Source organism: Lissotriton vulgaris, chromosome 4_1, assembly GCF_964263255.1.
Source record: "Lissotriton vulgaris chromosome 4_1, aLisVul1.2, whole genome shotgun sequence".
NCBI classification, from domain to species: Eukaryota; Metazoa; Chordata; class Amphibia; order Caudata; family Salamandridae; genus Lissotriton; species Lissotriton vulgaris.
The window spans coordinates 40269124-40413302 of NC_141691.1; the positions used below are offsets into that span (position 1 = coordinate 40269124).

Consider the following 144179-nt stretch of genomic DNA (forward strand, 5'->3'; position numbering starts at 1 on the left):
TCTCCTTCAGGGGTCTCTCTCGATATCCCAGTCACCCGCGAGGGTAAACCGGAAGCGCCGGGACTGGATTTCTCTGCACGAGAAATGCAGCGGCTTCTCTCAGCGCGTCGAGGAAGGAGGGGTGACAGCGTCCGCGGGCAGCTGGGCTGGATGTCTTCGCAGAGGACCGCTGCTCGGCTCCTCAAGCGTACTGCACCATAGGTCGCGCTGTAGCGGCGATAATGGTAATCAGCAGCTTCACCACCACGGGATAGCAGGCTGCAGCGACAGAGTGCTAGTTTTTACCAACACAGGGTCATGCAGGCAGCTGGCATCAGCAACAGGCAACGAACTCACAGCTCGTATTTCTCTCATTGCTTAAGGCAACGTTGGTAATATTTATACCTGACAGGTGCCGGGTTTGCCGCAAGTTTGCTGGACATAAGACGTCAATTAAAGATGTCACTAGGAAGTGACAGTTATCAGTTGCTCATTAGAGTTCCATTACTAATCAAAACATAGCAAGCGGGGATTTCCAGGTTTGCTAAGTTTTTATCTTGTTGAAGAACTCGGAGTGTTATCTAGGAATATCAGATAGTGACTGCTGCTCTGTCATTGCACTAATTGGTCACAAAGGAAGTAGCAGAGAGTCATGCTGGAATGTGGCTCTGTTCGTGTGAGGCCAGAGATGACTTTTCAGAAAATCGCACTTGAACGGTTATGCCAATATACGGAATAAATGGATTTATAGCCGAATAGGGGCATAAGGTCACAGTATCGATCAGGAACCTAGATAAGCACGCAACAAGGGTTACAGCAGCAGGTGCAAAAGTTGAACCTAATTTCTTTGTAACCTTTTACAAAAGGGTTACAAACAAATTAACTTCAACTTGGACACCTGCTGCTAATTTCTTCCTGGCGCCTCGTTGCCTACCTGCAACTATTCTCTGACCCTGCTCTGACCCTTGAAGCAGGGTCAGAGAATAGTTGCAAGTAGGCAACGAGGCACTTGTCCAAGGAATTTAACCTCATCAGGAAGCACTTACAGATATAAAAAACAGGAAAAAGGGAGAGGATGGCAAATACACCCATTTTGAGTTGTCAGGAGGGGTTTACAGCACAATTTCCACATGCATTTTGCTAAAAATAAAAAGCTGTATGTTCTGTAGGGGCAACTCAGGAATCTGGCCCTTCAGAGATCCGGCCTCTCTTTCTCTCTCTTTCTATCTATCTCTCCATCTATCTATCTATCTCTCTCTCCCTCTCCCATAAATGACTGCATGGGTAACTTCGCTATGCAAGCGGCTCGCGAAGACGCAAAAAGCCCCGCAAACACGCAAAAAACCCCGCGAACACGCAAAAAACCCCACGAACACACAAAAAAACAAAACTCCGCAAATTCGCACAAATTCGCGAATTTTGCAGATCGCAAATTCGCGAATCCGCAAATTCGCGGATCGCAAATTCGCAAAATTCGCCCATGCTTAGGCGGCGCATGGAGCGGCAGAAGTGCCCACAATAGTTGTTCCTCCCGAAGTAGGGACACATCAGGAAATCGACATTCAAGCCGAGGTATCATTCGAGGAAGCCATTCCTCCTGATAATTCATTGTCTTCCAGATCCCCAGCAAGGAAAAGATCAAGGATGGTGCCTACATCTTCTTCAAGCCCCCTTCCTTCTGATGATATGGATGAAAATTGGGAACCACCAGCGCCGTCTGAGAGTGAGGCACACCATGATCTGACAAAGGTAGCTAAGCGTAAAAGGAAGGTCCCCGAAAGTCTCATAGTTATCGAGTGTGATGATGACTCTGAACAAAAAGTGGTGTATACTCCTGCTGAGGAAGACTCTCACAATGACGACACAGTCATCATAAATGTCATTCCAGCCTGAGCGGGCATGCAGCAAACAGACATTTTTACACTATCCCGAAATGCTGCTGAGCGTGATGTTGGCGACATGTCAATGGGACCACCACCAATGCAGTTAACTAGTACACCACCACCTACAGCTTCCATATTTTCTCGCCAGATGGGACCTTCATCCACCTCAACCTCCATTTCCTCAATTAGTGGTGCTGTAAGTGCACAACGTAGTAAATTTCGGCAACACACATCCTCCACTTTATCTGGCATTAGCATTCCCAGTATCGCCTCCTCCACCCACCACAGACATTTGAAATCCGCAGTTTGGGACTTCTTTAGTGTTAGCCCAACAAGGGAAAACATAGCAATTTGTACCATTTGTAAGGTTCAAGTTAGTCGTGGCACAGTCTAATGTTGATTGCATTTGTTTTTCAGGAAATCCATGGTGGAAAAGGAGAGTTAGGGCCTGGCTGCACAGCGTATATTTGGACCGAATTGAAGGTAGGCCCATTTTTGCTTTTTGGATGTTTGGGGGTGTTCTGCTTTTTTGCGGGTGGCTGCAGGGGTCTGGGGGCATAGCTTGCAAGGTCTAATATCATAATCAAGTGTTTTGGACCAAATCCATGGTGAAAAAGTTTTTGCGTTTTTGCTCACTTGCCTGTCTTTGAGGTGCTGTTTGGGGGGCTTCCAGGTTTTTGTGGGTGGGTTTTGGGGTCTGGGAGCACTGCTGGCACAGTCTAATGTTGATTGCATTGTTTTTCAGGAAATCCATGGTAGAAAAAGGGAGTTAGGTCCTAGCTGCACAACGTATATTTGGACTGAATTGAAGCTAGGCCCATTTTTGCTTTTTGCCTGTTTGGGGGTGTTCTGCTTTTTTACAGGTGGCTGCAGGGGTCTTGGGGCATAGCTCGGAAGGTCTAATATTGGAATCAAGTGTTTTGGACCAAATCCATGGTGAAAAAGTTTTTGCGTTTTTGCTCACTTACCTGTCTTTGGGGTGCGCTTTGGGGGGCTTCCAGGTTTTTGTGGGTGGGTTTTGGGGTCTGGGAGCACTGCAGTCACAGTCTAATGTTGATTGCATTTGTTTTTCAGGAAATCCATGGTGGAAAAGGGGAGTTAGGGCCTAGCTGCACAGTGTATTTGGACTGAATCGAAGGTAGGACCATTTTTGCTTTTTGCCTGTTTGGGGGTGTTCTGCTTTTTTGCGGGTGGCTGCAGGGGTCTGGGGGCATAGCTCGGAAGGTCTAATATGGGAATCAAGTGTTTTGGACCAAATCCATGGTGAAAACGTTTTTGCATTTTTGCTCACTTGCCTGTCTTTGGGGTGCTCTTTGGGGGGCTTCCAGGTTTTTTTGGGTGGGTTTTGGGATCTGGGAGTACTGCTGGCACATTCTAATGTTGATTGCATTTGTTTTACAGGAAATCCATGGTGAAAAAGGGGAGTTGGGGCCTAGCTGCAGAGCGCATTTGGACTGAATTCTAGGTAGGCCCAAAGTTTTTTAAGTGTGGCTTTTCCCGGGTTTTGCCTTTTGGCTTGTTGGGGGTGTTAAACTTTTTTTCACCCGGGTTGACAGTTCTGGGGCCATTGCTGGGAAGGTCTAATACCCAAAAGAAAATGTTTTGGAGACAATCCCTGGGAAAAAAGTTTTTGCATTTTCGGAAATTTTGTTCACTTTACCATTTTCGGGGGGCTGTTTGTGGGAGTTCCTGGTGTTTGCGAGTCTTAGAGCAATGCTGGGTATGGATACTTTTGCTTGCTTGCAAGTGGTTTGAATACAATCCATGGTGGGTATGGAGGGATTTGGGCCTACTTTACTTTCAAAGTAAGTTTTGTCACCATTTTTTACTAGGCCTTGTTTTTGGAGATCTGATTGGGGGTCTTCTACATTTAAGCGACTGGGTTTAGTAAGGGTCTGGGAGCACTGCTGGGAAGGTCTAATTTTGTTCTAAAACACAGTTTACAGCACACCTACCTTGAGGGGAAAGATCTGCTAAATTAATTCGCCCATACTTATTTATCCTTCAAAAGGAGACTCAGATAGAGTACGCACTTTTAAAAATATTGTACTGTCTATTAGGAAACTCAAAGTGTGACTTTTTGCACTACACAGCGTACATACCTTATATTTATTTGTCAGTGGTGTTCTAATATCACTTCCTGTTTTTCCATCAATAATTACAGGACGGGTTTCAGTCTGTGCAATGGGACAAAATGGATGAAGTCAGGCTTCACATTAGCGAGCTGCAATTCAGCATCCGCCAAGCAGGCAGTGGACAGGGTGTCTTCTGGTCACCAACATTGATGGACGGAGCATCAGATGAATTGGAGGAGTCCCGCTAATAAGAGAAATGGTTGGATGCATCCAACTTACCAAATTCAACAGGACAACTACAACAACATACAGATACAGTATTCTTTCTTTTCTAATTATCTTTTAAGTAATGTTATTGCTGTGAACTTCTATGAGTGTGACTCTGCATTTCTTTGATCTCTGCTTCTAAATTCATCCCTACAGCCATTGTATAGGTTTTACTTCTGCTATTTTTCAAACCTAATTTAATGTACGAAGTGTTTCTCTGAGTGCAAAGATAGGCAAGTGAAAAAGCATGATTATTACTGTTGTGTTCTAATCTAGGACCCCGATCAATACTGTGACCTTATGCCCCTATACGGCTATAATCCGCTTGTACCCCTATATTGGCATAAACAATCAAGAGCAATATTTCAAAAACTCGTCTCTGGCCTAACACGATCAGAGCCACATTTCAGAATCACTTCCTCTGCAGCTCATTAGAGCAAATGACACAGCAGAAGCCACTATCTAATATTCCTAGATTTCACTCCGAGTTCTTCAACAAGATAAAACTCATCAACCTGGGGAAACCCCGCTTGCTATGTTTTGATTAGTAATAGAACTCTAATGAGCACTAAGAAACAATAACTTCCTAGTGACATCTTTATTGACGTCTTATGTCCAAAAACATACGTCAAGCCAGGCACCTTTCAGGTATAAATATTACCAACGTTGCCTTAAGCAAACGCTGATGTTACTACTGCCGCTGCTGCTGTCTCAACGACATCGATGTTAGCGATTGTGTGGTGTACATAGGAGCAGAACAGCTGTCCCCTGCAGAGCCCAGCAGATGCAAGCTGCCCAAGGACGCTGCCCCTCCTCCTCCACCGACGCGCTGAGAGAGACGCTGTCTTTTCTCTTGCCGAGAAAATCCAGCTCCGGCGTTTCCTGCCTACTCTTGCAAGTGACTGGGATATTGAGTCCTGGAAGGAGATACAAGACCTCCAACATTCTATTTCAGAGGTATGGTGTTGACTAAACCCTTAGAGAGAATTCTTGAAGCAAACCTTGGCAAAACCAACTTAACTAAAACTGCTACTTACTTACTCCCTTCCAAGTATTAGGCTTAGGTCAGGTACACTGGGGTAGGCGTAGTTAGAAGCACCAGTTGAGTACCTTAGCTAAATGTATATATGAATGTATATATGTTTTATTCATTTTAAACCATTGTATGGCTAAGAAACTATATCAATGCTTTTACAGTATTATTTCGCAATCCTCATTTTACTGTACGCACTTTTTATAATAACAAGTCTTGCATTTGTGGCAATTCATTTCTCTTGCACGAGAAGAAAGACTGTTCAATAAATAATACCTTTTTATTGAAAACACCCATTTCTCTGCATCTTGGTGAAAGTAATCTGCACAACTGACTGAGTAAAATAACTGTCTATTGTTTCACACGACTCTAGAGATTGACTCTTATTCTAAGGAGCAAAGTTGCCATGTTTATGCTGTTGTTGGAAAACTGAATCACTTCTTGTCTGTACCAGGGAAGCTGATCACTTCCTATTCAGTCAAGAAAGTTTCCAGTGACCTCTGAGCTAGTTGGTAACAAACCCAATTAAGTTTAGCATAGTCAGTAGAGACCTGGAAGATCCGCACTTCCACGTCCATACTGCTGTTTATGTTATACCAATGCACAGGGCCTATTGGGAAAATAGGAACTACACTACATGGCGCCCACCATTTGGTAAGGCGATAAAACTAACGCAAGACATTAGAGTAACTCAGTCGTGCATTTTTCACACAGACCCCTTTCTACCATAAATACTCCAATAGACGTCTGGAGTGGGTGAAAGGTTAAAATCCTCCCGACCTTAGTAGGAAGAGATTCCTATGTAAAGCACTGGTTTATTCAACGTTGAAGGATACAGTGTTCCAAAATATTGTGCACCTAATCTTTGTCTCCTTGGAGACCTGCTCTGCAAACCTTGCATTTATACAATGCCAGGAGAAAACGGAACCGCTGCACCCGCAGTAAATGCAACTGAGCAGGGTCCAGACGGTACTAATGAACCGGGTGCAATAATCATCCCGGCACATTTAAGAAAATCTATAACTATAAAACTTATAGAAAATGGACTGACCACACAAGGTGGTACAGTCGTCTTTGTGATAAAGGCACACGAATATCAGCAGACAGAGGTATTCTATTTATGGATAAAATTGCCGCAACACACGAGTTCCACTGGTACAAAATAGGGGATCCACCGGAAGAGTACGCTCCTTTCGAGGAGATTGAAATCCCATTAAAATTCCAAGAGCATCTGCTCTGGTTTAAAGGCGCCCTAAAACACAATGATCATATAACCAGGCTCGGTCCACTAGGTAGACCAGGAGCAACGTGGCCGGTTCTAGCCAGCTACACACCACATCCAGACATTAATAAAATGTTTAGAGAAGAACTTTTAGCACAGCTAAAAACATTAATCAAAATACATAGGCAATTAGTCCAATATGTAATGCGGACTGCTACAGTCCAAACAGCTGTTAATACACCACAGCTGACCCCTGATCAGGGGAACACCAATAAAATTATACCACAGAACATACAGTCATGTCTTGGTAAAACACCCATAAAACGGGAACAAATTCCTTTCTGGTTAGCGCAGAAAATCTCTCAAATAGAGGCAGTATTTCCGAATACTACCCCTATTGAGAAACACAGGATTCTGACCATCTGCCTTCCTGGAGGACTGTGACACTTGGGGTACAGCCTTTGCTTCCATTTACACAAAAACACATGGTGTTCCGTCTATGGCGGTAATACCTGATGTGCTAAAACAGATTCAGAATGAATACGGTCCAGAACCTGCTTTAACTCTTGGTATGAAATTACTGAAAGCCTTCAAGCAGGTCTCGGCTATATTATTAGCCAACATAAAAGGAGCAGCAGCATCTGTGGTGATCCGCCAGAAGTTGAAGGAAACAGATATAACAGATCAACCAATAGAGCTTGCCAGAATTTTAGAAAAATGTTATGAAGAACTAGGTAGAGAGAGCTTGGGTGGAAAACTAGTAAAGCCCCAACTGCTCGAAAATCCTGAAACATGATTTATTAAAAATAATTCAAACACTCCTAAAAAGAGCTGGGATGGAAATAAACAATCCACTCCCAAGGAAAAAGTTTTCCAGTCCAGAGGAAGGTCTCCTCGACGGAGGGAAAGAACTCCGACTCGAGAACACCAGTCTCCCCAGAGGGAGCCCTCTGAGAAAAGATATAACCTTAGAAATCGGGATAATTTGAAGAAGCCTGATAGATATCAAAGTATTGATACATGTCCCTCTCGATCTTTTTCGCAGAAATCGGAAAGAAGAGGACGGTCAGACCCAGGAGAGCACACCAAGTCCAAAGACAAGGAACCTGCTCAAAGTAAAAAGTTACAATTTCCAAAAAAGAAGGTAGCCAGTATTAGAGTAATCGAAAATGCCGAGAATACTGAGGACACAGTTGAAAAACGGGGAGTGGGCACAGACAATGCTAGACAGTGCAGCAGAAATCAGCATAGCTCGCAAGGTCCTGATGAGTCATCTAGAGACAGTGGACACGAATGAATACATTCAAGTAGAAACTGCCGACACAAGAGTTAGCGAGCCCCATAAGATATACGAAATAACACTGTGTATAGAGGGTGATAAGACTAGGAAAATAAGGGGTCTATTTTGGGATAAACACTCAAAAGGCTATGACATTCTGTTAGCTGAAAAAGATTGTACCCCGGAGTTTGTCAGGGAGTGCCCTCGTGGCGAAGAAATGATTATGCCTGCCTTCTCGAATCACATTCCGATTCACACTAAATATATATGCTAGGAAATGGGCCGTAGCCCAGGCACCAGCATTATATAAAAATCATGTAGGATGGGATGAGGACTCTCCTCCTCACAAAATCCAGTTAAAAAGTCAACCAACTGCACAAACACAGTATCCCATTAAGCAAGAAGCTGAAAAACAAGTCAGGGAGATTTTAGATCAACTTGACTACCAAGGGGTGATTGAAACATGCATCTCTCAAATGAACAATCCTTTGTTTCCTGTCTCCAAGCCAGACAATTCATATCGTCTAGTTTTGGATTACAGACACCTTAACGCATGTTGCAAAACCTTTGCAGTACACAATTTGCATAGTGCTGTACCAATGAATAACATAGTTTGGAAAAAATATATAAAAAGACATTAGACATATCTAATGGTTTCTTTTGTCAAAACATTGCACCAGAAAGCAGATACTTGACTGCTTTCTCAGTAATGGGGTCTCAGAAAAATTTCTGTTAGCTCCCACAGGGATTCAAGAACAGCCCATGACTATTCTCAGCCAGAGTAACAGAGTAACTACAAATGTATGATGATGAGGCATTATCTTACATAGATGATATCTATCTCACAGACGACGACTTGGAGACTCACTTGAAAAGAGTGAACAACAGTATACTTGGGTTCGCAGCAGAGGGTTACAAATTCAACGTTAAAAAGTCCCGAATTGCCCATCTGACAGTATTATTTTTAGGATACGAATTATCAAGTGAAGGAAAAAGCCTGGCGGACAACTTCTTAGAGAAGTGCGCTGTACTCCAAGCACCAAAAACGCTGAAGAACTTACAATCGATTCTAGGTTTTCTGATTTTCGGAAAAACGTACATTCTAAATTATGCGGAGAGGGTTAAACCTCTCTATGAAATAATTAAACCTGATTTTAAACCAATCACTTGGACTCAAAAACACACAGAAATTTTGAGATCACTGCAAACAGACATGTTAGCTAAAACAAAATTGGATACATGTGACAACACACGCAATCTTGTAATCCGAGTCATCCCAGGAAGATGCTTATTCACGTACCTGACCTCTAATGAGGGAAAAAGGTACCAATTGCTTACAAATCACACTTGTACACCCAAGCAGAAAAAACATTCAGTCTCACAGAAAATACTGTGAGAGCAGTACAGACTGCACTAGCTAATGAAAGGGAACTAGCACATGGTAAAAGGATTAGTATCCTCACAGCGGAATCCACCTTCGAGGCGCTATTCAGCCCAGTAAACCTGCCTACAGTGTCACTGGATCCAAAATGGATACAGTGTGTAGATTCTCTTGGAGCAGAAGATGTGAAATACTATTTTGCCCCGCAATTCGAAAAACTGAATAAATTGACTTATGAAGAAGAATATCCTCTGCCAATCGAACTTCTGCCTCTCCCACAGTACGCCTGTATAATCTATACAGATAGATTTGTACAGCATTTCAACGTAGAGAACAAATCCTACGATGCAGCCTGTGCGATTGTTCAAGGTCGCTGGTTGTGCGGTAAACTCAGACCAAAAATCACAAAAACTGAATCAGTTAGAAACTGTTCGGCTCAGAGAGCTGAAATCAGATGTTTAAAGATGGCGCTTGAAAATGCAGAACGTGAATTCCCGACACTAATCATGTGCGATTCTCATTTTTGCGTCAACTCTTACAATAATAAATTACAGAGCTGTGTTCAAAATGATTACAAAGATGACACAGGTGCCACAATAATGCATAAAATGCTTTGGAAACAATTAGCTCTTTTACAGAAAGAACTACAAAAGACTCACGTGATACACACTCTGAGTCATCAACATGATGGCGTTCACGTTGCAAGGAATTCATTGGGTAATACAGCCACAGCGGAAGCAGCTAAACCGGCTTCCGTAGCCACAAAAAAGCGTTCAGAAAAGTACATAGACGGGGAAACAATGCTGGCAGTCAAAACATCCGTAAAATGCGACTGTGCAGCACTACCCGTGAACTATCCACTCAATTTTGCATACGTAATTGATGCAAACTCCGTTCCTTTTGCTCGAATCCCTGGAGTGGGGGATAGGGTAATTCCAAACATGAACAGGAGAATATTTTTAATAGCAGACGCACACATGGGATTGGTTCCTAGGCACAAAAAGATCAAGGAATCTCTGACTGAATTACAATCAGTATACTGGTGGCCGGGAATGAGCGTGCAACATCAAATATATGTAAAGAACTGTCCAGACTTTGACAGGGATCGCAGTAGTGAACTAGTCCAGTCTGTTGCCCGGCTACCAATTAGAAACAGCGTAATGCTGTCTACATGCCATCCAGCGTCCTATTAATCATTAAGGCTGAACACACTTAAAAAAATGTGGCCCCAGCGCTCGGCTGACGCCAGAACGTTTATAAAAGATCTGCGAGTCTTTATCGGCACATACGCAATTGCCATGTTCCATTCTGACCAGGGTCCTGCTTTTAGCTCTCAAGCTTATAAGGAGGCCATGGCCAGCAAGGGAGTTGGGTTGCGGTATTGTTGTCCGTCACACCCCAAAGGGAGCAGTGTGGTAGAAAGAAAAGACCGGGACATAAAGCAATCTATAACAGCGAAGGTATTAGGTTCAGGTGCTGGGTGGGTCAAACATTTAATAAGTGTCCAATTAAGTCTTAACAATTTGCCAAGAAATTCTCTAAAAGGTTTCAGCCCATACGAACTATTGTTCGGAACTAGAATGCTAATTCAGGACTTAGATAGTCAGGTATCAGTGGTAGAAGATAAGAAAACAGACTTTGACATCAAAGATCGTTTGGCTGTTTTACAGGACTTGAATGAAACAAGAAAATCCTTAAGTAACATAAAGTTAAAGCAACAGCCAACTACCACTGACGAGGCGCCACCAGCCCCAGCGAAGCCTGTCTGGATTCCAAAGATTGGGGATCTAGTCAGAGAAAAAATAGCGGTGAAGAAGGAATTTGGGCCTTCTTACAGAAAAGCAGTACCTGTCTTAGCAATCAACGGAACAAGGTCAGTAGTCCTACCACCCCTTGCTGGTAAAAAGGAGAACAGAGTTGTATCAATCGACCTTGTAAAACCACAAGCATGTGGCCTATAATCAACAGTAGGCCCAGTGGACTCCCGAGAAACAACAGAATACCCAAACTTGCAACAATCCAAGAGGTTCAAACTGAAAGACTAATCACATTCGATAAGCCTGCAGTGCACAGAGAGGGACTATGCAATAATGCCATGGAACTCATGCCACTTGGAACACAGATAGAAACAGTTCGTCAAGAAACACCAGTTTACAATGACGTGGCATCAGAATGTGCTACCGAAAGACAAATTGAAAGAACAATTCCAACAATTGACAGAACTGCCTCTGGCTACTTCATCAACTTCGATAACTTCTCTGAGGATCAAAGCAACCCCGAAGTGATGCCAGAAACAAAGACTTTTAAAGAAAAAGCAACAGAACTCCTTCAACAAATCAAAGAAGTATATCTGGATGCACCATTGATTGAGCATTGGATTATTTCAGGGGTATTTATACTCCTACTGTGCCTAATTTAAGTTTTAATTTTAGGAAGGTTTATTACAATACAATGGACACAGCAAGTCAGAACATCAACTTAGTCCTAAAACCACACTGATCATCCCACATGAAGAAAAGAGAACTATCAACAGTAAATGTCACAGCCATTCCGATACCTGGGGGGGTAGTATGGGACAAAACTGACTATGAAATCGATGGTCCAGTCAAAATCCTGAAATATTCTCATCAATTCAAGGTTTCCTTAAGTGACTTTGTAAAACCAAGTACATTTTCTGATGATTAGGATTTTTAAAGTATTAATAATATGATGTCTGATTTAGTGTTGTCAGCAAGATTTACAGAACACGATTATTTGCAAGGTTCGTCTAGTTATGAACAGATGTTCTGCTACACACACTATGATGACCACTACTTGCATAAATCTGCACAACCTAGAAGTGTTTTTAAGTATAACCAATAGGAACATTGTGCTACTCCACCTAAAAGCAGTTCAAAAACATTCTATGAGAAATTTCAGTACTTCTCAGGGTTTAACACCAGTGATGCAGAAATGTTTTATTATAAACTGTTAGATAAAACAGGATTGAAAACTATGCTGACAAATACTAAATTGATATATTCAGAAGCATTTTATGAAAAAATGATGACATTTGGTTTTGATTATTGGAGAAATAACATTGAAACAAAAACCATCTGGGGTACAAAAGAGTGGCCGGTACAAGGCCTAGAAGCACTATTTCAAGCCTGCATGATCCCAGAACAAATAATGTTTTTAAATGAAACAATTCAACAAACAACCTGTCTTGGCCTAGCTAAGATCAAAGACCTTAACTAACCGTCTATTCCAAAGCCAATACCTGATATTGCAACAACAGATATTCAGATAGACGTATCTACAATTTTACATCTAAACAGAACACATCCTGATTGGAAAAAGTGGGTAATCTGGCCTACTGACAAGAATAACTGTCAAGATAGATTCCTGAATGAAACACAGGGGTTAACAATGACCAGACAAGACCCTAGATACTCCCAGAGACAACATCCAGGGATAGTAACAACATACAGTGTAGGGAAGCTGTGCCTTGAATGGCTAGAATCATCCACACTGGCTGAAATTAAGCAACACTTATCTTTACTTAAAGATGGTGCTGATTTGCGCGATTTCATTCTGAGACCACGCAAACAGCGTCAAAAGCGTTTCATAGCGACCAGTATATATGCGGCGTACAACGAGGCTTGGAAAATAACACAAATTGAAACAGCTGAAAAAATACAAGAAATTGATCGTATTAATTTGGAAAAATCACTTTCTGTAGTGGACAATGGGTTAATGACTCTGTCCTCCAGAATATATTCACTGGACAGTATTGTATCATCTGCCATAGATATAATTGACAAAGACTTGCTAATGTTACAGCATGGCCAGTCGCAATTGCGTTCTATTGTACAGTTAGACTGGACGCTGCAAAATCTTCGTTCAGGCTATGTGCCTTTCCGTTTAATCATCACAACATCATTGTTTTCCATCTTTAACCTTACTGATAAACAAATCAGCTTGGCACAGAAAGGAGCAGACTATAAAATCCTGAGCATCGAAAAACTTGAGAGATTACCTTTGACAATGTCAGAATGTCCTGTCATTGAATGGATAATACACGGGATTATCACAATTCCGATAACAACTTTCCGATTTAAAAATTGCCTTGAATACATACCTACTGGCCAGTATGGACAATTGGGTAAAGGATACATTAAGTCAGTATGGAAATTACCATACACACACACATGCTATAGTGACAGCAACAAAAATGTATTTCTTAGTGGTGAAAACTGTAAACATTCACTAAGCGGTATTCTTTTGTGCCAGGGTATTAATTTACACGGAGCCTGTGAAGGAAATTCTAACAACCTTTCATGCAACCAACATGTCACACCTGCAACGCAGATAGAGCCTTTCTTTATGCAGCTCTTGAATGGGAGTTACATTCTAAGAACGGATCACAGCTGTTGTGGCCTTTTGCCAGGGAAAGCTTATCTCGTAAGCGTAACTTCCATGATCAAATGCTGTATGCAAGCATTGTTTCCAAACGGCCCTGGAAACACAGAGACTCCCATGCGGCCTCGTTTGAATTTCTCTTCTATAAGAATTTATACTTTAAGCAGAATGAAGTCTGTGCTTTTGCAGACAACAGTGCCCATCACATCATCAAAAGAGATGTATGAACTCCAAGTTGCAAGGGCAACATCAGAGATTCATGACTTTTTATCAACAAATTGCCCCGTGCATTTCACAGAAATGCTTAGCCAAATTCTTAATATGTCTAGTGCCATAGGTATCCCAGGCGTATTTAAGACCATTTTTACGGGACTGCTAACACCATTCAAAGCAGTTCGGGGAATCATTTCTAATTTTGTCCATTCAGTATTTGGCGGCATCCCCCTTATTTTGGGACTTGTAGCAGGGATTTTATTTTTTACCCTCCTGCTCCGATATGGCAAGCCAAAACTCAGATATGACTCCGGCAGGAATGGAAGAAACAATCCTAGCAGTGCACTACCGGGACAGAATAACTAGAGTCCTTGGATTGGCCAGGCTGAGAGATCTAAACATGACCTGGTTCCTTTTATTCAGACCTATATGGCAGACCTGCATCTTACCTGTGCTTCGATGTATGCTATGCAGAGATGAGTGCGTGTTGGACACCTGTCTTGCACTTCCATCAGCAGTACCAATGGATATCAATACTTTGCTAAGTCCAGTAATGGCTCACGCTTTGTGTTGTCCCCAGCGGCTACCAATCCTGATGACGGCATTCGTTGAGACTCCTGTGCTACGACTAGGTGGTGACAGTGGAGCGGGAAATAAAAGCAACATCATCCAGGTACGACCTTCTGTAAGCATTGCTGATCCAGACTTTGATGATAGCAATCATTCTCACATCTGCCAAGTTCCAGCACTATCGAACTTGGTCGAACTGTCACCTGATTTTGTAGACCAATTTTTTGAGAGCCTGTCTGATATGATGTTCTCCCCCGAACAGAAACAATAATTTTTGAAAAGCATTCCGACACACAGCTTTCCCACGAACTCTGAATTCGGCCTTCAGTTTTGATCAACAAAAACTGCTGAAAAGCGATGGAACTCTATTTTTTTTTTTTTATTGAACACTTTTTAAAAATATTTACTTTTTTCTGGCACAAAAATACTTTGCTTAAAGTAGACCTATTCATAAAGAACAGAAGCTATTATTTTTAAGTAAATCTAGAGACATAATATCTTTATGCCAGCCTCTAGCTCATGTTACAGCAAATGCATTTCTATGTGATGAAATTATCTCACCCTTCTTTTCTGTATTAAGAGATATTTCATGTGTAATTTTTCGTAAAATCGTTCATTTATTACATATGCTATAATTTTGAATGATTTCTATGCTTAAAGACGTACAAATATGTATTTTGGGGTGGGTAATGTTACACATGCATCTTTTGTTATAGTTTTTAGTAATTTGATGGACATAAATTCGTGGAGTGAGTGTCGTGTTCTAATCTAGGACCCCGATCAATACTGTGACCTTATGCCCCTATACGGCTATAATCCACTTGTACCCCTATATTGGCATAAACGATCAAGAGCAATATTTTAGAAACTCGTCTCTGGCCTAACACGATCAGAGCCACATTTCAGAATCACTTTCTCTGCAGCTCATTAGAGAAAATGACACAGCAGAAGCCACTATCTAAGAGTCCTAGATATCACTCCGAGTTCTTAAACAAGATAAAACTCAGCAACCTGGGAAAACACCGCTTGCTATGTTTTGATTAGTAATAGAACTCTAATGAGCACTAAGAGACGATCACTTCCTAGTGACATCTTTATTGACGTCTTATGTCCAAAAAACTTACGTCAATCGAGGCTCTTTTCAGGTATAAATATTACCAACGTTGCCTTAAGCAAACGCTGATGTTACCACTGTCGCTGCTGCTGTCGCAACGACATCGATGATAGTGATGGTGTGGTGCACATAGGAGCATAACAGCTGTCCTCTGCAGAGCCCAGCAAATGCAAGCTGCCCACGGACGCCGCCCCTCCTCCTCCTCGACGCGCTGAGAGAGATGTTGTCTTTTCTCTTGCCTAGAAAATCCAGCTCTGGCGTTTCCAGCCTACTCTTGAGAGTGACTGGGATATTGAGTCCTGGAAGGAGATACAAGACCTCCAACATTCTATTTCAGCAGTGTGGTGTTGACTAAACCCTTAGAGAGAATTCTTGAGGCAAACCTTGGCAAAACCAACTTAACTAAAACTGCTACTTACTTACTCCCTTCCAAGTATTAGGCTTAGGTCAGGTACACTGGGGTAGGCGTAGTTAGAAGCACCAGTTGAGTACCTTAGCTAAATGTATATATGAATGTATATATGTTTTATTCATTTTAGGTTTAAAGCATTTTTATTAAGACAAAAGAAACATGGGGAAGGGAATAGGAGGTTAAGGTTACATACAATACAGTGAAGAAAAGAAGCGTGTTTCAGAAGCGGTGGTCAAGAGGGAGGTCGGTGGTCCAGAAGGGGAAGACATCAAATGTAAGGCAATAAGGCAGTTCACATAACCCTCTCATGTACCCCAACCCCCCACCCAAAGCTGAGCGATCCAACAAAGCACAACCCAGTCCCTCTGAGCCCCTCACCCCCAAGAAAGAAAAAAAAAAAAAAAGGAAAAAAAAAAAAGAATCAACCCACCAACTCCCCCGTCCAATGGCCCGTATTAGAATAACCCGCCCCAAACAGCCCCCACCCCATCCCCTAAGATCCTGCCCCCCATTCGTTCTAATCCCCCGGGGTCGCCGGTGGCGTCAGCCTAAGAAGACGAAGATACCTCGGGCAGGTGAGTTCCCGGAATTCCGTGGACAGTAGTGCCAGGAAAGGTTGCCATAGCTCCTCGAACTGATCTACATTCCCAGCCACCGTAAGCGACATCTTCTCCATACCCAATAACTGCCAGAGTCTATGCAGCCAACCAGTAAGGGAGGGGACAGTGGCGGTGCGCCAGTGGACAAGAATATTCTGGACCGCTGAGCCCAGCGCGATAGCAATCTGTCTACCTCTGCGAGACTTCAACGGGTACATTAGGTCATTGGGAAGGGCTAACAAAACATAAGCGGGGAAGCGCGGCAGCTCAATCTCAAAGTGCTTATCTACCTCGTCCAAGACCTGCTTCCAATAAGCAGTCAGCACCGGGCAAGCCCAAAGAATGTGCGAAAGGGTACCCTCTTGTCCGCAACCCCGCCAGCACCCCCTGTCGGTATGTTTATGCATTTCATACAGCCTCTCCGGGGTGTAATACCAATAGGTAGACACCTTAGTAAAGGTCTCCGTAAGCCCAGTGTGGTATGCCAAATGCCTCACCCGATATGCGATCTTGTCCCATTCCTTGTGGCTTAGTGTCCTGCCCAGTTCTCTGTGCCAGCGCTCCCTCCCCGGGTTATGATAGTGGAACGTCGGGGGTTGAAGGAATTTATACAAATCAGTAATGAGCTTGGCGTCCGAGGCCCGGGTCACCAGCCACCGCTCACATGGTGTGATTTGGCGGGCTGCGACGTCGCGTACCTGGGGTTGGAGAGCCCAGTGTCGAACCTGCATATAGCGCAGTCTGTCCATCTCCATCAGGCCGAATTCCTGTCGGAGTTGTTGGAAGGGAATCACGCCCTCCGGCCCGTAAATCTGGAAAAGGGCCCTGCAGCCCGCGCTCACCCAATGGGAAAAAGCTCCTGGCTCTAAGCCTGGTGCAAAGTCCGGGTTACCCACTATGGGCGTGAATGGCGAGGGGAAGGTAGTCAGTTCACGGGCCTCACAAACCGCATCCCACACCCGCAGGGGGACCCGCGTAACAAAAGAGGTGTAAAGATTAGCCGGGCGATGCGCGCGGTGCAGGAACGGAACCTCCTGGAGGGTACGGCCCGCCACCGCCTGGTCTTGGAAAAGCCAGTGTTTGTCGGATTCCCACCTGCTCCACTCCACCAAGTATCGCAGTTGTGCCACCTGAAAGTACTTCCGGAGGTCCGGGATACCAAGACCCCCCGCCTCCGGAGCGAGCGTGGAGAGGACCCTCTTCATCCGTGGCCTGCGGCCTTGCCAAACGAAGCGGGAGATGTCAGCCTGCGCTTGCAGTATCCAACCCACAGGGGGCTGGAGAGGTAGAGCGCGAAAGAGATACAGAATCTGGGGCAGCACCGTCATCTTCACCGCCGCGATGCGGCCCAGCCACGAAAGCAGGCCCTTGCTCCATCGGCCGAGTTCCTCCTTGATCTTCCTGCTGAGGGAAGAGTAGTTGGCTGTCACCATCTCAGGCAGCGAGGGCGCCAGCAGGATCCCCAGGTATGGCACCGTAGACGAGGACCACTGCATGGGGAAAAGACGTTGAAGGTCTCTCCTGGTGTCTGTGGCTAATGACACGTCGAATGCCGCCGACTTGGCCATATTCATTTTAAAGCCGGCCACACGTGCAAAGACGTCCAGTTCCTGGACGCAAGCAGGGAGTGACCTCCTGGGGTCGTTCAGGGTCAGCAGGACATCGTCCGCGTAAAGGCTGACAGTATGGACATATTGGCCCATCTTAACCCCAATAGCGTCAGGATTATTGCGGACCCTCTGGGCAAACGGCTCCATGTAAAGGGCGAATAAAAGCGGCGAGAGGGGGCAACCTTGTCTCGTACCGCGTTCGATGGCAAAACTACCGGAGCTACACCCATTGACCCGCACCGACGCCGATGGTCTTTTATAACAATTGAAGACCATGGTGCGAAACTTCTCGCCGATTCCCAGTTTCCTGAGAACCAGCTCAAGGTACGGCCAATGAACTCTGTCAAAGGCCTTCTCCGCATCAACTGATAGCAATATCCGCTCCCCCGGGATACGTGAGGCCTTTTCTAGGACGTGCGTCACTCTCTTGGTGTTGTCCACCGTCTGTCTACCGGGTAGAAAGCCAGCCTGGTCCGTCTCCACCAGTCCCGGTGCCAAGCCTGGACGCTAGGATCCCCGTATATAACTTGAGGTCAACATTTAAGAGTGAAATAGGCCTGTACGAACCACACAAGGTCCGATCCTTCCCGGGTTTCGGGATGACCGTCACCGTCGCGTTAAGAAGGTCCGGCGGGACAGCGCCAGGCTCGGAGAAGGAGTTGAACAGTCGAGCCAGGATTGGTGCCACAGCGGAGCAGAAGGTCTTATAGAACAAGGCCGTGTAGCCATCCGGGCCCGGGGCCTTACCGTGCTTCAGTCGTGCTATAGCGGAGATGACTTCCTCCACATGGATGTCCCTCTCTAGGTGGTCCGCCTGGGCGGGCTCTAACACCGGGAGGGCCACTGACTCCAAATAGTCCTCGGCGTCCCGCGGCGAGGAGGGCTCCGCGGCATATAATGCTTCGTAGAAGCTACGAAAGGATTCCGCCACCTCCTCGTCACCTGAAACAGTAACCCTGTCTGCTCCTACAAGTTCCTTCACCACATTACGTTGCTGTGCGACCCTGAGCCGATGGGCCAGGAGCTTACCACACCTGTCCCCCCCTGAGTAAAAGGCATGCTTCAGACGCAAAGCGGCATACTCCGCCCTATCCAGGTCTAGTGCCGACAGAAGCTTCCTCGCCGCCTTCAGTTGCCTCCAAACTCGAGGAGCCCCTGTGCGGCGGTGAACCTGCTCAAGCTCCCTGACCTGCGCAGTCAGTTCGTCCCTCTTACGCTGTTGTTCCCTGTTCTCGGCTGAGGAGATGGAGATAAATTCCCCGCGGAGGACCGCTTTCAAGGCAGCCCACTGCGTTGCTTGAGACGTGTCGGAGTTGCCATTGTGAACTAAATAGTCCTGAATGACCTCCCCTACGCGCTTCACAACAGACTTCTTATGTAAAAGAGTATCACGAAGCCGCCACGTCCCTCGTGAGGGAGAGGCCGCTGGCCATTTGAAAACGCCAGAAACTGGCGCGACGGTCGGACAGGGACAGGACTCCGATGTCCGCCGCCTTGGCGGCAGTGCATAGTGGGCCACTCACCAGGAGGTAGTCCAGCCGCGAGTAAGTGCGGTGCGCATGGGAGAAATAGGAATAATCCCTATCGGTGGGGTGCATAGCGCGCCAGAGGTCGTGCAAATCCATCTCCACAATCCGGTCCTTTACCGCGCGGGAAAGTTCCCCCGTCTGCGGGGAGCGTTGCGTCGACCTGTCCATAGCTGAGTCGAAGACGATGTTAAGGTCTCCCCCCAGGACAACATGGCGATCGGGCGAGGCAGTGACGTCCACCAACACTGAATCCAGGAAGAGATCCTGGTGATCATTCGGGCTATAAACGGAGCCAACCGTAAAATCTATTCCCCCAAGTCGCATGCGATATGCAAGAAGCCTTCCCTTTTGTTCGGCATATTTATACAGAACCTCGCCTCTAAAGGAGCTAGCTAAAAGAATGGCTACGCCCGCAGTCTTGTTCGCTGCTGAGGAGAAGAACTGAGTGGGGAACTTGGCAGAGCGCAGCCTATGGCAATCTTTGGACAGTAAATGGGTCTCCTGCAGAAGGCATATATCCGCTTGCGTCCCCTCCAACAGGGATAGGATCGCTCTACGTTTCACAGGGTTATTCAGACCCTTAACATTAAGGGTCACTACCTTTAAGGACGGCATTCCACCCGGGGAGCAGAAGCGCTATGCAGCAAGCAAGGGATCAGCGGGCGGGGCGCATGGGGCAGGCGCGCGGGAAAGGCCAGGACAGGCCGAGCATGAGCATGAGCAACATTGGACGGGACCCCCCCAACAACAAAACAACCATTACACCCTCCCAATACGTACTCCTGGCAACTAGCCAAAAACAAAAACAAATGGAAACACCCCATTGTCTCAGTCAAGCCCGGTCGGGCAAGTCCGTAGAAACCAACAAAGTGGACGTTCAGCCATTCACCTCCAACCGCCCCCTCCCAACCCCCGGCCCCAACTCAGCATCGCAGAGGCTAAGAATCTCTCCCCCCGGAGTGAAGTCAGGCCGTCATGGCCACGCCATTGGAGTCGGGCAAGTTTCTGGCTGCTGTTCTCAAAGCATCCGCCATATCCGCCCTGATGGTAGGGGAATCAGGGCGACTCGCGCTCGCCGGTGACTGTCTCCTCGTCGATCTCCATCGGCTCCGTCTCTCTGGGCGCCTCCATGTCGGCGTAGCTCCGTCCTCCTCCGTGGCCGTGAGTCCCAGCACTCCGCAGATGTCTTGAAGGGAGCGCAGTTGGTGTAGCGCCCCGTTCCATGTAAAGATCAGACGGAAAGGGTGTCCCCAGGAGTAGGGCGTCTCGTGCTCGCGCAGAAAGTCAGTGGCAATCCTGAAGGACCTGCGCTTCTGCAGCGTGATGGCGGACAAGATAGAGCGCTACAGGCCGCTCCCTGAAAGTTAAAGGCTGCTTCTTTCGGGCCTCCGCCATGATGCGTTCCTTCAAAGGAAAGTCAGGCAAGAACGCCAAAATGTCCGGGGGGGGCGCCGATGACTGGCGCTGTCGGCCCACTCTATGCGCTCTGTCGATGCGGACCGGGAAGTCTGTATCTTCCCCCAAGATCTCACGGAACAAATCCTGTAGATAGGCCACCAAATCAGTCCCCTTGTCGGCGGACAGGACACCCCGCACCCGGATGTTGTTCCGTCTGGACCTGTTCTCGAGGTCTTCGGAGTGGGCCTGGAGCTCGACACATTGCTCCCGGAGGCGGAGAACGTCCTGCTGAAGATGGACTATTTCTTCATCTCGGCGCTGGCCCGCCGTCTCCACAGTTTCAACTCGCTCGCAAAGGCCCTCCACCTCCCTGCGCACTTCGCGGACCTCGCTGGCCACTTCCTTCTTCAATGTCTGGAAGTCTTCCTTGAGGGAACTAAATAATTCCTCCATAAAGGACCTCGTGACCGGTGGTTCGCCCCCAGCCACATCTGCCGAGGCCCGGGAGGATCCCGGCGACGGTTGTGTTCTGTCCCGCAACTGCTGGGCCCTGCCGAGCATGTCCAGCAGGGTGCGGTCCCCCTTCCTCGAGCCGCCTCTTCCAGACATCGCGGCCGCTGCAGTGGTCAAGGCCCAAGTCCGGCCGCCTCAGAGGTGTCCAGGCGCCCGTGGGCACCAGATGTGGAGACCGCACTGAAAGCAGGGGTGCTGCGTCACAGGTGACAAAATGGTGGTCCGGCCCGGGTACAGCCAGTCGCGACACCCGACCAGGGTGGCGACCGGGAGCCAAAGCAGGAGTCTCTCCGCAGCGCGCCCCTCGGGAAGTTAGACCAGTAGCGGAGGCGAGAGCAAGGACCCGCCAGCCAGGGGCCCGGATGGAGGTCACCAACGCCAGCTCTTCAGGGGCAAGATGGCGGCAGGGCGGGGCCAGGGAGAGCGGCCTGAGCTGGCAAGACCACTAGCGACCCCCGGGATACAGCGATCAAAGAAAGTCCACAGCCAATGTCCCACAGCTTCACCAAAGGGCCCATATAGGCCGGCCTCCGTGGTGAGGCCTCCGGCCGTCGCCTCCGGGCCGGGATCCGCACCGCACCGTGTATCGCCGTCACTAGCGGAGGGCCAAAGCGCTAACACAAATCCAAAGTTGACTGTGCCACCAGGACACCGGCCACCAAGACACAGCCGGAGGGTTCTGTTATTCCCCGCAGCGCGGCGGGTCCGATCCCCTCCGGATCGACTGCTTTCAGCACCAGGCCCAGCCAAGGCGCCCGGACAACACCGCAGTTCGCTCCGCCTCCCAGGCTCTCCTCCGTGCTTCAATCTTTGAACAAACTTTCGAGGTGCTTCCTCCGAGGCGATGAGGGCCAAAGTGGTATCAATGCGTGCACCAGGAACTCCGGCACATTCCTCTCGCCTGCTGAGCAGCAGCGGGGGGAGAGAAGCGCAGAAAACGGGGCTCGAGCTGAGCCGGGCCGGAGGAGCTACGGGAGGAAGCATCCGCTCACCCCGCCATCTTGTCCGCGCCCCCCGTTTTATTCATTTTAAACCATTGTATGGCTAAGAAACCATATCAATGCTTTTACAGTATTATTTCGCAATCCTCATTTTACTGTACGCACTTTTTATAATAACAAGTCTTGCAATTGTGGCAATTCATTTCTCTTGCACGAGAAGAAAGACTGTTGAATAAATAACACCTTTTTATTGAAAACACCCATTTCTCTGCATCTTGGTGAAAGTAATCTGCACAACTGACTGAGTAAAATAACTGTCTATTGTTTCACACGACTCTAGAGATTGACTCTTATTCTAAGGAGCAAAGTTACCATGTTTATACGGTTGTTGGAAAACTGAATCCCTTCTTGTCTGTACCAGGGAAGCTGATCACTTCCTATTCAGTCAAGAAAGTTTACAGTGACCTCTGAGCTAGTTGGTAACAAACCCAATTAAGTTTAGCATAGTCAGTAGAGACCTGGAAGATCCGCACTTCTACGTCCATACTGCTGTTTATGTTATTCCAATGTGCAGGGCCTATTGGGAAAATAGGTACTACACTACATTACTGCAGCCCTGTACTGTCGCATTCTTTCATTCACAGTTGTCGAAAGTACTACTTACTTTTCAGTAACTATGCATGCAGTAGTGCATGCACTTCCTTTATGTCACTTAAAATATTTATGGATAGCTTTGTACCCAAAGATTTGTTTATCTTCAATTATTGTTTGTCCATGCTGTGATTTTTTTTTTCTTCTCTCAACAAAACTTTCCCAAAAAACCCCATTCCCATCCATTTTCCAAACCCTAACCCTCTTCCCCCGGGCTGTGTGGTTTTGATTGATATGTGACTAAATGACAGCAATAATTCCACACAATTGCTGGGGAGGATAAGGTCATTGCAACGGGCTGGTGAAGGAATCCGAGGATATATTCTTACTCAGCTTGACACAGAGTTACTATTGGCAAATGAAAGCATATTTTCATGTGTGCCATCAACTTGATTGGTCATAAAGAACCTCCTCCTCCTAGACGTGGCAAATTATTATGCTGCTGTGTCCTTCACCTTCAGTACTATTTCTTGTAGTAGTAGCCAATGTCAAAGAAATTCAATGTAAGTACTAGTTATACTTTCAATACTTTACCATTTGTTAGGCTACATTGTTGCACTGTTATAGTGTACTGTCACCTGCTATATTCTCTATCGTACCGTTCTAATGCTACGGTAAGGACAAACAAGGTTTAATTTTCTTTTTTTTCATATACTGCAACTGCAACTGTGTAACACCACAAGTACCACCGCAATGATGACATTTCATCCGTCCAGGATTGCCAACCTTAATCACCATTTCCAGTGCAGCCAGCCCTGTGCCTAGCCCTATTTCCAAACAGAAATTACAGGTAAGATAAGCGTTTGGGGGGAGGTAGTATAATGGAGTATTAGGAGAGACGAGAGACTGACGGTAGTACTAGTAAATTCCTAGGACTATTGAATTCACTTTCTCTGTGAGAGGCACTTACTTTTCAAAACATTTGGGCAATTAGCAATTACTTACACAACTTGAATCAAGATGCCACTTACGTTTCAGGAAAACAAACTTACTGTTAAACCCCCACCCACCAGCCTCAAAACCAGTAAAAAACATGTATGCTAAGATAAAGTTTAAAGTATATTTATATCCCTAACATAAATATTCTCCCGCAAGACCCAACCCACCCCCCATCCCTAACCCCAACGAATGTCCGTGAAAAGTCCAAAAAACCCAACTCCCAATTCCCACCCCCAGAAGTCTTTAAAAAGGGGCAAGGGTCAGTATCCTACTACTGCTGGCTGCTGTTCACTTTTCGGGTCAGGTCGGCATGCTCTTTGCGGAGGGTCTCGAGCAGGGTTTTGGTGTTCAACAGCTCCCGCTCGAGGTAGGACACCCTAAGTGAAAGGCGGTGCAACCTTTTTTTGGTACTGCTGTGGGGGGCAGCTGATTTGTTTGCTGCTCGGTGGTGGCGGGTGGCTGCGGTACCCCGGCTCCGTACCCCTGGAGACCTGCTGCGCTGACTGGCTGACCCAGGGAGCGCCGAGGAGGATGCAGCTGTCCCGGTCGATGTTGTGGTCGACTGCGTGTCCCCCTCCTCCTGGGCCACCAGCCGCCGATATTCGGCGACAGTCGCCTCCAGCCTCCTTTGCCGGGCCCTTTTAGCCAGCTCCTTCGTGTTGGTTTGGAAGGAGCATCTATATGAAGAAAGAAAGACATAGTCTGTAAATAATGCTCTTTTAAGATTAACACAAAATAATTCAGGAGAATGTTGTGTCACAGTAGAACTAGCAACTTGCAAGCACAGTACATAACTATTGTGGCCAGTATCTATCTAACCTCCCACTTCTTCATCCTTGCTCTAACATTAGTGGGAGTTTAAGGAATCAATTCTATGAGCACTAAGGACACACTCTGACTATGACAGTACACCAGTCTTATTCTTCTTCTTCTCTCTTGTTTACCAAAATTGGTATGTTAACTTCTGCAAGCCGGCATAATGCCAGTGCAGTCAACTTGCACCCGAGAAAAACAGACGCCCGCCATGATGAGTGAGACAGACTTGTGTTACTGTACCAGTCCAGTTCATGCAGGTGGTGATGCTCTTACTTTTCTATTACGGGTGACACTGAGAATACTCTGTTACAAGGGCTACTGCCTAATTAATTTAACTTTCACCCTACAGTTCCAATGAATACTAGAAAAGGAAAATGAAGATGATAAATAATCTGATTATCAATCACTGCACACGGTATCTATTTGCTAACATATGGGATGACTTTAGGTGCTTTGATTTTTATTGAGTGAACAGTGATACATCCACACATGAATGACCGAGTTCTACTAAACTTATTAACAGAGGTAGTGAGTGGCAATCATGATAGCCGGATATATGCTGTGCTTTCAAAACAAACTACTGCTACTCTTCATGGTAGTATTCGGACAAAATTACAACTTATTTTCCTTGCCTTTCCTACACTGGGACAGATGTGCGGGTGCGGTGTTACATTACATGCTTTTCAAAGTAACACTTAGTTCATCCAGTGACCGTCTACTCTCTCCAGATACACATATGCTATCTAAGTCAGATAGTACCATGGTCCAGGCATCTATCCATTCAAACTATATGTCAATCATTCTTCTTCATGTCTCTCATCTGGACAACCTTACTTTTTCTCACGGGAAAAAAACCTTTTCATTTTATTTGGTAAACCGCAAGCCATACATCCGTGCTTGACTTGCATTTGAATTTCAACCAAAGCATATATTGCGCACACATACAGTTTCTGTTTCACCCACCCAGGCTGTTCTCCTTCCACCCATCCTTGCTTCATCCTTCACCCAGCCATGCATCATATTCCTTTCCAGCCACCTCGGGCACCAATCAAACACGTATCATTCTTCTTTGTCAGTCATCATTACTATTAATTTGCTCGTCCTTCCACACTCACTTACACCATTCTTTCGCTTTTCGTTCATCCCATCCATCAAGTTCATCTCAGATCTTATTTGGATTCTCGAAAAAAAAATCAGCGCTGAGTTGAAGTAAATTTAGAGGAGGCGACTACCTGGTAGATAAAAACTTTGTTCTAAATTTGAAAGTCTCCTTAACAGTATAGTAACTTAACTGTAGAACATATATACTACACCTGTGCAGAGAGCACACTCTGCAGTCTGCAATCTCAATAAGTAAGGAATATAAGAGCTTACCACTGCCCGCCACTACCGTGGCAACCCGCACAGCAGTTTCCTCCGGCACTTGCGCCGCCTCCTCTCCAGAAGTGTCCTCCTCCACCTCTGCACTGGCCCCGGCACCAGATGTTCCACCTACAAAGTACATTTAAGAATGTTAGATGTCATAGACATACACCACTCACTAGTATTTTGTCTAGGAATGAAGAAATGTGAATACAGAAACCAATCTCATAATTTGTGACTGTCTACTCTAAAGTAAAAATGTCCCTTTTTCCAGGGAAGGGTGTTGTCTTGCTGCACTTTTTGGCACAACTGATGAATGCTTGCTTTTTAACACGCACCATTTTTCATATAACAGACAGAAGCTTCACTTCTAAGAACAAGAACAAGATCAGATCATCATCACTAGGACGGAGTGACCAACGATTCAGCACCAAAAAGAAAAATTAAAGTTCAAACCAGGTGAGGGCTTGGCTCGCCCACAATAAATGTGTGAAATAAATGACTAAGCACTTTTCCATTTTTAATCAACCGTTTATGTTTTATGGCAAGCTTGATTTTAATAAATGTTTTTACTTTTAATAAAGCTTTAAAACTTAAATAGACTCTGTGCTTTTTGGTCAAGAGTGACTGAGCAAAAGGTTTTGCAATTTGCAAGCATGAGTCCGTGCCTCTGACACTTCTGGACTCCGACTCCGTACTCTTGTCCTGCATTGGATAATCATCATTGGGGATCAATCACCCATGAATTCAGGAGCTAAATGACTCTGCCACACTATCTAGTCAGTAAGGAGATTGGGGGTTCTTCAAAGTCTGATATCACTGAGGTATCTGGAAAGTCTACCTGCTCCTTTTATAATTGATAAACAATCCACTATTTAGTGTCCATAGTTCTGTTTGAGCAGATTTGTCCCTGCAACAGTAGTAGTATGGATTGTCCTCCTATCCAAACCAAAAGTAAAGTAGTATCTTATTCTTTCTTGGTGGTCATTCACATTTTATGGATGGTAATTGTCAAAGCATAAACATTTAGAAGACTTTAAAAGACATTATGGACAATCCCAGAGGAGTGCATAGAGCTATTGCTGACTAAAACGGGAGTTTCGTTTAACACCTTTTGCCAAATGTGCAATCTTAGTTAGCTACACAGAGAGACTAATAAGAATAATCTAGTAATACCACAGGGAGTCATAGTAGAGGCAGGATAAGAATTGAGATACAGTCTACAGGAAGATTAAAGACGATTTAGAAAAAATCGAATGAGGAACGCTAGGATAAAATAGGTACTCTATAATAAAATTAAAACTTACTGGGGCCAGCAAAGGAGCCCTCGCCTGAACGATCCTGGCCTTGTACAGCAGCAGCAGCCGATACCCCCTCCTCCTCTGTCCTCTTGCCCCTGGGGGGAGCTGAACATGAGAAAGAAAGACCCGAAAACATGGATGATTGCTGTCAACCAAATGAAACATTTCAAAAGAACAATAACAAAATATTTTGGCGAAATAGCAAATAGACAACAATTCCACGGGATATATTGACCTATCTCATGTGGTCTACTACGATATTAGTATTGCTTGATTTGCGGACCGTCGACTTGGAAAGTTATATAACTCACTAAACAAACTACTAAAAAGGTTCGCCCTGGACTGGAAGGCAGCAGTCCGCAGCACGTGAAGTGACAGACAAACTCCATCGTGATTGCAAATCAGTGACAACACTAAAAAGTTTCCTACTACATTAACCAGCCATTAAAATACTCAAACTATCAATCCACCACCACTATTTCTTCTTATTGCCAGGTGTACAAAGGAAGGTTTGGACTTGAGTCTGTAGGGGCAGATTTACAAGCCCCTTGCGGCTCTTTTGCTCCATCGTTGCGTGGCTTTTGTGACACAGCGGCAGAACAAAAGAGGCGCCATGGTGCAGCGTATATTAACAATGTGACGCATATGGGAGATGCATCACGTTGTAAAGCCCAGCGCCATCAGGGGGCGTTCCGGCACAAGGGAGGGCGTTCCTGCGCAGGAACGCATCCTAAAAGTGGCTAAGGGAATTCAATCAGTCACTTTTAGGACAATGATGCGTCACTCAAACCCTGCGCCTGCTTGAAGCAGACGTATGGCTTGACGCAGCATTGGGGATATAGGGCACCCCAGAGCATTGCTGGAGCTGCACCATCGTTGCGACGCAACTCCAGCATTGCGCCGCCTTTACGGCACAGATGCGTAAAGCTTTGGTAACGCTTTGGTGACGTTTTGGGCTCATGGTGCGCTGCATTGTAAATACGGTGCACCATGGGTGGTGGTGGCGTGGCGCACAATTACTGGCACATCCCTGCTACTTTGCAGGGATGCGCCGGTAATTTCAAATCTTCCCCTTAGTGTCTAGCATTACGTAGTTCTGTAAACTACACTCATACATAATTTCTCAGGCCAATGAAATGAATACAAAATCAAAAGCAAATAAGCATAGTAGCAACGCTACTGAGAAGGAAAGCAGTGCACCTGAAATGCACAGAAGATTTTGAAATATAATTTACCTACAATGTAATCGGCAGCATTATTGCTTTTGGTAAAAAACAAAAATTTGCACACAGAGCAGGAGAAAACAGAGTAGTGATGAAATAGCTAATACTACTCACCAAGCCCGGGGATCTTGATGACGAGCAGGTCGAACAAGTTGCATTCCCGGGCCAGGAGATCCGTCCAACGGTGGGTGTCCTGGTTGTAGGTGCGCCGGACCAGAGAGTGAGAATGCATGGCCCGCACACCTTCTCCCACCGCTTCTGGCGCTTCCGGAGCCCGTATCCGCTTGCGATCTTGCCGCCTGCCATGATGGTCCTGGGGAGGCGGCGCTGTACATAGAACACTAGTGCGGCCACCTCCTCTGCGCTAAAGATCTCCTGTGGTATCACTAGCTCCCCCCTCAAACGCCCGCACAGGAGCCGGGCATGGGGTGCGGACCCTTCCCCTTCTCGGGCTGCTTCCTGGCTCCCATCACAATGGTCTGGGCAGAAAGGAAGGTAAATAAGAAATAAGAAATAGAATAGGGAAGAAGAAAAGAAAAGAGTTTAAAAAAGTAGTTTAAAATTAACCAAAAGTAGCAGAAAACACAAAAATATAGAGGTAGAATAATAGAGAGATAGATAATAAGTAAAATAGATTAAAAAAAAACTTCAAACAAGCAAAGGATGGCAGAGATTGAGAGAGGATACAGAAAGCATGCCCTGAACCATAGCAATGAATGAAAAACAAGATGGCCGAGCCCGTTCACGACCGCGTGGGTAAGTTTGCCCGATATTTCCGTACTAGCGAGCCGCACACTTTGCGGGATTACACATAGTGCCCGGAAACGGAAATACGTCTCGCAAACAAGATGGCTGCGCCCATGTACGACCGCTAGGGTAACTTCGCCTCGTTGCGCTACCAGCGGCTTGCAAAAAAACATGTAACTAACACGCCGCAAAAAAACAAATTGCATATTCGCACAAATTCGCAGCTTCCGAATTCGATCTCGCACAAATTTGCGCCTCGCGAATCCAGCGAAATTGCAGAAAAACGATTTTTGCAAACCTGAAAGCACTCAGCAGGTGCAAAAGTTCAAGCTCGTCATTAGTAACCATTCCCTGAAGTGCTTCCTGAAGGGCCCCTCCAGAGTTCAGTTGCCTACTTGCAACTATTCTATGACCCTGCTCTGACCCTCACAGCAGGCTCAGAAAATAGCTACAAGTATGCCACAAAGGTCCTGTTAAAAAAAATTACACTGCAACAGAAAGCAATTACAGATAAGGAAGCAGGTGCCAGACTGGAAGTTCAAATTCAGTGACACATTAATCAACCCCTAATTCATTCATGTCGGTTGAGGCAGGGCAGGTGTGCTAACGAATTTTGCAAAACTGAAAGCACTTAGCAGGTGCAAAAGTTCAAGCTCATCATTAATCAGGAAGCACTTACAGCTAAGGAAGCAGGTGCCAGCTCAAATTCAGTGACACATTAATCAGCCCCAAATTAATTCATGTCAGTTGAGGCAGGGCAGGTGTGCTTTTCCCCCATAGTCTACAGTGATGAACCAGAGGGTGGCAGTGATGTACAAGAGGGTGGCATGGGTGAACCAGAGGGTGGCAGTAGTGAAACAGAGGGTGCTGTGATGAACCAGACTTAGAAACGACATGGTCACGACCGTTGCGACCTGACAAGTAAGTTTGCGTTTGTGAACTGGTAAAAAACCCTCGCAAACTGGCAGAAACCCTTGCGAACACAAAAAAAAGAAAAAATCCGCAAATTTGCGAAAGTTCGTGGATTTTGCGGACTGCGAATTCGTGAATACATAAATTCACAAATTGCGAATTCGCAAAATTCGCCCATGCTTAGTAAATATAAAATGCGAGTGCATATTTAATTGACCAGTGCCGAGAATACAACGTTGTTACAATTATGCTAAAACAAATCTTTGGATAGCAGAAAAATCAATTCTTATTATAATGGTTCTACATGGACTGCATTTGGTCAAACAATTCATAATGTATATTAAAATACACAAATACGGCCTAAGTCTTATAATCTACATTTAGAATTGTAACCCTCTCTTTTTCCTTATATAGTTGGAAGCCAATAAAGATCTGCTGATGCCAAATACAATGAGTTGTGAGCTATCTGATCTTAATATTCTCAACATCTCATTGTATTTTCTAATATTCAAGCTTTATAGGTTTCCTTCTGGGCATCACATATGCTGGGTAAAAACATGGGACATGAGCGATGTCATCCTTTGCACCCAATTGGCATGGATTGCACTTAAAGTACCCATCCTTAGCTCGGGACATAGCCCATTTGTCTGTGAACGCATTTATCTGAAGTATTTCATATCTACATTTTAGATATAATGTATTTGCTAGTTGGGGTTCAATTTCATTGAGAAATGGTTCAAAGCTTAGGGTAGTTTTGAACGATACAAAATTGTGTAGTAAGCCTCCCTGATGTACTACTTAAAGTGACTTTGTTCCAAATAAAGTTCCAATAGATGTGGTTGATCTCTCACTTCAATTCAGGCATCAGCAGGCTAGGGTTTGTCCAAAATCTACTCAAATCTAAATCAAAAAGTCATTTTTTGATGTGGGCCAACCAGAAGAAGGTGACATGAACATCCAATTTCAATAACTCAATTCAGAGTTTACCTATAGGTTTCAAACTTCTGACCCAATATGACAAAGTTCTCCATACAGCTAGATGTTCCAGTCGTTTCTATGCCAATGTAACATGTTAGTGGGATCACTGGGGTATGTTGGGGAGAGACAGAAACATTCTCAGGATTTTCTTTTCCCCAACATTTAATGGATGGAGGGTTTCAACACCCCATAACTCTGAGCCATAGAACGCGGCAGTTTGAGCTTTGAATTAATATAATTCAAAGGCAGGGAAAATAGCTTTTTTCACATTTGAATATTATTTCTTTATGATGGGGATAAAGTTTTGCATTAAAATAATGTTAGATTTGTTTTTTGTGGTTTCCATGAAAGTTTTGCATCAAGGGTGACCCCCAAGTATACAAAGTTGTAAACACGCTCCAATATCCCCATTCACAGTTATTTTGTTTTGAAAACTTTTATGTAGTCTCATGGTCTTTAATTTAGTTCTAGTGGGGTTTATCTCTGGGTCTTTAAGTTTGCAGTAATTATTAAGGCTATTGATTACATTTTGTAAACCCTTTGGAGTTTGGGACAGCAGAATTGTATCATCTGCAAGTGTTAATGTGCAGACTTGGGTCCTTTGAAAATACTGAACCAAATCATTCACATATGACAAAAACAAGGTTGGCAGCTATCTCATTGGTAAGCTCCCTCCTATGCCCCAGAGTACCTTGGCAAAATTGCCCTCATGTAACCTTATAATTTGATTTAGGATCTACTCTGGCATATAAGGATTTCCAAAAAAGATCTCTTGGAATTGAATCAAAAGCTGTGATCAAATCAATAAAAGCAACATAAAAAATGGCCGACTTTTAACTTTGTGTACTTCCAGGCTAGAGTTACAATTCTAAGAGCTTGTTCAATCGTACTTATTTTCCTTCTTAACCCAGCCTGGCAAGGTGAAAGTATATCATTTTCCACTATCCAGTTGTTTAGCTTAGCTAAAATTTGCTTTTCATAAACTTTTTGCAAAATGTCTATCAGGCGTATGGGCCTGTAGTTTGCGGGGTCGTCCCTGATGCCCTTTTTGTGAATGGGGACTATCTCTGCGCCTCTCCAGGATTCTGGAATGTGCTGACCCCTTGTTACTGCATTACATAATAAATTTACACATGACACCTACACTTCTGGTGTGTTTATTTGGGTCCCTTGGTATTTTATCTGGCCCAGGTGCCTTTGAGGACTTAATATTGGCTGTAGCTTGTGTGGTGTCTTCAATATTAGACTGAAGAGGTGCAGTTTGTTCTAAACGCAAGGGCAGCCCAGTTGCATTGGAAAGGTCTGTGACCAGCTCAGGGGGGTGGCATGCAGATTGAGATGGTTAATTCATTTTAATATTTATGCCCCCCTTTCAACAATAATCAATCTTGGGCACAGTTGATGGAAGGAAGAGCAATGGCTACGAGTAGGAGCTTAGCAGGACTAAAAACATTACCCAGGAGGTTTGATGCCAGACCTCTTAGCCCCATAAAAAAGATCTATCATGCCACAACAGTATCAGCCGTGGTATACGGGCAGGTGTATGGGGCATGGCCCCCATTGAGCCACTACAGTTAGTTGACATTTTTTTGGGGAGATGTATAATCTCCCTTCCACAATCATACTCCAATTATATCTCTTATATATAATCGGGCCTTCCTTATATTACAGACTCAATTTGCCTGGCACCACTCATATTGTGGCTGTCGATTTGGTGTAGGGACACAGTCTCCCTTGACCAAAGGATTATTACAGACCAACTCAAAATGGAGAACCACAGCAGGAGTAGATGGTTAGGCTATGTTGAGTAGGAATTTAGTGCCTTAGGCTTGTTCAATATTTTTACGGTACTGATGACATGCCAGAACTTCCCAAGCTGAGGTTGGCTGATATTTATAGGCTGAGGGCCCAATACGACCGTAGAGAGAAGAACTATGGTATGCAGATGGTTTGGTTGTATTAACTACCACCCCCAGTAGAGGAGGGTGAGTTTCCATATTTAGCAGAGGTCCCCCTCTCATCACAAGTTTATCCTACTGAGATTTTGCCTAAATCTGATCCGGTTGTTGTTTTGTTATCCAGGTAGCAGATTTAGTCACTTTGGTTTACCTTGTGATTCTAAGTCACCACAAAGCAATTTGCATTAGGTATTGATTTGTAGCGTGTATGCTCAAGAAAGAAAGACATTTATTGTACAAACTCTAAAGAGACACAAATTCTGTCAATGCAAGGCTGCATTATATTTTTTTTAAATCACTCCCGCACCCGTTTGTCTGGTTTGCAGTTGCATCTTTTTTATAGGCATGCAAATGTAAAAGGAGATATGAGGCCCACAAATAAATTATGATAATCTTTTACTTGTTCACTGTTTTTATTACTCTTTTAAAAATATAGATATTTATAGAACCATATACCTAGTAATTTTTAGCCTAATGTATTTCCTTAAATGTGTTGCATATGGTAATCCATTATAAACCTCATCAAATGGGGCTTGTCTATGAAAAGAATTGTGATCGGTTGTGATTTTATTGTCCTGGTTTATCAACTTTTATATACTTTTTTGATCTGAACAAAAAAAGATTGAATAAAGTTTATAATGAATGAATGAATTGGACTACTGACTCATCTATCCTGTACATCAGACTTTTTAAGTAAGGCCTCTGGTTCATGGCTTCAGTTCTCAGAATGAGGATCGAGATTGTCGTTTTTATAATTAAAAATAAAGCATTCAACTTAAGGAGTTTTCAACAAGAACGCCATACCTAGGAAGTAGTATACCATTGCTCTATATTGACTGGATTGATGCATCAACTACTCATTGTTACTACAAATACTTTTATGCATCAACTACTCACTACTACTACAACTACTAACATGTATGCATCAATTCCTCACTGCTACAACTACTCACATTTATGCATCAACTACTCACTACTACTACAACTTCTTGCATGTATGAACCAACTGCTCACTATTATTACTCACATTTATACATTAATTACTCACTACTACTACTACTACTCACATTTATTCATCAACTAATCACTACTACTAAAACGCATGCATGCTCGGCATGATGTAACATTTGCTGGCAACAACTGACTTTAATTAAAAGAAATAATAAAAGACATCATGGAAATTCTGGAAAAGAAGGAATGTAATGTTCGTCTAATCTCACTCTTCCACCAGTTTGCCTCTGAAATGTTTTTTTAGTTTTAATTTGAAGAGTAGATGTATCTTGTTTTATGTGCTTTTAAAATAACAAAATATTTATAATCTGTGACATCATACAAACTTTCTGTTTTCCGAAGATAAATGTACTCTTCCTGGATGTCATAACCAGCCTCAATGAGGGCATCCTTCAGAAAATCCTCATCCATGTAGAAAATAGGAAACTTGAAGTTGCCGCACATGTAAAATGTTGTTTCCAGCATTGCACTCATTATTAGATAACCTCCAGTCTTTAATAGCGAGGAGACATTTTTCAGAGCTTCGCAGAAGGACTTCTTGTCTGCGACAAAGTGCTCCAAACAGTGTGCCAAAAGCAGACAGTCAGCCTGGAGGTGGATGACGGGAGACAGTGGGTTACTGCTCGTAACATCATGTTTGAGTACTCTTTTGACTTTTCTTTTCAACATGTATTCCTTCTCAGTCCATGTTTCACTAAAAGTAAAGAGATACAACATGATTAACATGTGTTTAATTGTTGATTGACACATGTTTTGTAATGGGAAGACGATCATATTCAAGATGGCCACCCATTTGGAAAGTACTCCCCACTTTGTATCACACATTTCTCTGGACAAATATCTGGTTTATGAACCTTTGGACAATACAAATGCTGTGCATTTCTACCCTAAACAATCTGGCATCAGTTTTGCTTTAGGGAATCAGATGTGAAATTGCTGAAAGACATGTTTTCTGTCCTGCCTGTGAGAGGATGGGGATACCTAACATACTGGTGGGTATTGTCAGAAGCTGCTGAGGGAAACATTTTTTGACATTCCTCATGACACACCCCATCAGCAGTCTCCCATACTCAAAGCCAACATGTTTCGAATCCCTAACAAATCCGGGATTCTCTTAAGGACTTGGACTTACTATTTTGGCTCTTAATTGAGGTGTGGAGTTGTTCCACAGGAACTGATGTCCAGAAACATTGCTTCAAATCTTATATTGTGATCGAAGCATCAAATGCATGTGACATGTGGGACAACTCGAAAATGAGTAACTGTCCGTCTGGTGTTAATATAAATGTAGGACTGTTTTAATTCAGGCTGGTACATATGAGTTATTGATGTTTGTCTTGGGCTTATTGTTTTGTTGTTATTATTTGTTTGCAAAAACGATCCATATATTAATATGTTTTCTCACAATTATTTTAGCACTATGTAAATGTTGTATATAGCTCTATTTCAAACATTTTTGAATTGTGTGATTTACTAATGTGGTGTTTCTGCTCTATTGATTTAAGAATAGCTTTGTTGAAATATCAAAAATAAGAGAAATAAAGCTTAAAAACTTTGGAATTAATGGTCTAAGGTTTATCACAACTGTAATCAAAATCACCCCCTCAGACTTCCTGTTTGCTTATTTCAATATTGAGGTGGTCCAGTCTGGGGAGTTAAGGACCCAAGCCTTTTCCTGCTCTTGCTTCAAAGAAGCAAAGCAGAGTTTGCTACGGCAGGGCAGGAGCCATGCTCCTGCCCTGCCATAGCCGTACCCTGGGGGGTGGCAGTCCCCAGGACCATCAAGGGAGAGGCTCTGGGAGAGGGGCCGCATGGCCCCCCTCCATCCATTTGCATAGCCTCAAGGAGGAGGTTATTGGCTCTGGGCTCGTCGGGTTCTTGGTGAACCTACAAGTCCAATATGATCGGCCTAGGCTGTAAATTCCATTCCACTCGCTGAATTGGGGTAATTTGGGTAATTTAGCGTTTTGCAGAGATTTGCTTAACGCGATTCCGCAAATTCCTCCCACCCCTACTATATATACCCACAACCAGTAAGGTCCAGTAGATGTAGCCATACCTTGCTGGACTCATTTCAGAAATGTATGGGTTTGGTAGATTTACCTAGATTGCCGCCGAGCCAGGGGCCACAAACTCATGGGATCCCCCTTGCAAAACCAGGTTGTTTTGTGATAGGTAATTTTTATGTTGCCTCAATACATTTTTGGGTCCTAGTCATGTGTACTTGACCCACCCACATAAGTGAGGTACATTTTTCTCAGAAGACTTTGGGGAATGTGGGGTAGGTGGAATTTTGTGGATCCACACACATTCCAGAACGTTCCACCACAGAAATGTGAGGAAAATTTGTTTTTTTGACAAATTCTGAGGTTTGCAAGTGATTTTGGGTAACAGAACCTAGAGAGAGCCAGACAAGTCACCCCATCCTGGATTCCCCTGGGTGTCTAGTTTTTTAAAACAGACAGATTGCTAGGTTTCTCAAGGTGCCGGCAGAGCTAGGGTTCAAAAACTACAGCTGGTTACTTTGCAAAAAAGGGTCAGTTTTCACTGTCAAAACCCCAGTAACCCCAGTAAAGAACAGAAGGCCCCTCCTGCCTTCTGTTCTTTACTGCTCGCGACCCCCACTCCGCGGGAGCCGCTTGCTAGCAGTTTGCTTGTGTGCCTTGGGCAGACGTTGGTGCGGAGCATACCGGGACTGCGAGGACCAACATTCCGGATACTGACACAGCTGCGGCCTCTTCCCGGCCAGACATGCCCCCCTGCCTTCTGTTCTTTACTGCTCGTGGCCCCCTCTCCGTGGGAGCCGGATCACTAGCAGTTTGCTTGTGCGCCTTGGGCGGACATTGGTGCGAAGCATACTGGGACTGCGAGGACCAGCAGCCCGGATACTGACACAGCTGCGGCCTCTTCCCGGCCGGACACGCCCTCCTGCATTCTGTTCTTTACCGCTCGCGGCCCCCGCTCCACAGGAGCCGCTTGCTAGCTGTTTGCTTGTGTGCATTTCGCGGATATTGGTGCGGAGCATACCGGGACTGCGAGGACCAGCAGCCCGGATACTGACACAGCTGCGGCCTCTTGCCAGCCGGACACGCCCCCCCTGCCTTCTGTTCTTTACTGCTCACGGCCCCCACTCTGCGGGAGCCACTCACTAGCAGTTTGCTTGTGTGCCTTGGGCGGACATTGGTGCGGAGCATACCGGGACTGCGAGGACCAGCAGCCCAGATACTGACACAGCTGCAGCCTCTTCCTGGTCGGACACGCCCCTCTGTCTTTACCTACTTAACAGGTGTTACTTAACGCATCGCGGGACGCGCACAGGCGCGCACGGTTCTAGCCTGTTCCTGACCGATCCAGACCGGACCGGGCAACCCCCCTTGGTTTTACTTCTTATTTCTCACTTTTTGCATACTATATTACTTGCTCGTATTATATATAAGCATTGTTGTAGTGTGCTTAATATAAATATAGACAGGGTAGCAAAAGATGGCCACCAGAGAAAGCAGAACTAGGGCTGCTAAAGGGGGTAAACAGCTTACAGGCAACCTTGATGATTGTATCACTAGGTCAAATTCTGTAATAGACATGGGTATACATCTAATGGAACAGAGAGTATCTTTGGATTTAGCAGCAGCAAGAAGATTATCACAGGATCCTGCAATGTCATAAAAGTCGTCGCTGGGTCATATAGCATCAGCTAGAACTCCCAAATGTGTGACTAACTCTGCTCTCCTTACCACGCTTCTTGACATACATCATACCCCAGCTTTAGTCTCCAGAATACCAACTACCTCAGAAATATCCATGCTATCTGTTGTAGACAATATAATTTCTGTAGGGCTAGCTGTGGTGGATGAAACTTTGGGTACAACCAATGAAATAGACGCCCAGGGAGCTGAGACTAGCTCGAGGCAGCTACAAGGGAGGTAGGAGGGCGCAATACCAAAAAGGAAACGCCCTAATGCTAGGAAAAAATCCAAAATTGTAAAAGAATTGGCGACAAGAAATGTGGTGAATAATGGGAGAAATGTGGTGAATAATGAGGGAAATGGGATTGGTTTAGTTCCTGACAATTCAGTAATAAGGCGCAAAGAGTTTGAAATTGTTGTAAATTTAGATGTACCGGAGGGTTCGCAATACATAGTTAACTTGGGAAACTTGGGAGGTGCAGAAACTAGTAATGTGGATGGTGGGAATGAAATCCTATTGAAGAACATAGGAGTCATTATAAGGAAACTTTTAACCCCTCTTAAAACAAGATTGATGTCCATAGAAAATCAGTTACTTGAGGTGGAAAAAGTTTGATAACATTAACAAGTCTTGGCATAGTGGGACCAACGCCGAAGTGCACTCCAGATGGTGCTCAGAGTTCACTGCCTTTACCAACACCACATGTGACTAAACCTAAGCCCCCGGCAAAGGATAAGACTGTTATAACCCAAAAGCAACTACTGTGAACCACGTAGACACCAATCAAACAAACCAGGAAATCCTTGGACAGGGTACTAATACCACTAAACCAGATCAACAGAACCAAAAGGGGAATCAAAAAGGGGGTAAAGATAAGGGAGGATACACCAATCTACCACCTGATGCTAGTCTTTTTGTTGTAGTGTTGACAGGGGTTCCTGAAATAAATAATCACCATGAGGAAACCTTCTGGTCACTAAATAACAAAGTTTCACACTGGTTGAATCTAAATAGGCCATTACCCTATCATGAAAAGAGTAAAATCTTAATGGTCCGTAGGACACCATGGATAGGCCCCACAAACAAATCAATCGCTGTTGACTGCATTATCGTAACATTCGAAGATCCACGTACTGTGAATCATATCTGTGTGTGGAATTCTTTGGGTGGAACCTTTGGAATTGCCACTAGACCACTCTTCTTCTTCTATCCACCACATAGGTGTATTGATGGGGGGGGGAGATGGACTACTGTTGACTATCAAGGCCATGGAGGGACAACTGGTGAGAGACAGGGCAATCAAAGATGATGGATGGGTGCCCCAACACAAAATAGATTCAGCTGTCTGGAGGCAGTGGACTGACTGAGGCCTGTGACGAGTTGCGTAACCAACATTAATGGCTCGTCTCGCACTAGTAGCCCTATCCCTGTGTACGATCTCAGGGACTGTCTGTCAGATGAGGCCAAGGTGGTGAATGCTGAAGGAAATGAGCAGGGTGGGAAAAAGGACCCCTACAATATTGAAAAAAACTGGACACTCACTATACCACATGATCTACAGAATTCCCAGATAATGCATAAAACGGGAGTGACCCTCCCAAATCCAAGGCGATCAAACTTAGAACTAGTACCATCAAATATTAGCAGTGAGGCAACTGTGAGACTGATATCCTGGAATATAGCTGGAGTAACCAAAAATCTGAGGGGCCCCGACTGGGCAGAGTTTATTGACTCTAGTGATTTTTGCCCATTACAGGAAAAGTGGGCAGTAGACATACCACATAGGGTGGGCTTTAAAACGTATGGGACTGGAGCAGTCCCTTCTACAAGAGGAAGACCATCAGGTGGCTTAATTACTTGGGTTAAAGTTACACTAAAGATCTGAGTTGAAGTCATTGACAGTGGTTCTTTAGATCCATTAGCTTTAAAAATTACTAATGATGTAGGGAAACCATTTTTTTTAATTAATGTTTACAATAGACCTGCCTCTACATCTAAGGAATCGCTAGTCATAACAAAGTTGGACTACTTTTTAGGTAGATCAGTTGGCAAAGAGGCGACCATTATAGCTGGTGATTTAAATTGCAATTTTGAACTGGTTAAAGGGCTTAGTGAGATTTTTGAGGAGGAGGACCAAGTAAATAATATTCCTCCGTTGGATAACATAGACTGTAAACTGAACAAAGTTGGCAGTACAATTAGTAAAGTTGACTGCGTAACATGGGCTTAGGGCCTGTAATGGTCGCCTCCTGTTGGACATCTTGAAAAATCCGACCTTCATTAGAAACAACTGTAAAACTAATCTAGACTTTATAATTGTCTCGGTGTCCATCTGGCACCACATGGTTGACCTTGAGGTGAAAGATAGATTAGAGAGTGACCACTACCCCTTGGACTTACTGATAAAAGAATGTCTGGTTGCAGAGGATGGGACTACAAAACAGTTAGATTCTCATAGTTCTGCAAGTAATGAGGCCCTGGTTAGCAATAATAGGAGCGCACCAATATGGTCTCATATATTAGAACATGGTGACATCCTTGCAGCAATATATTCACAGCTTGCTGGGTATTTTGAAACCTTCGCGGATCCCCCACCCAAGAGCAGCACCCCTGAACAATTTATTGCTCCACATAACGAGTTTTTTAAAGCATTAAAAGTACTAGTGACAAAAATGCCAAAAAAGAGCCACCAGAAATTGAGCAATATGTCCCATAGTAAACCTTGGTATGATAGGTTTTGCAGAGTATCCAAGGGGAAACATCTGATGGCAATTAAAACTAAAACACCAGCAGAGGTCAGAATTGCCAGGCAAGATTATAAGAGAGTGCAGGCAGTATCAAAGAAGTTGTGGGAGGAGGACAGCTGGGCTGAAATGTTGGAAGCTGCAAAAGCAAAGGACACAGTAGGGTTCTGGTGGTTGGTGGTGAATGGGAACCACGTGGGGAAGGTTGTAAAAGATGCCCATCTTGATGAAATGACGTTGGTCAATCACTTTACAACCCTATATAAAAAACACGATGGGAACCCAAGCGAGATTAGCGCAGAAACGCTATTGCATACAGCCCTTACTGATCCTCTGGAGTTTACAATTGAGGAAACAGAGTCGGCGATAAATTCTGTGAAAAGTGGCGAGGCGCCGGGGTTATATAAGGTACCTGGGGACCTTTACAAACACGATACAAAGATATGGGCGCCCTACATAAACCAATTATGCAATATGTTGTCCCACAGTAAGGACTTCCTTAACAGCTGGCAGGGAGCTGAGATTGTCCTAATTTTCAAAAAAGGCGATAGGTCAGATGTCTCGAACTATCGACCTATCAGCCTTATAGACATTCTTCAGAAAATTTATTCAGGACACATTTTAAATTGTGTAAATGAATGGCAAGAAGACAAAATGGTCCTTACTAAGTTCCAGGCTGGGTTTAGGAGAAAGGTGAGCACCATTGACCAAGTCTTTAGGCTCTGCTGCCTATACTGGAAATATGTCCACATTAAAAAGGGCCGTTTGTAAGTCGCCTTTGTAGACCTTAAAGCGGCATTCGACCTAGTACCGCGAGAACTACTTTGGAGGTCCCTCCATGAAGCTGGATTACCTGACTGTCTATTAGTCCAGATGGTCGAGCGGCATGCTCAAGTCAAGTCAAGTCAATGAATTTATATAGCGCGCTACATACCCAGAGGGTCTCAAGGCGCTTGAAGAGGGGTGGGGAATTATTGGTCGAATATCCACGTTTTAAGTTGCTTTCTGAATGCTAGGTGGTTCTGAGTGAGGTGAAGGTGAATGGGAAGTGAGTTCCATGTTTTAGCAGCCAGGTAGGAGAAGGATCTTCCTCCCATGGTGGTTTTGTTGATGCGAGGTACAGCAGCAAGTGTTTGATTGGAAGAGCGCAGCTGGCGGGAGGGGGTGTAGAAGGAGAGTAGTGTGTTGAGGCATTCTGGTCCGAGTTCATAAAGTGCTTTGTGTGCGTGGGTTAGGAGGCGGAATGTTATCCGTTTATTGACGGGGAGCCAGTGGAGGTCTTTCAGGTGATCAGAAATATGGTCTTTACGTGGGATGGCTAGTATGAGTCTGGCTGCTGCGTTCTGGATGCGTTGGAGTTTTTTCTGAAGTTTTGCGGTGGTGCCGACGCATAGGGTGTTTCCGTAGTCCAGTCGGCTTGTAACCAGAGCGTGGGTGACCGTTTTTCTAGTTTCGGTGGGGATCCAGCGAAATGTTTTTTGAGCATGCGGAGAATGTTGAAGCAAGATGATGAAACGGCGTTGGCTTGTCTGGTCATCGAGAGTGAGGAGTCCAGGATGACGCCCAGGTTCCGAGCGTGGTCCGTCGGGATGGGTGCTTTTCCAAGGGCCGCTGGCCACCAAGAGTCGTCCCAGGCGGAGGGGGAGGTGCCTAAGATAAGGACTTCTGTCTTGTCTGAGTTCAGTTTCAGACGGCTGTGCTTCATCCAATCGGCTACTTCTTTCATTCCTTCATGTAGGTTGGTTTTGGCGGTGTTGGGGTCTTTGGTGAGTGAGAGGATTAGTTGAGTGTCATCAACGTAGGAGATGATGTTGAGGTTGTGTTGGCGTGCGATGGCCACGAGGGGGCTCATTTATACGTTGAAGAGGGTGGGGCTGAGTGAAGATCCTTGTGGCACGCCGCAGATGACTTCTGAGGCTTCTGATTTGAATGGTGGGAGGCGGACTCTCTGAGTTCTTCCAGCAAGGAACGAGGTGATCCATTCAAGTGCTTTTCCTTGGATTCCGATGTTTCTGAGGCATTGTAGCAGGGTGCTGTGACAGACTGTGTCGAAGGCTGCGGAGAGGTCGAGGAGGATGAGGGCGACTGTGTCTCCATTGTCCAGTAGAGTTCGAATGTCGTCTGTAGCTGCGATGAGTGTGAGGAGTCGAGGGATTTGTTGGTTTCGAGGAAGGCGGCGAGCTGATTGTTGACAGCTTTCTCAATGACTTTGGCCGGGAATGGGAGGAGCGAGATGGGGCGGTAGTTTTTGATTTCGGTGGGGTCAGCTGAGGGTTTTTACAGAAGGGCGCTGAGTTCGGCTTGTTTCCAGCCATCTGGGAAGGTGGCAGAGTTGAGGGAACAGTTGATGAAGTCTCTGAGGTGTGGTTCTATGATGGAGTCTGCTTTGTTGAAGATGTGGTGAGGGCATGGGTCTGTGGGGATCCTGAGTGGATGGAGTTCATCAGTCTGATGGTGTCCTCCGTGGAGATTGGGTTCCAGTCATTAAGGATGTTCAAGGGGGGTGAAGGTACAGCAGAAGGCTGTGTAGGTTGGTCTCCGGGTTGGTTGTCGAAGCTGTTGTGGATGTCAGCGATTTTGTCATGGAAGAACGAAGCTAGGGAGTCGCAAAGGGTTTGGGAGGGAGTGATGTCGTTGGAGTTGGCAGTGGGGTTGGTAAACTCTTTGACGATGTTGAATAATTCCTTGCTGTTGTGGGCGTTGTTGTCTAGTCGGTCTTTGAATGCGGCTCTCTTGGCAGATCGGATCAGTTGGTGGTGTATGCGGGTGGCATTTTTGAAGGCGTCCCTTGTGCTGGTGTTTGGGTCTTTTTTCCAGGCCTTCTCAAGGGAGCGACAGTGTTTCCTGGATTTCTTAAGATCATCGTTGAACCAGGATGCGTTTTTGTTGCCTAGTTTGATTTGACGCTTTTTCAAAGGTGCTAGGATGTCGGCGCTGTTGGTTAGCCATTGATTGAGGTTAATGCCTGCTTGGTTGGGGTTCGAGGAGTGGGCGGGGGGGTTTTGAAGGAGCGATGAGGTAATCTGGTTGATGGTGATTTTGTTCCAGTTTCTTCGCAGAGTAGGTTGAGGATGGTTGTGGGTTGCGGTCTTTTTGTAGGTAAAGTGAACGCAGCTGTGGTCCGTCCAATGGAGAACTGTGGTGTGACTGAAGGAGATATGTTTGCTGGAGGTGAAGATAGGGTCGAGTGTGTGACCTGCGTAGTGAGTAGGGGTATTAACAAGTTGTTTAAGTCCGAGGTTTGCGAGATTGTCCAGAAGGGTGGTGGTGTTGCGGTTGTTGTTCTTTTCTAGGTGACAATTGAGGTCTCCCAATAGAATGTAGTCCTCGGAGGGGAGGGCGTGTGGGGTGATAAAGTCCATGATGTCTTCACTGAATTGTGCGCGGGGTCCTGGTGGCCTGTAGAGGAGGGTGCCTCTGAGTGTGGTCTTGGGGTCGGTGTGGATCTGGAAGTGAAGGTACTCGGCGCTAGCGAGGTTGACGTCTGAGCTGGTTGAGATGCGGATGGAATTCTTGTGGACGATAGCGATGCCTCCTCCTGTATGGTGGGTGCGGTCTTTTCGGATGATCTTGTAGCCTTCCGGGATGGCGATGGTGATGTCTGGGTCTGAGGAGGCGGAGGATGCTAGGAACTTTGCCAAAGTGAGGTGGGGTCCGAATGGCGAACTCACCAAGAATATACCAATTGAACGTGGTGTTCGCCAAGGCTGCGTTCTGGAACAAACATTATTTTCGCTTTTGGTGAATGACATCGCCGAGCATTTAGATGGCTGCCTGAATGATTCACCAAAACTAAATGGAGAAAGGGTGCCTGCATTACATTTTGCGGATGACACCATTCTAATTTCGCAAACCATGAAAGGTCTTCAGGCACTGCTTGATTCATTTAGCGAATACTGTAGCAAGAAAGGGTTAGAAATTAACACAAAAAAACCAAAATGTATGACCCCAATTCCTGCCAAATCTGATAAAGTATCCATGTTTTTAAATAGCCAAAAGTTGGAATTAGTTGATTCCTTTTCCTACCTGGGGGTTTCGCTTGACTCAAATTTCACATGGAACCCACAGATTGAAAACAGTAAGGTAATATTCACACAGAAATGTGGGGGCCAATGTCAAAAGATGCTTTTGCTACTATGGACAATACATTTATGCGTATCATTGTAAGGGTCCCAAAAGGCACGCCCCTGGTACCTCTTCAGTTAGACTTGGACTTTAAGAGGACGGATCATTACACCATTGTCCGCCCACTGTTGTTCTGGGTCAGACTATGGCAGACTCCAGAGCTGCTTGATTATAGGAATGGGTTTAAAGAGTTACGATGCTTAGATGTATCCAACTCCAATGTCTGGCTGAAACATATCAGAATATGGTTTAATGAAATAGGTGTTCATCTTTTCTGGGAAAGCCCTGATAGGTTGCCGCCAAATCCAAAAAATGTGGTAAAAAAGCCTTTTTTGGGGTTTTATAAATAACCAACTATACAATGGCAATAGTGGTGGATCACTTGTTAGCAACTTTTTAACCTTCAAAGATGTCCCCCTATTTGAGAGTTTCCATGATGAAATCGAGCCCCCACTCGCTAAAACCCTTTATATGAAATTTAGATATGGCAACCTCATGACTAATTCAACCCTCGCCCGTTGGTCTAGGAAAAATGTTAATGACATTCCAGCCATAGGAGCTCTATGTACCTTGTGCGAGGGCAATCACAAGGAGGATGATATGCATATCCTTTTCTTCTGCCCGGCATACATGCCGGACCAAAAAAAATAATTAAACCCTTGTGTATTCTATATGGAATTAGGTCATGTAAGATGGCATTTAGAATAATTAAATCTGATACATCACACACCATTGTATTCAGTGCCAGCAGATATCTCTACTCCATTTATTTTGTTCGTAGGAAAAAGGGCTTGAAGTTGTAACACTACGGGGTGCCTTCATTTATGTATTTTAAGAATAGGCTGAGCTGATGAACTAGACAGCAATGTCAAATTATTTTTTGTGGTAACTCTTTCTGACTTTTAAATTACTAATTTTATAAACGATATACTATTATTGTATGTAAATTGAATTGGGTTGTTTTATTATGAAATGTTGTTGTTCAAATCTTTTATGGCAATAGAACGCCGAAATAAAGAAAGATTGAAATTGAAATTGAATGAATTTACTGCTGAGAAAATTGATTGGGAATTCCGGGCTAAAAATCATGAATGCTATGAATAGAGCAAACTTGTGACGTGTCTGTTCACAGTGAGAGCAAGCAACAGCAAGCCGCAGGGCCAGATAAGGGGTTTGCAAGGCAGCTTGGTAAAAGATCCCTTAGAGGTTTGTGGGACATTAATGGAATTCGATGCTGCTCTCTATAACATCTCCCCCTCAGGTTGTCCTCCAGATTTAGAGGCTGCGGACTCAAGGGTATGTTGTAAAGTCACCCAGGAGGAAAAATCTCTATTAAGGGTAGATATTTCATCAGAAGAGTGTCAGATGACATTACATGCTCTCCCATCTGGAAGTCTGTAGGTACAGACTCTATCCCTCTAGAGTTCTTCAAGTTTTTTAATAGAAATTCATCAGGAGGTGGTGGGGCTGTTGAAGGATATTAGAGGCAGTACACTCCCCCCAGGTCCTTGGGGTACAGCAAATGTGATTATTTTCTTTAAAAAAGTTTAGCACCCTACAGATTTGGGCTCTTATTTTGCCAATTACATTGCTAAATAGTGATGTTGAGCTTTACTCCAAAATGTTTGCCAGCCGGCTAGGCAGCATTATACAGTGATTTGTTTCAATCTGGCAGCACGGGTTTATTCCAGGGAGAGGGACTGCTCCCTGGAAAGTCATATCCCTTCTCGATAGAGAGGGGAACAAGGCAGGGCTGCCCGCTTACCCTCTGCTATTTTCACTGTATATTGATCCCCTTTTCAGGAGGCTAGAAGCCGCTCTGGACATTGTGCCCCTCATTCTGCACGGGTAGGATACTGATATTCTGGCCTATGACATGGCAATATTCACCAGTGACTCAGACTGCTGCTCAGTACTGGACTCACTGGCCCGGCTGGCATTGCACAGGTATAAATGCTCTGAGCCTCTCTCTCTGGACTCAGGGGATTGCTCAGGTGGTGCTGTTGCAGTCAATGGTGAGCTGAGTCTTTTCCGCTTGTTTGCCATCGTCAATGCAAGGTTCATCACAATACACAATCCTGTGGCCCACTGCTCTCCCAACACAAGTGGATGCAGATAAGTTGTTTATCATCATGGGCCCTGCCTGAGCAGTAGTGATGTCTGACTGGGGATCAGGTTTGCTGGCATGCAGGGTCAAAGTTACAAAAAATCTGGCATATTTTGAAAGCTTGCCTCGTCTGTTCTGCCTTTGATTCAATATTCAGTTGCCACTAGTTTGATGTCTCTGTATCATTTAGCTTACATCACCTTTCCCTGAACGGCCATATGCCTAACACTATTCTTCAACCATAATAAAAATTAAGGAGGCCAAGTAAACCTTATTTGTAGACTCACTCCATGCTGAAAGGCTTTGTTATCTTCATATTTTGTGCTACTTGAGTCCAGGGACGGACCAGAGGAGGCACTGGTGTGGCAGCGGTGGGGGTAGAATGGAAAACAGTGAGGGGACACATGCTTGAAACAGGTAAGACACCTTCCCTGGATCCAAGTGAGGGCTCTGTAGTAACCTCTTCTGGGTAATGGTTTGCTTGTTTATGAAAACCACGCGGTAGACTTAAGCTGCCCTGCTTGGCTGGATTAAAGTAACAGCCTGTGTTGTTCCTCTAAAAAATATGTAGAGTTCATTTTGACTTGTCCATGTTGGATTAGGGATAATTAAGGGGCCACAGTGTTTGTCTACAGAGCAGGCTCAAGCAGCACAGCCCACTCACTGCCACCGTATTAGCTGCGGCTCCTCATTTAACACTCCTCATTGGATGGTCAGAGCAGCATTATAAATGCATTACCTTTGCATTTTAGTGTGATGGTGCGCACACCACACTTAAAACATTTCAGTCCAACTCCTGATGAGTGGTACTTGACAGGGTCAGGGCTTTTTTTTCATTTAGTGGTGAAATGTGCATCCATCAGTGGTGTCAAGGTATGCTTCATTTACCTCATGCTGCTGCTTCCAATTTAAAAGGCTGTGTTCCAGTAGTTGACCGGGGAGGAGGAAGAGCTGATATTTCTTTCCATCTTTCCATATGCACATGAATTGCCCAACAGCCACAGAAAATGCAAATTCACCAGGTATACTATGCATTATTTGAATGGCTATGAAACAATGGGTGAAATCAACCGAATATTTTCCATGTTTTTAAAAATGTGTATAAGAATGATTAAAATAGGAGAACTTATTATCATTGAGACATGTACAGCTCTCCACATCATAAGAGGCAGGATGATTGCCCACAGTGTTTCTCTGCAGTATTCAAAAGGGAGGAAGGTACCCCTATACAAATGACAGGGAGGGGGTCATCAACATCAACAAAAGTATAGTCCCTGTGGTGGAGAAATCTCTAATAGCAACACTATATACTTTCTCTTAGGACCAATAAACTACTACCCTACATAGAATACTTTTCAGTCACAAGTGTCAACTAATATCAGGTGTCACAGTATACTACAAATCACATCTAAGATTATAGTAAAAAAAATATTTTATTCAAATAAATGCCTCCCTCTGGGTTACAATATAAAACAATGTAATTGTCTACAATGGTTAAAAACAAGTATCATTACAAAAAGTCGACGCGGCGTTTCGGTGTATATTAGTCTTTTCCACCTTCATCAGGACGTAAATACTTTCTTTTATAAAAATGTAAAAGTAAAAACAACATGTTAGATGCCTAGTACGAACTGTGAACCCTATGATTAGTGCATTATATCATAACTCTACATTTACTTGCACATTATATGGCCATCTATAAGGCTGTATTGGTCTCTAAAAACATTCAAAGCAAGTCAACCGATAGTTGCGCCCAATGAGCAAGTAAATAGTCGAGCGCTTAAAAGCCTTTTATGCCATTATAGATAAAGGGGCAGAGACAATATAATTACTGTAATGATGACGAAAGGAACGTGAGGGCTAATAATGGCGGCTAGTAATTTCTGTCCACATTTTTAAATTTTTAAATTCCAGAACCCGATACCATATTTAAGGTGGAGGGGTGAACGCCAGGAAGAAGTAAAGCACATGAATTATATATTGAGAGGTAAGTTTGTGTTGAGATACCATCAGCAGGTTGGAGACACTATGACAATAATATGTGCCTATAATAAATAGGTTCCTTGTCCTTTTCAGCTTATCAAAGTAAGAATAGAGAGCCTACTCCCACGAGAAAATATACCAAAAACGTTGGCTCCAATGTGCAGCAAGTTTTAATAATAGAAACCAATAGAAAAAAGATAATGACATCATCAAGTAGAGGCATAATTGACCCGTAATAACCATGTAAGTACAGAATGTTGAAATCCGACTTGAGCTTTTTTTTTGCAAGTTTTCAATATAGTAGACGGAGGATATATTGTTTTATCCTGGAATTATGGAATTGAAGAGCCATATTCCTTAAGAATACCGCAAGGTAAATAAAGATAATATCCCCATACAGATAGCAATGACAAATCAGTGAATGACAATTGTATGAAGGTGTGAGTGAAAATGGGCCTTTGTATGGAAATTCATCCCCATACAGACAGCTATGACAAATTAGAGAATGATGATTAAATAAGGTGTTAGAGATAAAGTGCCTGATGTACAGTCTTTTATGTAAATTTGTATACAGGATAAAATGGGAAACATCACTTACAACGCAACTTTTACAACAACATACCATTACAACGCAACTTTTACATCGCAAAAACTTTTACAACGCATGTATTTACAACGAATGTTTTTACAACGCAGGTACCTTTACAACGCATACCATTATAACGTAAGTATTGGTAAGTATATCAATATTTTTTATGTTATATGTTTGGGGTAAAGGGTTATTTTTAGGGTTCAGGGTCAGTTTTGGGTTTTTGGGTAAAGGGGTATTTTTGGGGTTCAGGTGTGGTAAATATTTAATTACCGTCCTAATTTCTATGCAGGTAAGTACTTATAAAGAAATAACTCAATCGGAAAGAAAGACGCAGAGTCCGTGGTGTTAGAGTTCTTAGGGGTTTTATTCCTTAAAAAGGAATGGTTCTCGAACCGTATATCGGGTTCCTGACACCACTGGGGTTCAGGAAGGGATAGAGCATAGTTTATTGACAATACATAACTTTTATACTTAAAGCACATAATGGAAACCAATACAGAAGGCGTAACAGCTGAGAGAAACAAGATAAGAGCACACACGTGTTAGCAATACGTAATCAGAAGGCGTGAACTAGGGCGTGCACAGAGGTGTGTGCTAGAAACGTCACATGAAAGTGTCACAAGTGGGTGGGTACATAGCAGAAATCTTGCAATGTCAGCGGAAATCTGAGGTCTGGATGCGCGCGCAGCTGCATGACGTTTGATTGACGTGAAGCTGGAGGGTGCAGGGGACGTGACATTTACACTAGAGGGAAGAGACAGAAGTCTGGCATGTCAGATCAACTCGTTCCTATATCATATCTGATATCTGATGTTTGGGAACCATATTATCTAGAAGGAAAGGTCTCTTGGACAGAGGCTATCCTATACTTGACTATGAATACGTGCATATGTGCCTACGTGTCTGAGTGTAAAGCGAGGAGGTCATGGGCCTACCATGGTAACGGGAGCTATGAATTACTTGCATGGAGACAGAAAGGCCGGGCCCTTTGCTCTACAGCTGAGGGGTTGTTTATCTATTCTGCTGGACTGGAATGTGTTTTCGGGAAGCTGAGCTTGGCTATGCTGATAACGTGAAGGTAAAATACTGCCTTTGGCCGGCAGGCAGGCCGAGCCAGGCTCCGCTCGCCTCGTAGGGAGTAGGACAGAGTTCACGGGGGGGGCATCCCACGTTGCAGTTTCAGGAGGCAGAGATGACTTTGAAAAGAGGCTCGATGACAGAAAACAGGGCCTAGCTCGCACAGAGCCAAAAATACGTGAAAGTGCACCATACAAAGACGGTGGCAAGGCATACTTAGGAACGAAATATCCAACCCATTCAGGGTGGGTCTGAAAGAGGACATGTTAACGTTGAACGCAAATGTATTTGCGTCTTCATAGCTGGCATAGGAGGGAAGTTACATGCACTTTAAGCTCGTACATGGAGACGGTGGGGTACACGTTAGGGAACATTTCTTGACCATAAAATTTATATTTCCTCATTCCCTCCTTGTTCCCTACGGACCCTTCATGATATATCAATCTTCATTAATCCATTTATTTGTGTAGTTAGTATCATCTGCTCATCCTTTTTCACATGGGAATTAGAACGTTGACTTGAATGGGGAGTGCAGGATGTGGCGCACAAGCCGCAAATCGCTGGCCCACATTGTAAACATAAACAGCAACTCCATACTATAAGTAGTATTGTTCCAAGGAGTGACAGTATTTTCCATCCCCAAGCTGAAATAGTAGTCCAGAGCCAACCGGACCAAGTCCAAGTGCCTGGATTCTGAGGTATCTGACTAGCTATCTTATGGAGACGTGTAATAGCCTTATATACGGACGGAGCATTATCTGGAATGAAAACACAGCAAGCTGACCCGAGGACCTTACAGGCTCCTCCTCGATCGGCTAGTACGACGTCAATAACAAGACGATTTTGAAGAACGACAAGTCTCATAGCAGACTGTTCCTCAGTCAAGTTACCTAGGGCGGAAGTAGTCTCTTTCACTACTGCTTCGAGAGTTCTGGTCAAGTGACGGATAGACTTACTATTAAAAATAGCTCCTAAATAGGGAAAGAAACCTTTATTGAAATCTGTGTACTGTTCCCATGCTGTCTCAGTATAGTCGACAATTGGGAGATCTCTTTTTGGTCTGTGTACTAGTCGGGAATTTCTATGATAATCAGGTGGAGCTAGGAAAACAGGTGGCAGTAAGAATCCAATGTAACAGGTCCCATCCTAATCTAGAGGCAAACGTATATATGCTGTCTGACCACAAATGAAATAGGAATGACGTGTAGCTTTGAATGTGAACTTGCCCTTATCACTAAATTCGACCACAGTAGTACATTTACTATGACCCAGGTGTACGGAACCATTCTTTCTGACACATAATTCACCTTTGACTGGTAGTACTGACATAGTGGGCAAGTCTGGCTCAGTTTTGGATTCAACATTCAGAATCATGAGGTTAAGTGTAAAATTTCCTAATCCATGTACTTCATTTTCTAGATCAGTCCCTGTCCTTTTGGGAAGTCCCTCTTTGTCAGGATAACATATTCTATGCAAGACTGTGTTCAGGTTTCCCCATACCCAGTTACCCTGATAAACTACGGAATTTGAATCTAAGGAATTAATCAAACTAAACCAGGCGCCACATGAACCATTGTGTGTGAACGGGTACGGGAAGAGGGGCAGAACTCCCCTGTATTTCTGGTAGGGAGGGAGTCGGCCACATATCCAACAATTAGTAGCGTTGCTGGTCTGATGAGAGTGATGTAACATACTAATGAATGTATTGTTGCGCAGCGCAAGTCGGTAAGACAACTCGTGAGGGGGTAACTCACTAAAAGAATGCTCGGCAGTGTTATTAGAAGAAGAATGTGCACGTGTAGCAATAGGAAAATAGATATGCAAAATTACACTTGTGACAATAATAGTGAGACTTAAAGAAAACATAATCCATAAGGTAACAATACAGTAACTTTTGAGAGATTTGCAATATCGTTGCTTCTTGATCTGTTTCTCTCTATCTCTCTCTCTATTGGGGTCTAGGGGATACATGTCAGAAACTATTTAACCGATTCACCTAGGGGAGGACTTAAACAATTAAACTGTCTGACTTGCTAGACCGCAACTTTAATTTATACTCCTCTTGCAGAGTTTTCTCTACCATGGGAAGTTTAGAGTCATTAGAATCTGGGCAGTCCTTTGAGGGGGTGGAAGAGTCAGTCTCTGGCAATAGTTCATTACATTTTTTAATATGACTCGTATGAATCCACCCCTTGCGGCCCTCAACCTTGATTGAAGTCCTCGTGGTCAGAAGGACGAGCTTCGGCTCCTGCCAACGGGGCTCCAGCGGACTCCTCCTATCGAAATTGCGTATCAGGACAGTATCTCCGGGACGGACATCGTGTGGCTTCACATCAGTGTTGTCGGGAAAGGCTGCGGCAACCTGTGAACGACATGATTGGAGTGCAGACATCAAGGAGGCAAGGTAATCTGTCAGCATATTACAGTCAACATCGGTTATTTTCTTAGGCATGGGCGTCCCCCACATATTTGGTGGCCGGCCAAAGACCACCTCATACGGGGATAGTCCTGATCTCGAATGTGGGACCATTCTCATATAGAATAGTGCAACTGGCAGGGCGACTATCCAGTCGACCCCTTTCTCTTTACATATTTTAGCAAGACGGCTTTTCAGTGTCTGATTGTGCCTCTCTACAAGGCCAGCTGCCTCGGGATGTCGGACGCAATGGAATTTCCACTGATATCCTAGCAGGAGTGAAACCTGCTTCATGAGCTCGGATGAGAATGGCTGTCCGTTATCTGAGTACACGATACGAGGCAAGCCGTACCGTGGGAAGAATTCTCGAACCAGCTGCTTGGCAGTGGTCGGGGCAGTGTAATCTGGGACTGGATATGCTTCGGTCCAACGGGAAAGTGCACAAACAACTACGAGGACGTACTTGAATCCTCGACAACGTTCCATCTGGATATAATCCATCTGGAGGACTTCAAAAGGGTGATCGGGAGGATGAAATCCACCTTGCTCTACAGGGACGCTTTTACCTGGATTGAACTGACAACAGATCATGCAAGTACGCACTTTCTGTTTTGCTGCTGCTCGTAAATGTTTGTTGAACCAGAGATTCTGTAAACTGTCTAACATAGCTTTTTCTCCCAGGTGTGCTGGACTATGTGCTGTATTTATTATGACTTGAACCATAGAGTCGGGGAGAAACCATGTAGATTTTCCCTTCGTCATCCATTCCTGATCTGTCTGGATCCCTCCTAGTTCAGTCCATTTCTTGATTTCATCTGGAGTAGCATGTGTCTGAATATCGATTACATCTAGTGTGGGATCACTAACTGTCATACAATGTGTCGGTACTATTGTCTTTGTCACATCAGTTGTCTGGGTGTGAGTCAATGCTGTATGTTTTGCTGTTTGGTCTGCCAGGTCGTTACCCTGGGAAATAGAGTCTGTAACTTTAGTATGTGCTTTACACTTCATGATGGATATGCCTGAAGACAAATGTATTGCTTCTAGCAGTGCTTGAATGAGGGGACCGTGTTCGATCTTGGCACTGTGAGAGGTCAAGAAACCTCGTTCTTGCCATAGCACTCCGAAGTCGTGTACAACTCCGAAGGCATAACGTGAATCTGTATATATGTTAACATTCCTGTTCTTGGCTAGTATACAGGCTCGGGTCAGAGCGATAAGCTCTGCTGCTTGAGCAGACAGTGTATCAATACGGTGTGTTTCTTTGACTTCAGTTTCAGTGGTCACTGCATATGCGGCCACTAATTCTCCTGTGCTTGTTCTCATACATGAACCATCCACGTAAAGTGTCAGGTCTGGATTTGTCAGTGCAACATCTGTTAAGTCTCGTTGGGGCTTTGTTACTGCATTAATGATCTCTATACAATCATGCGGGGCTGAATCTGTCATAACCGAGGGTAACAATGTTGCAGGATTTAGAATGTTACAGCGTCTGATTTCTATGTGTGGCTGGAATAGCGTCAATTCATAACCTGTCAGTCGTGCTATTGTCAGGTGTTGAGTCTGTGTTCGGTTTAGAAGGACCTCTACAGAATGTGGAACTTGTACTGTCAATTTGTGTCCTAATACTATTGAGTCGCTTTGTCTGATTGCTAGGGCTGTCGCTGCAACTGATTTTAAGCACGCAGGCAGAGCCTGGGCCACTGGATCTAATGTACTTGAAAAATAAGCGCAAGGCTTATGTGAACCTGCTTGATCTTGTGTGAGGACAGACAACGCTGTACCATCACGTTCTGTAACAAAAAGTGTAAAAGGTTTGCTGTAACATGGTGTCGCTAAAACTGGTGCTTGGCATAAAGCTTTCTTTAATTCCTCAAAAGCCTGTGTGTGTTCCTGAGTCCAAGGGAGGGCAGTCGAAGTCGCTGCCTCCTGTGTTGTCAATTGTATCAGCGGTTTAGCCAGAAATGCATACTGAGGAATCCATTGTCTGCAGTACGAGGTGAGGCCTATAAAGGCCCGCACTTCCTTTTGTGTCTTGGGTTGTGGTAACTGTGCAATTAACTGAACTCGATCAGGTGTGAGCTGTCTTCCCCACTTGGACAGCAAGTGCCAAAGGTACACCACTTGCTGAACACAGAATTGCAGCTTCGAAGGAGACACCTTGTGTCCCTTGTCAGCCAGAAAATGTAAAACTGTCAGTGATGCTTGTTCACATTCGGGTTCACTTCGTGCGGTGATCAGCAGATCATCGACGTACTGGAGTAAGGCAGTGTTAACTGGCATTTGGATACAGTCAAGTTGTCTTTTCAGTGCTTGGCTATAAATGCTGGGGCTTTCTGTGAATCCTTGAGGTGCGCGTGAAAATTTGAAACTTCGGCCATTTAAACTGAATCCGAAGAGATATTGGCTCTCTGGATCAATGGGTACTCTGAAGAAGGCGTTCTTGAGGTCAATTACAGTATCTTGAGGTCAATTACAGTAAAGAACGTCGCTTCTGAATCAATAGTAGTCAATAAGGATGAGATGTCGGGAACCACAGGATACTGTGGAACAATGCATTTATTCAGTTCTCGTAAATCAATCACCAGCCGATATACAGGCGGTGCATTGGGATCAGTACGTTTAAGAATCGGAATGATAGGGGAATTACAGACATTGGAGTCGGTTTCTATGACCACTCCTTGGGCAATGAGCTCTTCAATGATTTCCAGTAAAGCCACTACAGCATCGGGTGGTAACTTGTATTGTCTGATTCGGGGTAAAACAACTCCTGGTTTGAGTGTAACACGGTATGGTGTAATGTGCATACAACCTACATCGGTTGGGCCTTGTGCCCACAGGTGTTTCGGTACATTTTTCAATCTGACATCAAACTCTCGTAGTACATAGTGACCCTTAAAGTCACGTAGGAAAAGTCTAACTCCCTCCGGAGAACAACATATCACAGCTCCTAGAGCCTTCAGTGTCTTGATACCTAGCAAGTTTTCTGGACATGATTTCGTGAGTAACAGGTCTGTAACACGTGATAATGGACCTACTGCTAGGGGAACAGGTTTTGATACTTCATTTACAATAGGCTGTCCTGAAAAACCAAGGGAAACATTCTGTGAGCCTGAGAGGGGTGCCCCTGGAACTTCGTCGTGACTGATCGTGGTGCGACTTGCCCCTGTGTCAATTAGAAACTTTCTGTCTTTTCCTAATACTTGACTATGTACATAAGGACCCTCTTGATCTACGGGAATCTCAATAAGAGGCAAGCCAACCTCCCTCTCTAGGCTGTTTCATGTGTATCGCTGATAATCGGGATAATCAGATTGGGCATACTGGTACATCTGTTGTGAAACTTGCTGCGTCGCGGCAATGGGCTGTGGCTGTGATACCGCTACGGTCTGTACTGTATGTGGTGGAGCATGCATAGGCTGTATATTCTGTGAAGTCTGTTGCTGGACCTGGTCTTGTCTAGGCTGACGTGGTCTTTCTTTAGATTTACCTGTTGATATATTGTGTTTCAGGACTGGACATTCGTTTACGTAGTGGCCTGGTTGTTTGCAATAGTTGCATGTCACTTTAACAGGAGCTGCTGAATTACTTGTCTGGGTCACACCCTTTTTCTGACCGTCGGCTGGAACCGACTGGGCCACTAGCATTTTCATTTTCGTGTCTTTCATACGTCTTTGTTCGTGATCTTGTTCTTCTCTAATTCTGTTCTGGTGATATTGTAACATTTGTAACATCTGGGATGGCGTACTTGCTTGCCATGTACTTTCGACTTTATATACACGGTTCTTAACTTGTGTCAGGGAATTCTCGACTAATTTTGTTACAAAAAGGTGCGGGTATGACTCGCTACCTGGTTTCAGGCCACTATTAATAATGAAACATTTCTCGAATCTTGAATAGAAGTCACTAGTATCTTCATCGTGTTTCTGTTTACAGGCTGAGATTGCGTCCCAGTCTTCCTTTTTAGTTGTCAATAATCTTGGCAAAACCTGTACTATTAATCCTGGTAATGCTTTAGCTTTGTCCCCAAGGCCTAGCCCTGGAGTGCGAGTTTTTTCCTCGTCCTCTATTTCAGTCCAAATAATCTTTTTGTCTCCCACCTCCCATTCTTTTTCCTTGAGTTTCTCGTAAATGCCTGTGGGCAGCAGTACTTTTAATAATTTCATAATATCCGTATACGTGTAATCTCCCATGAGTAACATGTCCTTAAGTTCTCGGTGAAAACCTGCAGGGTCTTTATCGTGACAGGGTACTAGTTTCTTCATTTCTAACAATTCCAACTTTGTTAAAGGTGTGTACACAAACACACGTCTCAGGGTATTATCGTTATTCATAACTGGGTGTACTTCTCGTAAAGGATTCTGCCTGTCAAAATGAAACATTTTTCTTTCTGGGGGCGGAGCTGGAACATATTGTGGGCCTAAGAAAGCGTTATATCTGTGCTGTTGTTCTAGAATTATTTGAATTAACTTGGTACTTAGGCCTCTCCATCTATTCATAAGTAGTGCTTCTAATGTATCAGGTAAGGGACCTGGATCAGAATGTTGATGTCTGTATAACGTGATGAGATGCTGAATCATGTACATACCAGCTAACTTCTGCTCGTCTGGGGAAAGATTCAAAAATGTCTGTGCTACGGTATCATCATTATATGTGCTAGGATTGTCAGCCCATAGTACTGCTGACCGAGCTAGTTCTTGTTCATCCATAGAATTGAGTACATGGTACCCCATTCGTTCTTGAAGAATTTTATCGGTAACCTGAAACAGATATTCAGGAGAACTCATTTTTGAGATGCCAGAGAGAAAAACTCTCTTGCTTTCTGGACGAATGCCTTTCTTAAGGTAATTTCCCTTACCTACATACGCTATCATTTCTTTAGCCGTGTCTGGTTCCTCAAGTTCGTCCTCCTCGGAGGAGTCATTCCTGTCGCTATCTTTTTCCCTTTCTTGTTCCTTTTCGTGTATTTCTATTACTGCTTTTCTGATTCTTTTGTACATACTTGCTATACAACTCTGTTTATCATGATTTCCATCGGCTATATTCTGACCCCACTTGTTTAGTGCGTCCATCTCGTCCTTGTCTACTCCAGGCCTGTCTCGTTCTCTTATTAAACAATTTATGAAGAAACGTAATATACAACCTTGAGTGTCGGCTTTCTGGTGAGCCAGGGCCTCTTTAATACTGTCAGGATCTTCCCCAGTCTGGACAAAATGATATATTCTATCTAGGTGTTCAGTCATTCCTGGAAATAACACTAAGTAATCTGTAACTTTTCGTAAGCGTAGTGATGCTAACAACATTCTATCGTCTTTACCGGGTACTGGATCGTATCTGCAAATTGAAAGGGGTTCTTTAAGCATGTCGTAACTTGGTGTTCGAGGTGTACGTTGCTTTAATACGTCCCTAAGGTTTAATCTGTGTGTTTGTGGCGGGGTCTGGTAACCTCCTGTCGCACCTCCTGAGGCGGAGGCTTGAGCATTGTTTGTCTGTGGAATCTGTATGTGTAACTGAACTTGTCTTTTACCAGGATCAGGCCCAAACGGATTCAGTGTATTAATCTTAGGTGTGGGAAGTGGTGGAGGAGCAGGTGGAGCAGGCTGTCGAACGGGTGAACTTTGTTGCGGTACTGGCTGGGCATTGTCTTGCGGTGGGTTGCCACCTCCGTCACCGTCAGTAGGCGGTACGTGGGCACGTGGATTGGTGTAAGCGGGAGCTACATCGTCTAGATAGGAAGCAAGGAATATGTTTTTGGTGGTCCTGTGACTTACTTTAGTTGGAACCAATGGTGGCGGCAGATCTTTCGGTATTTCTGGAGTGGCCTTAGGCAAACCCTCGGCCACTAAATACATGCCATTTGCAAGAGTGTTTCGCATGCGGTCTACTTGTTCTGCTTTTACTCGGATCCCTTCAGTAACTAATTCGTTTTCTCGGACCTCATCTGACTCTTCTCTATGTTTTTCTGATTTTCGGAATGCTTTTTCTGTACGTTTATGCGATTCTTTACGCCACAATTCTATGGCATCTTTCTGGGATTGTCTGGCTTTCTTTTTCCATAGCTCTTCCTCTACTCTCATGATGCACTCGGCATCCCATGTTCCTGTAGCAGGCCACCTGTGTCTCTCTTCTAGGTGCTTGGTATAATCGGCCCATAAATCTAGATACAGTATGGCATCTAAGCCATGCTTATGGTACATAAAATTTCCAGGAGTGTCCCTAGGGGGGACAGGAATTTCTTCCTCTAGTATCCCTTTCCTAGTTCCTATCTGTCTTAATTTATTGAAAAACGGCATCTTGTTACTTGGTACTGGATACTCAATACTTGTTACTTACTCTGAACACAGCTAGTTATACAAAAACACAGTAATGTACATCAAACAGTCACTCATACCACGACATTAATCACATGAAACATTTTGAACACATATGGACTACCCTTGATACTAGATGTACTGCTAAACAGTACAGATACACTGCCAAGAACAGTGCAAGAACTTGAATGCCTGATGTACTGCTAAACAGTACAGATACACTGTCTAAAACAGTGCAGACCGTGTTTGTGTACCCAAACCCGTCTTTACCGGATACATAATAATGCACCCGTCTAGATGCGTCCCCAGCAACGGTACTCACCGGGAAGCACGGAACAGAAGGCCTCGGAAAACTCGACTGGACTGGACCGGACTGGACTCGACTCGATACGTGAATACTTCGGAACTGGTGGGCTTCTTGACACCTCGGACCTTGCTTCTTTCGGCTAGGCTCTGGTCGGGATCCTCCGCACTCCTCACCGCCTCGTCTGGGTGCTGATCGCAGTCTCCGTCACCTCCGTAGGCCTGAGGGAGATACAGGAAATCCTGCGGGTACGCGTAGTTGTCCGTCTTGACTATGGCAGGGGGCAAAGGTTGCAACGCACCAACCGGCGCGTGGGGTGGGGGAGGGGTCCCTATTCGGGCGCCAAATTAATGTGGTAAATATTTAATTACCGTCCTAATTTCTATGCAGGTAAGTACTTATAAAGAAATAACTCAATCGGAAAGAAAGACGCAGAGTCCGTGGTGTTAGAGTTCTTAGGGGTTTTATTCCTTAAAAAGGAATGGTTCTCGAACCGGATATCGGGTTCCTGACACCACTGGGGTTCAGGAAGGGATAGAGCATAGTTTATTGACAATACATAACTTTTATACTTAAAGCACATAATGGAAACCAATACAGAAGGCGTAACAGCTGAGAGAAACAAGATAAGAGCACACACGTGTTAGCAATACGTAATCAGAAGGCGTGAACTAGGGCGTGCACAGAGGTGTGTGCTAGAAACGTCACATGAAAGTGTCACAAGTGGGTGGGTACATAGCAGAAATCTTGCAATGTCAGAGGAAATCTGAGGTCTGGATGCGCGCGCAGCTGCATGACGTTTGATTGACGTGAAGCTGGAGGGTGCAGGGGACTTGACATTTACACTAGAGGGAAGAGACAGAAGTCTGGCATGTCAGATCAACTCGTTCCTATATCATATCTGATATCTGATGTTTGGGAACCATATTATCTAGAAGGAAAGGTCTCTTGGACAGAGGCTATCCTATACTTGACTATGAATACGTGCATATGTGCCTACGTGTCTGAGTGTAAAGCGAGGGGGTCATGGGCCTACCATGGTAACGGGAGCTATGAATTACTTGCATGGAGACAGAAAGGCCGGGCCCTTTGCTCTACAGCTGAGGGGTTGTTTATCTATTCTGCTGGACTGGAATGTGTTTTCGGGAAGCTGAGCTTGGCTATGCTGATAACGTGAAGGTAAAATACTGTCTTTGGCAGGCAGGCAGGCCGAGCCAGGCTCCGCTCGCCTCGCAGGGAGTAGGACAGAGTTCACGGGGGGGCATCCCACGTTGCAGTTTCAGGAGGCAGAGATGACTTTGAAAAGAGGCTCGATGACAGAAAACAGGGCCTAGCTCGCACAGAGCCAGAAATACGTGAAAGTGCACCATACAAAGACGGTGGCAAGGCATACTTAGGAACGGAATATCCAACCCATTCAGGGTGGGTCTGAAAGAGGACATGTTAACGTTGAACGCAAATGTATTTGCGTCTTCATAGCTGGCATAGGAGGGAAGTTACATGCACTTTAAGCTCGTACATGGAGACGGTGGGGTACACGTTAGGGAACATTTCTTGACCATAAAATGTATATTTCCTCACAGGGTCAGTTTTTAGTTTTTGGGTAAAGGGGTATATTTAGTGTTCAGGGTCAGTTTTTAGTTTTTGGGTAAAGGGTATTTTTGGGGTTCAGGGTCAGTTTTTAGTTTATGGGTAAAGGGGTATTTTTGGGGTTCAGGGTCAGTTTTTAGTTTTTGGGTAAAGGGGTATTTTTGGGGTTCAGGGTCAGTTTTTAGTTTTTGGGTAAAGGGGTATTTTTAGGGTTCAGGGTCAGTTTTTAGTTTTTGGGTAAAGGGGTATTTTTGGGGTTCAGGGTCAGTTTTTATTTTTTGGGTAAAGGGGTATTTTTGGGGTTCAGGGTCAGTATTTAGTTTTTGGGTAAAGGGGTATTTTTGGGGTTCAGGGTCAGTTTTTAGTTTTTGGGTAAAGGGGTTTTTTTGGGGTTCAGGGTCAGTTTTGGGTTTTGGGGGTACAGGGGTACAGGGTAAAAATAAATTAAAATTAAATTTAAATTAAATTACATTAAATATTATTTTTTTAAATTAATTTACGATTATAAAATTAACATATACTTACCAATACTTACGTTGTAATGGTATGCGTTGTAAAGGTACCTGCGTTGTAAAAACATTTGTTGTAAATACATGCGTTGTAAAAGTTTTTGCGGTGTAAAAATTGCGTTGTAAAAGCATGCGTTGTAATAACATGCGTTGTATCAACATAGATCCGGACAAAATATGGTCATTTGTTTTACCACAAGTGGACAAATAAATCAAAGCATAAACCAGACAGTAAGATAATATATAATGCAGCTGTCATATCAAGCGGACGGGCTCACAAAATATATTAGCCATCATAGATAATATTAGTAGAACTGGCCCATATGTACATCACAGTTCCACAGCATTATAGAAATAGGGTTGAGAAAATCTGGTGGCAGATAGATCAACTATCAGTTGACTTGCTTTGAATGTTTTTAGAGACCAATAAAGCCTTATAGATGGCCATATAATGTGCAAGAAGTAAATGTAGAGGTATGATATAATGCACTAATCATAGGGTTAACAGTTTGTACTGGGCATCTAAAATGTTGTTTTTACTTTTAGATTTTTATAAAAGAAAGTATTTACGTCTTGATGAAGGTGGAAAAGACTAATATACATCGAAACTCTGCGTCGATTTTTTGTAATGATACTTGTTTTTATCCATTGTAGACAATTTAATTGTTTTTTAGATTGTAACCCAGAGGGAGGCATTTTTTCGGATAAAAACTTTTATTTACTATAATCTTACATGTGATTTGTTGTATACTGTGACACCTCTTATTAGTTGAAACTTGTGACTGAAAAGTATGCTATGTGTGGTAGTACTTTATTGGTCCAAAGAAAAAGTCTATAGTGATGCTATAAGAGATTTCTCCACAACAGGGACTATACTTTTGTCTCTGCAGTATTCATATTTTTTTACAACATATTCTTGTCCCTTATTTTCCAAGATGACCTACACATTTACATAATGCATAATGGCCCATATATACTATGGGTGGTGGTGTTTGTTTAAAAGAAAGGGTTGGATTTGTAGTCCTAATTCTCAAACATGAGCTTGTTGAGCTTACGAGGTTTCTAGATGCGTTGATGTTGTGTTGGTCTGCTCACCACCATGCAACAAAGGGGAAAAGGGTAAGCTTAAAACTGGACTTGCAGCCTTGAGTAAAATTGACTTGCAGCTGGAGTGAGTGAGGTCATAATTGTGAGCCTTAATGAGAAAATTGAGTCCAGGGAGATGTCATGCGGTACAACACCTCTGTTGTCTGATCGAGGTAGGAGGTGAGTGTGTTTGGGAGGTGCGGCCAGGGGGTAATAAACCATTGTCTCACATGAGGGATGAGTCAGACACACCATATGAGGAGATGATGAAGCCTTGTGGCCAGTAGGTGGCGCATTGTGATTTGTTTGTGATCATGAGACTGCAACAGTCTATGAGAAGCACCCTGTGGCGCTACCCACTACTAGTATTAATGTGGAAAATGCAGATGTTAATTCAGGAGAGACAACATTAAAGAAGAAGGCAAATTTAGCCCCCAAAAATGAAGAGTCTGGGGAGCTGCAAGGAAAGCAGAAAAATTGACCTTTTGTTTTAGGGTTTTGTCTGATGAAGGTCTGATGAAGGAGAGTATACCCTTATCTAAAGCTGCAAGGTTTCCATGGTAATATGTGGATTTGTTACCCTCTGCCAGGTTGACCCAACAAGTGTATAGTTGGCCTTAGGTGCCGGGAAGACAATGGATGTAGATTCATGTTGATAGGTGAGGTGGTACTTCAGACAGCATTGGGAAAACTCTGGTGCCTGGGGCCAAGCAAATTGAAAAGCCTTCAGCCAGGGGGGGAGTTACCTGTGGGTGCTGGACTGAAAAGAAGGAACAAGCGGGAATTTTGACCCACCCACCAGCCCCTTATGGCAATGTTTGGTTTAATAAAGTTTTGCTAAGATAGGCCTTTTTTCCTTTGTAGAAAAAGTAAAGGAATGTTTAAGATAAGGAGGTGACTTCTGCCTGTAGGATAATTTTTTTCTTTGTAGGATAGAGCAGTTGATGGCACGAATTTTTTCCTTCACTAGTAGGTAAACAACTGTCGTATTTATTTGGTCGGGCGGTAAGGTCTTGATCGATGAGCAGTAATTTCAAGGTCCCTAGAGGGGGGCGCCACTTAGAATCGATGGGAGCGCCCGGGGGGAGGCGGCCATTGGCTCCTTCCACGGGGAGGCGGCACCCACTAAGGAAGGGTCGCCTAGGGGGAGACGGCCATAGGCCCCTCCCAGGGGGGAGGCGGCTAGATGCCCCTCCTACTAATTTCCCGAGGGCCGGATATCCGCGACGGCGGATAGAGAGTGTGGGGATGGGGGGGAGTCCACGCTGTCCTTCCTACAGATACCTCACATGGGAACTCGGACGACCTTTAAGATGGCGTAGAGTGGAAGTTGGCAATGAGGGTAGAGTCCTCTGCGCATGCACCACTCACACTGTGAGGGCGAGAGTTTTGGTAGTAGGGATCTGATACCGGTTAAGACCTTGCCGTTGGCCCTTAATGCTAGGATGTACAATTTTAATTTAGAATGTATGCATTTTCAGGATGTTAGACTCGGCTAGGAAACCTTTGTATTAGAGATCTGTTAAGGTTAGCCAAAGAACATGTCTTAATCGAAATGTAATAAATGAAAAATTGTACATAATGATGAAACTTTTATTTAATGTTTTAAATTTTGTTTCATATTTTAATAAATAAGGCTGGGAGGGTGACTCCCTCCCGCCTTCCAAAAGTTCAAACTTGTGTCCGACTTCTCCCATCCTTGGGGATTGGTGTTGGCAGGGGGTGGCGAGCATCCCGGCCATATGTGATTTGAGGCGGGAAGTATCAACATTTACAAACAGGTGAGGACAGGTTGGGGCACTTTGGATAGGAAGTCACATACACTGGTGGTTAAAAACGTGTAGGCCCTGTTTTCGAGGACAAAGACATTGGCACTGGGAATAAACTAGAATGAAAAGTAAGTGAGCTTTGAGAAAGAGGGGATGACAGAAAGGCATGCACTGATACGGGCAAGGAGGACAGAGAACAGGTTGCAATGGCTGTGACAGACAGAAGAAGGAATTGGAGGTTAATTAGAAAATGGCAGGCTTAAATAGACTACCCTACATGGGAGTATCTAGCCTCAAGGTTCGGAGTTGCAATCAAAAGAGTGGTCTAAAAAAGAAGCTTAGAAATTGGCTTGGTGCCCTATGGTGCCTACTAACATTGGCTGTTGTACATCAGCCTTTCTTATCTATGAAAGTGTCTATTGTAAAAAAATTCCGGAGTGTTCTGTGTCTATTTTCAAATCTATAGGAAAACCCCAAATAGATTTTGGGCATTTGGCTAGGCTTTATTATGATGATGAGTTTAGCGCGAGTTTAGGGTAAAGCCAGATAAACCATGAGGTGAAGTAGATAATGAGTTGTGACTAAAATTGAGGTATCCAACAAGACTATCACCGGCACTGAATACAGCAAGTTGTTTGGCAGTTCAATTTCATCCCTTTTCTTGGGTATCCCACCCTTGGGGGATTGGAGCCTGGGGAAAAGGACAAGGGATTAATTGTGGAACCTGTTGAGGATATAACAGTGGATTTTGTGCCCAGAACCCTTGCAAGTATAAACATAAATATGCATAGTTTGGGGGAACATGAGGTGCTGCAACTTTTCAGGGAGCAGGCAGGACTAACACACCTAAGGCAAATTAGGGGCAGAGGAGGGTATTACCTATCTGGTGATAAGAGCTTTTACTCAAATTAAGGTGGAGACACTGGTGTTGTGGCTGACTTTTTACCCTGACTGAGAGAGGGCTAGCTTGCTTGAATGGGGTTTTCTGGGAAGGTTTCAGACCAAGACAACAAGGAATTAGACAAAGAAGATATGGGGATATGCGATCTGCTACAGATATGCCACAGGTGGTGAAAGCTAAGCTGGTCAAAGATGTTGCAGAGGATAGCATGGCAGGTCCCTTTGATCATTGACCTACTGATATCTCCTTTCGTGATGGTTCCTAAAAAGTTGGCAGGTGAATTCATAATGATCCATCATTGTACATGGCCTGACGGTGCATCACTTCGGGATTTTATTGCTAAAGAAGACAAAGTTGTTCAGTCCGCATCAGTAGATGTGACAATAGAAATGATCATACAGTGTAGAGTAGACACAGAATTGCCAAAATCTGATATAAACTCAGCCTTCAAACACTTGCTAGTATATTCTATGATTTTGTTCTTATTGGGTATACAGTTTGATGGAGCAATATATGTAGATAAGATACTACCAATAGACTGCACAATATTTTATAAACTCTGGGGCAGATTTATGAGTTCTGGCGCATCTCTGCAAATCAGCAAGGATGCGCCAGAACTGATGCGTCACGCAATTCCCTCCTTGCGGCACCACAGATGTGCCGCATTTACAATGCGGCGCACCATGGTACAAGGAAGGGCAGATGCGTGACGCATCTTGTGGTGTACGGGCGGCGCATTGCTGGAGTAGCGTCGCAAGTGCAACGCAACTCCTGCAATGTACAGAGGCCACCCATACTTCACGTGGTGCGTCACTCCTTACGCCAGCTTCAAGCAGGTGTAAGGATTTGATGCAGCAGCCTCGTAAAACTGACTCAGTGAAATCTTGTAGATTTCACTGCCTCAGTTTTACGGGGCTTTCCTACGAGGGAACGCCCACCCTGCGACAGAACACCCACATGAAACCTGACGCAGGTTTCATGTGGCGCAAGGCTTTACAACGTGACGCATCTGCCTAGATGCGTCACGTTGTAAATAGGGCGCAGGGATGCTCCAAGTTTCCGTGCCGTTGCGTCACGCATCGGCAGCGTAAACGTGGCGCAAGTCCGTCATAAAACTGCCCCTCTGTGTTTTCCAGTGTATTCAGGACATGAAATGTTGGCACATTATTTGAATGATTTTTTGTTCATTAGAGCAAGAGGCAGAGGAGAGTGTGGAAGATCACTTTAGCAATTTCAAGTGGTGGCAGATTATTTAGGGGTTCCATTAGCCCCAGAGAAAACAGAGGTTCCAAGTACATCCTTAGTTTTTCTTGGCTTTGAGCTGTTGTGGAGATTACATTTAGTCTCTATTTTAGCTTTCCTTTCCTTCAGTATCTTTTTCTGATAGTGCTTTGCACATGTTTTCCCCAAATACGAGGAACTGCCACACACGCATTTATTCCTTGTTGGACATTGTTGCCCTGTAGACTGCACAATTAATTCCCGGGTCACACATATTAGAAAGCAATGCCCTTGTTTTATTTTTGTGCTCATAGGAGATGACCCTTTCTCTCCAGAAAAACTAATCACTTTATGACCCACCTCTGTAAAAGAACAATAAGGACGGCTGTTTTATTACTTAAATAGTATCTGTACAGAGGAGCTGATTATGATCGCGGACGGAAACGTGTTCCGTCCGCCAAGGAAGCGGCCAAGTTACTCCAGATAGCACCGCGGATAAACCTCAGTTGCAATTAGGATACAAATGGGACGAAAGTACGACCGCAGCAGATGGACCTCAGCAAACACTGTCCGCGGCGAACGGAGTACACTTGAGACCGCCGCACGCGGACGGAACCGATGAAACACCGCCCGCCGCGGACGCACATGACCGTGGGAACAGCCACATCTACCGCTATACCTGCGGAAGCTCCGTGTCCGCAATTAGGAAAACGCCGCCTGTACCCCGGTACGCACCGCAATCCACGGCCGCAGCGGAAACAATGCAACGAGAAACAATGCATCTCAGCGGAAGGCCAACACGAACAACATACCTACAGTCAAACCAATGACAAAAAGTGTCACAGAAGGAAATAGCAAACACATGAAACAGGACTACCACCAACCTGAACACCTACCAATGCACACTACTCAAAACACCCACCTAGCACCTGACTGCCAACAACCATTGGGACACTACCACGACACAGACTATAAAATGACTCCCACACATTACCACAATCCTTTGCATCACAGCATAGCTGCTAGCAAGAGGTCCAAAACCACAGACAGCACACACCAATTGAAGACATACAACCACCACCCAAACACACCCACCACACTAACACCCACCACACCATTCCTACACACCACACACCTGCACCACCCAATGCACTCAGCCCACACCCTGAGCACCACACACCATGGCACCCAAGAAAAACCCAAAATTCACGGAGACCGAGTTGAAGGTAATTGTAGATGAAATCATCCGTGTTGAACCCCACATATTCGGGGCACTAATCCAGCAGACCACCGTGGCTCACAAAAATCATATGTGGGACAGGATCGTAAGTAGGGTGAATGCGTCAGGGACCGTGCCAAGGACAAAGCACGAGATACAGAGGCGGTGGCATGACCTGAAAACGCGTGTCAACGGGATCCGTGACAAAAACCATCTACGAGCACAGCACACTGGCGGCTGCACACCCCCGGAGCCCATACCCTACACTGATTGGGAGGAAAAGGTGTTGGGCATACTGCACCCAGAGACCTTGGAAGGAATTGAGGATGGAGAAGAGGCTGGTAAGTACAAACCAAGCACCACCAGCACAACGACATAGTGTGCCTCACACAACTCTGAAGACACATCTCCCAGGCCCCAACCCATGCATGTGGTCCACATACTGTAGTGTAGTTCCTATTTTCCCTATAGGCCCTGCGCATTGGAATAACATAAACAGTAGTATAGACGTAGAAGTGCGGTCTTCAAGGTCTCTACTGACTATGCCAAACTTAATTGGGTTTGTTACCAACTAGCTCAGAGGTCACTGGAAACTTTCTTGACTGATTAGGAAGTGATCAGCTTCCCTGGCACAGACAAGAAGGGATTCAGTTTTCCAACAACCGCATAAACATGACAACTTTGCTCCTTAGAATAAGAGTCAATCTCTAGAGTTGTGTGAAACAATAGACAGTTATTTTACTCAGTCAGTTGTGCAGATTACTTTCACCAAGATGCAGAGAATAGAGCGACGGGCGTTTTCAATAAAAAGGTATTATTTATTGAACAGTCTTTCTTCTCATGCAAGAGAAATGAATTGCCACAATTGCAAGACTAGTTATTATAAAAAGTGCGTACAGTAAAATGAGGATTGCGAAATAATACTGTAAAAGCATTGATATGGTTTCTTAGCCATACAATGGTTAAAATGAATAAAATATATACATTCATATATACATTTAGCTAACGTACTCAACTGGTGCTTCTAACTATGCCTACCCCAGAGTACCTGACCTAAGCCTAATACTTGGAAGGGAGTAAGTACGTAGCAGTTTTAGTTAAGTTGGTTTTGCCAAGGTTTGCTTCAAGAATTCTCTCTAAGGGTTTAGTCAACACCATACCTCTGAAATAGAATGTTGGAGGTCTTGTATCTGATTCCAGGACTCGATATCCCAGTCACTCGCAAGAGTAAGCTGGAAACACCAGAGCTGGATTTTCTCGGCAGGAGAAAAGACAGCGTCTCTCTCAGCACGTCAAGGAGGAGGAGGGGCAGCATCCGTGAACAGCTTGCATCTGCTGGGCTCTGTAAGGGACAGCTGTTCTGCTCCTGTGTTCACCACACCATCACTATCATCGATGTCGTTGAGGAAGCGTTTGCTTAAGGCAACGTTGGTAATATTTATACCTGAAAGGTGCCTTGTTTGATGTAGGTTTTTGGACATAAGATGTCAATAAAGATGTCACTAGGAAGTGATCGTCTCTCAGTGCTCATTAGAGTTCCATTACTAATCAAAACATAGCAAGCGGGGCTTTCCCAGGTTGCTGAGTTTTATCTTGGTGAAGAACTTGGAGTGTAATCTAGGAATCTTAGATAGTGGCTTCTGCTGTGTCATTTGCTCTAATGAGCTGCAGAGGAAGAGATTCTGAAATGTGGCCCTGATCGTGTTAGGCCAGAGACGAGTTTCTGAAATATCGCTCTTGATCGTTTATGCCATTATAGGGGTATAAATGGATTATAGCCGTATAGGGGCATAAGGTCACAGTATTGATCATGGTCCTAGATTAGAACACGTCAATACTCACCAAAATGTAAACGACTCCCAACAGGCCCCCATGTCCACAGGGATGCCGGTGGTGGTGGGTGGGGTGTGTGAGAGGTCACTACTACAACTCCCAACAGGCCCCCATGTCCACAGGGAGGGCGGTGGTGGTGGGTGGGAGGACACCACTACAAACTCCGAACAGACCCCCATGTCCACAGGGAGGGCGGTGGTGGTGGGTGGGAGGACACTACTACAACACCCAACAGCCCCCCATGTCCACAGGGAGGGCGGTGGTGGGTGGAAGGACACTACTACAACACCCAACAGGCCCCCATGTCCACAGGGATGCCGGTGGTGGTGGGTAGGGTGTGTGAGAGGTCACTACTACAACTCCCAACAGGCCCCCATGTCCACAGGGAAGGTGGTGGTGGTTGGTGGGGTGTGTGAGAGGTCACTACTACAACTCCCAACAGGCCCCCATGTCCATGGGGAGGGCAGTGGTGGTGGGTGGCAGGACACTACTACAACACCCAACAGGCCCCCATGTCCACAGGGAGGGCGGTGGTGGTGGGTGGGGTGTGTGAGAGGTCACTACTTCAACTCCCAACAGGCCCCCATGTCCACACGGAGGGCGGTGGTGCCATCTCTATGTGATTGTCACCATATTTGTCACCATATTTGTGCCTGTGATCTGGGTGGGGTGTGTGATAGGTCACTACTACAACTCACAACAGGCCCCCATGTCCACAGGGAGGGCAGTGGTGGAGGGTGGGGTGTGTGAGAGGTCACTACTACAACTCCCAACAGGCCCCCATGTCCAAAAGGAGGGTGCTGGTGGTGGGTGGGGAGTGTGATAGGTCACTACTACAACTCTCAACAGGCCCCCATGTCCACAGGGAGGGCAGTGGAGGTGTGTGGGGTGTGTGAGAGGTCACTACTACAACTCCCAACAGGCCCCCATGTCCACAGGGAGGTCAGTGGTGGTGGGTGGGAGGACACCACTACAGCTCCTAACAGGCCCCCATGTCCACAGGGAGGGCGGTGGTGGTGGGTGGGGTGTGTGAGAGGTCACTACTACAACTTCTAACAGGCCCCCATGTCCACAGGGAGGGCGGTAGTAGTGGGTGGGAGGACACTACTACAACACCCAACAGGCCCCCATGTCCACAGGGAGGGCGATGGTGGTGGGTGGGGGGTGTGAGAGGTCACTACTACAGCTCCCAACAGGCCCCCATGTCCACAGGGAGGGCGGTGGTTTTGGGTGGGCGAACACCACTACAACTCCCAACAGGCTCCCATGTCCACAGGGAGGGCGCTGGTGGTGGGTGGGAGGACACTGCTACAACACCCAACAGGCCCCCATGTCCACAGGGAGGGCAGTGGTGGTGGATGGGGTGTGTGAGAGGTCACTACTACAACTCCCAACAGGCCCCCATGTCCACACGGAGGGCGGTGGTGGTGGGTGGGATGACACCACTACAACTCCCAACAGGCCCCCATGTCCACAGGGAGGGCGGTGGTGGTGGGTGGGAGGACACTACTACAACACCCAACAGGCCCCCAAGTCCACAGGGAGGGCGGTGGTGGTGGGTGGGGTGTGTGAGAGGTCACTACTACAACTCCCAACAGGCCCCCATGTCCACAGGGAGGGCAGTGTTGGAGGTTGGGGTGTGTGAGAGGTCACTACTACAACTCCCAACAGGCCCCCATGTCCACAGGGAGGGTGCTGGTGGTGGGTGGGGTGTGTGGTAGGTCACTACTACAACTCCCAACAGGCCCCCATGTCCACAGGAAGGGCAGTGGTGGTGGGTGGGGTGTGTGAGAGGTCACTACTACAACTCCCAACAGGCCCCCATGTCCACAGGGAGGGCAGTGGTGGTGGATGGGAGGACACCACTACAGCTCCTAACAGATCCCTATGTCCACAGGGAGGGCGGTGGTGGTGGGTGGGGTGTGTGAGAGGTCACTACTACAACTCCCAACAGGCCCCCATGTCCACAGGGAGGGCGGTAGTAGTGGGTGGGAGGACACTACTACAACACCCAACAGGCCCCCATGTCCACAGGGAGGGCGGTGGTGGTGGGTGGGAGGACACTGCTACAACACCCAACAGGCCCCCATGTCCACAGGGAGGGCAGTGGTGGTGGGTGGGGTGTGTGAGAGGTCACTACTACAACTCCCAACAGGCCCTCATGTCGACAGGGAGGGCGGTGGTGGTGGGTGGGGTGCGTGAGAGGTCATTACTACAACTCCCAACAGGCCCCCATGTCCACAGGGAGGGCGGTGGAGGTGGGTGGGGTGTGTGAGAGGTCACTAATACAACTCCCAACAGGCCCCCATGTCCACAGGGAGGGCGGTGGTGGTGGGTGTGTGGGGTGTGTGAGGTGTGTGTGTGTGGGTGGGTGGGGTGTGTGAGAGGTCACTACTACAACTCCCAACAGGCCCCCATGTCCACAGGGAGGGAGGTGAAGGTGGGTGGTGTGTGTGAGAGGTCACTACTACAACACCCAACAGGCCCCCATGTCCACAGGGAGGGCGATGGTGGTGGGTGGGGGGTGTGAGAGGTCACTACTACAGCTCCCAACAGGCCCCCATGTCCACAGGGAGGGCGGTGGTTGTGGGTGGGAGAACACCACTACAACTCCCAACAGGCTCCCATGTCCACAGGGAGGGCGGTGGTGGTGGGTGGGAGGACACTGCTACAACTCCCAACAGGCCCCCATGTCCACAGGGAGGGCGGTGGTGGTGGGTGGGAGGACACCACTACAAACTCCGAACAGACCCCCATGTCCACAGGGAGGGCGGTGGTGGTGGGTGGGAGGACACTACTACAACACCCAACAGCCCCCCATGTCCACAGGGAGGGCGGTGGTGGGTGGAAGGACACTACTACAACACCCAACAGGCCCCCATGTCCACAGGGATGCCGGTGGTGGTGGGTAGGGTGTGTGAGAGGTCACTACTACAACTCCCAACAGGCCCCCATGTCCACAGGGAAGGTGGTGGTGGTTGGTGGGGTGTGTGAGAGGTCACTACTACAACTCCCAACAGGCCCCCATGTCCATGGGGAGGGCAGTGGTGGTGGGTGGCAGGACAATACTACAACACCCAACAGGCCCCCATGTCCACAGGGAGGGCGGTGGTGGTGGGTGGGGTGTGTGAGAGGTCACTACTTCAACTCCCAACAGGCCCCCATGTCCACACGGAGGGCGGTGGTGCCATCTCTATGTGATTGTCACCATATTTGTCACCATATTTGTGCCTGTGATCTGGGTGGGGTGTGTGATAGGTCACTACTACAACTCACAACAGGCCCCCATGTCCACAGGGAGGGCAGTGGTGGAGGGTGGGGTGTGTGAGAGGTCACTACTACAACTCCCAACAGGCCCCCATGTCCAAAGGGAGGGTGCTGGTGGTGGGTGGGGAGTGTGATAGGTCACTACTACAACTCTCAACAGGCCCCCATGTCCACAGGGAGTGCAGTGGTGGTGTGTGGGGTGTGTGAGAGGTCACTACTACAACTCCCAACAGGCCCCCATGTCCACAGGGAGGTCAGTGGTGGTGGGTGGGAGGACACCACTACAGCTCCTAACAGGCCCCCATGTCCACAGGGAGGGCGGTGGTGGTGGGTGGGGTGTGTGAGAGGTCACTACTACAACTTCTAACAGGCCCCCATGTCCACAGGGAGGGCGGTAGTAGTGGGTGGGAGGACACTACTACAACACCCAACAGGCCCCCATGTCCACAGGGAGGGCGATGGTGGTGGGTGGGGGGTGTGAGAGGTCACTACTACAGCTCCCAACAGGCCCCCATGTCCACAGGGAGGGCGGTGGTTTTGGGTGGGCGAACACCACTACAACTCCCAACAGGCTCCCATGTCCACAGGGAGGGCGCTGGTGGTGGGTGGGAGGACACTGCTACAACACCCAACAGGCCCCCATGTCCACAGGGAGGGCAGTGGTGGTGGATGGGGTGTGTGAGAGGTCACTACTACAACTCCCAACAGGCCCCCATGTCCACACGGAGGGCGGTGGTGGTGGGTGGGATGACACCACTACAACTCCCAACAGGCCCCCATGTCCACAGGGAGGGCGGTGGTGGTGGGTGGGAGGACACTACTACAACACCCAACAGGCCCCCAAGTCCACAGGGAGGGCGGTGGTGGTGGGTGGGGTGTGTGAGAGGTCACTACTACAACTCCCAACAGGCCCCCATGTCCACAGGGAGGGCAGTGTTGGAGGTTGGGGTGTGTGAGAGGTCACTACTACAACTCCCAACAGGCCCCCATGTCCACAGGGAGGGTGCTGGTGGTGGGTGGGGTGTGTGGTAGGTCACTACTACAACTCCCAACAGGCCCCCATGTCCACAGGAAGGGCAGTGGTGGTGGGTGGGGTGTGTGAGAGGTCACTACTACAACTCCCAACAGGCCCCCATGTCCACAGGGAGGGCAGTGGTGGTGGATGGGAGGACACCACTACAGCTCCTAACAGATCCCTATGTCCACAGGGAGGGCGGTGGTGGTGGGTGGGGTGTGTGAGAGGTCACTACTACAACTCCCAACAGGCCCCCATGTCCACAGGGAGGGCGGTAGTAGTGGGTGGGAGGACACTACTACAACACCCAACAGGCCCCCATGTCCACAGGGAGGGCGGTGGTGGTGGGTGGGAGGACACTGCTACAACACCCAACAGGCCCCCATATCCACAGGGAGGGCAGTGGTGGTGGGTGGGGTGTGTGAGAGGTCACTACTACAACTCCCAACAGGCCCTCATGTCGACAGGGAGGGCGGTGGTGGTGGGTGGGGTGCGTGAGAGGTCATTACTACAACTCCCAACAGGCCCCCATGTCCACAGGGAGGGCGGTGGAGGTGGGTGGGGTGTGTGAGAGGTCACTAATACAACTCCCAACAGGCCCCCATGTCCACAGGGAGGGCGGTGGTGGTGGGTGTGTGGGGTGTGTGAGGTGTGTGTGTGTGGGTGGGTGGGGTGTGTGAGAGGTCACTACTACAACTCCCAACAGGCCCCCATGTCCACAGGGAGGGAGGTGAAGGTGGGTGGTGTGTGTGAGAGGTCACTACTACAACACCCAACAGGCCCCCATGTCCACAGGGAGGGCGATGGTGGTGGGTGGGGGGTGTGAGAGGTCACTACTACAGCTCCCAACAGGCCCCCATGTCCACAGGGAGGGCGGTGGTTGTGGGTGGGAGAACACCACTACAACTCCCAACAGGCTCCCATGTCCACAGGGAGGGCGGTGGTGGTGGGTGGGAGGACACTGCTACAACACCCAACAGGCCCCCATGTCCACAGGGAGGGCAGTGGTGGTGGGTGGGGTGTGTGAGAGGTCACTACTACAACTCCCAACAGGCCCCTATGTCCACAGGGAGGGCGGTGGTGGTGGGTGGGGTTTGTGAGAGGTCACTACTACAACTCCCAACAGGCCCCCATGTCCACAGGGAGGGCAGTGGTGGTGGGTGGGAGGACACTACTACAACACCCAACAGGCCCCCATGTCCACAGGGAGGGCGGTGGTGGTGGGTGGGGTGTGTGAGAGGTCACTACTACAACTCCCAACAGGCCCCCATGTCCACAGGGAGGGCGGTGGTGGTGGGTGGGAGGACACCACTACAACTCCCAACAGTCCCCCATGTCCACAGGGAGGGCGTGGTGGTGGGTGGCAGGACACTACTACAACACACAACAGCCCCCCATGTCCACAGGGAGGGCGGTGGTGGTGGGTGGGGTGTGTGAGAGGCCACTACTTCAACTCCCAACAGGCCCCCATGTCCACAGGAAGGGCGGTGGTGGCATCTCTATGTGCTTGTCACCATATTTGTCACCATATTTGTGCCTGTGATCTGGGTGGGGTGTGTGATAGGTCACTACTACAACTCCCAACAGGCCCCCATGTCCACAGGGAGGGCAGTGGTGGAGGGTGGGGTGTGTGAGAGGTCACTACTACAACTCCCAAGAGGCCCCCATGACCACAGGGAGGGTGCTGGTGGTGGGTGAGGTGTGTGATAGGTCACTACTACAACTCCCAAAAGGCCCCCATGTCCACAGGGAGGGCAGTGGGGGTGGGTGGGGTGTGTGAGAGGTCACTACTACAACACCCATTAGGCCCCCATGTCCACAGGGAGGGCAGTGGTGGTGGGTGGGAGGACACCACTACAGCTCCGAACAGGCCCCCATGTCCACAGGGAGGGCGGTGGTGGTGGGTGGGGTGTGTGAGAGGTCACTACTACAACTCCCAACAGGCCCCCATGTCCACAGGGAGGGCGGTAGTAGTGGGTGGGAGGACACTACTACAACACCCAACAGGCCCCCATGTCCACAGGGAGGGCAGTGGTGGTGGGTGGGAGGACACTACTACAACACCCAATAGGCCCCCATGTCCACAGGGAGGGCGATGGTGTTGGGTGGGGGGTGTGAGAGGTCACTACTACAGCTCCCAACAGGCCCCCATGTCCACAGGGATGGCGGTGGTTGTGGGTGGGAGGACACTACTACAACACCCAACAGGCCCCCATGTCCACAGGGAGGGCAGTGGTGGTGGGTGGGAGGACACTACTACAACACCCAATAGGCCCCCATGTCCACAGGGAGGGCGGTGGTGGTGGGTGGGGTGCGTGAGAGGTCATTACTACAACTCCCAACAGGCCCCAATGTCCACAGGGATGGCGGTGGAGGTGGGTGGGGTGTGTGAGAGGTCACTACTACAACTCCCAACAGGCCCCCATGTCCACAGGGAGGGCGGTGGTGGTGGGTTTGTGGGGTGTGTGAGGTGTGTGTGTGTGGGTGTGTGGGGTGTGTGAGAGGTCACTACTACAACTCCCAACAGGCCCCCATGTCCACAGGGAGGGCGGTGAAGGTGGGTGGGGTGTGTGAGAGGTCACTACTACAACTCCCAACAGGCCCCCATGTCCACAGGGAGGGCAGTGGTGGTGGGTGGGATGACACCACTACAACTCCCAACAGGCCCCCATGTCCACAGGGAGGGTGGTGGTGGTGGGTGGGAGGACACTACTACAACACCCAACAGGCCCCCATGTCCACAGGGAGGGCGGTGGTGCCATCTCTGTGTGCTTGTCACCATATTTGTCACCATATTTGTGCCTGTGATCTGGGTGGGGTGTGTGATAGGTCACTACTACAACTCCCAACAGGCCCCCATGTCCACAGGGAGGGCAGTGGTGGAGGGTGGGGTGTGTGAGAGGTCACTACTACAACTCCCAAGAGGCCCCCATGACCACAGGGAGGGTGCTGGTGGTGGGTGAGGTGTGTGATAGGTCACTACTACAACTCCCAAAAGGCCCCCATGTCCACAGGGAGGGCAGTGGGGGTGGGTGGGGTGTGTGAGAGGTCACTACTACAACCCCCAACAGGCCCCCATGTCCACAGGGAGGGCAGTGGTGGTGGGTGGGAGGACACCACTACAACTCCCAACAGGCCCCCATGTCCACAGGTAGGGCGGTGGTGGTGGGTGGGGTGCGTGAGAGGTCATTACTACAACTCCCAACAGGCCCCTATGTCCACAGGGATGGCGGTGGAGGTGGGTGGGGTGTGTGAGAGGTCACTACTACAACTCCCAACAGGCCCCCATGTCCACAGGGAGGGCGGTGGTGGTGGGTGTGTGGGGTGTGTGAGGTGTGTGTGTGTGGGTGTGTGGGGTGTGTGAGAGGTCCCTACTACAACTCCCAACAGGCCCCCATGTCCACAGGGAGGGCGGGGAAGGTGGCTGGGGTGTGTGAGAGGTCACTGCTACAACTCCCAACAGGCCCCCATGTCCACAGGGAGGGCAGTGGTGGTGGGTGGGATGACACCACTACAACTCCCAACAGGCCCCCATGTCCACAGGGAGGGTGGTGGTGGTGGGTGGGAGGACACTACTACAACACCCAACAAGCCCCCATGTCCACAGGGAGGGCGGTGGTGGTGGGTGGGGTGTGTGAGAGGTCACTACTACAACTCCCAACAGGCCTCCATGTCCACAGGGAGGGCGGTGGTGGTGGGTGGGGTGCGTGAGAGGTCATTACTACAACTCCCAACAGGCCCTCATGTCCACAGGGAGGGCGGTGGAGGTGGGTGGGGGGTGTGAGAGGTCACTACTACAACTCCCAACCGGCCCCCATGTCCACAGGGAGGGCGGTGGTGGTGGGTGTGTGGGGTGTGTGAGGTGTGTGTGTGTGGGTGGGTGGGGTGTGTGAGAGGTCACTACTACAACTCCCAACAGGCCCACATGTCAACAGGAAGAGGGGGTGGTGGTGGGTGGGGTGTGTGAGAGGTCACTACTACAACTCCCAACAGGCCCCCATGTCCACAGGGAGGGCGGTGGTGGTTGGTGGGATGACACGACTACAACTCCCAACAGGCCCCCATGTCAAAAGGGAGGGCGGTGGTGGTGGGTGGGAGGACACTACTACAACACCCAACAGACCCCCATGTCCACAGGGAGGGCGGTGGTTTTGGGTGGGGTGGGTGAGAGGTCACTACTACAACTCCCAACAGGCCCCCATGTCCACAGGGAGGGTGGCGGTGGTGGGTGGGAGGACACCACTGCAACTCCCAACAGGCCCCCATGTCCACAGGGAGGGCGTGGTGGTGGGTCACAGGACACTACTACAGCACCCAACAGGCCCCCATGTCCACAGGGAGGGCGGTAGTGGTGGGTGGGAGGACACTAGTACAACAGGCCCCCATGTCCACAGGGAGGGCGGTAGTGGTGGGTGGGAGGACACTACTAAAACACCCAGCAGGCCCCTATGTCCACAGGGAGGGCGATGGTGGTGGGTGAGGGGTGTGAGAGGTCACTACTACAACTCCCAACAGGCCCCCATGTCCACAGGGAGGGCGGTGGTGGTGGGTGGGAGAACACCACTACAACTCCCAACAGGCTCCCATGTCCACAGGGAGGGCGATGGTGGTGGGTGGGAGGACACTGCTACAACACCCAAGAGGCCCCCATGTCCACAGGGAGGGCAGTGGTGGTGGGTGGGGTGTGTGAGAGGTCACTACTACAACTCCCAAAAGGCCCCCATGTCCACAGGGAGGGCGGTGGTGGTGGGTGGGGTGCGTGAGAGGTCATTACTACAACTCCCAACAGGCCCCCATGTCCACAGGGAGGGCGGTGGTGGTGGGTGGGAGAACACTACTACAACATCCAACAGGCCCCATGTCCACAGGGAGGGTGGTGGTGGTGGGTGGGGTGTGTGAGAGGTCACTACTACAACTCCCAACAGGCCCCCATGTCCACAGGGAGGGCGGTGGTGGTGGGTAGGGTGTGTGAGAGGTCCCTACTACAACTCCCAACAGGCCCTCATGTATTGCAATTTATATAGCGCACGTATCACCCGAAGGCATCAAGGCGCTTGCCTTGGGAACCCGTCCTGGTATTCCCCTGTGAGATAACCCCAGCAGGGTATCCACAAGGTGAAAGCCAGGCATCCCGCCATGAGGGGCCGTAGTGGAGATTAAGCAAGCTATTGCCCAGAGTCGCAGAGTGTGAACCCGTGAGTCGAGTAGGCACCGGAACGAGAATTATCGAGTCCGTGGAATTTTTATGAGCCCAAGACCCACCGAGGCGGGGAATTGAACCCTGGTCCAGGACCAATCTCAGATTCCGGGTCTGCCGCCTCTAACCCCTGAGCCACACTTCTCCTCATGTCCACAGGGAGGGCAGTGATGGTGGGTGGGGTGTGTGAGAGGTCACTACTACAACTTCCAACAGGCCCCCATGTCCACAGGGAGGGCGTTGATGGTGGTGGTGGGTTACAGGACACCACTACAATTCTCAACAGGCCCCCATGTCCACAGGGAGGGCGGTGGTGGTGGTGTGTGTCGAGAGGTGGGTGGGGTGTGTGCGACAGGACACTGAAATGTTATCATTGCGAAATAAACATGTAATGTCCACAGTACTGATCAGCACAATGTTGTCCCTCAGGTGATCGTAATCTGACTGGTGAAACCAGCAACCGGCCGCAAGGCTCGCCTCACACACATTCAGTACTCTTTGTGGACGATGCCACTCCTACCTGTTCCACCCTGCCCAATCCACCGCGTGACACAGGGCCATCGACTTCACAGCCAAGCAGGCAGAGTGGGCCTGACAGGAGTATGCTGAGGCCACATCAGCCAAGCAGGAATTCCACACACCAAGGGCTGGTGAAGGACACCCACCCCATCCTGTCGCTGAGTCACTGGAAGCCCTAGTCAGGGTCCAAGCTTCCTATGAGCATGGCCAGGATCAGGCAGATTGTGCCCACCAGGACTTGGTGGACAACACAATCATGTTGCGGGCCATTGACAGCCACCTTGCCCAAATAGTGGACATCATGGGCCAGCAGACAACAATGTGGAGGGAATGGATAGCCCGCAACACCCCCACCACCCCTCAACCAAGTGTCCAGACGCCACGGGCAGCAACACCACCGCCACGGCCACCTGTGCCCCTGGCGACGATTGTGGCCCCTGAGCAACCTGCCCCACAAGCTGACACCGTTCCGTCTCCAAGACGGAGGGGCCGTCCGAGGCTGGAAGTGGGCGAGAGCAGTGGGGATGCTCCGTCCACACACTCCAAGAGGGGCCGAGAATGACTCTACACTGCCTGAGCCAGCCATTCACCCTGCCAACTATCCTGTCCCACATAACCAATCATTGGCAGAGGTCTGCCGGACTAGTCGGACATCACCCAATGTGTTGTCAGCACGGACATTTCTTCTGCCATTACCTTCAACTCACACTCCCCCACCCCACGCTTACCTGTAAATATTCACCAGCACCAATGCACAACCTGTAAATAAATAGCAGTTACACACTCAATGATGTGTTGCCTCCATGTTTATTCACATGCTTGTCTCAGAAACAGACGTTACCAGGTGCATGGATCCAAGTCGTACATAATCATGCCGCTGTGGGAGTGACCTAGGATAAATCAGAGACAGCAAATACACGTCATCAAACTGAATCACACCCATCACAACACACTGCAGTGCAATATTACACTCAATCAGTCAATCGATCACGTAATTTGTATAGCGCACTACTCACCGGGGAGGGTCTCAAGGCGCTGGGGGAGGGGAAGGTTACTGCCCGAAAAGCCAGGTCTTGAGCTGCTTCCTGAAGGCAAGATGGTCTTGGGTTCGCCGGAGATGGGTGGGGAGGGAGTTCCACGTCTTGGCTGCCAGGTAGGAGAAGGATCTTCCTCCGGCGGTGGCTCTGTGGATGCGTGGTATGGCGGCGAGTGCGTGGCCGGTCGATCGTACCTGGCGGGTGGGCGTGTAGAAGGTCATGCGGTCGTTGAGGTACTGGGGGCCCAGGTCATAGAGAGCCTTGTGTGCGTGGGTGAGGAGTCTGAACGTGATTCTCTTGTTGACGGGGAGCCAGTGCAGGTATCTCAGGTGTCCAGTGATGTGGCTGTGTCGGGGGACGTCGAGGATGAGTCGGGCGGAGGCGTTCTGGATGCGTTGGAGTCTTTTTTGAAGTTTCGCTGTGGTTCCGGCGTAGAGGGTGATCCCGTAGTCTAGTCGGCTGGTGACGAGTGCCTGGGTGACGGTCTTCCTGGTTTCCGTGGGGATCCTGGTAATTTTACTAGGTATTGGCGCCACTGAGGGATGTGCACCTGTCCAAAATTTGGGTAATCAGTTTATAATATTTCCACGGTGCTACAAGGAGAAGAGAACCACTTCCCTCTTCTAGTTAGGCAAATGCCACAAGATGCTTGAGACTCCTTAGCACACGTTTAGTATATTATACTACAAACATATACATGTGTTTCCACCATACAGTTCACACAATCCTTTTATTCAGGGTTGGTTTGTTGTTTATTTCAGGAGACGTCACAGCCGACACGTGTTGCAACGTATATGGAGCAGAAGGGACGTATTACCTCCCGAATAAGAACACCACGATAAGCTTACTGATATTGAACCAACATTCTGGTCAATACATGGAAGAAGATTCCACTATATTTACATCATCCCCACAAGAACCCCTCTGAGGGTTGGAATTATCACCTCAAATTATAACTACAGAAACAGTGGAGAATAGCCTTCAAAAAGTCGGGAGTTACATTCCCCAAATCGCCGAAACACGTGTCGGCTGTGACGTCTCCTGAAATAAACAACAAACCAACCCTGAATAAAAGGATTGAGAATTTATTTTTTGTGTGAACTGTATGGTGGAAACACATGTATATGGTTGTAATATAATATACTAAACGTGTGCTAAGGAGTCTCAAGCATTTCCGTGGGGATCCATCTGAAGATCTTGCGGAGCATGCACAGGGTTTTAAAGCACAAGGATGAGACGGCGTTGACTTGTCTGGTCATTGATAGGGAGGAGTCCAGGTTGAAGTCCAGGTTGCGTGCGTGGTCCGTTGATTTGGGAGTGGTGCCCAGGGCCGAGGGCCACCAGGAGTCGTCCCAGGCAGAGGGTGATGATCCCAGGATGAGGACTTCCATCTGAGTTCAGTTTAAGGCGGCGTTTCCTCATCCAGTCTGCGATGTTTTTCATCCCTTCGTGTAGGTTGGCTCTGGCGGTGGTGGGGTCGCTGGTGAGGGAGAGGATGAGTTGGGTGTCGTTGGCGTAGGAGATGATGTTGAGTTTGTCCTGGCGTGCGATGGCTGCGAGGGGGCTCATGTAGACGTTGAAGAGGGTTGGGCTGAGTGAAGATCCTTGTGGTACGCCGCAGATGACTTCGGTGGCCTCGGATCTGAACGGAGGGAGGCGGACTCTCTGAGTTCTTCCAGTGAGGAACGAGATGATCCATTCCAGCGATTTTTCTTGAATTATGATGTTGCTGATGCGGTTCACTAGGGTTCAGTGGCAGACGGTATCGAATGCCGCAGAGAGGTCCAGGAGGATGAGGGCCGCTGTTTCCCGGTTGTCAATCAGGGTCCTGATGTCGTCGGTGGCTGCGATCAAGGCGGTTTGGTGCTGTGATTCGCCCGAAACCCGGACTGTGAGGGGTCGAGGGATCCGTTCTTCTTGAGGAAGGTGGCCAGCTGTTTGTTGACGGTCTTCTCAATGACTTTGGCCGGAAAGGGAAGGAGCGAGATGGGGTGGTAGTTTTTGAGGTCGGTGGGGTCCTCTGTTGGTTTCTTCAGGAGGGCGGTCAGCTCGGAGTGCTTCCAGCTCTCTGGGAAGGTGGCGGTGTGGAAGGAGGAGTTGATGGTGTCTCGGAGATGGGGGTGCAATGGTGGCGTCGGCTTTGTTGAAGACGTGGTGTGGGCACGGGTCGGTCGGTGATCCGGAGTGGATGGAGTTCATCGTGCGGGTGGTGTCTTTGGTGCTGATCGGGGTCCAGTTGCAGAGGGTGGTGGTGGCGGCGTTGGTTCGGTGGTAGGGAGCGTGGTCTGTGCATCGAAGCTGTTGTGTATGTCGGCGATCTTGCTGTGGAAGAACGAGGCGAGTGAGTTGCAGAGGTCTTGCGAGGGAGTGATGTCGTTGTTTCCGGCGCTGGGGTTGGAGAACTCTTTGACGATGCTGAAGAGTTCCTTGCTGTTGTGGGTGTTGTTGTCCAGTCTTTCTTTGAGTGCCGTCTTCTTGGTGGCGCGGATCAGCTGATGGTTTTTGTGGATGGCGTGCTTGAGGGCGGTCCTGTTGTCTGTGGTGTGGTGTTCTTCTAGGATTCCTTGAGTTCGTCGGTAAACCAGGGGGTTTTCTTGCTGCCGTGTCTGCTGGGAGGGTTCTATAGTGGTGCGAGGTCATCGGCGCAGGAGGTCAGCCACTTGGTGAGGTTGCTGGCTGCTTCATTGGTGTCCATTGTGATGGTGGGAGTGTTCTGGCTGAGGGAGGTGGTGAGCTGCTTGGCGGTGATCTTGCTCCAGCATCGGCGGGGGACCTGTTGCGGGTGGTGGTGGGTCGTAGTTTTTTTTAAGCTGAAGTGGACGCAGCTGTGGTCGGTCCAGTGGAGTCCGGTGGCGTGGCTGAAGGAGATGTGCTTGCTGGATGAGAAGACTGGGTCAAGCGTGTGGCCGGCGTAGTGGGTGGGGGTGTTCACCAGTTGCTTGAGTCCGAGGTTGGCGAGGTTGTCCAGCAGGGCGGTGGTGTTTCTGTCATTGTTGTTCTCCAGGTGGAAGTTGAGGTCTCCTAGGAGGATGTAGTCGGCAGAGGGATGGGCGTGCGGGCTGGTGAAGTCTGCGATGTCTTCGCTGAATCGTGTGCGTGGCCCCGGTGGTCTGTAGATGAGGGTGCCGTGGAGGGTGGTCTTGGGGTCCGTGTATATCTGGAAGTGCAGGTGTTCAGCGGCGGTGAAGGTTTCGTCGGAGTTAGTTGAGATGCGGATGGTGTTCTTGTGTACGATGGCGATGCCTCCTCCAGTCTGGTTGACGCGGTCCTTCCGGGTGATCTTGTATCCATCCGGCATGGCTATGGCGATGTCGGGTGCTGAGGAGGCGTTCATCCCGGTTTCGGTGGGAAAGGCAACGTCCGGTGCTTTCGTGTCGAGCAGGTCCCAGAGTTCCATGGCATGCCTGTGGATGGAGCGGATGTTGAGCAGGATGCACTTCAGGTGTTTGCTGCTAATGCAGGGTTTGGCGGGGGCCGTACCGGTCCGGTGGCAGGAGAAACGGCAGGCTTGGCAGGTGAAAGGTCCGTGGGTGCGTCTCGGTGTAGCTCAGTAGCAGGCAGTGTTCCGGCCGGTGTTGAGTGCGTTGAGTGTTGTGGCGTCGTAGGTCCGTCGGGTCGTCTTGCCTTGGCAGGGGCCAGAGGTCCTGGCACTGGGCGCGGTCCAGGCGTGGACGGGTGCAGACGGGCTTACCTTTGGCGTGCCTTCGGCACACAATCGGCATGCCCACTGCGGGTCAACGCTGCGCGTGCGCACGGTCACCATTTATGGCTAAGTGCGAGGGAGGGAGGAGCAGCTGGGAGGCGGGAGCGGGGAGGGCACAGAAGGAAAAGGGGGCGTGTCCTCTTTCACTGCGGCAGGAAGTGGGGAGCAAGGCGGGTGGGCACCGGGGTCAGCGACAGGGAAAGCACAGGGGGGCACCCAAACGCAGAGAAAAAGGGGCAAGAAAACCACAATAAACAAAAAGGAAACACAATATTCAACAGAAGCTACAGTTAACGTGGGAGACCGCACCGAGCGACGGTGGGGGGTGTGGTCAGCAAACAGGCAGGCTCAGCAAGGCTGAGGGCAGGCGGGGAGCACACGCTACAGCTGGTGGCCGTGCGGCGCGGGAGTGTCCTAAGAATAGGTCACACTCACCTGTGCCGCACGGTCGCCATTTATGGCCAAGTGCGAGGGAGGGAGGAGCAGCTGGGAGGCGGGAGCGGGGAAGGCACAGAAGGAAAAGGGGGCGTGTCCTCTTTCACAGTGGCGGGAAGCGGGGAGCGGGGCAGGTGGTGACCAGGGTCAGCGACAGGGAAAGCAGCACAGGGGGCACCCACACGCAGAGAAATAGAGGCAAGAAAACCACAATAAACAAAATAAACAAAAAGGAAACACAATATTCAACAGAAGCTACAGTTAACGCGGGAGACCGCACCGAGCGACGGCGGGGCGCGTGGTCAGCAAGCAGGCAGGCTCAGCGAGGCTGAGGGCAGGCGGGGAGCACACGCTACAGCTGGTGGCCGTGCGGCGTGGGGGTGTCCTAAGAATAGGTCACAAACCACACTCATCACTAAATAATAGGATGAGAGGACACACATCATGGAGACTTGCATGTCCAAAGAAATAAACACACACACATGCAAACATCACATAGCACAACACCCAGCTGATGCCCACCACATCCACACAACACCAGCAAATATACATAAGGCATTGTCAACCGGCACAAGAGGTAGTCACTCACATTCAAGGGAAGTAGCGATCAATGAGCTGCCGCCTCTGGTCCACACCTTCCTCCTCACCACTATCCTCATCAGTGGACATGGGTGGGTTGGGAGGCCGAGGAACTTGCTGGTCTTCAGGGTCCAAGAGCAGTTCAATGTTATTGCACAAGGCCAGGTTGTGGAGCATGCAACAGGCAATCACGATCCTGCATACTTTGCCTGGTGAGTAAGGCAGGGCCCCTCCGGTCTTCTCCAGGCACCGAAACCTAGACTTCAGCAGTCCAAAAGTACGTTCAACCACTCTACGTGTCCTTCCATGGGCATCATTGTATCGCATTTCACCCGCTGTAGTTGGATTACGTATGGGACTCAGCAGCCAAGGCCTGTTTGGGTACGCCGAGTCGCCTATGTAGGGGGATGAGAGACAGAAACATCACAACCAGAATTGGTGGGTACCCCATGGCACACAGATATCACAACTGTCCCCACAGCATACTCGTTAACAAGCCACGCATGTTCTGGATGCAGATTTGCCATCAGTTGGGGGACAATGCTGCTCGCATGATGTGGGAGTCATGTGCAGAGCCTGGAAATCTTGCACACACATGGGATATGATGTTGTCGGGCAGGCACATCACCTGCACGTTGAGCGAATGGAAGTGCTTCCGATTCCTATACACCTGCTCACGTGCCCGTGGTGGAATAAGAGCGATATGTGTGCCATCAATGGAACCCACTACGTGTGGTATCTGGCCCAGTGCATAGAAGTCTGCTTTGAATGCTGCCAACTCTGCCGGCCGTGGGAAATGGATGTAGTCATCCTTGTACAGCATCATTGCTTTTAGAACATCCCGAAGTACCATCCTGAACATGGACTGTGACATCCCCCCAGCATGTCCAACTGTGTCCTGAAAGGTGCCAGTTGCAAAGAAGTGTAGTGCAGCTATCACCTTTGCTGTGGGTGTAATGGATCCTCGATAGGTTCTTCGTGGCTGCAGGTGAGGAGACAATTGGTCTACAAGCTCCATCAATCGACGTTAATCCAGCTGGAATTTCCTGATCACCTCCTCATCAACCATATCCTCCAGCACAGTGTATGGGCAATGGACATTTGGAGCCCTCCTGTGTGGGAGTAGATGAAATGGAAGTGAATTCACAAACAACGCATGGCCTAGCATCTCAATCACATGTCATCCAACTCTACCAACTTGAACATTGTTGTTGTCAATTGTCATATGTGTGACATCTCTGATTGGCACAACAACTCGGAGTGCCATATGAACAATGTGCAGCCAATAACAACATGGTGTGTGTCAACATGTGCAATGCAACTTAGTCTAATGCCAACATAACTGCAAACAAGACATGTGTCATGACCCACATGTGTAGAAGCATCATAACAGACACACATGCACGTGCAAGCACACAAACGATAATGATACACACACATCATGTCATCATGCACCAATGACAACACCAAAAATGTTGAGCATACGGACATTACATGCACGGTGACACTACAGGCTACACACATGCACGGAATGCATGTGTACCCCCACCATTTTTATTACCACACATTAACCACACACTGACAACAGATGCAGAATGTGGGTAGACAGCCGTGATGTACTGTGTATATGTGACGAAGTAGAATCGTCTGTATGGAAATACCTGACGTCAACAGGGCGACATGCACATGTGTTGCACATTGTGTGCACACCAATGGTCATAGTATGAACACACATGAAATAGAGCATGACATATGAAGGTCCGCTATCACGCTCACAACCCTCATGACGCAACTGCAGACTACACACCATGGTGCAGCTTCTGGAAATATACAATCATTGGTGCCGCCATGGCGGTGCACTGCTTCCGCTATTTTCGAATGGGCATACGCGGGACGCGTTCCCTCTTCCCATTGTGTGCATGTGCACGGGCCGTCACGGTCAGACATCGGCAACCGCATGTGCAAGCTTCCAGGACGGATGCTACTTTTGCAACAATGTTCAATCACTGGCGCCACCATGGCGGTGCACGTATTCTGCGGGGGAGGTGCAGGCCAACACATCTTTCAGATGATGTAAATGGACATGGCAGTTCATGACCCCCCTTACAGTCACATTGCATCATCCACCGTACACCGGCCGGCCCTGCCCAGTCCAGGTCCGCCGTGCCAGGCCCCGTCCACAACCGCCGTGCCAGGCCCCGTCCAGGACCGCCGTGCCAGGCATGTCACCCAGCGACGGGTGTGAACTCGCCTGGCACAGCGGTGGTTGCCATGGCCGGCACGTTGGTCCTGGACCGGGCCTGGCACGGCGGGCCTGGCACGGCGGTACTGGTACGGCGGCTGTGGACGGGGCTGTGCAGGCCATGGGTGACATGCTTGGCACCGCGGTCCTGGACCGGGCCTGGCACCGCGGTCCTGGACCGGCGGTTGTGGACGGGGCTGTGCAGGCCATGGGTGACATGCTTGGCACCGTGGTCCTGCACCGGCGGTTGTGGACGGGGCTGTGCAGGCCGTGGGTGATATGCTTGGCACCGCGGTCCTGGACCGGGTCTGGCACCGCGGTCCTGGACCGGCGGTTGTGGACGGGGCTGTGCAGGCCATGGGTGACATGCTTGGCACCGCGGTCCTGGCCCGGGCCTGGCACCGCGGACCTGGACCGGCGGTTGTGGACGGGGCCTGGCACGGAGGTTCTGGGCCGGGCTTGGCCGGCCGGTGTACGGTGGATGATGCAATGTGACTGTAAGGGGGGTCATGAACTGCCATGTCCATTCACATAATCTGAAGGATGTGTTGGCCTGCACCTCCCCCGCGGAATATGTGCACCGCCATGGTGGCGCCAGTGATTGAACATTGTTGCAAAGGAAGCATCCGTCCCAGAAGCTTGCACATGCGGTTGCCGACGTGTGACCGTGACAGTCCGTGCACATGAAGCCAATGGGAAGAGGGAAAGCGGGCCGCGTATGCCCAATCGAAAGTAGCGGAAGCAGTGCACCGCAACACCAGGGCCAGTCATTGGCCCTTTTACAAACATGCATCCAGGAGTGAACAATTGCTGCCGACGTATGCCACTGACATGGGCTCAGGGCCCTATATATGTGTGATTTCCAAAAGCACAAATTCAACGCTGTGAACCAGTGCTGCCTGTGACCATCACCTTGACCTCCTGCTGCTGAGCTGACCACAGACTGCTGCCTGTGACCATCACCTCTACCTCCTGCTGCTGAGCTGACCACTGACGGCTGCCTGTGACCATCACCTCGACCTCCTGCTGCTGAGCTGACCACTGACTGCTGCCTGTGTCCATCACCTTAACCTCCTGCTGCTGAGCTGACCACCGACTGCTGCCAGTGACCATCACCTCAACCTCCTGCTGCTGAGCTGACCACCGACTGCTGCCTGTGACCATCACCTCGACCTCCTGCTGCTGAGCTGACCACCGACTGCTGCCTGTGACCATCACCTCAACCTCCTGCTGCTGAGCTGACCACCGACTTCTGCCTGTGACCATCACCTCGACCTCCTGCTGCTGAGCTGACCACCGACTGCTGCTGTAGTGCCACAGTCCAGGACCTTGCCATGCAGAGAGTGCGAGAAATCCGGTCTCGTCCCTTCACCGCCACGGACTAGATGTTCTCGTGGGCGGTGTGCTCAGCCACTACGAACAGCTGTAAGGTGCACCCGGACAGGTGGTAAGTGCAGTGGTGTACATGTCGTTGGCCCTGAGGTGGTGAGTGGCTCCTGTCTTCTGTTGGGCTGCTGGTGTGCTGTGGGACCTTAACATGTGTTGTGCTGGGCATGGCTGGATGTAGATACGTCTATCTACGTAGTATGTGCATGTCATACTGTCCACTAACGTTATCCTTTTGTCTCCCATCATGGTAGGTGAAGCTGCACCTTCGCAAGGCCGTGTGGAGGAGCATAGCAAGTGATGTACGGGCAGTGGGGGTTTGCAATAGACGACACACACACTGCCACAAACACTGGGACGACATTTCCAGGCTGAGCAAGAATGTAGCAGAGATGACACTGGGGATGATTCCAAGAACACCACGTCTGGCCCGACGCTCCATGACCAATTTCATGCACCGTATTATTGCTGTGACGCATCCTGACCTGTCCGACCGGCTGAGTGTGGATCTACAGCAGACTAGCGGTAAGCAGACTGTCTGTGTATGTACTTGGGAGCGCTACGCATGTATTGGTGCTCAGACACAGTAGTGACTTCCGTGGTGCGTATGTATCGGAGCAATGGCATGTTGGTGCCATTGGCGGAGTGTAATTTGACATCCAGGTCTGGCATGTTGACACGCCACTTGCTAGGTAGTTGAGTGTTGAAGCACATGCCGTAGAGGTCTGTGGCCCCATGGGAAGACATGTGTGCATAACTACATGCTCCTGCTCTGTCTGCATGCGGTACGTGTTTCACGGCCACCACCGGTAAATTCATGTGAGGGTGACGTGTAGGGGTGGGCCGTGTGCAGGATGATGGATAGATGTGTTCTGTCACCAATGGAATTAGGGATTTCTTGTCCTTCTGTACGTGAGTGTGGCCATGACTTACACCTCTTGTCTGTGCATTTCAGCTTTGGCAGAGGGCACTCAGCCACAGACGGCAGAGATAAGTGGTGGCAATGCATCCGGATCTGACTTTGCGCACACGCAGACTGACACAGAGGAGGGCAGCCCCGGAGAGGGGGACAGGACTGTCCCTGAGGCCTCGCATGTCGAGACACCATCGTCCTCATCTTCCGACAGTGTTGGTGAGTCAGCACTATTGTCACAGACTGGGAGTGGGCAATCAACACCTTCGGTCGGGACACAGCACACAGGGCCCACACTGCCGCCACCTGTGCCAAGGACTGCTCGTGCACGCAGAACTAGGGGGAGCAGAGTGGCCTTCGGTGCAGGCACCGCTGCCCCTGCCCAGGTGACCCAAAATGCTCTTTGTGCTGAGGCTGTTGATCTGCTGTGACAGCTGTGTGTGTGTCAGACCAATATGATCAATGCTTTCCAAGACCACGATAGGAAGTTGGGGCAGGTGGTGGCATTCATGGAAGGGATGCATGGAGATGTTGCTGGTCTACACAGGACAGTTCAGTCATTGGCAAGCAGTGTGTCGTCTGCCATTGTACAGTCGCATGGACAGGGTGCTACTTCTGTTCCCACATCTACACCACTGGATGTCTCAGGGGGGAGTGAATATTCGGACCAGGACTCTAATACAGGTTATTGCACTAGAAGCAGCCACAGACAGCACGTCAGGGCAGGTAGGGCACAGACACCATTCCCCAGGTCATACAAATCTGTTCACAAAGACAACGTCACATACACTGGAGTTCACACACAGGATCCACAAGAGGTGGTGGGGAAAATGCCTTCACATGCTACACAGGCATCCCACACAAAGGTACTCCCAAGGCAAGTGATATTCACAAGTCCACGGACACTCCCTTGGACAAGGTCAGTCCAAAGACAAAGACACCTCTGAAGAGCAGGGACACTCCCAAGGACAGGGACAGTACTAAGGAAGGGGCCACTCCCAAGGGCAGGGACAAGGACAGTCCAAAGACAAAGGCACGGCAAAAGAGCAGGGACACTCCCAAGGACAGGGACACTACTAAGGAAGGGGCCACTCCCAAGGGCAGGGACAAGGACTTTTCAAAGACAAAGGCACAGCAAAAGAGCAGGGACACTCCCAAGGACGGGGACACTACTAAGGAAGGGGCCACTCTCAAGGGCAGGGACACACACAGGGAGAAGGTGTGTTCTGGGCACAGGTACACCACAGACGGAAAGTCTGCTGCCAAGAACAGGGCACCGTCCAGAGACAACACTCCTCCTACGGACAAGGCACATCCAGGGGACAAGGCTTCTCACATAGACACTGGCGCAATCAAGGACAGGCATACATCACCCATGGCTGCACTGAGGCTGATGTTGGTGAAGGAACAGAAAACAGATGTCTCCGCGGCAGAGTATCCCCATACCTCCACTCCCATCCTGGCCCGTCAGAAGCTGAGGAAGGAGTCACCTGTTGTTGCATCCCCCATTACAAATGATGCTGAGTCCCGGTGGCAGGCACACAGCAAACGACAAGCAGGGTCCAACACGTCCCCAGAGAGCAGAGCCCCAGCAGCAGACGCTCCACCTTTGGTGGGTGATGTTTCAATGGAGTCCGCACCACTTGCCAGTCCTGTCATGTCCAGTGTACCCTCACATATCCCAAAGAAACGTAGACACACACCATTGACACATGACCACACCGATGTGGCTCAAGTCCAGCTATCCCCAGCTCCCAGAGCATTCCTGCCACCTGGCACATACAGCCCTGTGGCTCATCAATCCGGTGTTCTCAGTGGCGCATCAGAGGTTCATTCTCAGTTGTCAGATAGTGGCACTGTATCTGTTGTCTGCTGGCATGCATCATGTTGTGGCACTGTCTCAGTTGTGCCCTCTCCTGTCTCTGGTGCTGGCAGTGTTTCTGGGTCTATGGCACATGTGTCAGTCACTAGAGCTGTGGCTGTGTGTCACACTCCTGGTTCTGGTGCTGGCAGTCTGTCTGGCTCGATGGCACATGTGTTAGTTACTAGAGCTGTGGCTGTGTCGCACACTCCTATGTCTGGTGCTGGCAGTCTGTCTGGGTCTATGGCTCATGTGTCAGTCACTAGAGCTGTGGCTGTGTGTCACACTCCTGGTTCTTGTGCTGGCAGTCTGTCTGGGTCGATGGCTCATGTGTCAGTCACTTGAGCTGAGGCTGTGTCGCACACTCCTATGTCTGGTGCTGGGAGTCTGTCTGGGTCTATGGCTCATGTGTCAGTCACTTCATCTGTGGCTGTGTGTCACACTCCTGCTTCTGGTGCTGGCAGAGTGTCTGGGTCTGCGGCTTATATGTCAGTCACTAGGGCTGTGGCTGTGTCTCACACTCCAGTTTCTGGTGCTACCAGTGTCTCAGGGGCAGGTACTTTAGGCAGTGCTCCGTGATGTGTGGTGTATTTCCCTTCACTCACATCTATTTGGAGTTGGTGTGTATAGTGTCCATGTAAGAGACTTTGGCATTGTCCTTGTCCTTGTGAGGGGTACCTTGCACCACGTACTTGTGCGGCCTCTAATGTAGCTTTTGGATGCCATGGACTGTTGATGCACTTAGCCCTTCTCATGTGCTGCCTACGATGTACCTGTTCAGTGCAATGGACTGTTGATGCACTTGGCCCCTCTCATGTGATGCCTCTGATGTTCCTTGTCTGTTGGCCACAATGCCCTGTTGCTGTTCTGATACTGCATTCTGCCCTCTCATGTGCTGCCTCTGATGTACCTGTTCAGTGCAATGGACTGTTGATGTACTTGGCCCCTCTCATGTGCTGCCTCTGATGTACATGTTCAGTGCAATGGACAGTTGATGCTCTGTGCCCCTCTCATGTGCTGCCTCTGATGTCCCAGGTCTGTTGGCCACAATGCCCTGTTGATGTTCTGATACTGCATTCTGCTCTCTCATGTGCTGCCTCTGATGTACCTGTTCAGTGCAATGGACTGTTGATTCCCTGTGCCCCCTTCATGTGCTGCCTCTGATATCCCTGGTCTGTTGGCCACAATGCCCTGTTGCTGTTCTGATACTGCATTCTGCCCTCTCGTGTGCTGCCTCTGATGTACCTGTTCAGTGCAATGGACTGTTGATGCTCTGTGCCCCTCTCATGTGCTGCCTCTGATGTCCCTGGTCTGTTGACCACAACGCCATGTTGCTGTTCTGATACTGCATTCTGCCCTCTCATGTGCTGCCTCTGATGTACCTGTTCAGTGCAATGAACTGTTGATGTACTTGGCCCCTCTCATGTGCTGCCTCTGATGTACCTGCTCTGTAACAAACACTGCCCTGTTGCTGTTCTGATACTGCATTCTGCCCTCTCATGTGCTGCTTCTGATGTACCTGTTCAGTGCAATGGACTGTTGATGCACTTAGCCTCTCTCATGTGCTGCCTCTGATGTACCTGTTTGATGCCATGGACTGTTGATGTTCTGTGCCCCTCTCATGTGCTGCATTTGATGTACCTGTTCAGTGCAATGGACTGTTGATGCACTTAGCCCCTCTCATGTGCTGCCTCTGATGTACCTGTTCGATGCCATGGACTGTTGATGCTCTGTGCCCTCTCATGTGCTGCCTCTGATGTACCTGTTCAGTGCAATGGACTGTTGATGCACTTAGCCCCTCTCATGTGCTGCCTCTGATGTACCTGTTCAGTGCAATGGACTGTTGATATACTTAGCCCCTCTCATGTGCTGCCTCTGATGTACCTGCTCTGTAAAGAACACCGCCCTGTTGCTGTTCTGATACTGAGTTCTGCCCTCTGATGTACCTGTTCAGTGCAATGGACTGTTGATGCACTCAGCCCCTCTCATGTGCTGCCTCTGATGTACCTGTTCAGTGCAATGGACTGTTGATGTACTTGGCCCCTCTCATGTGCTGTCTCTGATGTACCTGCTCTGTAACGAACACTGCCCTGTTGCTGTTCTGATACTGCATTCTGCCCTCTCATGTGTTGCCTCTGACGTACCTGTTCAGTGCAATGGACTGTTGATGCACTTACCCCCTCTCATGTGCTGCCTCTGATGTACCTGCTCTGTAACAAACACTGCCCTGTTGCTGTTCTGATACTGCATTCTGCCCTCTCATGTGCTTGTTCTGATGTCCCTGGTCCGTTGACCACAATGCCCTGTTGCTGTTCTGATACTGCTGTCTGCCCTCATATGCTGCCTCTGATGTCCGTGGTCTGTTGGCCACAATGCCCTGTTGCTGTTCTGATACTGCATTCTGCCCTCTCATGTGTTGCCTCTGACGTACCTGTTCAGTGCAATGGACTGTTGATGCACTTAGGCCCTCTCATGTGCTGCCTCTGATGTACCTGCTCTGTAACAAACACTGCCCTGTTGCTGTTCTGATACTGCATTCTGCCCTCTCATGTGCTTGTTCTGATGTCCCTGGTCCGTTGACCACAATGCCCTGTTGCTGTTCTGATACTGCTGTCTGCCCTCATATGCTGCCTCTGATGTCCGTGGTCTGTTGGCCACAATGCCCTGTTGCTGTTCTGATACTGCATTCTGCCCTCTCATGTGCTGCCTGTGATGTACCTGTTAAGTGCAATGGATTGTTGATGTACTTGGCCATTCTCATGTGCTGCCTCTGATATACCTGCTGTGGTGCCCACAATGCCCATGCTCAAGCATACACTGTGATTATACCCCGATTATGTGTAATAAAGCAAGTCAATCATGTGTGGTGCTTTGTCGTAGTCATTCCTGCTTGTGTGCTACAGTTGTGCATTTGTATTTGCTTCAAATCAGTGGGTTGTGAAACATGACACTCCCCCTCCCAAAGTCACGACCCTTGCAGGTACCCCCTCCAGTCAGCGACTGGTTTGTAGCGTACCTGCGTCGTCGTCAATAGTGGGCCAAGACTTGGACGTGGTGGATCGCGAAGAGTATCGGGTAAGCGTGTAGTGCTGGGTCCATGACGGCGAGCAGCTTGTGGTGGGTATCTCTTCTATGTATGGTATCTTCGCTGTGGGGAATCCGCAGTGTTCAGGCAGGTTGTTTTTTTGCAGCGGTTTTATGTGTATTTTCCGCCATCTTGATTTGGGGGATGGTCGTAGACATCAGTCCGTACGGCGGAGTCTCTGGATTGGTTACGTCCGCCGCGTGGTCAGGTGTAGTTGGGCGGCGGAGCGTGCTCTTCCGTTGGCGACTGAATTTTGACACTCTTTCCTATCCTGATATGGCGGACGAAGTGATCGCGGCAGGCGGACACAGAAACGGCTTTTTCCGCGTACTCCAGGGCTGCGGTCGCACTTCCGTCCGCCATCATAATGTGCCCTTGAATTTGGATATATGCACTTCATGCTAGATTTATCATTGAAGGTTCTGTGAGCTGTGACTGAGATAGCCATACAAGAGACTTGTGCATGCCGGCTTCCTGAAACAATATACCAAGATATGGGGTTGGATAATTCCAAAAGATCTGGAAGAAGGGTACTCCTAACATGCTCTCACTAGCTTAGAGGGATTAGTGATTAGGAGCAATTGACATGGTTTAATTGTTTGAGTTTTTCACCATTTTGATAGTGTTAATAAAACTGATTTATTTCATCCTCTTAATAATTACAGCTCATGTTTTATTTACAAGGGTTAGATCTTTTCAATACAAAAATTAAAAAAATGTTTTGTAACTCTTCTTTGTGACACCTTGGGCATGCAAAAGTAAGAAACAAAAGGGTTAGATCTGTTTTCACAAATTTTTTGGGAACTGGAATGGTTATGTTCAAGGTTACCAACGTCATCTACAACTCTGAAAGTTTAGGGGTTTAGAAGCGGTACTGGGAGATAGCAGCAAAAAACAACATTTTCTGATGATATGGAGAGACACAGTCTCTATGTTGCAAAGTTTTCTTGACGTAATACACAGTCCTACTAAATTCAAAGGAACCATATACATATAACTGTGCTGGATATGCAAGCCATATTGATAAAGGCTAAGGTATAGGAGTTGATGTTGTTGCTAGAGGAAGCGTTAGTTGCCACGAAGTTGCAGGTGCAAAGCTTGGTCGGGCATTTGAACTTAGCTTGCAGAGTGGTAATAGCAGGCAGTTCCTTTTCATAGAAATTAGGCTTTTTGACATCAGGTTTTACACTAACTTATACAAGATCAGGGTTTCCACTACAGTGAGAGCAGATCTTGAAGTTTAGTTGTTCTTTCTGTAGAATTTCAATGGTGTGACAAAGTGATCTCTGGATGTGAATTTAATTTGTTTTGTCCAGATGTTTTCAGATACGGTGGGTGCGGATGGGTAGGCCTTTTCTGGGAAGGACGTTGGTGCTCTGAGAGGTAGCCTTGGAAGTGGACGGACAGGAGCATAGAAATGTGATAATTTTCCTCCTATAGGATGCTCTTGATTTGTAGGACAAACACTTAACAAAACGCGACTTTTAATGTGGAGAATAAACAGTCATAGCATTTGTGATTGGTCAGAAGGCAAGAGAAGGCAAGAGACAATAAAACATTGCATGCTGTTGCAATGTTTTATTCTTCATAGCCTCATACACAACTTTATATTTAAATTTAAACACTTGCCAGATGTGAATAGCAATATCACAGACGCATTGTCTCGTTCACAGTGGTAGAGATTTCATGGTTGGGTACCTGGAGTGGATGCAAAGAAGACCATGGTACCAAATGAAATTTGGGAGTTCAGAGACTAAGGATTCAAGGTCTGGTAAAAGAAGGTGTAGGCAAAGAGAACTTATGACACTCAGGTTACTGTTGTTGTTTTGACAATATGTTTAAATAGTTTTGAAGTTTTGATGATGAAATTGTTTATGGTATAGTTGTTTTTTAGAGCTTGAGGTATAATTCAATTGAGAAAGCCAGGTGTAAGGTTAATGGGGAGATTCATTATCTTTGTGAAAATAAAGGTATAGGTGTCGTGGAGCATGGAGATATCAGACAATATATGTTTGGCTTGTTCCGCCACAATGGAGTTCATTTATCCTATTTAGGTAATTCATTTTCTTCACTAGAGATACACTGCCAACAGGCATAAAAGCTGACAATAAAACAGTGAGGGAAGGTTGGCGATTAGGTTTCAGGCACTCCGCCTATGGGGTACTACATCCTGATTGGGGGGCATTGCATGATCTGTTGTGCCTCAGAGAGGTCTTGCTGCCTCACACGTTCCTGTGTCTCGCTGGTTGTCCTATCTGCCTGGCTGCCTACAACTCCCAGCATCCCCTGCGGGGTCCCGGCAACGCCGCCAGCAGCGTCACTTGCCAGCGCCCGGAGGCGCTTAAAGGAGATCAGATCCTGCTGAGGAGCGGGTACTACATCCTGATTGGGGGGCATTGCACGACCTGTTGCGCCTCAGAGAGGTCTTGCTGCCTCACACGCTCCTGTGTCTTGCTCTCCCTCACCGCCGCTCTGCCATAGCGGCCGCCGAGAGGGGGGAGCGCTTACCGGCGTGGTTGTCCTATCCGCCTGGCTGCCTACAACTCCCAGCGTCCCCTGCGGGGTCCCGGCGACGCCGCCAGCAGCGTCACTTGCCAGCGCCCGGAGGCGCCTAAAGGAGATCAGATCCTCCCGCATCGCGGGACGCACGCGGGCGACACCGGGCTGAGCCCGGGCAGAGGGCGGGCCATCTGTGGCCGTCCGGGGACGACCAGGGATGGGACGGGCCACCCCCCTTGGTACGGACACTTTGTGACAGGTACTGTTTATCTTGGACTTGGACTGGTCGCCTGGATTTAACACTCCAAATGAACCTGTGATATTCAGCTGCTGCCTTAGGAATAGGGGGGGCAGGGGTTCAAGTCATACAGATGTAGAGAGTATTGAGATATCTAGGCACCCTCTAGAAGGATCCTTGGTCTGCCCTTTGGGGGAGGAGAAGAGGAGAAAAGCTAGTCTACAATCTCACACACTATGTCTAATCACCCTAAAACACGTTCGGTCATGAGCAAAGCTCGCCAAGTTGAAACCCCTAAACAAGCTCTGGCCGAAACAAACGATCTAGCCCCGAATAAAGTGAAAAAACCCACCGCAATTGACTTGATGTTGAAGAAGGTATCCGGGGAACTAGAACGCATGGAAAGGAGCCTATCCGCCTCACCCAACCCTATAGTATCTACCCCAAAAGTCCCAAGAAACAGGAGAAGGCAAAATAAAGGAACTCAGCACTGAGGGAAGGAAAGGTAAAAGTCCAGGACTAGCCTTTCTGTCTTGGAATGTAGCAGGCCTGGGGGGTAAATTAAACAATAAGGAGTAGAAAGAATACATAAGGGGCTTCCATATTATAGCCTTACAAGAAACATGGGTGCAAGACTCTGACCCCTGCCAACTGGAGGGCTATAAATGTTTCTTCAGGCCGGCCCAAGAAGTGAGATCTGGGAGGGCGAAAGGAAGTCTAGTGATATATGCTGATTTAGACCTAAAGGACACTTGGTCACAACCAGACTGGGCGTCAGACACAATACAAGCAGTGATATTCCAGGGTCAAGGGCAGAGATTTCTAATTTAAAATTTTTACAACCCGGGCCCAACTGATGGAAACTTCCTTATATTAATAGAGCTTGAGAGTAGGCTTAATGAGGACACAGACCTAAGGCAGGGGGGGTCCGAACCAATTGTCCTGCTGATGGGGGACTTTAATTGTCATCTGTGACCAAAGCTATTCCCTATCTCTCCTGATTGGTGTTCCTGTCCTGTAGAAAAGGGACATCATTTCGAACATAACAGAGAGGGCACGCTGCTGATGAAGCTTCTAGATAGCGTTGCCCTTACCCACACAATGGACCTGTTGCCAACAAAAGCAGGGGAGACTCTCATACCCACATTCAAAGGAAGAGGCTGTGCGTCTATAATAGACTTTGTAGTAATTTCTGCCTTTGCTAAAGAGCAGATTATAAGAGTAAGAACAGAGTGGAGCCCCTTTAGCGACCACAACCCCCTCTCTCTTGAAATTAAATATAATGATCTACCAGTAAAAAATCTGGGGGAGGGATATTGTAATCTAACCAACTAACCAAGGGAGGTGCATAAGATGGGCAATGATTAATCCACAAGATTTCTATCGTGGGTAGAGGGAAAGAACATACAGAGACTTGTCTAGACCTTGTAATAGACGGCAGAGTAGTGGTCCTGGCATTTGAATCCTTAACCAAAATAGTTGAAGGATTATTAAAAATTAAGCGGCCTACTAAGGAACTATCTTCCCCAAGATGGTTCGATTTGAATTGCTCACGGGCACTGAGAGAATTAAAACAGAGCTTAAAGAAGTCCCCGAGAGACAAGAATGAAATTGCCCTCTGTAGACAGAATTATAAAATGCAGGTTAAGAGAAGGAAGAGTGCACTCCAAAAGGAAGTCTGGGCAGACCTCAGAGAAGCAGGAGAAAATAGAGACTATGCCCAATTTTGGAGAATTGTAAACAGACCCTGCTTCCAAGACTCATGCTCCCCAGTAATCAGTACCAATATACTCCCAGAACAATGGACTAACCACTTTAAAAGTCTGTATAATCAACTGGAGGTAGTTATCGGGGATGGAATTTGGGAGGGCCCCTAGCAACTGACTTAGAATTCTCTTTGCCGGAAGTTCTAAAGGCAGTGCTAGGCTGATGCGTAATAAGGCACCAGGCCCGGATGGCACCCCCCCAGACCTATTTTTAAGTAACACCGACTTATGGGCACCGATTATGACCAGAGTACTTAATGCTGCAATCAAATCTGGTCTTCTCGCTCGAACAGCAGTAAGTCTCCAGCAACTAATCAGTGGTTTTGCGAGATTCAGGAAGAATCTAGATCTCTCTGTTAATCTGACTAAGTCTTTTATCATGGTGGCAGGGAAAAAACCGAAGGATGGGTCGTTGGTCTCCTGAGAAAGTAATGACATTGTACAGAGCTGTCAGTACTTCTAAAGATATCTACGGGGCAGAGGTGTGGGGCTTTAGGGATGCACATCAGATAGAAGCAGAGGAAGATACATTCTTAAAGAAACTGCTAAAGTTACCACAGAGCATCCCGGCAGCAGTCACACACAAGGAACTTGGCACCCCATATATATTTGACCTGATTAAAGTGAGACCAATTCTGACCTGGTTTCGAATTTGGCTAAATCCACACGCTGAATTAACTAGACAGATCATTGAGGATTGTCTTCGGAGAGACAGATGGTTGCAAATCCCTTGGCTAAAATACATTAAAGAATCCCTAGAGTGTATTGATCAGCAAATGTTATTCACTGACCCCTCAAATATTGATAGCTCTTGCAAATATCATGTTCAAAAGCAGTTATTGGAAAAATATGATTTCAGGAGGAATCAACTTGACTCTAACAAATCATCTGTAGTAGCACACTCTCTTGTAAGTAATGAAATGGGTAAGGAACCGTATCTCTTTTTAATGTATAGTCAACATGAGAGGTTTTTAATGACTCGTTTTAGGCTCAATTTGTTACATAACATATTAGCTTACCCGTCTGGTTTTATGTTAACAATTGAGCAGAAGGGTGCCTGCGGCTGCGACAATAGGTCTCCGCCGGACATCCTTCATTTTGTATTACTATGTTCCTTTTATAAAATCTCGCGCCAAAGACTTCTGGTGGACATTTTAAAGGGGTCAAAAATTTACCATGCTAAAACTGCTTTATTATTCTTGCAAAGAGCAACTGAGATGTGTACTCTGTGTACTATTGTGAGGTTTTTTTTTTAAATTGTGGTCAAGTTAAGAAATACCAGGGGTTGATGTAGGATGACATGAATTTACTGCTCCCTCCATTCGACTAATGTTTGTAAATAATAATTTTTTTAAATGTGTTTTTAATATTGTAATGTTCAGAAATGATTGTATATGGATTTGTAATGCATTGTGTATTTTATGATGGTTTTTAACCACCGAAATAAATAAAGAACTGAACTGAACACTCCGCCTGTTTCAGAAAGAAATGAAGGTAATGGCTGTTTAAGGGAGATCCAAAGCCACAAAGATTTGAAAGTGTGGGGCGTGGAGGGCAGGAGAAAAACATGGGCAGGGTTTTCCTTCGTGGCAGTCAAGCGGGGGCTCATACTTCTCTCTGGAAAGGTTGGGGCCTTGCCAGGGAATCCCAAGAAGAATGATGCCAGCAGAGGGGCCTATGGTTAGATGTGAAAGGACGGTGAAAGGAATGAAAGGGGGACCCGGTTGAATGCTTAGAGTTTTGGTTGGCAGTATGTATACATTGGAGGGGAGTTTTCAAGGGTGAGAGGAACTATATTAAATCATTTCATTAGTGAAGTTCAGCTGAAACCTGTCCCAATAAAGTCGCCTTTTATTCTTCACTTGGCCTGTGTATTATGCTTCATCTTGCCTGATGGCAGCAGCAGTCAGATCGTGCAACGCATGGATTTGTGTTCCAGTGTGATTACATTAACCAGTACAATAACAACACGTTAAGACTGACTGAATGACCAGCTGGATCTGACAGACTTGAAATTGAAAATAGCAGACAGAAATCTTGTTGATTTGCTCACACACAATGCCCAGTTGGGCAATTGACAACATGGAGAGCATCATTTAGAAAATCTGGAGACATCTGAAGACACTGTTGGCAATTTGTCAGCATTGAATAGACCACAGGTCAGGCATCGTTAAGTTGCTTTATTCCATCTCGAAACATCCAGATTCCAAGTCCTGGCAGGAACTCTCAGAAATTAGAATTGTGAGTAACTGACCAGGTACAGTGCATAGAATATTGTACTTCTTTCAAACCTCTATCTGCGCTGTGACATTAGCACTTACTTATTCTTCAACTCTCCATTGGCAAGTTTACTTCACTTTATCATCCTCATATGGCTGAGATACCCGCCACCCCCTCTCAACACAATCCCCAAAGGAGGGAAACCGGAAACAGTTCTTGATGTTTTTGGAAGAGGGAGGGAGTGACCCTCCCCGGCCGTATTTATTAAAACAAAAAATTAAACGTTAAACAGTTTCATATTAATGTACAATTTCATAACCACATTGCGATGTTTGGCTAACCTTAACAGATTCTCTAATACAGAGGTTCTCCTAGCCGAACTAACAACCTACAAAACATTTTCTTGAAATAATGAAATTGTACATCCTAACGTTTAAGGGCCAACGGCAAGGTCGTAACCGGTGTCAAGATCCCTAACCAGAAATACCCCCCCCACTTGGGAGGGGCGACAGCACTGAGGCGTACCCCAAGTGCAACTACCAATTTCCCTTGACTTGACGGGGGCCCCAATAAACTCGACGCCACTTAAAGGTCGTTCGAGGACTCGTGTGAGTATCTAGAAGGTAGCGTAGACCTCCCCCCAAACCCCACACAACTTACCACATCTGCCGTCGCAGACGTCACTGGCCCCGGGAAATTCCCCAGGAGGGGGCTGTAACCCCTCCTACACAGGAAGGGGCCTTGACCGCCTTTCCTTTCCTTCCGGCGGCCTCTCCTTAGACAGGACCGCCTCCCCGTTGAGGGGCCAAAGGCCACCTCTCCCGAGCGCTCCCATCCGTGTTGGGTGACGCCCACTCATAGGGATCTTCCAATTACTGCTCACCGATCATGACCTTACCGCCCGACCAAAATAAATACGACAATGCTAACTAAACCAACAATACATTGGCCACTATGACCAGAATAAGCATGCTTATAAACGGACACTAAAAACCGAATATCTTTAATCACAAAACATACATAAAATCGACCAACTTTATTACACACTCAATATCAACATGATAATACCACAACCTGTAAACGAAAATAGAATTATCGATCTATTTTAAAACAACTGGCTGTCCTCAGGGGCTGGTGGGTGGGTCAAAATTGGCTCTTCGTTCCGTCTCGAGCTCACGTGCAGCGAGGAGGTGCAGCTTCAGAGCACAGGAACAAGAGGATGTCTTCCGGTCTTGCGTCCCTTTTTATCCGTCTTCAGGGCGGGCGTAAACCCGCCCCTGCCTGCCCCGAGGGCGTGGCCAGCCGCGTCAGTGTCTAGGCCAGCCCACTCTAGGGCGGGAACGAGCGCGCCCCGGCTACGCCGCTTCGGGCATACCAGCCGAGACGCGCCTCCCGCCCAAAAATGGCTTCCCGGGGGGATCGAGGTACTCTGCCATACGTTCGGGGGGACCGAGTGGTCGCCCCTTTCCATATGGCTGAGATACCCGCCACCCCCTCTCAACACAATCCCCAAAGGAGGGAAACCGGAAACAGTTCTTGAAGTTTTTGGAAGAGGGAGGGAGTGACCCTCCCCGGCCGTATTTATTAAAACAAAAAATTAAACGTTAAACAGTTTCATATTAATGTACAATTTCATAACCACATTGCGATGTTTGGCTAACCTTAACAGATTCTCTAATACAGAGGTTCTCCTAGCCGAACTAACAACCTACAAAACATTTTCTTGAAATAATGAAATTGTACATCCTAACGTTTAAGGGCCAACGGCAAGGTCGTAACCGGTGTCAAGATCCCTAACCAGAAATACCCCCCCCACTTGGGAGGGGCGACAGCACTGAGGCGTACCCCAAGTGCAACTACCAATTTCCCTTGACTTGACGGGGGCCCCAATAAACTCGACGCCACTTAAAGGTCGTTCGAGGACTCGTGTGAGTATCTAGAAGGTAGCGGAGACCTCCCCCCAAACCCCACACAACTTACCACATCTGCCGTCGCAGACGTCACTGGCCCCGGGAAATTCCCAAGGAGGGGGCTGTAACCCCTCCTACACAGGAAGGGGCCTTGACCGCCTTTCCTTTCCTTCCGGCGGCCTCTCCTTAGACAGGACCGCCTCCCCGTTGAGGGGCCAAAGGCCACCTCTCCCGAGCGCTCCCATCCGTGTTGGGTGACGCCCACTCATAGGGATCTTCCAATTACTGCTCACCGATCATGACCTTACCGCCCGACCAAAATAAATACGACAATGCTAACTAAACCAACAATACATTGGCCACTATGACCAGAATAAGCATGCTTATAAACGGACACTAAAAACCGAATATCTTTAATCACAAAACATACATAAAATCGACCAACTTTATTACACACTCAATATCAACATGATAATACCACAACCTGTAAACGAAAATAGAATTATCGATCTATTTTAAAACAACTGGCTGTCCTCAGGGGCTGGTGGGTGGGTCAAAATTGGCTCTTCGTTCCGTCTCGAGCTCACGTGCAGCGAGGAGGTGCAGCTTCAGAGCACAGGAACAAGAGGATGTCTTCCGGTCTTGCGTCCCTTTTTATCCGTCTTCAGGGCGGGCGTAAACCCGCCCCTGCCTGCCCCGAGGGCGTGGCCAGCCGCGTCAGTGTCTAGGCCAGCCCACTCTAGGGCGGGAACGAGCGCGCCCCGACTACGCCGCTTCGGGCATACCAGCCGAGACGCGCCTCCCGCCCAAAAATGGCTTCCCGGGGGGATCGAGGTACTCTGCCATACGTTCGGGGGGACCGAGTGGTCGCCCCTTTCCATATGGCTGAGATACCCGCCACCCCCTCTCAACACAATCCCCAAAGGAGGGAAACCGGAAACAGTTCTTGAAGTTTTTGGAAGAGGGAGGGAGTGACCCTCCCCGGCCGTATTTATTAAAACAAAAAATTAAACGTTAAACAGTTTCATATTAATGTACAATTTCATAACCACATTGCGATGTTTGGCTAACCTTAACAGATTCTCTAATACAGAGGTTCTCCTAGCCGAACTAACAACCTACAAAACATTTTCTTGAAATAATGAAATTGTACATCCTAACGTTTAAGGGCCAACGGCAAGGTCGTAACCGGTGTCAAGATCCCTAACCAGAAATACCCCCCCCCACTTGGGAGGGGCGACAGCACTGAGGCGTACCCCAAGTGCAACTACCAATTTCCCTTGACTTGACGGGGGCCCCAATAAACTCGACGCCACTTAAAGGTCGTTCGAGGACTCGTGTGAGTATCTAGAAGGTAGCGGAGACCTCCCCCCAAACCCCACACAACTTACCACATCTGCCGTCGCAGACGTCACTGGCCCCGGGAAATTCCCCAGGAGGGGGCTGTAACCCCTCCTACACAGGAAGGGGCCTTGACCGCCTTTCCTTTCCTTCCGGCGGCCTCTCCTTAGACAGGACCGCCTCCCCGTTGAGGGGCCAAAGGCCACCTCTCCCGAGCGCTCCCATCCGTGTTGGGTGACGCCCACTCATAGGGATCTTCCAATTACTGCTCACCGATCATGACCTTACCGCCACAGGTCCGGATAGTTGACCGGCTATCCGGACCCCCCACAAAGCTCCTACCTAAAGGTCATGCTTTAACGTTTTTAACCATGCTAAGAAGTCTCCTATGAGTAACTCATTCCTCACCCGAGACAAATGCACACCATCCCCCGAATACATACTGTCATCATTAATACAGCCATGCGAAATAGAATGCAATGTCCCGGAACGGAACAACCTATTCACTTTGTTATTAAGCTTTCTAACAGACTGATTCAAAGCAGGAATAGAAATAGCCCCCCGCCACACCTTTCGTGGGATCATATGGGACCACGCAATTGTGCACCCCGGAACTCTCCTCGCCAACCAACTTACAGTGGAAAGCATTGCCTCCAGGAGAAGTCGTCTACCGGTGGTGACCAAATCATTGCCCCCTAAATGCACTATGACTATAGACGGCGGTGACCTCGTCCGCCCTAACAAATCCTCAAAATATGCTTGAAACTGGTCAATACAGAGACCGCCTCTTCCGTAGAAGGACACCCTGTACCCGTATTCCCCAGCTACGTGAATCATGTCACCTGCTTTGAATACGTCCGCGGCACGCCTCACGTATGAGTGGCCCACGACCCACACCTCCTTTTTCACAGCCGGTGATGTCTGACCGCTGGCCCGGTGTTGGGTCGACTGCATAGTCCGCCCCGCCTCGTAGGCTTGCGCAACTGAAAACAAAACAAAAACAAGAGGCGTGAGTACGTCATTACAGCTTTACAACATGTGCAACCGCACATACCTCTTATAACAATTGGAGGACCAACGCCCCACTCGTTTCACTTGTTCAACATTAAGACCCCTGGCTGTAGCTTCCGTAGCAGCACCTATCCGAAAGGAATGGGTCCCAAACTCGCCCGGGTTCAAGACCGCAGCGGCAATTGACATCGCAAGCACCCGCTGAAACTGAAACTTCGTCAGTGGGGTGGCGTCCGCGTGTCTCAACAAGGTCCCCCCCCATAATGCCACCCTTCGTGCTAGGTAATCTTCTAAACACTTTACCGGGCACATGGAGGACCCGGGAATCCTGCGTATGATTATGCAGTCACCCATCCCGTCTTGATCGGTCTTGGACCTGACAAAGGAGACCGTCATTGCCTCTCCTCTGATCCGAACGTGTTCTTGGCACAAACCCCCTGCCACATCCTGTTTGTTCCTTGCCACCAGTTCGCTTACTCGCATCGCCCCGTGAAATGCTAGCGTAAAAGCGGCTCGGAACAACACCGCCTCAAACTGAGATGAACATGTGGCAGGGAGTGTAGCCAACAACTGGGCCAACCTATCCAAACCTATCGGGCGCCTCTCATCTACTCTGCGACCCTCAAGGCGTTGCCACCCACGCAGCGCTTTCTGTACAACGAAAGACGCTGTCGGGTCCTGGATACTATGAGCCCTGGCAACAAAGGAAATAGCAGCACGATGCCTCTGGGCCGTAGCCACAGATTTCCCAGCCCTACGTAAGGACATCAGAAAATTCACTACCCATTCCTCGTGGCCCCAAAGCCTCTCTCTATCAGTCCCCAAAAAGGCTAAATAGGACCTAAACGCCCCTTCATATGCTTTCCTCGTCCGTGGTGCTAGACTCTCTCCCACAAGGTGACGAAGTTCGGGGCACCGAGAGACCAGAGAGCTCCGGGGAAGGGTGCCGGCTCTGGGTCCGCTGAGGGAAGGAAACCCGAGAAAGCCTGCATATGAAGCCGCCTGATTCAGTACCCCTGGGACATGTTTTGCTCTGAACAGCACATTCAGTTGCATACACAGTAAAACAATTTCTTTGAGCAGTCTTAAAATCAGTTTACATCGTGCTGCCTGACTATTGATGCACTCGACCACGGTCATATTGTCAGACCAAAATATCACAGAGTGATCTTTGAACCCTTCTGGCCAGGTTCTCAGGGCCACCAAAATGGGAAAAAGTTCCAGGAAAGCAATATTACTTGTCAGACCATTGTCATGCCACCATGTCGGCCACCTTTGTGCCGACCATTTTGTGCCGAAGATGGCACCAAAACCTATGCTACCTGCAGAATCTGTCCATAGCCCCAGCTCATCAGAGGATACGGCTGGTTTGTTCCAGATGACTCGACCATTAAAGTCCGCCAGAAATGCTAACCAAATACGCACGTCCTGGCGGACCTCAGCCGATAGTCTCGTGCGATGATGGCCCTCCTTTAGGCTGACCATAGCTTGGGCAATTGAACGAGAAAAGGGGCGGGCCATCGGTATAACTCTCAGGGCAAAATTCAACTGTCCCACCAACTGCTGTAACTGATGCAGCGTAACTTTAGATCCATTTAGACACACTTGCAGGGCTGCCCTGAACTTCCACACTTTGTCAGGTGGCAAACGAAAACAACCTTCTCTGGAGTCTAACTCGATCCCCAGAAACTCGAGGCAAGTCGCAGGACCGACCGTCTTACCTGGTGCCAATGGCACACCAAACTGCTTCATTAATACACAAAATTCGGCCAAGGCCCGGCCACATTCGAGATCCCCGGCTGCCCCAAGGAACAGAAAATCATCAAGGTAATGCATTACATGTTGGAAACCCGTCTTCTTTGTGAAGACCCATTGTAGAAAAGTACTGAATTTCTCGAAATAAGCACAAGATATAGAGCACCCCATCGGCATACACTTATCCATGTAATAATACCCCTGAAACATAAAACCTAGGAGACGCTGATCGTCCGGGTGTACCGGGAGCAACCGGAACGCTGACTCGATATCTGACTTCGCCATCAGCGCCCCGGGCCCCAGGCGATTCAAAATGGCTACGGCCTCATCGAAGGATGCGTACCGCACCGAACACACTTCTGGGTCTATTGCATCGTTTACAGAAAGACCACGTGGAGCTGACAAATTATGAATCAGTCGAAACTCACCCGGGTCCTTCTTGGGGACCACCCCTAAAGGAGAACAAACAAAATTCTGTACCGGGGGTACACTAAATGGGCCGGCGACCCGACCTCGAGTAACCTCTTTCCGGATCTTTTCCTGAACCACGGTCGTATGTTGCAGGACGGAAAGTTGATTTTTACACTTCTCCACGCCCTGAAAGTCCCCTACCGGGATGCGGAAACCATTCGAAAATCCGTTCCGCAGCACCCCAGCAGAAGTACGATCCGGGTATTCACTGAGCCAGGGAATCATCGCCAAGGTATCAATCGGGGTAGGTAAAGGCGCCCCTCGGACTACGTTAGACCTGTTTGGCGCCTCCTCTCCCCCCGTTATCACCCGTTTTGGCTCTGCACGTGGACTCAGGATGGGACGACCCACACCCACTACATTCATGTTTAAATTTACACGATCCCTGGGGCCTGGTACATTTACCTTTGTTGAAATTGAAGCAGAACCCCCTTTTTCCTGTATTGCCGGCAGGTCTCGAGTAATCGTCGGTACTCGTACCTGACCGAAAGGGCGTCCCCCCATAATGGCGGGAGGATTCGCCAACATTACTTCCTACCAATGGCATTTTCAACATACCTGTCTCCTTCATTTTATCCCATGTCAAAGAATCATAACAATCCCAGGTTAAGCTTTTATTATGCTCTTTCGCCTTTCTAAAAAGATTATCGTAACAGAACCAATGGTTACCCTGGTGCGATGTCGAGTACCCCATGATTCTTGACTGATAGGTCGGCAACTTGGAAAGCAACTCGGGCCTACGTTCCCCCAAGATTGACGTAAAAATTCCCCATGCATTGCCCCAATTGCCGATAGTCTCATTTACTTTAAAGGCGGCCATTTTTGCGTGCCAAACACTCGGATGCATAAGATCTTTCTGACCCTTAACATGCTCCACCTCATAATGATCAACAAGCAACGAGAAGATGTTCACGTACTCCCCCGACCAAATCTTCTCCTTAATTGCCAAAGGCACATGTTGACCCAACCTTTCTCTACGAGAGGGTGCTGACTCATCCCTCGCAATCGGCAATGGCCGCTTACCTGCACCGGACGCTGCATCTGCGGTCGCAATCGTCCCTTGCGGCTTGTCAACAACTGCAACCGGCGCGGACGCCTTGGCTGCATCCCGTTTCTCGCGTAATTGCTTCATCAGCGCCTGGGCCTCGGCAGCCGTGGCGCCCTCACTACTGTCGCCCAACCACGCTGCAAGTTGAGCTGCCAGCTCGGGCGGCATATCCTCGTTGGACACCGGGGTGACCACCACAGGAATCGGATTCCCCTCCACTGGTACTGGGGTTGGCGCTTCGAGCGGGGTACAGGGAAACGGGGCGTCTCCCCCAGCTGGTCCCCTCCTTGGCCTCTTGGCTCTTCCTCCCGGAGCTGCTCCAGCCGACGGACGCTCCGGCCCCCCTTCCCCGTCTCTCTCCGCTACCCGCTTCTTCAGCTCCGTCATCTCCTTCATGAGGACCCGAACCATCTGTTCGGTCGTCATTCTCTTTCCGCCTTTCTTGGGCATTTCTCCGACAGAGTATCTGTAAGACAAAAAGAAAGATTACAACGCTCAAAATTGGCTCTTCGTTCCGTCTCGAGCTCACGTGCAGCGAGGAGGTGCAGCTTCAGAGCACAGGAACAAGAGGATGTCTTCCGGTCTTGCATCCCTTTTTATCCGTCTTCAGGGCGGGCGTAAACCCGCCCCTGCCTGCCCCGAGGGCGTGGCCAGCCGCGTCAGTGTCTAGGCCAGCCCACTCTAGGGCGGGAACGAGCACGCCCCGGCTACGCCGCTTCGGGCATACCAGCCGAGACGCGCCTCCCGCCCAAAAATGGCTTCCCGGGGGGATCGAGGTACTCTGCCATACGTTCGGGGGGACCGAGTGGTCGCCCCTTTCCACATTCTTTCTATGGGTTATAAGATGAGCGTCTGATGAGTAAAAGCAAGTAGAAAGGGTTTAAGGGAAAGTTGGATCCTTACCCACTGCCCTGAAGCTCACAAATCTTCTTAATTATATGACTCCAGTCCAAGGCATCAGGTTCATTTTTCAGCCATTTCTGTATTTTCTGGATTGATTTATCATATGCGCAGGCAAATGTGATCTCATTGAAATACTCACAGGCTGGGAGAGTGTAGTAAACGTAAGGGCCAAAGGAAAGTCCAATCAGGGAGTCTCCTTTGACATCACCTGATAAATAAAAACATTCATACTTGATTGAGTAGAAATCAATGATGTAATTTCTTTATCAGCTAGTGAGAATAAATGGACATGTCCATTTTACTCATCATTAATATTAATATGTTACATATTGTGGTCTACTCAGGACACATGAGTCTACCATATCTCATCTTCAGCTCTGATACGACCATCATACCTCACAATTTCTACCTTATGGTCAAGGCCCCATAGCCTCTCATTTGGTATGAAGTGTCTGGGTGGTGGGAAAGTATAAAGGTGTCATTTCCTTGCATACTTTGTGGCTTCGGTCTTTAGTAGATGAAGTTGCCTTTTTTTTCTTAATCATTCTTGCAGTGATTATGCAACATATGCATCCACAGACAGGTCATAAAAAGATAGGAAGACAACATTATTTCCCTCTAGGATATATATCCTGTTTTCCTTTCACTCTCTAGCCTATCTCATAGTAATAGTTCCATCATTCATGGCCCTTTCCTTTCCTTTCCTTTCCTTTCCTTTCCTTTCCTTTCCTTTCCTTTCCTTTCCTTTCCTTTCCTTTCCTTTCCTTTCCTTTCCATTCCTTTCCTTTCCTTCCCTTTTTTTCCTTCCCTTCCCTTTCCTTTTTTTTCCTTTCCTTTTCTTTTCTTATAATTCACCCTCCTTCACTTGTTTTTTCACCTTTCATTTTATGCAACTGTGCTGCTTCTCTCTCTTTCCCCCTGTACCTAAAATTCACAAGCTTTCCCTATAACTGTTTTACACCTTGCTTGTTTCTTTCAGACAAACAGACCCAACCCCTCCACAAATACTTTCACTCTAACTGTAAACTTACTACAAACGTGTTAGCTACATGACTCCACCCACAGTGTAACGCAATTGCTTTACTCTTCTGATCCTCCCTTTTACATCTCACAAATACCATTATATTTAGAAGTCAGTCTCCCTCTTCCCCACCCACTCCCCTTTGACCCTCCCACATTTACAACTCAAATCTTTACTTGCATGTACGGAAACTTCTCAATCGAGTCACAGAATTCTGTGCATTTAAGAATTGACAAAACGTACACTTTGTACTACAAAGTGCAGTTTGTGATTCAGTCCTTCTGAATGCAACTAGTTTTAAAATGCTGCCAACTTTGATACCAAACAGGGACAGAAATACTATATGGGTTTAAGTATAATGGACAATATCAGCTACATTATTTTTGGTATTTATTATTTACTGGCAGCAGCTCATGCTGTTCAGTTACTTGTGGTACAGCTACACTACCAGTCAGGTGGACACCCTACTTATAGACTCTGGGATAAAGAGAGAGTTGCATCTAGGACTACAGGTAAGATGGTGCTTCTCAGTAGTTGGGATTAGAAAACAAGTTGACACTTGCATCGAGTTCACACAGTACTCGCACCAGTGCCAGGTCACTTACTATCACCATGTCTATAGCCTGCAATCCACTCATCCTCATTTCTCCATATTGACACCACAAGACATGGCTGCCTGCTTCTCAATGAAGACAATAAGTAGCTCACTTTAGGCTGTCCGATTTCATCAGAAAAGGGGAAGATCCTCAGGGACGTATATTGCTCGTGTAAAGAAACTTCTCAGCATTGTTGTAATAAATATATAAATTTAGTATAATCATAACCTACCTACTTGACTCATGAGTTTTAAAATTTGCATTTCAGTGCTGTGACATGTAAGAATTTATTTTGAGCTTCTATCTATTATGATTTGTTTTTGTAATGCTTTTCTAAGGATTTTCCTTACCTATGCAAATTAATCTATTAAACTGCTGTAACTTTCAACTGATCCTAGTATAGTAACTACTGTATAAGATAATTAACAACTGCATATACTACTCAGGACAATCATTTTGGGGGAAGAATTAGCTGATATATGACACTCAAAAACAATATTGAAAACATGCATTTTAAGTCTTTCAGTCATCAGAAAATGCATCCTTAAACAATCTGTTGTGATGTATAACAAGTAGCCAAGGAGTATCTTTGTAGATTCTTTATTAAGTCCAAGTTACAGGTTAGCATCCATGTAAAACAACCCCACTAGGAGCAGCCTGCCTGCTGCTTGGCCTATATTCAACTGTAACACGTCACCACACGCACCCAACCATTCCAATCATCTCCATCACACCAACATTCCACACAGAACACTCACACTGGCTGAGCAGCTAGGAGCCAGGTAACAAAGGAGAAACATTAATACTTAGGCAGGCTATAACATATCCTTTCCTTCTTAATCTGAAACTAAAATCTAAATTACTAAGTGGGAACAACTGTTCAAAAAAATATACACATGAAAAAAATAGTTCAGAACCCAGTGATTCAAGGTAAAATATAACATCTCAAGAGGAAGTGAACAATTAAGAAAACAGAGAGGATTAATAAAGAGATACACAAGAAATATCATCCATCCTCCCCCATTATGAAAACAATTAAAATGTAGAAATAATATTTGTAAAACACGTCTAAAGAAATTAGCTACCTCACAAGGAAAAACTCAAAAGCACTAAGTGAGAAGCTGATAGAGTTAAAGACATGTGAAAATACAGTAGACAAGGCTGAGAAACACCCGACCATACATCCCAAAATAGGGCTTAAAATCATAACAAACAACAACAAGTAGCTGAGGAGTATCTTTGTAGATTCTTCATTAAGTACAAGTTACAGGTTAGCATCCAAGTAAAGCAGCCCTACCAGAAGCACCTGCCTCCTGCTCAGCCCATCTTCAGCTGACACACCTCACCACACAAGCACCCAAACATTCCAATCCTCTCCATCACACCAACATTCCACACAGAACACTCACACTGAATTAGTAGCTTGGAGCCAGGTAACATAGGAGAAACATTAATATGTAGGTAGGTTAGAACACAATCCTATTGCATATCTGTGCACAATATACCTGAACACTTCTTAATATCAGGTGAGTAGACATTATACAGACACGCGCCATATTTCAGTATTATGATCACAGATTAATAAAGACAGAGGAGAGGAGGAAAGAAAGAGCATGATGGGGGCAGCATTTACTGTTCCTTTCTGGTGGATGCAACACAGGTTATTGAAATATATAAACTCTCATTAATAATGTAGGGGTTTTCTTACAATTTCATTCATAACAGATGCATGATAATCCATAACAAGCATAACCAGCAAGTGTTTGGGACATAGGGGCTCATTATGGTGACGGGAGGACCACCACCACTGGCCCGGCAGTTGCGGTCCTTCCACCATCACTGAGTATTTTACCCACCACCAAATTAGGATGGTGGATGGTATCATGGTGGATGCAAAGTATGTCCACCACTTTTCTACCGGAGGCAATCACATCGATTGCCTGGCGGACAGAAAAGTGCCACTAATGTGGTGGCGGTGCCTAGCAGGCAGTGTCCGCCATATTAAGATGTGCCCTGGAAGAGGCCTATCCATGATGGGGATTGAGTTTGGAGGCCCATTGTGGGGCCCCTCACTGTGAGGGGAAGGTGTAGGTACACCGGGGGTGCCCATTGTACCCCCCCTAAATGCCCATGCACAAGGTGGCAGGGACCTCATGTGCATGGAAATGCATTGTGGCATTTTGGCATTGCAAACAGTGCTGCAGCCAGCATCACCGTCCGCAATGTTAAAAGGCCAGGATGCACCCAATAGTATGGTGGAACTGCAGAAATTCTTGCGGTCCCAGCACTGCTATGATGGCTGATGGACTGATGCCCAACCCCCATCATAATGTGCCCCATAGAATCTATGCCAAACAATATTAACATTACTGAGTTTATCTGCTGCCAACAGAATAACACAAATGCTTCTGTCTGTGGATGAGCAGGGACATCAGTAGTACATGTAGTGGAGAAGTGTGGCTCACTGGTTAGAGCAGGCAGACCCTGAAGCAGAGGTCAGACCCGGGACCAGGGTTCAATTCCCGACGCGGCAGGGTCTTGAGCTCAAATGTCCACGGACTGAATAATTCTCGCTTTGGTGCCTGACCTAATCATGGGTTCACACTCTGCAACTCTGGGCATTAAGCTTGCTTAATCGTCACAACGGCCCCCCGCGGCGGGATGCCTGGCTTTCACCATGGGGATGCCTGTTAGGGGCTATCTCACAGGGAAAAGCCAGGACGGGTTCCCAAGGCAAGCGCCGAGATGCCTCCGGGTAGTCGAGCGCTATATAAGAACATACAAAACAAAAACAAAAAAAAAAACATACCTGCTGAGTAGATGTTGATGAAATTAGAAAACATCTTAAGAATAGTATCTTCAAAAAAGGCAGATTCTTGTACCAAATAACTCTCCTTCATCTTTTGTGGATCAGAAAACCTTTCATGGAGTTCATTCAGGTTCATATTAGAAGCCATTTCTCTGGTGTAGCTTCCTCCTACATTAATTCTGTGTTACTCGCACTTGTGTTTTATAGCTAGAAATTTTACTTGTAAATGATCTTCAAACAGAGGAAACTATCTTTACATATGCAACTTTTTTCAGCTTCAATTTCAATGTTACCTTCAGAGTCAATGTTCCTAGGCTGAATTGATGTTTTTAGCCTGTGGCTGCTTTTGCATTGTTACTGTTTCCAAGTACAACACAATAATGACAGGAAACTTGACACAGCAGAATTGTTCCACATTTCTAGAAGAGGATAACTATGGCATCAAAAGGATTCCCCCGACAAACACATGCTCTTTGCCTGGTTCTATAGGAAAGTATCTAATGGTTTTCTTTCCTAAAATGTGTCAGTAGTACAATTAGCAATATAATTTGGATAGTAAAATGTTTCCTGATCCCAAAAATGTTCATCCCTTATTATGAGTGGATTTTTAAATCCAGTGGGACATGTACCTGTAATTACTAGCCCCACCAGAATTATGAGATCAACTGGAACACTACATTCATAAGTGCCCCCTCTGCATAGCACTTACAATCCTCAAGTAATTCTGTCCCCTAGCATTACAATTACTCCTGGTAAAGGTAATTCTTGGAACAGGTTTCCCAGGGCCTCACGATGTTGCAATGTTTCATGAATTATCCTAAGGTTTAGATTTACAGCTCCTGCCAGATTTACAGCCATCTGCTGTGTGGTTGTGTCCCTAAAGGTACAACCTCAGACACCCCCATCTTCTAGGTACTGTCAGACACTCGCACTTGCATCCCGACATATGCATCAACACGTAAAGTGACCGTGTAATAAAAGGCAATTGGTTTCTCACAATCCTGTATACCAGATCTCACACCCGCCTGGACCCCCTGTGGATGTAATGGTGGTTCTATCATCTTCACCTGGGCAGATACACCATAGGGTCTGGTCCTTAAGGCCGGTTGCCCCGCAATATCCCCTCTCCAGTGTCATGTCACTGGGAACGTCCACGCCAATGGCTCCTCTCTCACATTCCCAGAGCGCACCACAAGCGTGCAAGCCTTCAGCCTTCTAAGCAAGCCCCGGCCTGGTTTATAGATCCCCCCCCAGTCTTGCCACGGGCCATCCGTTGTAAATATGTCACAGGGTCTCCGTCAGGCACCTCAAATCCTGCCCGACAGCTTTGGGCTACAGGCACACCTCTGCCACTGTACGCCTGTGGGATCAGCTCCCCAAAGTCTCCACAAAAGACCCACAGGTGCAGCCCAAGTCGAATGGGATGCGCCGCATCGGGTACACAGGACCGGTGCGCTCAGACCGCAGAACCGGTGTCGCCAAACTCTGTCCCCCGGCTGAGAGTCAGCAACCAGGCCCCACGCCTCTCGGGCCCCCGTGGGCTGAATGGAGGCCCTGGCGAGCCCCAGGGGAGTGGCTATTTCCACACGTCTGAGACTTGTACAATTTAAATATCTCCACCGCACATACTTCACCAGGGAGCGCCTGTGGAAGGCGGGCATGATAGGGTCCCCTGAATGCCTGCGATGTGGCTCTGAGGTAGGCACACTTCTGCACACAACATGGGACTGCCCGGCGCTACATAGGTTCTGGACCGGGGTCTTTCGATGTCTATCAGAAGTGCTGGCGTGGGAACTGTCTAGAGAACCGAGACTGGCACTGTTGCATGTTATGGAAGGGGTGGGGGGCAATCGTTATAAACATCACCTTTGTTGCTTGGTTTGACCTTGGCCAAACGTGACATAGCTAGGGCTTGGAAGGCGCCTCTAGCCCCGCCACTGGCTGCATGGAGGAATGGCATGGACTGCTGCATGGGGCTGGAGCAACCTATCTTCCTGGCCAGGGGATGTCCCCGTAAGCACTTTCGTATTTGAAAAAGGTGGGCGGACTACGGGGGGCTGGACCTTGAACCCCCCCGGAAAATGAGTCCACTCTGACATTTTAATCACTCGGGAGTGTTGGAGCACGATGGTAGTGCTCTGATGGTTCTAGCATGTAATCATTGTTTCTTTTATAGTTCTCAGCCAACTGGTATGTGGTAGCAGTGCAACCTGGGGGAGTGGGGGAAGGGGGGGTTTGTATTGTATAAAATGTCTGACACTGTTGTGCTCGTTTCATTGCTGTGTGCAACAGAACCCAGTATTCGGGGCTTTGCATTTATATATAGGTGCAGGCTAATAAAATGTGTTTTGAAAAAAAAAGAATATATATTTTTGTTTATTTAACAAATCTCATTGTTTCTCCTTTTTTTTGGTTTAAATATCAATTCATATATAGTGACATTAACAAATCAGTGTACACAAATAGAATTTAAATAAAATGATTAATCATAATTGCAACATATTTCCAAAAATGACAATGACTATACGGTAGATGTAGAGTTGATGGAGGCAATGCGGTAGATGTAAGTTAGGCGTGTTTCGGCATTACTGCCTTCATCAGGAGACCATCTATTGCATTCAGTCTATAGCAACTAGCTCAACAGGAAAAGCAATAACAGGTTTCCAGGCAATGGATACAAAGATTAGTGTAGAAGGTTCTTAAAGGTCTCAGATATTACGCCCTGACGGGGGTTTAGAAGACTAACCTTGGCTATAAAGTGATATTGTGCTGATAGAAAGTTGTGATAATTGTATTAAAATGAAGGTATTGACTGTTATAGGGCACCGCTATTGGTATATATATGGGTACAAAGTCACACAGATGGACGTCCGTCCGTATCTATGTGGGCAAACATTGAGACCTGAAGACTTCTGTTTATTTACAGCAGGATGCTTTATAGCTGGATGATCATATCAGTAAAATGTTACCTGAATAGGGCTAATGGATATCCCTTAACCTTTTAGAATAAATTCCTCATTGGGCTCCGGCCGGATAGCGATGGTTCGTAATTCACCTCAGGAACCGCCATAAACATTTATGTTCTTTTACAGAAGATCCAAATAGGATAATGTAATCTTGGAAATGCAACATAAGGGATACCTTTTTAGATTCTTGTCATTATTTTTTGGGACACTGCAGCAGCAGAGACAATACTAAACTGCAGTCTACAAAACATAAATGCCCTTACAAGAGTAGTCAAAGCAGTTAAAAGTTTTAAGTCAGGGTGAAATACTACTCACTGATATGCCATTGATAGATCTATGGCAATGAACCTGGATTACCTTCCTATGGTACTGAGCTCATCATTGTTGCATGGTATGCCTTTTACCCAAATGTTATTATTAGGTCCTGAAAACCCACACAAAGTCTAATGTTCTTTCTTGACCAGAACTAATGGAGGAAGCCATTCAGAGGAAACAATTGGCTGTATTATGCCTAAATCTATCACATGCTTTAGTTCCATTTGGAGGGGTTCTCCCATGAAATGCATAGAATGTAATGCTTCATGTATGACTGGCTTCAATTTAGCTTGCAATGTAATTTTATTTTATACTTTTTTTAACAAAGCAAGGTTTTCTTTAAGCAGTTTAAGAATTGAATCACACAAATGGTCCCCAGTTATAGACCTGCTTGCTATTAAGACTGGCTCTGGATTGTTGGAATCTAGTGCTATTTCCAATTCATTTTGTTGTTTCCAATCCACCATAATATGATCCATCTCAACTGTATAATTTGTAAAAGATATGTGTTTTCATAATCCCAAATTAAGGAATTGCATCTCTATTGTACCTGCTGTTATTTATAGGTGGTATTGCTACTGATCCACAAATTGTATTTTATATTGCTTTAAAATCATCACAGTTTATAAGGTTGAACGAGGAACATAAATCTTCATACATAGTAATAGGTTCACCACGGAGATGGATTTTGCATTCAGGATAACCTAACTGGTTACTGTTACTCACATCACTTTGTACTTAAAAAACAAATCCTTTAACTTTTGGTTACCATCTTGTAAACAGTTCACGTGATTATTTACACTGTCACTACATACTTTAGCAAATTGATCCCTTTTATCACAATTTCAAAAGTGACATATTTTGCTTGACAATTCATATTGTTAGCTAAGTTATTGATAAATCGGCAAAATAAACATTTTAGTTTGTTAATGTCTGGTACATCTTTTCCACTAATTGTAGATGATGAATTAGCCTGTTAACATGCTTTAAAGTTGACTACAATATTTCTGTGATTTTTTTAAAGGGTGCATGAATCTGTATATTTTACTGGTTATATTTCTACTTATAAACTTGTATTCCTGGACAACACTATTTCTTCAAAACCATAACATGTCTAGTTGATCCTAAATTATAGAGTCTGTCAATGCTTCAAAATCACATACTGCCCTGGGGCTGGAGACTCCGTCCCTGTAAAGTTACTACATATAAAATTCACTTTGTGAATATCCACAAATAGTAAACTTAGACTAACGTCTAAGGGGCTAATTTACAAGCTTCTTGTGCCTGTAGTACGTCACGTTTTTTCATATTGAATGTGATGCATTGGTGGTGCAAGGGGCTTGTAAATAAGCCCCAAAGTTTATTTTTGTAACTTAAGCCCTATGTCTCTCTAATGCTACACTTGCTTTGTTACAAAATTGGGCTTCATTTTTAAAAATGGTATCTTATATATATCTAAATCTCATTCCACCACACCTTCAAGCAAATCAGTGGTAGGAGGTAGAGTTCCATAAATCATACAACCTTAAATTCCCAAAATGTGTAGCAAAATGTATGGCTTTCTAAATGCAGCACTTTTTTCTCCACCAATGGCGAAAATGTATGATTCTAATAGTTTGACCAATTCTTTCCACTGCAATGATGGTTCTTCTACATTGTTGAGAAAAGATGATGGGTGAGTAATGGTTATAGGTGCCATTATGATCCGTATTAATTGAGTGTAGTCACTAGTTACAATGAAAAACTAAATGAAAGATGTATTGCTCTAAATGTAATCCATATTTTGAAAAAACATCCTCTTGCTTAGATTGTAAAATGAGAATCAAGTTAGTTAAATATGTATAAGAATAAAATACTTTTAAATTTCAATTGTTCAAAGTTGTAATAAGTGTTGTAACATTGCATTAATATATTGTGTATAACAAATGAATGGGTATTTCAGACAGGGATCCGAATTATGTAAGCAGATGTAGTGGATAAGTATCTTACTACATTAATTTTGTTTGAACCTGAGTTATGTTACATTTGCAGAATATCCCAAAAAAGCTTGAAAGGTGGTTTACGAAAAGTCTATGCACTTTTAGTGTGTCTTAATGATCATTAAATATTTACAGATGAAATGGAGTGTACTCATCAACACTATTCTCTCATTTAGGGCCTGATTCTGATGCAGGTTTGACGGCTTCCCGAACAAATCGGGTTGGAAATGGTTACTGGCCCACACGGATTGGGAGTGTCCAAACGACAAAGTACGATGCATCCGGATGCTTCCAGGTACGATTTTGTTGGACTCCCATTGACTTCAATGGGACCACATATCCCTAACCACATCATAATTGGGCGCTGGGTCACTTCCAATCCTATTTGGAAGGAGCAAATACCATTTGGAGGCCTTCCTAACCGCATCAGAATCAGGCCCCGGGTGGGAATGCTTTCCTAACCGCATCAGAATCAGGCCCCGGGTGGGAATGTTTCCTAACCGCATCAGAATCAGGCCCTTAGTGTTGAAAAATATGTTTATGCTAAAAACAAAAGATAAAGTGTTTAGTATATGCCAAGCTTAACAATTTTAATTCAGGGTGTATATATCACCTCAGTGAAGACACATACGCTTGGATGTGGTCAGAGGAAAGTTTTCGCGGAATGTGTTGAATGAACAGCAACTACAAATGAACATTAAAGCACTCCCCATGATGTTGCTGATATTAGACAAAACATATCACCACTTTGAGGAGTTTGTAGCAGTGTACCAGTGCTGACAGACTTGGTACAAAGAGAAAAACCACAATGGGGCTTCACCTTGGTTTGCCTAAATAGAGTTGAAGTAAAAGCCATCACTGCCTCCTCAGGGAAGAACACACCTATCTCTCCTCCTCAGAGGGAGACAAAAAGAATAAAGCGGGGAATGGCTTTACCAGTGATGGTTACATCTGATGGGAGTAAGATTCTCTTCCACAAGATTTGCTAGACTTGAAGTGTGCAAGATACAGCAAATTACTTGGTGTTCTCTGCATAGCCAAAGTACTTCTCTACTTCCAGTTATACTGTTCTCTTATGCTCATAAGTAGGGTGGAATAGTCGGTTGCTGGCCCCTGCACTGCACCCCTTGTTATGAAGCAACCTTACACAGAGACACAGTAAGTAGCATCTTTATTAACCATCTCCCATGCTCCAGTGACAAAAAATTGCCTCACAGGTAACATCCTAAACCCTTGATACTCAAAGTATGTCTTAGGGGCCACATGCCACATTTTTTTATTGATAGTTTTTAAACATAAATTCAGAAACATTCATTCTTACTCTCAACCCTGACACAATGCCAATAGTAAACTAAGCGGCAAATCAGCTGTTATGTTCACTCTTAGGGTGACCTAGGATACTATTATGCATGAACAACCCTATTGTTTGTTAAATCAAACACAGGAGAGGGTTTTGCACAGCACAAATCCTGAAGTCAAGCATTGTGAGGTCTTGTTATATGCCATAATGTAGAAAGAGGAGGGAAACTACAATTGCCTAGTATTATATGATTTGATAAAATGGGGAATCTGGATTATTCTCAGGTTTTCTGGTTTCACATTGTGCAATTCAGCTGCAAGATGTATATGCTGCACTTCTCCTATGTCCACCATACTGCCACACCTCCCTTGAACCCCCCCCCTCTGACCACCACTCTGCTAGTATCAATGAGGCCCTCAGTCACATCACTTACCAAATTTGTTGGTGCCAGGGAAAATATTTGTGAGTACCCATGTTCTTACCTGTCTGCATATATTACTACAATAGAAGAGGGAGGAATGGAATGGTCGGACATCATAAGCAGCTGGCTGTTCATCGAATACAACACTTTTTTCAACACCTAACTATAGCATTACATTACCATTTGCTTTTTTACTATTTTTATATATAGTTTTTTTTAATGTATTTTGGAAACCTTTCCCCTCCATCTTGACCCCCACTTTTTGTATCTGTGTGATAATTGCCATGCGACCTTTTTTGGAGAAATTGTCTTTCGGATTCATTAAGGGGCACCAAGGTAATTAGCAAAAAATATGCTCTTCCTGTAGAAACTATGACCTTAAATCGAACTACCCAATAGTGACAGACACTGTATAATATATATATATACATATGTACTTTTACGGAGTAGTTCCCAATGAGCATGAAAGGGTTATTAAGATAGGTCTGGTCTGTCAGTACCCAGATATACTCTGAATAGCAATTTTAACCCCTTCGATGCGGCCGCGATTTTCCCTGTGTGCGGCCGCCGGCCAAACACGGGCGGGCCATGACGAACCCCAGCCGTCATCAGCACACGAGCACCGTAGTGCATGACGGCTGGGGTTCGTCACCAGCATGGAAGGGGTTAAGGGGGATGTATCAATCTTGACAGGGTGGACACAACATTCACTATACATTAGGATAGCCATTACAGAATTCAGAGTGTCATTGCTATGGTGGGAGGCTTGACACTGCCATCTGTGTGGTGGTGGGCCTTCCGCCATCGGACTTCAATTTTTCCCCTGCCACATTACAATGGCAGAGGAATCAATTTCCAAACACGGCAGTTGCAAAGACGGCCCGCCACGCTTCTGCACAGGCAATCGTACTGATTGCCTAGCGGAGCAGTCAGCATGCTTAAAATGAAGGCATTGCCTAGCAGGCACCCTCCACCAAATTACAAAGTTTGCTGTAGCCAATCATTCTATGGTGGCAAAACCACCATGGAAATGAAGACGGGGATTGGTTTTGGGAGCTGTTGTGGATATCCCTTGTGGGGGGGGTTTGTTCGTGCACTGGGGGTGCCCATGGTACCGCCTGCATTTCCCTGCGCTGAGTGGCATGCACTGTGTGGTGCCTGCCACATAGTGCAGGGAAAGGCACTACATGCATTTTTACTATTGCAGTGGGTGCTTCTGCTAGCAACACCCGCTGCCATGGTAAACTTGCAGGATGCAATCACTATGGTGGCAGTCGCATTGTAATTTCACATTCGGTACCACCGCCATACAGGCGCCGGTCCCAATCACCACCTCGATGGCGGGCGGACTCAAGTCCACTCGCCATCGTAATTACCCCCTCAGGAACGTCTTCTCTGCATCCTTACAAATGAATTAAAATATATTATGACAGTGGCACAGTGAGCATATCCTGACTCCAAGTGGCATTTTGTGGATTCTAAAGTGATCCCCCTTGATTGGATGACCAAAATAAAGACATCATGCCATAGCCATTACAGCACTTAGAGGCATGGTCATTATTGAAATACATTGCAGTGAATACCATGTTTTGAGGGCCACAAAAAAGGAGCACATATGGAGGAAGAGTACAGATATTAGACAGAATATAAATACTGTGTTGGTTTCTGGCTAGTTCTTAGGTGATTTTACACTATGAACAATGCTGATGTTTTTGGATTCCCATTGTTTCATATCGATTCATGCATTCTGCACAACAATCGGCATATGGGATAATGGGATGTGTACAGAAAACCCTGCACCTTGTCACAGGTACCCAATGATGTTTGCCACACAGTGAAGATATTTAAAGTGGATTTACAGTGGGGTCCTTTAGATATCCCTACCACCACCAATCAGAAGTCACGGAATGAAGGGAACACTGCTAGACCCCAAAGTCACTTTCCAACATCCTTTTTGTGTCGGACATGCCGATACAGAAAAGCTTTTGGAAATTGACATAGTAATCCAGAGGATGGAAACGCTGTCAATAGGGGTGCTTAATGCAGTGTTGGTGGCATGGATACTCCATGAGTCGGTCGGAACCGATTTAGATTGACCCCACGATTTCCTTTCCGACCGCGAACATTGTAATTGGGTGGTCGGAATATAAACCGACTGAGTCAGTCAGACGGGACTCGGATGCGGTAAAGCAAATTCCAACTCTCAGGAGGAGGCTTTTCGCCCGACATTGTAATTGGCCTCTTAATTATAAACATTATTTATAACAACATAAAATACAATATTAAAAAATAAAATAAATACATATACATTTCCCACCACATTAAAAAAACAAAACGTTATAATATAAAAATAAGTACTAACACAACACAACAAAATATTTTTCCTTACATCACACAAAAATAATATTTACTAGCCTAACTACAATAGAAATAAAATTGCATAAAATATAACAGTGCCTAATACTACAATTTACTATTCCTACTACAATTAACACAACAAAAAAATTCATATTTAACAAAAAAAAAATGAATCCCCTCTACACTCAATAGGGAAAGTGTTTAATTGTGAAAAGTGTTATTCCCACTCCAATCAGTGCAAAATTAAGGAACGTGTTGGGTAATGTTTACTAGTCCCACTCCAGTCAGTGCAAAAAGTAGAGAAAGAGTTGGATTGCTGAGGGGTAAAATGTACTATTCCCACTCCAGTCAGGGAAAAGTAGGGAAAGAGTTGGTTTGCTGAGGGAAAACATTTGGTAGTCCCACTCCAGTCAGTGCAAAAGTAGGGAAAATGATGGATTTAAAAAAAAACATAGTATTTACACATTTACATACAAATAAAATGTCTACCAAAACTAATTTTAAAAGCAAAATAAAAATACAAAAGGATATTTAAAATGTAATATATTAAATGTAAACAAACAATGAAAAGTAAAACATTTCTGAAAATTAGAAACATGATAATAATATTACAAACAGTATAAACAATTAAATGCAATATTATTTCATACATGGAAAATTCTATTAAAAAGTATTTATTACTACATTGAGGAACTCATTACGATCTCAGACGGAAATCCTCTGCCCGACATCGACTCAGAATTGTGACCGACCGATTCGCGGTCTATAATTCCAACCGCCACATTACGATGTGACCTAACATTGTTTGGTCGGAATCCGAATTTGTCCTATGGGAGCTCATGGTTCGCCTGGCAACCCGCGGTAATGCGGGCTCCAATGGGGAAATCGGATGTGTCCGGAAAACCCTGCACCCTGTCGCAAGCACCCCATGGTGCCTGTCACACAGTGCAGAGGTTTACAATACGGCCATCAACTGTACACCGTGGGGCCTAGGAAGCCCTGCCAGAGGTCCCCAATGTCACTTTCTGACAGCCTTTCCATGTTGGACAGGCTGACGTGGGAAGGCTGTTGGAAATTTACATTATAATCCCAATGGTAGAAATGCTGTTGATTGAGTGTACGATGGGATTCCAACCTACATGAGTACTCCACGAGTTGCTCTGGGCCAAGTCAAAATTACCATGCGGTTTATGGTCTGACCGCGAATATCATCATCAAGTGGTCAGAATGTAAACTGATCTAGTCGGTCAGTAGGGATCAGGTCGGTCGGGGAGATTTCGAATCTTAAGAGGAGGCTTTCCAACTAACATCGTAATAAGCCCCTAAATTTATAAAATACATTTTGTTATAACATCATCCCACCATCTAACCCTACAAAACATATAATGAAAACCTAACAATAATATAAAAACACCTATATTTTACAACATTAACAAGAAAATGAATTAGAAATATATATATATATATATTTATATATATATATATATATATATTACCTACTGGTGGTCGCCAGTAGGTAGTTATAATTAGGATCTACTTTCCAAAGGAAATCCGCAACATTCTATTGGGAATAACTTTGGCGTCGGTGGATGAATCTTTGCGAATTTCTCCATAAAAATGGCCCGCTCCGCTCCTTCCCTGAAAGTTTGGGGGGGATTCATCAAGTGGGGGCCGAGATAAAAGGGGGGTCCCAAAACGTGTTTTCACCATGTTAATTTCCATAGGGCGGTCGGTTTCACTTTTAGCCCGAACGGCTGAATGGATTTCCACCAAACTTGGCAAAATTGTAGGGACTGGTAGCCCGATGAACCTTTGCTATGTCTCAAGATATGTGCTCCAGTGGATTTTGAGTAATTTAGGTTCAAATATATATATATCTATGGCAGCGCCCCGGTACGCGCACCGGGGCGCGTACCGGGCACGCCACGCGACTTGCGTGTGAAAAGCTGATTGGCTCTCGGGTGTCTGTAAACATTCGAAACAGTCCGGAGCGGCCACCATCTTGTCTCTCGGTAAAATTGAGACACAAGAGGTGGCAAAAACAAAGGGGGGAATTGACCATAAGGGGGCAGGGTAGACCCCCCTGACCCCCTATGTTTGATGTGGGGGCCATAAAAGGGCCCCACGGGGTAAAAAAAATGAAAAATTGATTTTCGCGCGGGGAGCGCCCGGTACGCGCACTGGGGAGCGCACCCGGGAGCGTACCATGGGGAAAAAAGAATGACAGACTTTTCAAATACTGTATGTTTATTAATTGTTCTTTTTGTTGTTTTTTTTATTATTCAGTACCAACATGTTGGTACCAATGCAGAGTCTAAAATTTAATATACACCATCTCCTCTGTAGATATCTTGCATGTTGTTACAGAAGTTATTGAGGTATATGGAATTCATACCATAGTTTGTCAGGAAAGCAGAAACAACATGGAGGCAGGAGATGATAAAGAGATGTTAAATACACATTGGAGATAATATAGTGGGAGAATGGAAGTAACTATGAGCAAAATTACTATGTAACATAAAAAAGTTGCACAGTATATTTTAAGCCTCACTTTATATTATATCTATTTTGGTACTATTTCATAATTTACATATAAAAAAGAATAATGTCTCAAACTATTTTTAATTTTTAAATAAAAATCTATTGCTGTGATTTTTCAAAATCTTAAAGAATTTCCAACAATAATTCATCAGGTATGTCCTCATTTGGATTCCATGATTCAATGTCTTGGTCCAGAGAGTGATCCAAAAAGCCTATTTCATCTTTGTCTTCCTTAGGATTGTTTTCCATATTGATTTCTAAAGAAATATTAATTTTATTTTGTTCTCCTTCCATTTTCTTGCTGTAAATTGCATAAAAAATAAATATATAAGTAGATATAGGGCACTGCTGGGTTTAAGATCAGACAGGTACTTGTGAGTTTTTAACAGTGAAGTTATCTTTGGGCAGTGTATGGTTTCAGGCAGGAAGTAGAACTATTAAAAAGTGTCTGTGATGAAGCCTAAGTAAATTCATAATTATATCAGAGAAGCCTAACTCAATCCATAATTATAACAGTGAAGCCTATCTCAATCTCTAACTCTTACAGAGGGACAGTATATAACTATCTGAAAACGTTTTTGTCAAATTAACTTAAATCGCACAACATAAATCCCCTTCAAAAATATTAACTTACCTTTTTAAAAGCAGTTGAAGTTTTCTGTGAAAATTCTTTTGAAATGTCCCTCAGGTAATATTAGTCAAAATGGCCATGTTTCCCTCTCATTTTTCATATATATTCATGTACATAGCCAACCAAATGTCAGCACATAAAAGTAAAAAATGTAAGTAACATTTTAATTGGTTGTAAATTCTAACACTTTCATATGTGTTTTTGTCATGTAATTTACCTCAGGATATTTAGACAGAGCTACAACTTAAATGCGTCAATGGAATTTAACCAAATTTGGGAAAATGGTAGGGACTGGTATGTAGTAGGGCCAATTCTATATTTGGTGAGTCTGTTCAGTGGTTTTTATATAATTTCATTCCCACATTTTTTTTGGGAGCACTTCCCGGTGCGCGCCCCGGTACGCGCACCGGGAGCGCTACGGGAGTCCGCCATTTTGTGTTTCTGTAGAATTGAGACACAAGATGGAGGACAAACAATGTTGGGAATGGGTGGAAGGGGGCACAGTAGACACTTTTAGTTTAGGAGGGGCATATATGCCAAAATAAAAAAATATATATTTTTTAATTTTGCGAGGGGAGCGCCCGGTACGCGCACCGGGGAGCATACCGGGAAGCGTACCCTGGTGAAAAATAGTGAAAAAAGTTAGAAAAAGATAATTGTTTTGAGTGATCAGAGGTAGGGTAGCTCTGAAAAGAGCTTTTGGGTTCTGTGGCTGATTTAGATACCTACAAGTAGGTTCCAATGCACAGTCTTAAATTCAGGAGGAATATTCTATTCCCCTCATCTGAGAAGTGCACACCATTATCTCTGTAGATGTCTTGCATGTTGTAACGCAAGTTAGTGTTGTAGATTGAACCCATTCCATAGTCTCTCATGTAAGCAGAAACAGATTTATTCACATGTTTCCGTGCTTTCTCAAATTGTGGACAAAATTGGTTGGACCAGTTCCATTTCTGTCTTTGGCATATATTGGAATATACCAAGGCAGTTTGTGGAAAAAGTGTCATCAAAGTGCCCAAGTCATTTCCTCCACAGTGCAAAATTAAGAGGTCAGGGTTTGGCAGATGCGAAAAGGTTTTCACCAATGGTATCAATTGGTGACATCTTAATCCTCTCTGGCCAATCCATTTAATTTTCACATTTGTTGAATCAAGGTTGTGAAAATGTCTGCAAGCTGCATAACTTTGAGCCCAGTGGATGTAGCTATGTCCAATAATCCACATAGAATACATGATGAGAGAAGGTTCTGTGCAGTCAGATGAAGTGTGGGAATGAAATGGCAGTTGGAACAATAGGAGTTTACAAAAATAAATTGTGGAGTTTCCCTGCTCCTGAATCACAAGCAATGATTGGTGGATTCAGATAGTTGAAAACTGAAAGTTAGGGTGCATGGTTGTGTTGTGTGAAAGAAGCAATTGTTAAGAAAAAGTCAATTAAAGCAATAATGCCCTGGATAAGCTGTTTTTTTAGAGGTCAAACATCCTTGCTGACTTATTTTGCAACATTGTTGAAGAAACATTTGAACCTCAGAGTTCAATTAGGAGGGAGTTGCTATGGTGACAGGTAGAAAGGTCTCAGAGGGAGAAGGGTGTTGGTTTGAAAATAGTGAGGGAAGAGTTTTGATTGGTTGAAATGAGGCATATGTGTGTTAAATCAGAGCATTTCTGTGCCAGTCTTGGTTTCAGTGTCTTGAGTGCATACCTTTTGCTCTGCTAAAGAAAGTTTGGTGTGTGTGTCTGACACTTTTCTCAATCTTTAAAAGCATTTGTAAAGGTAAGTAATGATTTATTTAATTTAGATAGAGACTTATTTGCTCTATGGAGAATATTCGGAAGTAGATAGTGAAGTTTCAGTAGTACAATTGAATGCTTGTACATAGGACTTGCGCTGTGTTTGTAAAAAGTTATTTAAAAAACGATTTTGGGGTAAAAGAATGGCTTTTATTTTTTTGAGAAGCAATTAATAGTGTCTGCCTCTGTAAAGAAATATATTTGAATGTTTTAGAATTAAGTTACATGCGTTAACTCAAATTAGGAAGCAGATTGAGATTCTTTCTTGTTGGTTTGTGGTATGTTTTTTGGAAATGCTTGATATTAAAATATGCAAGATAGAGGAATTGTCTTTTGTGAAACAGTGAGGTTTCAGGAGTGAAATTGAATGCTTGTACATAGGACCTGCACTGTGTTGGTAAAATGTTATTCCAAAAACGATTTTGGAGGCAAATCAATAGTATTTACATTTGGGTCATATTTGTGACTGGCTTGTGCAGCAGGTGCGTCACTTTTAACATGTGAAATAAAATGACGCACCAGTGGCGCAAGGCTTTGAAAAATAAGGCCCTGAGTTTCTTTGCTTTAGGTTTGTGGTATGTTTTTTGGAAATGCTTGATATTAAAATATGCAGATAGAGGAATTGTCTTTTGTGAAACAGTGAGGTTTCAGGAGTGAAATTGAATGCTTGTACATAGGACCTGCACTGTGTTGGTAAAATGTTATTCCAAAAACGTTTTTGGTGGCAAATCAATGGTATTTACATTTGGGTCATATTTATGATTGGCTTATGCCGCGGGTGCGTCACTTTTAACATGGGAAAAAAATTACGCACGGTGGCGCAAGGCTTTCAAAAATAAGGCCCTGAGTTTCTTTGCTGTTGGTTTGTGGTAGGTTTTTTGGAAATGCTTGATATTAAAATATGCAACATAGACGAATTGTCTTTTGTGAAACAGTGAGGTTTCAGTAGTGAAATTGAATGCTTGTACATAGGACCTGCGCTGTGTTGGTAAAATGTTATTCCAAAAACGATTTTGGTGGCAAATCAATGGTATTTACATTTGGGTCATAATTATGATTGGCTTGTGCCGCAGGTGCGTCACTTTAAACATGGGAAAAAAATGACGCACTGGTGGTGCAAGGCTTTCAAAAATAAGGCCCTGAGTTTCTTTGCTGTTGGTTTGTGGTAGGTTTTTCGGAAATGCTTGATATTAAAATATGCAAGATAGAGGAATTGTCTTTTGTGAAACAGTGAGGTTTCGGGAGGGAAATTTAATGCTTGTACATAGGACCTGCGCTGCGTTGGTAAAATGTTATTCCAAAAACGATTTTGGTGGCAAATCAATGGTATTTACATTTGGGTCATATTTATGATTGGCTTTTGCCGCAGGTGCGTCACTTTTGACATAGGAAAAAAATGACGCACTGGTGGCGCAAGGCTTTCAAAAATATGGCCCTGAGTTTCTTTGCTGTTGGTTTGTGGTATGTTTTTGGGAAATGCTCGATATTAAAATATGCAAGATAGAGGAATTGTCTTTTGTGAAACAGTGAGGTTTCAAGAGTGAAATTGAATGCTTGTACATAGGACCTGCGCTGTATTGGTAAAATGTTATTCAAAAAACGATTTTGAGGGCAAATAAATGGTATTTACAGTTGGGCCTTATTTTTGATTGCCTTGTGCCGCAGGTGCATTACTTGTAACATGGGAAAAAAATGACGCACCGGTGGAGCAAGGCCTTAATAAATAAGGCCCTGAATTTCTTTGGTGGTGGTTTGTGTGTTGCTTTTTGATAATTCTTGCTATTAACATTTGCAAGATAGAATATTTTTATTTTGTGAAACAGTGAGGTTTCACTAGTGAAATTGAATGCTTGTACATAGGACCTGCGCTGTGTTGGTAAAATTCTATTCAAAAAACGATTTTGGGGGCAAATCAATGGTATTTACATTTGGGCAATTTTGGGTGCAAATCAATGGTATTTACATTTGGGCCTTATTTTTGATTGCCTTGTGCTGCAGGTGCTTTCATAAATAAGGCCCTGAGTTTCTTTGCTGTTCGTTTGTGTGTTGCTTTTTGATAATTCTTGCTATCAACATTTGCAAGATAGAGGATTTGTATTTTGTGAAACACTGAGGTTTCACTAGTGAAATTGAATGCTTGTACTTAGGACCTGCGCTGTGTTGGTAAAATGTTATTCAAAAAACGATTTGAAACTGAGGTTTCACTAGTGAAATTGAATGCTTGTACATAGGATCTGCACTGTGTTGGTTTTGGGGGCAAATCAATGGTACTGTCTAATCCTTGTCAATAATGTAAAACCAATTAATATGCTCAAAATATTTTTTTAGAATAACATTTAAAAAACATTGATAAGGTTATATGTATAAGTATTATAGTGTTTATATTGTTTTTGTCATTGCTTTGTTGTTTGATAATAGTGGTCTATAATGTGTTTTTTTTTTTACCACAGATTTAAATCAACATTACAATATTAAGGCAAAATGCCCACAAGCCAGAGGAGAAGGAAAGGTGCTATGCGAAAAAAAAACAAAAAGAGCAACGCAATTAAAACAGTGTCCTTCAACAAATACTACAAAAAATGCGGAAAAAGCTTCTGGTAAGACAACGAAGTCCTTTCTTCGAAATATTTATAGATAAAAAAAAATGTAAATATACATGTGAGTTTACAGAAGGAGACAGCAAATTTGAAGAGAAAGGAGAGGTCTCCCCAAAATCTTACTACTGCAGAAGGAGACAATAATATTTATAGGAATAGAAGACAAAATGAATTTAGGGACATACGTAAATGAATGTTTTGCAATAGGGTAGTTTTAAATTTATTAAAAAACATTAAGAAAGGTACACAGAGTGCTGCTTTTTATAAGAAAAAGAAAAATGTAGACAAGATTGTTGATCAATCTTTGGAAGTTAAGAACAAATTATTTTAGTAATCAATAGAATTAGGACACTTAACAAGACAATTGATGTTTTCAAATTAAACCGTAGATTCAAACGAGTGATTAATCAAACTAATTTTTGTAAAGTTTTTTCTGGAGAATGGATGCATAGTTCAAGTTGTGAGCCATTTTTTAATGAGAGTTACTTCCAGGAGAATGATTTAGTACATGCAGTTGACACCAGTGGTCGAGCATATGAGGTGAAAGATGGTTGTCCGATTGAAAAAGAGAAACTTGTGTCTAGAGATGTAGAAGAGGTATTAAGTGATGAAGTTTTAGGAAGACGTACTAAGGGTCCAGTGTACAATTGGAAATGTGGTAGTATTTGTAGTGTGCGACAGGATTCTATCGAGGTGCTTCGTAATTTCTTACGTACATATAGTAAGAAAAGTCTAAAACAAAAAATGAAGATATTGCAAGACTTAGATCCTTGCAGAGTGAGAGAAAACACAGGTTTGCATGGACATTCATTGGCTTGTCTTTCTAGAAAAGTATGTCAGAGTGTTTTTCATCATTTTAGGATGTTAGCATTGCATCATAACAAAATGAGGAACTTAGTGAGAAGGTTATATTTTGCAAAAAGTCCAGCACTCAAGCTTAAACAGTTAAACAGTACTCTTTTGCGTGGAACTGAATTAGATGTGAAGAAGATTTGTGTAGAAATTGAGATTTGTTATTTTTGTGAAAAAGAGGACAGTGTAGAAATTGACACATTAATACAAGATAATGTGGAAGACAATGTACAGATTTCAAGTACAGAAAAGTGTGACCAGGAAATTAGCAACTTTCAGTTGAAATCAAGTGAAAGGCCTAATTTTACTTGTGTGTGTTGTCGACGGACTCATTATAAGATTCAGACTAGGTTAGTTGATGTATATGCAAAAAGTGAAATGGAAAATAATAGTGAATGGAGGAATTTTGCAACTTATTTGTTGGTGGAGAATTGTTTTGATTTGAGTTTTGATCAGCGTATTTGTAAATATTGTTATAATAAATTAAATGAAAACAGAATGCCTGCTAGAGCTGTTTATAATAATCTGGAGTTGGTAGACATTCCTTCTGAAGTGATAGATTTAAATACATATGAATCTATTTTGATTCAATGTGTCCATCCTTTTTAGGCAATTGTTCACATGGAGCCTAAGACAGGGAAATTGCCTCCTTCAGATTTACAGAGAGGATTAAAGGAAAGAGTTGTTTATTTGCCTCTAGATTTCAGGAAAAATATTGATATTATTGGTGTAGAAAAAGTGGAAGAGGAACCTTTAGTTATTTTAGTTAATGGGGCTCCAACAAAAAGTAAGAAAATCTGGCAAGATTTAGTGGATGTTAGGAAAGTCAAAAAGGCAACGTTGTATTTGGTCAAAAACAATGAGTACTTCAAACATGTATGTGTTGAAGCAGAGGAAATAGCTGCAGAAGAAGACAGTGATAGTTCACTCGGCCAAATTGAAAAAGTTGAAGTGTCTAGAGGTAAAGAAATATATGAACATTATACTGTTCATCCTTTGCATTCCAAAGAAGTAATGGGGAATGCAATTGACTTGTTTCAAATGAAAGCAGCAAAAGGAAGTCCCATTAGTGTATGGGAAGAAAGTTTGGATGCTCGTTGTTTTCCACAGCTATTTCCTACAGGTCGAGGTGGACGATATGACAATCGACCAGTTCAAATTCCTGCTTCTGAGATTATATGCTGAAGATTCAAGGCTTCATCAATGCATTCCATATTTGTTTCATCTACTGTATGAAAGTGACGTGTCTGGACTTTCATATGCAGTAAATCATATACTGAAAAGTGGAGCACCTCCGCAAAATGTTTTGGCAAGGGACTTTATGGAAAAAGTCAATCTGCAGGATAATATTTTGGAATCTCATCTAATCAATCTCATGGCATGTCAGCGTGGTACAAACAAGTATTGGTACCGTCGTCATGGGGAATTGAAATGTATGCTAAGAAACTTAGGAACTCCTACATGGTTCCTCACTCTTAGCTGTGCTGAGTATGCATGAGACAACTTACTTGAATTTCTACGCCAGGCAAAAGCTAATATACAAAATATAGAATTGAAAACACCAGGAGAACTGTGTTCTTTGGATCCAGTGAATGTATGCAGATATTTCAATCATAGATTTGAAGCTATGATGTCTGTTATTACCAATAAAAAAAATCCTCCTCTTGGAGAGGTTTTGAATTACTTTTGGAGAAAGGAGTATCAAGCGAGAGGTGCTCCTCATATACATATGTTGTTGTGGATTAAAGATGCACCCAAATTTGGATCAGATTCGGATGAAACAGTGATGAGTTTCATTGAAGAGTATGCAACATGTGCTGTTCCTAAAAGTACTGAAGAAAACAATTTAAGGCAACAAGTTTTACGCATCCAATCCCATCGTTGTGGGAAGCACTTTCATCGAAAATTCAAAAACAAGGAAAAGTTCTACATAAAATGTTGTTTTGCTTTTCCACGACCAGTGATTTCTAAGGAAAGAGTAAATAATTTGATGTCATCTCTACAACATATTGTGACGAGGAAATCACCCAGAAATACACACAATTTAAAAAGAAACGAAGAGTCCAAGTACATCAATGACTACAACCCAGTGATTTTGTCCATGTGGAATGCTAACATGGATATTCAGTTTGTTGCTGACAACTCTATTGCTGTGGCTCGATATGTGACATCTTACATCACAAAAAAAAAGACAGAACTAAAGGAAATGCGGGAGGACATTTCACATGAAAAGAGTCTAAGCAAGAAACTATACAGTTACAGTCTGACGATGTTGTCGCATCGAGAAATTGGAGCATATGAATGTTCTGATTGGACCCTTGGACCCTTCACATGCAACTCCTGCAAGTATGACGGCACCAAGACCAACTCCTCATCCACTAACACCAAACAGAGATCTGACACCAACCACCTAAAATGCATCCTGCTCAACACCCGCTCGGTCCACAGACACGCCATTGACCTTTGGAATCTACTAGACACCATCTCTCCGGACGTCGCCTTCCTAACAGAAACATGGATGAATGCCTCATCAGCCCCTGACTTCACCATAGCCATCTCGTACGGCTACAAGATCATCCGTAAGGACCGCACCAAACAAACAGGAGGAGGCATCGCCATCGTCCATAAGAACACCATCCGCGTATCAACCAGCTCAGAGGACGACCTCACTACCGCCGAACACCTTCACTTCCAGATCCATACCGACCCCAAGACCACACTCAGAGGCACCCTCATCTACAGACCACCAGGACCCCGTGCACAATTCAGTGAAGACATCACTGACTTTATCACCCCACACGCCCTCCCCTCCAAGGACTACATTCTATTGGGAGACCTCAATTTTCACCTGGAAAAGAGCAACGACAGCAACGCCACCACCCTTCTGGACAATCTCGCCAACCTCAGACTCAAACAACTGGTTAATACCCCCACTCACTACGCAGGTCACACACTCGACCCTATCTTCACCTCCAGCAAACACATCTCCTTCAGCCACACCACAGCTCTACACTGGACAGACCACAGCTGCATTCACTTTCTCTACAAAAAGACCACAACTCACAACCATCCTCAACCTACTTTACGAAGAAACTGGAACAAAATCAGCATCGACCAAATCTCCTCATCGCTTCTTCAAAACCCCCCTGCCTACTCTTCGAACCCGAACCAAGCAGCCATTAACTTCACTCAATGGCTAACCAACAGCGCCGACAACTTAGCACCTTTGAAAAAACGTCAAATCAAACTAGGCAGCAAAAACGCCCTCTGGTTCAACGGGGATCTTAAGAAATCCAAGAAACTATGTCGCTCCCTTGAGAAGACCTGGAAAAAAGACCCAAACACCAGCACCAGGGAGGCCTTCAAAAACACCACCGCATACACTACCAACTGATCCGGACGGCCAAGAAAGCCGCATTCAAAGACCGACTAGACAACAACGCCCTCAACAGCAAGGAACTTTTCAACATCGTCAAAGAGGTCCCCAACCCGACTGCCAACTCCAACGACATCACTCCCTCTCAAACCCTTTGCGACTCCCTAGCTTTGTTCTTCCACGACAAAATCGCAGACATCCACAACAGCTTCGACAACAAACCCGGATACCAACCCACCCAACCTTCTGCCGTACCTTCACCCCCCTTGAACATCCTTAATGACTGGAACCCATTCTCCACTGAGGACACCATCCGCCTGATGAACTCCATCCACTCAGGATCCCCCACAGACCCATGCCCTCACCACATCTTCAACAAAGCTGATTCCATCATAGCACCTCCAAGACGTCATCAACTGCTCCCTCAACTCCGCCACCTTCCCGGAAAGTTGGAAACACGCCGAACTCAGCGCTCTTCTGAAAAAACCCACAGCTGACCCCACCGAACTCAAAAACTTCCGCCCCATCTCGCTCCTTCCATTCCCGGCCAAAGTCATCGAGAAAGCTGTCAACAACCAGCTCGCCGCCTTCCTCGAAACCAACAAATCCCTTGACGCCTCACAGTCCGGCTTCCGAGCCAAACACAGCACTGAGACCGCACTCATCGCAGCAACAGACGACATCCGTACCCTACTGGACAACGGAGACACAGTCGCCCTCATCCTCCTCGACCTCTCCGCAGCCTTCGACACAGTCTGTCACAGCACCTTGTTACAACGCCTCAGAAACATCGGAATCCAAGGAAAAGCACTGGAATGGATCACCTTGTTCCTTGACGGAAGAACTCAGAGAGTCCGCCTCCCACCATTCAAATCAGAGGCCACTGAAGTCATCTGCGGCGTGCCTCAAGGATCTTCACTCAGCCCCACCCTCTTCAACGTTTACATGAGCCCCCTCGCGGCCATTGCGCACCAACACAACCTCAACATCATCTCCTACGCTGACGACACTCAACTGATCCTCTCACTCACCAAAGACCCTAACACCGCCAAAACCAAGCTACATGAAGGAAAGAAAGAAGTAGCCGAGTGGATGAAACACAGCCGTCTGAAGCTGAACTCATACAAAACAGAAGTCCTTATCTTAGGTTCCTCCCCCTCTGCCTGGGACGACTCCTGCTGGCCAGAGGCCCTTAGAAAAGCACCCATCCCGATGGACCACGCACGGAACCTGGACGTCATCCTGGACTCCTCACTCTCGATGACCAGACAAGTCAACGCCGTCTCATCATCTTGCTTCAACATTCTCCGCATGCTCAAAAAAACATTTCGCTGGATCCCCACCGAAACTAGAAAAACGGTCACCCACGTACTGGTTACAAGCCGCCTGGACTACGGAAACACCCTATACGCCGGTACCACCACAAAACTTCAGAAAAAACTCCAATGCATCCAGAACGCATCAGCCAGACTCATACTAGACATCCCACGTAAAGACCACATTTCTGGTCACCTGAAAAACCTCCACTGGCTCCCCGTCAATAAGAGGATAACATTCCACCTCCTAACCCAAGCACACAAAGCACTTTACGATCTTGGACCTGAATGCCTCAACACACGACTCTCCTTCTACACCCCCACCCACCAGCTGCGCTCTTCCAATCAAGCCCTTGCTGCTGTACCTCGCATCAACAAAGCCACCATGGGAGGAAGATCCTTCTCCTACCTAGGGGCTAAAACGTGGAACTCACTTCCCACTCACCTACGCCTCACTCAGAACCACCTAGCATTCAGAAAGCATCTTAAAACATGGATATTCGACAAGTAATTCCCCACCCTTCCTCAAGCGCCTTGAGACCCTCTGGGTATGTAGCGCGCTATATAAATTTAATTGAAATGAATTGAATTGAATTGTTATCATCAGCAAGTCTCTATGCCAAATCGAGAACAATCATTTGGGTGAGTCTAGGTCTTGCTGCAAAACGAAACCGAGTTTTGAAATCTGTACAAGAAATTGAGTATTTGGCGTAAAAAGAACCAAATAGTACAGATATTTTAAAGACAAACATGTTGGATACATACTATCCAAATAGAAGTAGTCACCTTGAGAACGCTTGTTTGTATGAAGTTCTGCAAAACTATAGTTCTAAAAGGAACATCACCGAAGATATCAATAATGGAAAATATGCTCTCATTGGAAATGAAGGATGTCTAGTGAAGCAGAAAAAAGGCCATTTGATTAATCATCGAAAATTGAGTTGTGAATCTCCAGACAAAAGAGAATTTTACTATTTAGCTCTTTTGCAACTCTTTAAGCCATGGTGTATAGAAGACGAACTACTTGGAGATTTTCTCTGTTACGAAGATTCTTTTAATGCAACGAAGGATACCATAGAATGTCCTGTTTTTCCAAATTATCTGCAAATGTTGAATATAGAAATAGTGCAAGAAGCCACAATTGCTGACGAGATTGCCAGAAACAGTTCTCAAGATAGTCAGAGTTCTACTTCATTGAGTCAGCATCCAGTAGGAGGACCAATTATCCAAAATGAAGCTTCCACTGCATGGATGAGGTGGTAAGAGCTATGGAACAAGCTCAAGACGATGTAGTTATTGTAGAATATTTGGTATAGCAACTAAACGTTGAGCAGAAAAGATATATGATGAAGTCACAGAACAGATTGAACATGCATTCAGACATGAGAAAAAAGAGTGCTCATGTACATCATTTGAGCCTGTCCGACTGTACATAAGTGGATAAACGGGGACAGGAAAAGGTTTTCTAATTAAAGCAATTTCCACTTATCTGCAGAAAAGGACTGATTCACCGCTGTCTTGTGTTGTAACTGCTCCAACTGGACTGGCGGCACATAACATTTAAGGGATTACTCTACATCGTTTACTGATGCTGCCAGTTGAGCATGATAATAAATTGCATTACAACAAGTTATCTGGAGATGCCTGTTCTGAAGTTTCAAGAGTCATGAAGAAAATGAATCTTCTTATCATTGATGAAGTAAGCATGGTCTCAAATCAAATGCTTGCTTTTGTGCATTTGAGAATGCAAGAAATTCTTAGAACAGAGTATGATGTGTTATTTGGAGGAAAACACAATATTATTTTTAGAGATCTATTGCAGTTGACTCCAGTAAACCAGTGTTTAAAATGCTCACGCATGAAGATACCAGGATATCGCTTGGCAGCATTTGAAACGTTAATATATGGCTAAATTTCAAATATGCAGAACTGTTTCAAAATATGCGACAGGCAAAAGATGAAGATTATAAGAAAAATCTACAAGATGTAAGAATCGGAAAAGTAAGCGAGCATGCGAAAGAAGCTTTACATGCATGATTAATTTCAAATTTGTATCCAAATGAAAACATTTTTCCAGAGAATATTTTTAAGAAAATTACTGAGAACAAATCTGGAATATGTTTGATGCCAACTCTGCAAGAATGTTCCATCTTCAACAACAAAATGTTAGAGTTAGAAAATGAAGAGATTGCAAAACTAGAGCAATAGATAAAATTGAGCATATTGGAGCAACACTTATTTTGTCAGAAAATGTGAAAACAAAATTGGATTATGAATTATAGAGATGGAATTGAATTTTTTAAAATTTAATTTGATGGCATTGAGCAAGTTCAACAAATCAGTCGTTGTTCTGCTAGGTTTTTGCTTGTAAAAGACTTATATGTTCACCGAAAACAGTTTCCTGTTTGTTTGGCATATGCGGTGACAATTCATAAATCTCAAGGTTTAAGTGTAGATAGTGCTTTGGTGAACATTGGAAGTTCTGAGTTAAAGAGGGTATGCCATATGTGGCATTATCACGAGTCAGAACTTTATCTGGATTGTATTTGATTAAGTGTGATGACACAAAGATTTGTGCAGATCTAGATTGGGTTAAAAAATACAATAGATTAAGAAGAGAGTATGCTTCACATTTGCCACAATATCCTCTGATTGAAAACGTGTGGTAGGCCAAAAAAGAAGAAATGAGAGTAACTGTAGTGAGGTAGTAGCAAAAAGACAAAAAGTAGATGAAAATGTAATTGTAAGCAGAAAGAAAAAGGGTTCTGTTCAAGATGTGGTTGGATTTCAATTTGAAAACAGTTCTGGTGTCAATTGCTATGCTAATGTAGTGGTTAATGTTTTTTTTTCTTAAAACTTTACAAGAACAGATTGTTGAAAATCGGGATCAAAGATTGTGTGGTTCATTGAATTCTGTGTTTGAGAAATGTAGGAGTGATAGAGCAAAAATAGAAAGTGTAACAGAAATTCGAAATATTTTAGATATGTGTTCTGGTCAAGAAAAATTTTCACAGAACATTCAGCAGGATTGTCAGGAATTTTTTATGTATATTTTTGGTGTTTTGGAAGATGAAGGTGTAGATGTAGAAAATCTTTTTAGCCTTTCTTATCAATGGCAGCATGACTGCGAGAATTGTAGTTTATCAAGTACTTCTAGAATAGATACTGAAAAATGTATATATTTACCTTTACCAGACTGCAAATCTGTGCCATTTAATAATCTAGTTAAAGCAGCTGATCATAATATGGTGTGTACCCAATGTAAGTGTCCAATGCTGTCCAAATTATTTATACAAAGTTACGGTCAGTATGTGATTTTAGTTTTCCAACGATGTAGACCGTGATGGTACTAAAATGAGAACTTGTATCAAAAATGTTGTGGCTTCTCAGTTATCAATTGCAGGAACAACTTTTACAACTGTAGCTATTATTTATCATGATGGTCCTTCAACAACATCAGGACATTATACATGCTACTTAAAATGTCAAAAAGGTTGGAGTTACTGCAATGATTCTCATGTGACTTATAAACAACTTTTGCCTTTTGACCTAAAAAATTCTAACCTAGTGTTTTTAAATCCAAAATTTTAGCAAAGGTAATTGGTCTATGAAGACGGGTACAGTTAATAAAAGTTAGTTACTTAGTTAGTCTAATGTTTAAAAATATTTATGTCAAATAGGTACTGTAAGTTGATCTCATAGTAAGTGATATCAGTATTATAGGAAATGTTCAATATGAGTGATCAAAAAAACCCATATAAACTTACAAATTATATATGTACACTAATTGTGTTTTTTTTCCTGCTGTTATATGATGAAGAGTTTGAACTCACTGTTTATAGTGAAATTCAATATATTCTGAGAACAGCAAAAATAAACTTTCTAACATGTTCTATAAATAATTCTATAGTTTGCATTGTGTAATTTTTATTGTATTCCCATTGTCTCACACTCATTTTCCATTTTTCCACCCACTTTCAGCTCTCTTTACTCACTTACACTGCTTTTTTTCACTTTGTTTCATCTTGTTTCTTTACTCCACTTCTTTCACAACCCCTCAATCCAATTTCAACTGTCTGCATTTCCTCTGTCCCTTGCACCACTTTTCAGCTTTCTCACATTCTCTCAGTAAAACTGCTTTAGTTATCTTCCCCTCTCTATCCTTGTTTTGCTCCTTTACTCTTTTTCCTTTCTTCACTCATTGTACTGCACTTCATTCAGTCCTTCCCTTAGTCTTTCTTTGTAGTTACTTTCTCACTCCTTTTTCCACTATCAGTCTATATTAACCTCATTCCCTTCATCCCTTGTAAATGTAAATGTAAATGTATTGGCATTTATATAGCGCACTACTTACCCGTAGGGTCCCAAGGCGCTTCAACCGCTGCGAAACCCTTCCTGGCTTCCCTGAGAGATGGTCCCTTAATGGGTATCTCCAGGGTGAGACCAGGCATCCCCGGCGGTCTGGTGGGGCCGTTAGTGAAGATGAGGCAAGCTAATGCCCAGAGTTGCCGAGTGTGATCGCTGATCAGAGTGGGCACCGAGGCGAGAGAATTATCGAGTCCGCTGACCCTGGTCCAGAAACCTGCCGCGCCGGGAATCGAACCCTGGTCCCGGGCCGTCCTCTGCTCTCGGGTCTGCCGCCTCTAACCAGTGAGCCACACTACTTCACACTCCCTTCACTTGTGACTCCCCTTTAGTCACTCTCAGTCATCTTTCATTCCTCTTTCTTGTAACTAGATCCTCATTTAGACTCCTTTCCCTTTCACTCATTCTCCTTTTACTTACTTCTCTTTCCTGATTTCATTTTGGTATCTTACTTACCTTCAGTAATTTGCTCTCCCTCTATTTCTTTTTCCCTTTTTTTGTCCTTGTACATTACTTTATTTTCGTTTCTGTATCCTTCATTCTTGCTTTATTTCTTAGTACATCTAACCTCTTGACCCATTCCTTCTATTTTAAAATATATATTTTACTAATTATAACTTTTTTTCCTTTGTCTTTCACAGATTTAAAGTGTAGTTTAAACATAAAAGTAAGTTTACATTAATTAAATGGTAAGTACGACTATCAGTGATGTCATGAGTGATGTCACTGGCCATGTCATGAGTGATGTAATATGTGATGTCTTCAGCAGTGCATTACACGCCCAAGTTATAGTGAGTCCAACTAACTATAACGTGGAATTTCATTGGTTTTATGTCAGTAAAATTTCCAGCTAACTATAACTGGTGTGAAACCTATGTTTTTTTCTGTGAAAAAATATATATATATATATATATATTCACTGAAAAAACCATAGGTTTGACACCAGTTATAGTTAGCTGGAAATTTTACTGAAATAAAACCAATGAAATTCCACGTTATAGTTAGTTGGACTCACTATAACTTGCGCGTGTAATGCACTGCTGATGACATCACATATTACATCACTAATGAGATCACTGATAACACCATCTAGTGAATGTCTGTCTTTTTAAAAAATAAATATGTTTTATATATGTATATGTAGAGGTCGATCAAAAAATAAATGTTTAAATAAGTGTCTTAATCGATGTGGAGGACTGTATGGATGGCTGAGTGTGTATATGTGTGTGTTAGTGAGTGAATGCCTGCCTCACTAATGTGTTTATCAGTAACGATATATGTTTTAATCTAGTTTATGTAAGTATTGATATATATAAGTGAGTATATGTGACAGTGAGAGATTGAAAGAGTTCCTCTTTAAATAAGTATGTGTTTCTATAAGTGATTGTTTAAAAGAGTAAGTAAGTGTAAGTTTACTTAGAAGTAAGGTGCTACTGTGTGTATATCTGTCTATGTAAATAAATGGATGTTTATTACTTTATTTGCAAGTGTGAATATGTGTGTGATTTACTTTTGGATGTCTGTCGGTATATAACAGGATGTATAGCTGTATCACTATATATAATCAGTGAGTATATATACGAGTGACTATATAGACCTGTTATTGAATTATTGGATGTGTATATAAATGTTGGAATTAATGAATTGGTTGTTGTAACTGGTAAAGGTATGTCCACTTTTTTTATATGTTAGTTTCAAAATGTGTTTTAAAGGTTACTTTAGAGTGCAAGTAGGTTAGTCTCTCTGTCACAAAGATGGTATCATCAGTGATCTCATTAGTGACGTCACTGACCATGTCATAAGTAATGTAATATGTGATGTCATCAGCAGTGCATTACACGTGCAAGTTATAGTGAGTCCAACTTACTATAACGTGGAATTTCATTGGTTTTATGTCAGTAAAATTTCCAGCTAACTATAACTGGTGTCAAACCTATGGTTTTTTCAGTGAATTTCATAGGTTTTTCAAATGCTACTTCCTAACTATAACGTGTGTAAAACCTATGGTTTTTTCAGTGAATTTCATAGTTTTTTTGAATGCTAGTTCCTAAGTATGTAATCACGTTCGTTACTAGATAGTGTCACCGCCTACACGTCCTGAGAAGCGCATGTAAAGTCATGTGACTTGAAAACAAGACTTCCAATTGGTTCTTAGTAGTTTCTGTTCTGAAATTTACACGAAGCACTCCACCCACTTTCCTCACAATCTTTTCTACTCTCAAGAGACAACAACGTGGAGCATCTTCCGGAAAAGTTTGCTGAAATGGCTGCCGTTCTGCATTCATCTTCCGAATCAGAAGGAAATGAGCGACCACCGTTAAGAAGAAAAAAGGAATCTTTCATTTGGCAATTTTTTACTTATCCTGAAGATCAAAAGAAAGTGAATGCGCCAAAAGTAACCTGCACGATATGCAATTCGGAGCTCTCAAGGGGAAATCCAAATAAAAAATATTCCTTTTCTATACATACCATGCAGCGGCATGTTAAACAAAGGCACCCTGAGCATTATGCAAAAGCATCGACAAGAGCCCTGGCCACGCTATTACCATCAGAGATGGCCAGCACATCTTCTGGTGGACGACCTGTATCTCCATCGAGTGCTGAGATGGACTTGAGACCATATCTTGCGAAGGTGCACATGAAATGGAACGAGTGTGGAGAAATTCTTCTGTACGGAGAGCAGAGCCTTGTTCTTATTAAACTCAAAATTGAAAGTCATAAATGCCCCAAGAAAAAATAAATTTCTTCACTTCA

The 144179-nt window shown here is 45.9% G+C and overlaps 1 protein-coding gene across 1 annotated transcript; it reads right to left on the minus strand.

Annotated features, from left to right (window-relative positions):
* Positions 1-34149: 34149 nt before the first annotated feature.
* LOC147718309 (nicotinamide N-methyltransferase-like) lies at positions 34150-114766 on the minus strand. The gene is made up of 3 exons (XM_086966691.1): positions 114619-114766; positions 110193-110400; positions 34150-35011 (listed from the first exon to the last, which is right to left on the minus strand). The coding sequence occupies exons 1-3, from the start codon at positions 114764-114766 to the stop codon at positions 34564-34566; spliced, it is 804 nt and encodes a 267-aa protein (XP_086822817.1). The 3' UTR covers positions 34150-34563.
* Positions 114767-144179: the final 29413 nt, after the last annotated feature.

Coding starts and splice junctions, on each gene's coding strand:
- LOC147718309 (XM_086966691.1), bottom strand. CDS start 114,766: ATGGCTTCTAATATGAACCTGAATGAACTCCATGAAAGGTTTTCTGAT. Junction 110,401..114,618: donor CATCAACATCTACTCAGCAG/GTATGTTTTTTT, acceptor TTTATTTATCAG/GTGATGTCAAAGGAGACTCC. Junction 35,012..110,192: donor TGTGAGCTTCAGGGCAGTGG/GTAAGGATCCAA, acceptor CTTTACTTTTAG/TGAAACATGGACTGAGAAGG.